This window comes from Oryctolagus cuniculus, chromosome 11, assembly GCF_964237555.1.
Source record: "Oryctolagus cuniculus chromosome 11, mOryCun1.1, whole genome shotgun sequence".
NCBI classification, from domain to species: domain Eukaryota; kingdom Metazoa; phylum Chordata; class Mammalia; order Lagomorpha; family Leporidae; genus Oryctolagus; species Oryctolagus cuniculus.
The window spans coordinates 74,173,696-74,307,938 of NC_091442.1; the positions used below are offsets into that span (position 1 = coordinate 74,173,696).

The 134,243-nt window shown below is 40.2% G+C and overlaps 3 protein-coding genes and 1 long non-coding RNA gene across 8 annotated transcripts; 2 read left to right on the forward strand and 2 right to left on the reverse strand.

Annotated features, from left to right (window-relative positions):
• Positions 1-4,761: 4,761 nt before the first annotated feature.
• ZFC3H1 (zinc finger C3H1-type containing) lies at positions 4,762-60,647 on the reverse strand. 2 transcript variants are annotated; one of them, XM_002711333.5, is made up of 35 exons: positions 59,750-60,647; positions 54,704-55,120; positions 47,730-47,794; positions 43,692-43,890; positions 43,311-43,534; positions 41,573-41,696; positions 38,552-38,649; positions 36,289-36,498; positions 35,931-36,095; positions 34,611-34,748; positions 33,015-33,136; positions 32,495-32,644; positions 31,480-31,654; positions 30,702-30,833; positions 29,266-29,808; positions 29,073-29,182; positions 27,868-27,999; positions 27,640-27,761; positions 26,276-26,377; positions 25,975-26,094; positions 23,848-24,031; positions 22,513-22,699; positions 21,148-21,336; positions 19,941-20,178; positions 16,072-16,177; positions 15,793-15,991; positions 14,685-14,779; positions 10,278-10,388; positions 9,855-9,959; positions 9,553-9,718; positions 8,360-8,460; positions 6,782-6,883; positions 6,127-6,166; positions 5,801-5,863; positions 4,762-5,671 (listed from the first exon to the last, which is right to left on the reverse strand). In XM_002711333.5, the coding sequence occupies exons 1-35, from the start codon at positions 60,342-60,344 to the stop codon at positions 5,534-5,536; spliced, it is 5,967 nt and encodes a 1,988-aa protein (XP_002711379.2). In that variant the 5' UTR covers positions 60,345-60,647; the 3' UTR covers positions 4,762-5,533. The 2 variants fall into 2 exon arrangements, 1 of the variants encoding a protein (XP_002711379.2); XR_011380164.1 differs by lacking the exons at positions 4,762-5,671; positions 5,801-5,863; positions 6,127-6,166; positions 6,782-6,883; positions 8,360-8,460 and having other exon boundaries at positions 9,664-9,718; positions 9,855-10,001.
• Positions 60,648-60,659: 12 nt separating this feature from the next.
• On the forward strand, positions 60,660-78,830 carry THAP2 (THAP domain containing 2). 3 transcript variants are annotated; one of them, XR_007919501.2, is made up of 4 exons: positions 60,660-61,279; positions 68,996-69,191; positions 72,469-72,952; positions 78,726-78,830. XR_007919501.2 is itself a non-coding variant. In XM_008256791.4 (3 exons), exons 1-3 carry the CDS (start codon positions 61,209-61,211, stop codon positions 72,856-72,858), a joined length of 657 nt encoding a protein of 218 aa, XP_008255013.1. In that variant the 5' UTR covers positions 60,660-61,208; the 3' UTR covers positions 72,859-75,038. The 3 variants fall into 3 exon arrangements, 1 of the variants encoding a protein (XP_008255013.1); XR_007919500.2 differs by lacking the exon at positions 78,726-78,830 and adding an exon at positions 76,319-76,447; XM_008256791.4 differs by lacking the exon at positions 78,726-78,830 and having other exon boundaries at positions 72,469-75,038.
• LOC138844396 (uncharacterized) lies at positions 77,902-78,869 on the reverse strand. The gene is made up of 2 exons (XR_011380165.1): positions 78,671-78,869; positions 77,902-78,217 (listed from the first exon to the last, which is right to left on the reverse strand). It is a non-coding gene; the product is annotated as an uncharacterized lncRNA (long non-coding RNA).
• Positions 78,728-98,875, forward strand: TMEM19 (transmembrane protein 19). 2 transcript variants are annotated; one of them, XM_070052637.1, is made up of 7 exons: positions 78,728-78,860; positions 79,416-79,565; positions 81,619-81,732; positions 92,295-92,432; positions 92,806-93,060; positions 94,496-94,705; positions 96,690-98,875. In XM_070052637.1, exons 2-7 carry the CDS (start codon positions 79,436-79,438, stop codon positions 96,851-96,853), a joined length of 1,011 nt encoding a protein of 336 aa, XP_069908738.1. In that variant the 5' UTR covers positions 78,728-78,860; positions 79,416-79,435; the 3' UTR covers positions 96,854-98,875. The 2 variants fall into 2 exon arrangements, with proteins under 2 accessions (XP_069908738.1, XP_002711380.2); XM_002711334.5 differs by lacking the exon at positions 78,728-78,860 and adding an exon at positions 78,876-79,025.
• Positions 98,876-134,243: the final 35,368 nt, after the last annotated feature.

Consider the following 134,243-nt stretch of genomic DNA (forward strand, 5'->3'; position numbering starts at 1 on the left):
CAAATTTCATAATAACTACTTTCAGCTTTATTTAGGTCCAAGTTGACTGCAAACAATTCTGGCACTGAGCTAAAATGTCATTTGAAAAAATCAGTTTAAAGCATTGAAAATACTTTGGGTCATCTCCAGGTAGTTCTACAGAAAAAGAACTATGACTCCTTTTTAAAGGAGGTGGGGGGCAGTAACTGAAAACAACTGTAATGTCACTGGGACTGAAAGAGTACACTGCAAGTTGTAGACACTAGAAAGTGTTGAAAGTAGTATTTTATTGATATATTACCTAAGAAGCTAGAAAAGGAAAAAAAAAAAAAAAAGCTAGTAGCAGCAATTTAGTTCCTATAAGACTTTTTATATCAAGGTTGTTTAAACTGGGTCTGTTGAGATTAGTCAGACAGGACCATGTGGGTTTCAAAGAACAATGTGCCTGTAGTAGGACCTCTTTTAGACAGTTAGGTTGCTATGGGGTCTACACATCTTACCTGTTTTCATATCTAACAAATTGTCAGATGTGAATGAATTTACACAATGTCAAAGAACTTTAGGAAGTTTGAAAAAATGCACAGGTTTCTAATCACGTACAAATTCTACAATATTTAGGCAGAAGTGGAACTTTTTTTTTTTTTTTAATTTATTCGAGAGGTAGAATCACAGACAGTGAGAGAGAGGTCCTCCCTCCACTGGCTCACCCCGCCCCCCAAATGGCCGCAACGGGTGGAGCCGCACCCATCTGAAGCCAGGAGCCAGGTGACTCCTCCTGGTCTCCCATAGGACCCCAAGCACCTGGGCCATCCTCCACTGCCTTCCCAGGCCACAGCAGAGAACTGGACTGGAAGAGCAACCGGGACTAGAACTGGTGCCCATATGGGATGGCAGCACTGCAGGTTTAGGATTAGCCTAGTACGCCACGGCGCCGGCTCTTGGAACATAACTTTTGAAGGCCTTCTTGGAGACCTTCAAAAAAGTGTTGTGGCCGGCGCCGCGGCTCACTAGGTTAATCCTCTGCCTTGCGGCGCCGGCACACCGGGTTCTAGTCCCGGTCGGGGTGCCGGATTCTGTCCTGGTTGCCCCTCTTCCAGGCCAGCTCTCTGCTGTGGCCTGGGAGTGCAGTGGAGGATGGCCCAAGTGCTTGGGCCCTGCACCCCATGGGAGACCAGGATAAGTATCTGGCTCCTGTCATCGGATCAGCGCGGTGTGCCGGCCGCAACACGCCGGCCGCGGCGGCCATTGGAGGGTGAACCAATGGCAAAGGAAGACCTTTCCCTCTCTCACTGTCCACTCTGCCTGTCAAAAAAAAAAAAAAAAAAAAAAAAAAAAGTGTTGTGGGGCCCCTCTAGGTGAAGGTCACTAGATGAAAAGCAGAGATCAATTATATATGACTTTTACTACCTGTGGAAAGTGGATACAGCTTTTCATTATCTACCTTCAAGATTCAGACAGAAAAAAATTGAAAAATTCTTTCCATATTCAAGGCAGATATCTCAGTCAAGCACTGTGTAACTACTACTGAGGAAGGTTATTGTGAGTGGTGGTGGAAGTTGAGAACAAGGGCACAGTGCAGCATGTCCTCAGCTGTTCTGTGCCCCTGTCCCCCACATTGAAATGCGCAACTATGGAACACTTGCACAAAGTGTGTGCATACTTTGGTGGCACATGGAACAGAATCCAAAACCATACAACAAAACACCTCCTGCAGCTCAGCTCTACCACCTACATTTAGAAGGATTCCTGTTAAGAAAGATAAAGGTATAGACTCAGTTGTAAAATTGTGAGAGGCAAAAAGAAAAATATCAGAAATGTCTGTTAGTATTCTGTCTTGTTTTGAATAGCTCTTGTTCCATAATGTTGTGTGTTAATAATTAATGTTAATTTACACAAAGAGGCAATGATATAGCTCATATCCAAAAGTTCACTAAAATTCTATTTCCCCTTTCTTCCATCACACTAATGTTCAGATATGAAAGCCAACTTAAGGAAATAATGACGTATCCATGAACGTGAGACAGCTTTAACTGAGACTATTAACCCTGTTTTGTATTCTAGCCACATGTTCCCACTTTTTCAACAACCTTGAAAAATAAATATTTGAACTACAATCTTCAATAAAGTCCCTCTACATTTGTTGTCAGTCTTAATCACCTTTTGCTTGTCTGCTTAGTGCCTCTGGCTCTTAGATGTTGCACCTGGAAATTCTTGCTTATTTTATGATGTAGGTTTATATGGCCTTTAATTGAAAGCAAACCGCCTTAGATAATCCAGTGACAACAACGTTACAAGGTCCACTTTCCGTTAAAAGGCAAATAGAAATATTAAGCTGTTCTTTAAAATGAAGAAAAACACATAAAAATACACTTTAACCCACCACTCCCTTTCCTCCTACATAGACACAACCCCATAGCCTAAAACGCCTTTTTTTGTGTGTTTTTTCCCCACAGTGGGTGTGGGAGAAGCAAGGGATTGTAGTTCTCAGTGACTAGTCTTTTTTTCTTTGTATGACATTTCTCTGCCCAAAGAAAATACTTAAGTCATACAATATGTTAAACACATTAAATTCATGTCACTACAATAACTATATCAACTTTAACCTAAAGTTTAAATTATGTGTTGAAAGCACCTCATTAAAAAACAAGTAAAACTGAATATAGAAGAATAACAGGTACTTATACCTCCTCATCCTTAAACAGTGTTTACTATTTTTATGTGTAGGTTATAATGATCTGTAAAATGGCAGGAAGAAAAGGTGACATAAGAGGACACCCTGAAGGCAATATTTATAAGATATGGTTTTAAACAGCAATGTGACAACTGATCAGAAAGGAAAGAGGCCCTTTTCCTGCACAACTGTGCACAACATGTGAATGGAGACCCCTGGAACTGGACACACAAGTGGAGCTCTGCATACACCAATGCCAAAGACTCTAAGTGGCGTGACAGTCAATGCCAATGGAATTGTTAACACAACAAAAGTTCAAGCCTTAGCACTATCTCCTAAAAACTGACAACTTCAATTAACATCAAAACTGTTGTGCTATGGGAGAACAGTCTAGAACTATTTCTCCAAGCACTTAGCACTTTTAAAATAATCAGAGCAGGAGAGAGTTAAATAGCTAAATGTATATACTTGAAGAAGGAATACTCCTTTGGGATTACCATCTTCCATCCACATATTTTTGGTTTTAGAGAAAAACCAAGATTCCAGCTTTCTTTTTGTTTAAATGAGAGATGCTATGGGTTCCATGCTTGACTCCACCAAACAGCACTTACTAGCCAAATATGCTGCTAGGCACTAAACAGGGCCTCAAAATATGGTTTTATTTTGAATAGGCAATATAAAAACTTAAAAAGATGTACAAGTTTGCTTTGTACTTCATGGAGCTGCTGCTCTGCCTCCAAAAATTACATGGTATGTGGCTATAAGACCAGATTTGTAGCTGCATTTGTGTCATTAGTAAGTTTTGGCCCAACATGGAAACAACCCAATATGGACTGCAAACAGAAAGCAAAGTGTCTTTTATATTTGGTCATATTGACAATGTAAGACAGTATGTCAAGGAGGGCATTGTGGTGTGGCAGGTAAAAGCTGTCCCCTGTGATGCCAGCATCCCAATTTGTGTCCTGGCTGCTCTACTTCTAATCCAGCTGGGATAATGGCCTGGGGACAGCAGCAGAGGATGGCCCTAGTGCTAGTGCCTCTGCCACCTATGCAGGAGACCTGGATGATTTTGACACTGTGGTGTTTTTTTTTTTTTGTTTTGTTTTTTTTTTTTGTTTTGTTTTGTTTTTTTGACAGGCAGAGTGGACAGTGAGAGAGAAAGACAGAGAGAAAGGTCTTCCTTTGCCGTTGGTTCACCCTCCAATGGCCGCCACGGCCAGCGCACCACACTGATCCGATGGCAGGAGCCAGATACTTATCCTGGTCTCCCATGGGGTGCAGGGCCCAAGCACTTGGGCCATCCTCCACTGCACTCCCAGGCCACAGCAGAGAGCTGGCCTGGAAGAGGGGCAACTGGGACAGAATCCGGCGTCCCGACCGGGACTAGAACCCAGTGTGCGGGCGCCGCAAGGCGGAGGATTAGCCTAGTGAGCTGCAACGCCATACGGACATTGTGGTTTTGACAACAAAGAATTTAATGGCATTGCAAACCTACCACTGTCCTCAGAACAGGACCTAACTTCTCATGGATTAAAAAGTCACTGGATAGGCTGGCGCCGCAGCTCAACAGGCTAATCCTCCCCCTTGTGGCGCAGGCACACCAGGTTCTAGTCCCGGTCGGGGCGCCGGATTCTGTCCCGGTTGCCCCTCTTCCAGGCCAGCTCTCTGCTATGGCCCGGGAGTGCAGTGGAGGATGGCCCAAGTGCTTGGGCCCTGCACCCCATGGGAGACCAGGAGAAGCACCTGGCTCCTGCCTTCGGATTAGCGCGGCATGCCGGCTGCGGCAGCCATTGGAGGGTGAACCAACGGGAAAGGAAGACCTGTCTTTCTGTCTCTCTCTCACTGTCCACTCCGTCAAAAAAAAAAAAAAAAAAAAAAAAAAAAAGTCACTGGAATTTTTTCTTCAATGGAAAAGCAATTTCAGTACTACAAAAGTACTAATATAATTATGATGAATATTCATATCCCTGCTTTAAACCCTTTCCCACAGTGTGAAAAGTGAATAAAGACAGCACCATTTTTTACAAAGTTAACTTATATTAAAAATATTTTTGTATATAAACAATTTTTAATACTACAAAGTAGTATTTCAATACAAAGCAGTTCAAATATTAACTGTTCTTTAAACTGTTAAACTTTATTATAAATTAAAATTTCTTTACAAAAAAAATTGCACATAATATTTGATCACTCTTAGGTTCTGATGCACTGGCATTTGCAATAGTTTCTTTAATCTTCAAGTTAAACAGTCTCGGCAAGGAGTCCAGAGCGTAGAAAGGGCAATAAACAACCCTGTTAGAGCATTCAAGTGCAACTAGCAGACTTGTGGCCTTGGCAGTTACACTTTCCTTAAGATGGACTGCTTAAGTTTTAAATCCTGAAATGAAGAATCTCAAAAGATTTAAAAAGGAGGAACTAAAAGGGACTGCCTGCTTTTTTTTTTTTTTTTTTTTTTTTTTTTACTGTAAACACAGCCCTGGCAATTAAATCCCAAACAAGAATCTCTCAGGCATCAGAGAGTGTCAAGTGAATCAGGAATAGCACAACATAAAGGAAGGGGGAAAAGTAAAAAAACAAAAAACAAAAACAAAGTAAAATTAAAATAAATGTCAGTCACTTTGAGGAACTATACTTACGTACATGATGTTATGAGAATCTGGCAGGGCCTAGAAGCAGGCCAAACAGGAAGTTCATTTATCCAACCGAAGAGGATCATGTTCATTGCTTCTGGTTTCGAGGAGAGGATTTTGAAGGGGGCTTGATATGATCAATAATGCTTGTCTGCTTACACAGACCTTAGCCAGGGATCAGCCTAATCTTGAAGAATCATTCAAATAATTTTGGCAATTATTATAAGGACTTAGAACTGACTGCACCCAGTGTTCAGTGATTCTTGCTTTCTGTTTTGTTACTGTTTAAATTTAAGAGCTCATTTAGGCTGACTCCAATCTCTTGGCACTTGGAAACTAGTTTTCTCAGGTTATCAGTTTTACCTCCTTCTGATGCTTCAAACAAGAGTTGCTGTAAAAGACAGGGAAGCATAGAAGTAAGACTTAGCTAGAGTTTGAGCATTACCACATCAATGGATATGGCACATGCAGAAAATTTATAGGAAAACATCAAGGTAAAATAAAAGATAAAAAGCATTACATCTTTCCATAGTGATGCACAAAGAGGTAACTTCTGTAAGGCTCTCTGATATAAACGGTGGACCTATAAGATAGAGTACACACACAACTTCATCAGAAAACATGATGAAAAACACATTCATAATTCTATCTGTTTAAAGAATGGTACTTCACAGTACAACCTTCAACACAAAATGGTTGTACTGGCTTTAGAATTCCCAAACATTTAACAGTTGGTGGAATGTTAACTTCTTTTCTCTAACATTTTTAAGTTGAGAAGTCAACAAAACGGGTTGAATACCTTTAACAAAACAAAAGTGATTCATCTAATATTCAATCATGGCTCACCTCTCTTTGTCCCTTTAGAACAATCTCAGCAGCAATGGCTCTAAGGGGAAAAAAGGAATATAGAAAAGGGAAAAGAAAAGTTTATATATCTTTGAACAAAATGAAACACCACCACTGGCAGAATACTGACTGTGGGAATCTGAGTACAAAACTTCCTGAAAGTAACAGGCTATACTTCCAAGGAGGGTAACCTATAGTGAAAAGAAAAATTCAACAATTTTTATCAACTTTACAAGAATAAAGCAGACCAGTGTTTTGAACATAAGTAATGTTCATGAGGAAAATACTCATAATAATTAGTGAAAAATACCTGGCTCTAACATCTGTTAAAAAAATCAGACCGTATCAGGGGAAATCTGACCTTTCAAAACAGATGGTCTTATGATGTCTGTTACAGTTTTTGTTAACAGTACTGCTATCTAAATGTTCTCCTTCAAGGTAAATTAAGCCTATCATTTTTGGTTTTGAGGCAATTGTTAACAAGCACCCATTGAACTCTTGGTATTAAGACTCAGCAAGTGCCCAGAACAAATGTAAGTTAGAGTAGAGATCTGTCCAGGAAAAAAATAGATGTCATTTCAGATTTACCTGTCTGCAGCAAACCTTATAAATAAAAGCAATAGCTACAAAAACATGTACATGATTGTTGCATTACATTTTCCAGGTGGCCAGGCATGTTGGAATATTATATGTAAACATCTTGGCTTGAAGTTTCAGAATCTGAACATTGCTTTCTTCCCATTCATGTTGAAGTAGCCTGTAAAGTACATTCAGGAAAATCAACAAAGCATTACAAGTACAGGGAATCCCAAATGTGTTCTTTGAGCAGAATGTCTGAAGAGACACATCAATTTTGGTCCACTAAATTTCCTCAAGATCATTCAGTAAATATTTGTAGAATGCCTATTCCAAAATACTCTGGGACAGCAATGTAGAAACTAGCAAGAGGTCCAATCAAAATTTATGTATATTTTCAACAAACTAAAATAAGGTCCAGGTATTCCCACAGGACACTGAAGCATTCTCTCCAAATAACATTCCCTCCAACTCTAAATTTTAAAGTTATGATTTAATATACTCGTATTAATTCAATTTCCTGATATTTTTCTTTCACAGAGTACAATCTTGAATGTTTCTTGAACTAAAATGTAAATAAATGACTAATTATTAAGTTCTCTATTCTCCTGAAAAGAAAAAAAGACAGGGATGACAACAAGGAAATAAGCACCAACACACAGAAGTGGGGATTTACCACAAAATCAACATTTAATCTATATTCTAAAACGCTTAGCATATTAGAAACTAGCCAAAAAAAAAATCCAATTTTCTATTTCACATACTCAAAAGTGATATTTTATAATACAAATTTCTATAATTAGCTTCTACAGATTAGTATATGTGCCAAAATATTTAATTATAACACACTAAGGTTATTTCTGTGACAATAGGAGGTCTTTGAATTTAAAAAAAAAAAAAAAAAAAAAAAAAAAGAAACCTCTTATATCATTTTCCCTACATGGATGCAAAGTAGAATGTAAATATTTTGAAAGATAAGAGAACATTTGGTAAATATTTCATAAATCTTAGTATCCATAAAACAAACTTTTAATCAATTACAAGATAAAACTGATGCATTAGGAATGACTGCACAATTGGAATCCAGATGCATAGCTGTTTGGGAGGCCTTTTTGAATAAAATAGCACAGTTCTTGAGAATGAAAATGGGTTTATAGAGAATCCAAAGAAATGCTCAGAAATCTCCTTATTCTAATTGGATGTAGAAGTCCTTAGATCACTGCTTCTCAATATGTTTTGAGGGCTCAAGTTCAGGAAACTATATTTTAAGTGAACATCTCAGGAGAATCTAAAATGTGCTAATATTTGAGAGCAACTGACCTGTGGAAAACTCTTAAGTAATATTTCCTTGCCACGTAAAACATAATTACTGCTTAAAATGCATATGCTAGTGACAGATGGTATGTGCTTAGGGAATACAGATGACCTTTACTTGAATGATTTGCCTCTTAATAACCTGCAGTTTTCTGAAGCAACCAGTTCGTTACCCTGACTTTTGTATGAATAGTTAAATATTGCTTAACAACACTGAAATCATAGTATATATTCATGAGCAAATAGTGGAAGAACAGACTATTCTTACTAAGTTTTAAAAAATATTTTTAAATGAAGTCTATACTATTGAGCTGAGAACCAAAAGCAATGTAATTTTTCTTACCTCAGTGCAAGTCCAGAATTAGTTGGCATAATTGAGCAAAACCGTTCCAAGGTTTTGGAATGCTGGGTCTTTGGAACACAGCTCAAATAAAAGAAAATAACCTGTAAAGGGTTGAGGGGGGGGAAAAATGAATGCAACTAAAATGTGAAATCCAATATCCTACATGTTTTAATGAGAAAACCAAAATGGTCTTTAAGACATGAATATGTAAATTATAATAATGCATGATGCTGTGAGTTATAGTTCCTACCATTAATTATATTAGTGACTTTCCAAATATGAATTAGGGAATATGGTCTAGTGATGAGAGCCATGTACAGAACACTGACAAGAAGCCAGAAGTCCGGGTTTTCATTCCTGAGTCTACCTTTACTTGCTGTATAGCTGGGCAAGTCATAGGGCTAATAATACCTGCCACATCTTGCTCATGGAATGCCCGTGTGTAAATGACTTAATGTCCATAAAGTGGTTTGAGATCCTGGGGTAAAGAATGGCATAGAAGTACAAAGCATAGTAATTGGTTATCCTGATTAGCAACAAAACCACCCCACCAAAAAAATGAAATACATATTTTTTTGGACTAGATTGAATTTTAGTAGGAGCTCTTAGCCTATTCCACCATTCAGAGGGAACTCTGAAAATGGAACAAAAAAATCTGCTTTATTATCTAGAATAAGATATTCTTTCAAAAACATCAATCTGATTCTGCTCATAGAATTCTAAAAGGTGCCTAATTTTAGCTTTCTTATACCCTGTTTATAGCTATAGTTGATGAAATTTTAACAAAAAAACAGTTACAACATATAAACTCATTCTTTTTATTTTGAAGCTATGGAATTTTTCACTCAGTAAAATTTTTAATTACAAGTAAAACATTTACAAATATTTTAACAAAGGATTTGAATCCTTTGATCTCTCTACTTTAGTATGTATTAAACACTTCAATTTTGCTTTCATGCTAAATTTTCTTAAGTATAACATAAATAATATTCACACTCCATCACAATAAGCCTTAAAGGGCTCCATTCCTCGACTTTGGAGAAATAAGTAAAAATTATGGTCAAGAGTAACAGTGAATGCTGGGAAAGTGGGCCTAGGAAAAGCTCTCGATATAAAACAGTAGTTTTGCTGTCATTTTTAAAAGTACCCATGTTTTCTACAAATATCTAAGAAAAAGAGTTTTCAGTTCTTACCCTATTATGAAATTCATAGTTGGACCAGTAATCAGCACTGCTAAAAGGAATGGGGTATCGGGCAGGGACGGTAATCAAACATCTATTCACTAAATCAGTAAAAAATTTGAATTCCTGGACTTTGTTTCTGGATCCAGCAGCTCTATTATTGGCAAAGACAAGATAACTGCCAAAAAGAAAAATATAATAATTCAGAATAATTAAGCCAGTTAATTCTCTTACCAAGAAAGCTGATTACCTCTTCCCCCCACCATATCCCCTTATTCCAAAATCCCATTCTTATTAAGAGGAACTAAACTTACTCCATCCAAATCTTCTGTACTATATCACATCTCATGGCCACCCCTAATGCTGCCTCATATGCCTCCACTGTCTCTTTAATACTTGATTGAAGAGGATGGCAAAGACTGTTCAAAAAATGAAGGAAAATATATGTCTATAGTTCAATTCTATTAGGGAAAGGAAAGGAATGACAAAGCACATTTTATATATTATATGTTACATATATTATACATTATAGATATATATCTATATAATATAGATATTGATCTACAAGGGAACTCTTTAGAATTTTCTTCTCTAATATGTTTTAAACCTTAGCACCTTTCTCAATTTTACTTTAATGACTTTAACACTAATTACTTTTGACAGTATAATTCAGTAATGAACACTAAATGCATGTTTAAAATGAAACATTTCTGTCTCCACCTAAGAAAATATCTCACCAGTAAATCAGCCACAAATAAGGGATTTGGTGGTTAAACATGTCATCATCAAAATTCCCTTTAAATAAACAGGCTGGAATGTCAAGTTGTCCTGGGATATTTAAGAGATACCTGAAAAAACAAAACAAAACAAAATTGCAAATTTTATTTGAAATTGTTACTATGCACACACAGATTACAAATAGAAAAAAGAAACCTTGAGTTTCAACTTAAATTTTAATGAAATATTTTTATGAAGTAATGAATTCCTTCTCATATGTATACTGTAACTCTTTAATCATACTTCTAGGATCACATATTTATTTCAAAATTTCATTGGTTTATGTCTATTCAAACAACTCCTCTCCTAAGAGTGAATTTTTATTTTATCTCCAAAATTAGGCAAACCACTATAGCCATGTAATTAAAAATAGAAAAGGGTAAACAAGACTATCAAGTATCTGAAAATTTTCCACAAAATCTGCACTTTCTTATGAAAAATTTTAAGATTTACAAATACTGGTATCTGAGAATCTTTCATATAAATCCATACATGTGTATTTTATTTAGGTTTATTAAGCCAGTTGTCAAAATGAAGTCCATGCCCAAATAAGGTTAGGAAATACCAAAAATTATAGCCCACTTTAGAAAAGTTACAACATTTACTAGCACATTAAAGGTTTTAAAAAGTCTATCCATAAAGAAACTTGAGTTTGGTTAACATAATTTTCCTCCCAATATAACTGAATCTGTATATATTTACCAGCAACTTCAAGAACAGCATTTTTAAAGGAAATACACTGATCTCAAAAAATGACAATCTAGTATAATGATTTACAAACTGAATTTTAAAATGATAGTAAGAGTGGGGCCGGTGCTGTGGCGCAGTAGGTTAAAGCCCTGGCCTGAAATACCAAACACCAGCATCCCCTATGGGCTCTGGTTCTAGCCCCGGCTGCTCCTCTTCTGATCCAGCTCTCTGCTATAGCCTGAGAAACAGCAGAAGATGGCCCAGGTCCTTGGGCCCCTGCACCCTCATGGGAGACCCAGAAGAAATCTCCTAGCTCCTGGCTTCGGATCAGCACAGCTCCAGCCATTGCGGCCATCTGGGGAGTGAACCAGCAGATGGAAGACCTCTCTCTCTGTCTCTACCTCTCTAACTCTTTCAAATAAATAAAGTAAATCTTAAAAAGAAAATGATTGTAAGGGCAAAGTTTTGATGGATTGCAGAAGCTGTATGGGGGGGGCAATCACAAGAAGTAGGAGGACTAAAAGTCAATTTAATAAGTTAATTTGTCATAACTAGCTAACTCAGCACGAATTACTGACTTCTACAAATTTTAGTTTTCTGAATTGATATTGAGGCAGGTCAAAAGAGATGACTTCAAATATAATCTACATAAGACTACAATCCTTAGCTAACTTAGGTAAAGGGAATAGAATCCCCAAGAGTTAACTTCTCTGGCTATGTATTTAATCTTCAAAGTAACTAAAAACACAGGAAAATCACCTCATCTGATTCTTTCTGCCTCTGATGTTTTAAGAAAATACACTTATTTTATGTGAAAGAGAGAGATCTTCCATCTGCTGGTTTACTCCCAAATGCCCCCAACAGCCAGAACTGGGCCAGGCTGAAGTCAAGAGCCCTGAACTCAATCTGGGTCTACCGTGTTGGTGGTAAGAATCCAAATACTTGAGTCATACCTGCTGCCTCCAAAGCTGCACATCAATAGAAAGCAGGATAGAAAATAGAGAAGCCAAGACCTGAACCAGGCATTTCAATACGGAAGGCAGGTGTCACAAACAGTGTCTTAACCACTGCACCAAAGTGCCCACCCTTTGGCTTATGATTTTTTTTTAAAGGTTTTACTTGTTTATTAAAGAGGAAGATTTACAGAGCAAGGGACAGAGAGAAAGGTCTTCCATCTGCCAGTTCACTCTCTAAATGGCCTCAACAGCTGCAGTGGGGCTGATTTGAAGCTAGGAGCTTCTTCCGGGTCTTCCACATGGGTGCAGGGGCCCAAGAACATGAGCCATCTTTCACTCTCTCCCAGGCCATTAAACAGAGCTGGATCAGAAGAGGAGCAGCCGGGATTCCCATAGGGAATGCAGGCGCCAGAAGTGGAAGCTTAGTCCATTACATCACAGCACCAGCCCCCCTACCTTTTTTAAAAGAGCTTATGATTTTTATATTAAATGCCATACACACAGTTGTCAGAATTCAACTCCAGGTAAATATTATGGTGCTAAGCATTTTGTTTTACAATTTCTACTAATGAAATTTTAAAAGTATCTTGAGCCTATTAAGAGCACTGATTTCTCTCACTAATACATTCTGACTATATTTAAAAGAATCTAAGAAGACAAGATGATTTAAAAATAAACAAGAAAATTTGGAGGCAATCCATCTTCAGATTTTTATTGTTATTTATTCTACTTAATTAATCTGACATCAAGAATATCTGAGGATCTTTGATGAGTTACCAAGGCAGAAACTGGCTGCACATTCTTTGAAGCTAAACCAACTACCTCCACACCTAAGGGAACACCAGAACCAGCAAGTCCGTATACAGACTGTTCAGACCTGAAGTAGTCCTCTGCCTGAGTTGAGAAGGGGCTAGTGCTGTGTCATAGTGAGTAAAGCCTTCTCTTGCAGTTCTGGCATCCCATATGGGTGCTGGTTCAAGGCCCGGCTGTTCCTCTTCCCATCTCTGCTATGGCCTGGGAAAGCAATAGCAGATGGCCCAAGTCCTTGGGCCTCTGCACCCAAATGGGAGACCCAGAAGAAGCTCCTGGCTCCTGACTTCGAATTGGTGCAGCTCTAGCCATTAAGGTCCATTCGGGAGTGAACCAGCAGATGGAGCCCTTCTCTCTGCCTTTCAAATAAATAAATAAATAAATCTCTCTTTAAAAAAAAAAAAAAAGAAAGAAAGAAATCTAATCTGAAAAAAAGTTAAAAAGCCTGTAAATTCTTTACAGAACAGTTTCTTTTCTAACTTGCATTTAAAATTATTTTGTTGGTAATTAATTGCAAAATATTCATCTGGATGCAACAGACCAGAATTTCAGGAATGACACCAAAATCACAGTATCAATAAACGAGAAAAACATTAAGATACAAGTCTGGGCAGGAATAGTGACCTTAAATCCCAAGGAAAATTGTCATGTTCACTGGAGCATTGTGACACAGCAGGTTAAGCCACTGCCAGCAACACCAGCATTCATATGAGCACCAGTTCAAATCTCGGCTGCTACAATTCCAACCTAGCTACCTGCTAATGGGTCTGGGAAAGCAGTGGACGATGTCCCAAGTATTGGGCTTCTATTACCCACGTGGGAGAACCAGATGGATTAGCATAATGTCTGGTTTCAAGTCCTTGCTCCATTCCTGATTCTAGCCTTCCATGAATGCATACCCTGGAATGGTCAAATGATTGAGTCCTTGTACTCACATGGGAGAGTTGGATTGAATTTCCTGCTCCAACCCATTTGGTAAGCGGACCAGTCTGTCTCCCAACAAGTTAAAAGCCTCCCCAGATTATCACTCTTTATGTTCTGTAAGAACTCTCAGCAAAGCAAACACACACAGTAGATAACAGAGCTCTATATGGTTATGGCGAAACTGACAATCAGAAAAGAATCCTCTAGATCTTCTTACTCAACAGTAGTTCAGAAACTAGAGCAGTTTTCTTCAGAATTTATTTATTTTTTTTTTTATTTATTTATTTATTTTTTTTTGACAGGCAGAGTGGACAGTGAGAGAGAGAGACAGAGAGAAAGGTCTTCCTTTGCCGTTGGTTCACCCTCCAATGGCTGCCGCGGCCGGCGCGCTGCGGCCGGCGCACCGCGCTGATCCGATGACAGGAGCCAGGAGCCAGGTGCTTTTCCTGGTCTCCCATGGGGTGCAGGGCCCAAGCACCTGGGCCATCCTCCACTGCACTCCCGGGCCACAGCAGAGGGCTGGCCTGGAAGAGGGGCAACCGGGACAGAATCCGGCGCCCCAACCGGGACTAGAACCCGGTGTGCCGGCGCCGCTAGGCGGAGGATTAGCCTAGTGAGCCGCGGCGCCGGCACTTCAGAATTTAAAGAAAGAAAAAGGCATCTGAGCATTACTTACATCTACTTTATTAGTCAAATTAAAACTCCAGTTTTCAAAAACTACTGATATTGCCTCAGTATAAGTTGCTGTCATATCAAGTGCAAAAATTAACAATAACAAAGTAAAAGAAACAGTTCCTATGATAAAACCAGCCTAACTTTTGCATAGTAGAAATTCTTTATTCTTGCCTCCATTTACACTACTCCTTAACAGCTCTGTGTTAGAGTATATAAATCAGTTAAAAATGTAATTAATCCATAAAGAAATTAGTCTTTCCATTGAACTGTACTCTCTTTAATTTTATACAAATCAAGAGTTCTAGCACTTACCTAAACAGATCCAAATTACTGTATTTCTCAAACCCAGGCTTAAAGAAGGAAGCAATAAATTTCCGCAAAAATGGAAGAAGATTATCGCCTTGATTCTATTTAAAAGAGAGGGAGAATAATATTCACCAGGTTAACAAGACTTAATTAAAATGTTTAAAAGGGTGGTGACTGGGTACAGGAGTATAGCTGGAGAGAAAGAGCAACTTGCAGTGTTGTACAGCACAGTAGGATTAACTATAGTTGAAAATAATTGGCTATTTCAAAATAATAAACTGTGAATGTTCTCAATACAAAGAAATGATAAATGTCTGAGATGACAGATAAGCCAATTACATGACACAATCATTATACAACGTACATGTAATGAAATGTCACACTATACTCCATCAATATGCACAGTAAACTGTCATTAAAAATGTATTTTTTTTTTTTTTTTTTTTTTTTTTTTTGACAGGCAGAGTGGACAGTGAGAGAGAGAGACAGAGAGAAAGGTCTTCCTTTGCCGTTGGTTCACCCTCCAATGGCCGCCGCTGCAGCCGGCGCACCGCGCTGATCCGATGGCAGGAGCCAGGATCCAGGTGCTTTTCCTGGTCTCCCATGGGGTGCAGGGCCCAAGCACCTGGGCCATCCTCCACTGCACTCCCTGGCCATAGCAGAGAGCTGGCCTGGAAGAGGGGCAACCGGGACAGAATCCGGCGCCCTGACCGGGACTAGAACCCGGTGTGCCGGCGCCGCAAGGTGGAGGATTAGCCTATTGAGCCACGGCGCCGGCTAAAAATGTATTTTTTTTAAAGAAGGGAAAAAGTTTCAAGTGAGGAAAACACCCTAAAAATTCACTAATTATATTGTGCTTGTTAGGTGGATGTGTTCTGGGACGTGTTCAGATAATTTCCATATTCTAATCTTTGAAGTAAGTTCAACTAATTATTAAATAGCTTAATATACAACATGACCACGCCTTAAACCATTTACCAATTATCTGTTGTCTATTATGTGTTTGGCAATGTGATAGGTGTTGGGAATAAATATGACTAAGACATGGAACTTGTCCTTAAAGAAATATGAAACACAAAAATGTTGTATTTAAGAATTATGAGTCATTTTTTACCTGACAGATGAAGAATTTGCACATATGATAGAAAACCTCTGCATTCTGTGGATTTTTTTCAAATGCAGTAAGCCACACTGCTCTGGCTTTGTCATTCTGATTTGTTTGCAAATATAAATTGGCAAGGGCTTCCAAAAACTGGCAGTTCATGGGACAGGATTCCAATAAATGTTTACAAAGCTCCACTGCAGTCTCATACCTTAACAAGAGAAAAACTGATAAACATCGGACACTATCAATTTTTAACACAAAGTTAGCTGCTTGTGAATTAAGTCTTACCTCTCCAGGAGCTGGTGCAGAGCAATCATGTTTGTGTAAAGTGGAAGGCAGACCTCTATTCTTTCTTCAGCAATAAGGCTCTCATCTGTGCAAGCTTTCACTGCATCTATCCAAAAACATCACAACATGACTCAAATGTGAAATAAATTACTTGAGTATGCTACTCCAGGTCTAAGATGATCTATTTATTTGCTTACCCATCATCTTATCATCTTTACTGGAGTTTTGATTTTACATACAGACGGTACTCCAGTATCTCCAAACCCCTAAAATTTAATCACCTGCCTTCATTTTACTGGTAGCACTAGAATAATCTGAGCACTTGCATCTAGCAATGTTTTCTCTTAAAAAAAAAAAGCGTTTCTGCAATTATCCTAAATATCTTAAAGCTGATCAAAAAAAAATCACAGAAAATGAATTACCATTTCATATTTCCCTGCCTACTAACTTCAAAGGAAGTCCTCTCTACTGCTTGATACCCACTGAAATGTCTCCCCCAAGCTAGAGCCATCCCTTACTCCTTCAAAACAAACTCGTCCACTTTATTTGATTTTGCTGCGTATCCAGTTTTACTTTACCCAACTGTCATCATTTTCTCCTTGCTCAATGGCTGTATGACCTCCCAGATTTGCATCACTCTTAAAACTGCGCTTGAAGTTCACTGATGAAGATTCATATTTAATCAAACCTTTTTTTTGGTATTCTTATTTTTTTTCTTTTTTAGTTTTTTCTTTTTCTTTTTTTGTTTATATTTTTTCTTAGATTTTTTTGTATTTTATTTTGCCTTTTTCTTTTTTATATTCATCTTTTTTATTTTTCTTTCTTGTTTTTTTGTTTGTTTTTTGTAATTTTTATAATTTTTTTATTTTTTTTATGTTAACAACTCTTAAACCCATTTATTTTTATCCACAACTGTCCACTTGTGGTCCACTTTCTTATTTCCTTCTGCCAACAATTATTTCCACTTGGATGACCAACGACATTCTCAAACACCACCACTATTAACAAAATTGGTCTTTCCAACTTAACAGTTTTCTCTCTCTTTTTTAAAAAAATATTTATTTATTTGAAAGCCAATGTTACAGAGAGGCAGAAACAGAAAGAAAAAACAGGTCTTCCATCTGCTGGTTCACTCCCTAAATGGCTCCAACAGCTGGAGCTGCGCTGATCTGAAGTCAGGAGCCAGGAACTTCTTCCAGGGCTCCATGCAGGTACAGGGACCCTAGGACTTTGAGCCATGTTCTACTGCTTTCCCAGGCCATAGCAGAGAGCTGGATCAGAAGCGGAGCAGAGCTGGGACACGAACCAGTGCCCATATGGGATGCTGGCATTGCAGGCTGCGGCTTTACCCTCTATGCTACAGCTCTGGCTCCTCCAATTTAAGAGTTTTTCTACTGCTGACACTTTCTATTTCCAACTCGGAAAATCATCTTGGATTATCCATTTTTTTCTTCCCTGACGTTAAATATGTTTCCTACCTCTCTAAGTGCCTAACAAATTCTGTTTTCCAGTTTACTTTTCTTGTGCCTCAACCATGGCCATCATCTTCTTGCTGGCTTTCTTACCTACTAATTTCTCTTCAACCACATGCTCTAATTCTTTTTTTTTTCTTTTTCTTTTTTTTTTTTTTTGACAGGCAGAGTGGACAGTGAGAGAGAGAGACAGAGAGAAAGGTCTTCCTTTGCCGTTGGTTCACCCTCCAATGGCCGCTGCGGCCAGCGCACCATGCTGATCCGATGGCAGGAGCCAGGTACTTCTCCTGGTCTCCCATGGGGTGCAGGGCCCAAGCACCTGGGCCATCCTCCACTGCACTCCCTGGCCACAGCAGAGAGCTGGCCTGGAAGACGGGCAACCGGGACAGAATCTGGCACCCCGACCTGGACTAGAACCCGGTGTGCTGGCGCTGCAAGGTGGAGGATTAGCCTAGTGAGCCACGGCGCCGGCCCATGCTCTAATTTTTAAAGCATCTCCACTGCCATCAGGTTTACCACTTTTCAAGTTCCTAAAAATGTAATAATCCCATCCCATCCACCAAGCTTATTCCCTGCTATTATCCAGCACAGACTTCTCTCTTTGATAAGGATTCTTCCTTCTTTCAAGTTCAGACCCATTGCATCAGTTCCTATTTGTTGCTTTTTACTTACTTAGTTCCCTTAACAGTAATGTCTTTTTTCTTCCCTTCCTCTCTACATTGGGCTATTCAATAAGCATTTCCTAAGCACTTAATACACTGCCAGACATCATTATAGAACTTTGGGAAATACATAAATAAGAATATCCATCTCTGAGTAGATTCACTATGCCACATCACAGCCATGCTTCAAGATTCAACTCCAAGTTTCGATTCTTCTATGAAGAATTACTTGATAGTGCCAACATACAATAATCACTTCCCTTTGAGTTCACAGCTTATACCAAATAACCTATAAGTCACAGATCTTTGTTTCTTCTGTAGCATACAATTTGAACCATATACTAATATACTGTTATATGGCTTTATATAGTAATAATTATGTCAAACGTATAGATTTTATCTTCTGACTAGGCTATGTACTTCTTTTCAGGAAGAACAGACTCAATAGTTTGTAGTGTTCCACAGCAGATATATCAATTTAGTATATAATAGCAATTAAAGTCATTGATGGAGAAAGTATTGCTGAGTTAAAAACATATGGCCTGGGGCCGGTGCTATGGTGTAGCTGGTAAAACCGCCACCTGCAGTACTGGCATCCCAGATGGGTACCGGTTCAAGTCCCAGCTGCTCCACTTCAGATCCAGCTCTCTGCTATGGCCTGGGAAAGCAAAAGATGGCCCTCAAAGAAGGAGGTACCTTTCTCTGAAGGGAGGAGAGAACTTCCACTTTGACTATGACCTTGTCTAAATAAGATCGGAGTTGGTGAACTCAAGAGGCTTCCATAGCCTTGGCAACTCATGACAAGAGACTAGGGTGATTACTGATGCCATAAACAAGAGTGTCAATTGTTAAATCAACAACAGGAGTCACTGTGCACTTACTCCCCATGTAGGATCTCTGTCCTTAATGTGTTATACTATGTGAATTAATGGAATAACTAGTACTCAAACAGTACTTTACACTTTGTGTTTCTGTGTGGGTGCAAACTGTTGAAATCTTTATTTAGTATATGCTAAATTGATCTTCTGTATATAAAGATAATTGAAAATGAATCTTGATGTGAATGGAATGGGAGAGGGAGTGGGAGATGGGATGGTTGCAGGTGGGAGGGAGGTTATGGGGGGGGAAAGCCAATGTAATCTAAAAACTGTACTTTGGAAATTTATATTTATTAAATAAAAGAAAAAAATTAAAAAAAAAAAGACAAAAAGAAGATGGCCCAACTCCTTGGGCCCCTATACCCGCGTGGGAGACCCAGAAGAAACTCCTGGCTTTGGATCGGCCATCTGGAGAGTGAACCAGCGGGATGGCAGACCTTTCTCTCTCTCTGCTTCTCTGTAACTGCCTTTCAATTAGATAAATCATTTAAATAAAAAGAACATATGTCCTTTTAAACTTAATGAACTAAAAAATAGTATCTGCTTACTGGATTCAATCAACTCACCAAACCTCTATGATACATATTATCTACATATTTAACTGTTATCTTTTACCAGAATCAGAAAAGTAAATGAGATAACAGAGTAGTACGGTTCTTAATTTTCAAAGATATGAATGCCAATTGTATTTTAATTCAATCCTTAATCTTATAAACATTCACACAATAAAATGAAATTACATCTTGTGACACAAATTTATTCCACCTAATTAAGAATAATAGGCAAACTGCTACTCTAAATATTGATGTTAAAATTTATACTATATAATAGGTGATGCTATGAATACTTATACTTACCTTCAAACACTGCTAGCAACATGTCAGGATTAGTCTTTACATCTTGAATTACTTGCCATGGCATCACAAATAATTCTGTGCTAACAATTCTTGAAGGATTTGCATTAGAAGGATCATAAAACTTTGAAGGGAGAATGTTGAACTCAATAAGATGTATGTAGGCCAGCCATGCTAAACATCGATCACTTGTTTTAAGGTATTCAGCTACTATTTCATCATTAGTGGACTTTAATGCATTCTAGGTAAGACAAAAAATTTTTTTTAACTTTTTTTTAAAGATTACTATTCACAGTAAAATTCAAATACTAATGTAAAGAAGACTAAAACATATTTCTTTGGAGTAGTTCTAAATATCTGAGAATTGAGTCACTAATTTTCTTGATTAAAGATCTCTAGAAGTGTCAATACTAGGTTATTCAAACTTTATTATACTAAAGTTTATGACATAATTAATGAAAGACTAAATTTTGAGTGTATTTTAAGTGTCCTAATATTTAAAATCCAGTAAGATAGACAAAACAGTAAAATAACAAAAAACCCTACATCCATGAAGATGACTTTCATTATTAACTGATTTTTTCCCCTTATGATTTGAAACTTAAAACTTATCTTGGAGGTACTTAACATATAATATTTTTATTTAAACCTTATGAGAACTCTAAAGATACTACTATCACCAAGAAAATGAAAAAAGTATAGTTACCCAATGTTATGTAACTTACTGGGAAGTGGAAAATAAGAATTTAAACCCAAAATCTATACTCTCACCATTAAGCAAAAAATACTACCTACAATATTGTAGGCTTTTTGTTTTGTTTTGTTTATTTATTTGAGAGGCAAAGAGCGAGACAGAGAGAGGGGAATCTCCCATCTATTGGTTTACTCCCAAAATGCTCTCAATAATTGAAACAGGGCCAGGCCAAAGCCAGAAGGCAGCAACTCAATCTGTCTTCCATGTGTGTTACATGAACCCAACCACCTGAGCAATCACCTGCAGCCTCCCAGGTTGTACATTATCAGTAAGTTGGAACTGGGAGTGAGATGGGACTTGAACCTAGGCACTCAGGAATGGAATGTAGGCATCTCAAGAGTTGTTTTAAGCACTATACCAAATATTCACACATACTCCCACTTGCAATCCAGCCTCTGTTTTAGGCCTTTTAGAATTTTCTACAAAATACAATTAAGTGCTATAATACATGTTTACCTGTAAAATCGCAAGTGCACTTTGACATCTTCCAGTAAATATGTGTAGCTGAACTCGAAACAAAAGAGCCTCTAAAAGCTGAAAGGATAGAATATCTGATGCTTCCCGCTTGGCTGCTCCCATCAGAAACTCCACCATTCTCTCACAAACATAATCCTTTTCTTCAAAGGTACTTTCTAGGTGTAGAAACTACCCAAAGGGGTTTCATATAGTTAATCCTGCTTTAGAAAAATGAGCCAAAACTACAGATTTTCACATTTCATTAAGAAACTGTCTCAAATAGCAAGTCTTCATTTTCTACAGAAAGGGTAATTATAAAAATGTGTAAATCCATCTTCCAGTACTATAACCTAGATTTCTCCTTCTATCACATGTTGTAAAGTAGAATCAGATTAAAAAGAAAATACAGATGTACTCTGAGAGGCATCACTAAAGCAATTTCATTTTTCCTTTCTGCGAGTCAGTAGGTAATCACAACAAGACCATGATGGATACTCAAAAGTTCCCATGTTTATGCTCACAAAGAATTTGTGTCGCTTAGGTGTCTGACTGTATTATTAAAAATTTAAGACAGCATTTATATTAGGAAAAGAAAGTAAAACACATTAGAGACCAAACAACTTATAGGAAAATTACATCTTTTAAATATTTCACAACCTATAAAATCTTGTAATGAACAACAGCATTAACTTTGGCTCCAGGTCAAAAATCAAGCATCCCACTTACACTGTCCAAATCTATTCACTATTTGACTTCATAGAGTAGGAGTTAAAGCACTAAGCTCATTCACCATAAGGTTAACCAGGTATCTCTGATTCACAATTTTAGCTAGCAAATAAATGATAGAACTGATAGCAACCAATATATGTGTAAATTTAAGAATTTAACAGTTCTTGAGTTCAGCTGAAAAAGTTTGGCTGTTAATGAAAACTTTTTTTATTTCATAAACACCATTATAGTATTATGTTTGGTAAGAACAGTTGGGCAAGAGTTGACAGTATGAATTTCAGATTAGGATTATTTTCATTAAAGTAATAAGAAAAGTCAAAATGTTACCTGAAATTTGTAATTTTTATAAAATATAAAAAGTTAAAAGATATTTTCTTGGTTACTTTGCAAAAGTACACTTAATTTTACCCAAATCAAAACTGTGTAAGAACAGGTAAGGGCAAAATATTTAATGATACTGTATTTGTTTCCTTACCAATAAAGTTACTAACAAACATCACCTCATCACTAAATATTTTTTTCTTGCTTAGTCTAAATTAATCCCAACTTATTTACTATCAATATTTAAGAACACCTAAAGAACTATCGGGACACACACACACACACACACATAACTATGTTATCTTTTCTACTCACAGTCCAAAAGCTTTGATAATCGGGAGCATATTCAACAGCTGTTTCACACATTTCCTGCACCTCTTCCTTGGTTCCTCTTTTAGAGAATAATCTGAGGTAATGGCACCAAATTTCTGGATTGTCTTTGTTGTTTTCCAATGCTCGTGCCAGGACATTTAAAGCAGAATCTAAGGATTCTGAACATGGCCTACATGTTTAAAAGAAATAGCAAGCATTCTTTAAAAAGTGCTTGAAAAGTTAAATAGTCTAATGACTCAATTTTTAAAATTCTATTTTCTGTTTGAATCTGTTAAGAAGTCAGAATGACTTAAAAAACAGGGTAATAAATTAGGATTTAAAATCACATCTGTCCTAAAAGATCCAGATTTCCTTTTTAAGTGGATATTCAGTAAGCATTTACCATAGATAAAAACGTGTTATAAAACCACTAACATTATCAACTTCAAATGTGCTTTATGTCCATATTCAGCAAGATCTTTTATGATTTACACTGTTCTAGAACAGGAAAAGCTAAACAACTCTCTCTTCAAGGCCAGCTACTGCCAGCACAAAATATCAAAGCTTTCAATATAATAGTTCTTTTCAACGGTCAAGGGCTTGCTATCTCTTGGAGAAGATAATTTTCTCTCATGATCCTATTCATAAAATAATGTACAGTTCTTTTGGCCTTCACTCAGTAATGAGTCAGAAAGAAAACACTATAACTTACCCCATTAACATGGAAATGACACATAGCAAAGTTAAATAGCACCATAGTCAGACATGTGTTTTATTAGCACTATGCAGTACTGCCTTATTTAAAAGATCTTATACTAAGTTTTACAATAGTCAGATATATCAAGTACCTTGTGAAATAAATCTAAGTGGAACTTTAAGATAATGATCATAAAAAGATTATTCCTGGCTTATCTCTACTACCAAAAAGTAGTAGTCAGAGTGTGTGATACGCAACTAGAGCCATCAATTATGAGACAAATTATTTACCTTACTTAAATACTCAATGTATCAGAATTTGGAGGTTCTTAGATAAGCTTTAAATCTCCATTGGAAATTAACATAAAATTTAATCTAGTCACTGTTAATTTTATTGTTTTTAACTATTTTTGTTTCGAAATAGAGCCTACTGAAGTTAAACTTAGTATAATTTATTACCCAAACACAGAGGCATGAATACAAAATCAAAATCTAATCTTAAACTTTTCTAATAACTTTCAATAAATAGTGAAAAGCAAAAACTCCACTGACATCAAGAAGTGATTATCACAAGTGAAGTAAACCTTAAACATAAAAATACAAACATGCAAAAGTTTACACAAATATTTGAAATTGGCCTACCCCTCATTTTGATTCAAGTACTTGTATGCAAGCTTGAGCCAAAGTTGGACGTGAGAAGGATTTTCAAGCACACTGGCTTCTAAATTAGCAATGTCATCAGTCTCATTTGTAAAGTATCTGACATCATCTGGAGTAACAACTGTGTCCAATGCTGGAACATTTATTCGGTTTTCTGGCCTAAAGGCTATAAGGAAGTTTCATTAGCTTCATATTTCTTTAATGCACGAAACCAAGAAAAAACAACTAGTCTCATCTTTAAAATTATCTAATAAGCTAAGGATTCTGATGATATGCAATTGCTCATACTTTTAAGATAGAGTTATTACTTAATTTATCATCCAAGCTAGATACTTCTCAGAGTGAAAAGAGGTATTATTAAAAATTACACAGGATGGGGCCAGTGCTGTGTTGTAGTGGGTAAAGTTGCTGCCTGTGGTGCCGGCATCCCATGTGGGCACCGGTTCTAGTCCTGGCTGCTCTACTCTGAATCCAGCTCTCTGCTATGGCCTGGGAAAGCAGTAGAAGATGGCCCAAGTCCTTGGGCCCCTACATCTGCGTGGGAGATCTGGAAGAAGCTCCTGGCTTCTGATTGGCACAGCTCCAGCTGTTGCAGCCATCTGGGGAGTGAGCCATTGGATAGAAGACCTCTCTTTCTCACTCTCTAACTCTGCCTCTCTGTAACTCTTTCAAGTAAATAAGTAAATCTTTAAAAAAATAAAATAAAAATTACACAGGAAATTAAGATTCCATTGGCATACTAGCAGTATAGTTTCCTATCTGATAAATCACATTTGTTGGGCATTGCCTGAAATCTCCATTACAATATGGCGCCTGGCAGATGTTCGAGGGGTGTGTTTGCAGCTGCTGTGGTTAAGCTACGTAAGATCAGACCACCGGCAGGGATAAGTCCGCGTTAGTTCCGGACATGTGGGCAGTGCGTGATCCCTATACTTTGCTTAAGATGCCCTGTGCATGGTCCACCCGTGCCTGCATGACCTTTTCGCTGATTGGCTCCCCTACTGCGCATGTCTTTCGTAAGCCTTATAAGCCTGCACACTTCCTCAATAAAGTAGTTCCTGCTTCGACAGAACTCAGGGTGCTTGCTGCAGTGTGCTTGACCTGTCAACCTTACCTCTCCCGTTCGCCTTGGGGAGTGCTTGTACTGTCCCCTGCTGGTCAGGTGCCAGCCTCAGGCTTAAGACCCCAACACACATTCATTTAATTTAACATTAAGTCAACCTTATAATCAATGAGGATGATTTATCCTACTAGATCTAAACTAGAGAAAAGGTATATCACTTGGATACTTGTTAATCCACAAATAGTAAACAAATTATGTAAACTTTAAATCAGAATGTAAGATGTGCTTGATAAGAAGACACCTACATTTTGTTCATTCACACAAATCATTCATTTTGAATCTGCTTCATGAAAGAAAGCAACATCTCCTCTCGAGGAGGATACAGGCCAAGCAGGGTTCTCAAATGAGAGCAGAACTGTTCTTGCCATTCCAGTGTATGTTTGGAAATACCTGAAGCAGTCACATTTACCTAAGTACTGCTTTTGCATTTACTGGATAGAGACCATGAATGCAAAACACCCTGCAATGTGAGAAGCAATCCTGCACAAAGAGTAACTATGCTGCACAAAACAACAGTGGCATCAGATTTAAGAAAATAAAACAAGGGTAGTAGATACACCAGAAAATTAGCAAAGTGTTTAGACAAAGATGAAGCAACACAATTTTATTAATTTTTTTTTTGACAGGCAGAGTGGACAGTGAGAGAGAGAGACAGAGAGAAAGGTCTTCCTTTTCCTTTGGTTCACTCCCCAATGGCCACTGCAGCCAGTGCGCTGCGGCCAGCACACCAGGCTGATCCAAAGCCAAGAGCCAGGTGCTTCTCCTGGTCTCCCATGGGGTGCAGGGCCCAAGCACTTGGGCCATCCTCCACTGCACTCCCTGGCCACAGCAGAGAGCTGGACTGGAAGAGGAGCAACCAGGACTGAATCCGGCACCCCGACCAGGACTAGAAACTGGTGTGCTGGCACCGCAGGCAGAGGATTAGCCTATTGAGCCACGGCACTGGCCAATTTTATTAATTTTGGACCTTAAGTTACATTTCTTACCATACTTAATTGGTCCTGTAGACTGTTCCTCATCACTACTGAAGCTATTCTCAGAAACTGGTTTTCTCCAAAACTTTGGCTTCCACTTTCTTTTATCTTTGTACGTTGTAAATGGAGGTGCTAAAGTAGACAGAAGAAGATTACTAATGATACAGAATGTATTTTATTTCGGAGGCCATCCAAACTATATTTAAAAAGTAGAAATGACACCCAGTTTATATTAAGACCATAATGCCAAAACATTTGCTGTACACAAAAACTAAAAGGTTCTTTGTTAAATACACACAACATAAGTACTTACTATGACCTTTACTTTCATTGACATTGCTAACTAGGAGAACAGCCATCTGGTCCATCGACATTCGATCTTTGTTGACTCCAAAAAGCTTCTCAACATATTTTTCTAGAACAAGAACATCATCATCTTCATAAAAAATATCAATATGGATCAATGAATTAAAGGATATGAAGCAAAGGATTGCCTAAGAATTAATTATGAGTCAGCAATACTTATGGCCTTTGAGAAGGCCTACCCTAACTATGATGGCAAATCCCAATAAAACATGGGCCCAATTTAGGCTGGGCAAAAAAAATATTTCTTGAAACAAAGTAAACGATAAAAGTAAATGTTAAAGTCCCAGACCAGGAACGATGAAATAGATTCAGTGACTTTACAATCACTCTGGGTTGTAATAACACTAAATTTAGTAAATATCAATTCCCTCAATTCCAAAAGGTTTGTAGTTTTAAACATTTTTCTGACACCTAAATCTGGGGAAAAGCTTAATAACATTTTTCACAATGTCTGATAGTAATCTATGCTTTCTACAGTGGTTAGGAAGTTCTGTTTCATTATAAACTTTGAAGCTACAGATATATTAATGTCTAGCCCTCCTCTATTTTTGATAACACTAAACAGAGACCTATGTTAGTATCATTCTTTTTTTTTTTTTTTTTTTTTTTTGACAGGCAGAGTGGATAGTGAGAGAGAGACAGAGAGAAAGGTCTTCCTTTTGCTGTTGGTTCACCCTCCAATGGCAGCCATGGCTGGCGCGCTGCACCCGGTGCACCGTGCTGATCCAAAGGCAGGAGCCAGGTGCTTCTCCTGGTCTCCCATGAGGTGCAGGGCCCAAGGACTTGGGCCATCCTCCACTGCCTTCCCGGGCCACAGCAGAGAGCTGGCCTGGAAGAGGGGCAACCGGGACAGAATCCGGCGCCCCAACCGGGACTAGAACCCGGTGTGCCGGCGCCGCTAGGTAGAGGATTAGCCTACTGAGCCGCGGCGCCAGCCAGTATCATTCTTACAATCTCTATACAAATAGGCTAATATTTTCATCTAAATAAATTATTTAGATGAGCTCTGTCCAAAGGACTTCCAGCAATGATGGAAATCTCTTAAATCCATGCTGTACTATTTGTAATCACTTTCCACTTACAGCTAATGAACACATGAAATGTGGCTAGTTTGAGAAAGTAAATTTTACTTCTATATAACATTGGTTCATTTAAATTTAGACAGCAACAGGGCATTAGTAGCTACTGTATTGCACACAGAGCTAAAGCACCATGGGTGAATGTACTGAATTATTGTAGCTATTTAAAAATGTTAACAATTTAATATAAAATATTTAAATTTTCACTTTAGGAAGAACAAAGTCTAAAAACCTGCTGCTGCAGCAATTTCCTCATCAGTGCTTGTCTCTGAACAGCCAATCAAAGACAGATTATATGACAGAATGTCCTGGAATAGCTGTTTTCGGCTAAGCGTATAGTCTTGTGTATGTTGCCTAAAATAAAATGAAAATAAGGAGAAGATAATCATGTACATATTAAAGTTAACCAATGAACACTATCTTTTAAACTATAAAATGTTCACAAATAAAAACTACTCACCACTGGCAGTCATCATCATTACATGTTCCTGTTAAATCAAAACGGCAAAAACACTGATCTGGTTCAATCATATTACTGTACGACACAGAGCTTAACGGAAGTTTTTCCTTGGTTCGATAGTATGGGCTAAATCTAGGAAGATAGTAGACATACACTCAATAAACATTTCTCAGAAAACTAGGAAAGTCTTATTTTTTTTAATCTCAAAGTTACTATACTTTGAGCTTATTATTTATCCAGGTAATACAAAAATTAACTCTTGAAAAGTCAGAATATCAAGTGATAGAAACACTCTCATACTGTTTGTACTGAGACACAAAAGATTTAAAATAGAAAACAAAATACCCTGTATTCTCAAAGTAGTTTTTTTTTTAAACTACATGGTGCAATGCTATTTAATACTGGTATTTCTTGTACAGATTAACAGCCAACAACAACAAAAAAAAAAACTAGGAAAAAAAACTACTTGTAATAGCTTTACAATTTTACAGTGAAATCATATCCATTTAAAATATAGTCTCACAGCTTCTACAAATCTAAAAGCTTTGTGGGACACAGTTAATCAATTGAGAATGTTTAATTTATGAAGCTGGATAATGTACTAATGTAATAATCCTCTCAAGACTATTTTTTCTAACACTTCTGACAGAAATCTGGAATTCTCCACATTACCACAGGCAACCAGAAATTAGAATCTTATTAATAAACCTAAGAGTGAGATAAGCCTCATTTCCTTATATGATACAAGCCCCATAAGACACTCAATTTTTGCCTTCCCTAAAGGCACAAGTGCATTTTTCTGTGATGTTCATCTGCATTAAATATTCAATATAAAATACTAAGAACCAAGGAGTGGGGCTGGCATCATGGCATAGTAAGTAAAACTATGCTTGCAACGTTGGCATCCTATACAGGTGCTAGTTGGAGCCCTGGCTGCTCTACTACTGATCCAGCTCCCTGAAAATGTGCTTGGAAAGCAGCAGAGGATAGCACAAGTGCTTGGGCCCCTGCACCCACATGGGAAACCTGGAAAAAGCTCCTGACTTTGGACCAAGGCAGCTCTGGTTGTTGTGACTGTTTGGGGAGTGAAACAGTGGATCTAATTCTGCCTTTCAAACGAATAAAGGAATCTTTCTAAAGAGAAAAAACAAAACAAAACCAAAGAGTAATCCTGAAATTCAAACTTCATGAATTTTTCTTTTTACCTGTAAGACTTAAAAACTAGAAGAGGACTATGGTAAGGTCTAAAAGGACATGGCTTCACTTCTGTTGTTTTACTCTGGGCTGTTACAAAGTCCACATCCACAGAAATCTCCTGCAAAAGACAATATAACTCTTTAAAAAAGTAAAGCTGGGGTGAATTCTTGATTTTATAAAGATTATAAAATGTCTAGTTACCTGACCACACAAGACATTTTCTGTATTGCCTGTAGTGGTTTTTAATATCAGTTGTTTTAAGCTGTCAGCTTTTGAATACAGTTTTTGCAATTCACCAATTTTTAACCCTAGAAAAAGTTCTGGTTTTTCTACAGTACTTTTAGTAAGTTTGTTTATACATTCTTTGTTGGGTGTATCAGTGTGCTTAAGATTAGGTTTAGTAAAAGAGTTAGATTCTAAGAAGGATCTTCTTCGTTCTCTGTTTGAACCAGACAAAATTTCATCATCAACATCATTTTCTTCAGTATCCAGTGTTAATTTATCTTGAGTCAGATCATGAAGTGAAGGTTGAGGTAAAGAATACTCAGGTTCCTCTTCCACAACTGGAGCGATGTTTTGTTGTTCCTTGGCTTTAAGGGCTCGGGCTTCTTTCAATTTTTGAATTTTCAGGGCATATTCATATTCTAGCCTTTGTAATCGTCTTTTTTCCATAGCAATTAGTTCTGCTGAATGCTTTCTTGGACTTGATATTGGAGAATTGTCCAGTCTCATTATTTTGTTTGGCTAGGGGAAGAAAATAATGCAAATATTATATATCACTGTGATTCTGTAAACAGTTTTTGGTAAGATAATTGTGCTACTCTAGCAATATAATGGCAACATTACAAAACTGAATCAATAAAAAGAATAAAACAGAGTTTAACACAAGTCTCCAACAGCTCTGCTAGCCACCTAAAAAAACCAAGGTCAAATCAAAATAAAAAATACTAATCATCCACAGGTATGCATTTTGAGGGCACATTTAGCCTAGTGTTTTAAACACCAGTTAATGTGCCCATGTTCCACAACTAAGTACCTAGCTTCAATTTCTGACCTGGGCTCCTGAGTCCAGATTTCTGCTAATGCAGACCATGGGAGAAGGCAGCAGTGATGGGTCAAGTACTTGGGTTCCCTGAATCCTGCCTTTGGTTTCCTGAGCCAAGTTGGGGAGCAGATAAGCAAACGGAAACTCTGTGTGTGTATCTGTCTCTGTATAGGCCTCTCAATTTTTTTAAAAAGATTTATTTACTTGAGAAGTCTTCCATAGGCTGGTTCACTCCCCAAATGGCCACAACAGCTGGAGCTAGGCCAATCTGAAACCAGGAGCTTCTTCAGGGTCTTTCACACTGATACAGGGCCCAAGCACTTAGGCCACCTTCTACTGCTTTCTCATGCCATTAGGAATGAGCTGGGACTCAAAATGGCACCCATGTGAGAGGCCGGCACTACAGGCAGATTCTTAACCTACTATGCCACAGTGCCAGCCCTGCTTCTCTTATTTTTCAAAAAAATAAAGATTTAATCTTAGCTTCTCTGAATTTAAAGGAAAAGTCTTAGCTATTTCATACATCTCTTACTCTCAAAAGTTCATAAAAAACTTTTGCTTTCCAAAAGTACATTTTCTACAAACAACTTACTCCAAGACGATCTTGTTCCAGTTTACGTTTTCCTATTTCTTTACTAGCCACTGCCTTTGCCCGAGCAAGCTCTTCTCCATATTTTAGAGTCAAAGCTTTCTTAATTGTAACACGTTGTTGAACCCTGTGAATCTGAAAAATATGGGAAAATTTTCTGAAAATGTAAATGAAAATCTCTTGAGAAGGAATATTTTCCTTTAAAACTCAAAAGCATTAAGGTATTCATTTGAAGATGAAAATATTCCAATATATGTCTAGTGAAAAACTACAGGTTATATATATTTTGATGGCTTTAGCTTAAACATTTTTCTTCTTAAAGAAAATCTAGCTTATAAAAATGTGTGGTTAACACAAGACTATAATATTTTATTTTTATTTTTATTTTTTATTTATTTTTTTTTTTTATTTTTGACAGGCAGAGTGGACAGTGAGAGAGAGAGACAGAGAGAAAGGTCTTCCTTTTGCCGTTGGTTCACCCTCCAATGGCCGCCGCGGCCGGCGCGCTGCGGCCGGCGCACCGCGCTGATCCGATGGCAGGAGCCAGGAGCCAGGTGCTTTTCCTGGTCTCCCATGGGGTGCAGGGCCCAAGCACCTGGGCCATCCTCCACTGCACTCCCTAGCCACAGCAGAGGGCTGGCCTGGAAGAGGGGCAACCGGGACAGAATCCGGCGCCCCGACCGGGACTAGAACCCGGTGTGCCGGCGCCGCTAGGCGGAGGATTAGCCTAGTGAGCCGCGGCGCCGGCCAAGACTATAATATTTTAATAAAATAAATTTACTTGTTCCTGAAGTTTCCTCAAAAACACCCTGTTGACATTAAGAATTTTCTCAGTTGCTTGAAGTTGTTCTGTAAGTTTTGTAATCTTTGTTTCAGCATTTCGAACAGATTCTTTCTTCTTTGCTTCTTGCTGCACTAGATTCCTTAAAACAGACTCATCTTTCATCAGGAGAATCCTAAGTGGGAAATAACAAGATTTCTTATTGTTTTCCAAACTAGTGGACCGATACCACTAGAACACATGTTTTTTTCAACAGCACACTTAAAAAAATGATCTATTGCATGAAGGTGAGACTTTAAAAAATGAGTATTTTCCTATTTGTCAACCACATAAGTATTCAAACAGACACTATTTCTTATGAAAACAAGTATGGGTCTAATCTTTTCTTTAAAAAAATTAATGAGTCAATATTACAGTTGAAAAGCTTATATAAAATGCTCAGTGTTGACTGAATCTCATCCTCTTTGAATCCTCAGTAAGTTTTTACCTTTAGCTTTATAATGCTTCCAATGTAAACAGAAGCAATTAAGAACACTTAAGGTTACACATTTATCTGAAAGGCGGAGTTACAGAGGCAGAGACAGAGAGAGGTCTTCCATCCGCTGGTTCACTCCCCAAATGGCTGCCACGGCCGGAGCTGGGCCCATCTGAAGCCAGGTGCCAGGAGCTTCTCTGGGTCTCCCAGGCAGGTACAGGGGCCCAAGCACCTGGGCCATCCCCATTGACCTCCCAGACTATAGCAGAGAGCTGGATTGGAAGTGAAGCAGCCGGCACTCAAACTGGCCCCCTATGCGATGCTGACACAGCAGGTGGCAGCTTTACCCACTATGCCATAGCACCGGCTCCTGATTTATATAAAATCTTAAAAAAATGTTCAGTATAAGAAAATGATAAGTTTCTATGATTCTATCAAGGAATGAATTCAAAATTCTTGTCAGTTATTAATGACACACACCACAAAATACATCCCTTTGGGATAGCAACAATTAGATATATGAAGTATAACGAGGCTCACCTGTGTTTTTTAAGTTTTGCTTCTGCATCTGTAACCTGTTTAGTAACCATTGCTATTCTGCCAATCCCATCAATTTCCACATCAGAGTTTGCTGGGGATGATGAACTTGTCCTCAGCTGATCAGATTTAATCAAACGCTGTTTCTCGCGACTAAAATAATGAAGATAGATGCATTACACTAAGGAATGAATGAAAACTACATTCGTTGTCATAAAATAAAAATATTAACCAACACAACAGTTATAATGATGACCAATACGTTGTGAACCAAGTTGGCACTAACATAGTTCTTCTGAGTGTTTTTTATCTTTTTCAAAGCTGATTATATCTCTCAACACATCATTGTATTCAAGTCTCTGGATGATCAGCTGGCTTCCTCCTCTCTGTTATAAAAATGCTAACTTTGCATCTAGAATAAAGCCATCATCATTCATTTCCAGTATCAATAAACTTTAGAGACGACGCGAAGTTTTGTAAACAGTATATACCTTTAAAGTGAATTACTTAACATGTCACTTACTTGGCAATCTCTTCCTTTAACAATCTATATTCAATCTTTTTTTCTTCAGGCAAAGCTTCAGGTGTTCGCAAAGGATCATTTTCTTTTTCAGATTTTGGAGGTACTTTTGGTTTCGAAGCTTGCTAAAAACAAACATGAAGTTAATCACATCAATAGCTTTCAAAAGTTCCAAATTTTTATTTTACACTGCAACCAAGTGTATACTGATAGATTTACAAACAACAAAATAGCTTCAGTATTTTCTATTCACTTAAAAAAAAAAAAATATTGGGAGCTGGCTTTGTGGTGTAATGGGTTAGGCCGCAGCTTGCAATGCCAGCATCCCTTATGGCTGCCGGTTTGAGTCCTGGTGGCTCCACTCCCGATCCAGCTCCCTGCTAGTGCACCTGGTAAGAGCAGCAGAGGATTGCCCAAGTCCTTGGGCCCCTGAAACCATGTGGGAGACAGGAAAGAAGCTCCTGGCTCCAGCCTAGACCAACCCTGGCCATTTGGGGACTGAACCAGCAGGTGGAATAGCCTTCTCAAATAAATAAAATACATCTTAAAAAAAAAAACAAAAACTGATTGTTACATCAGGTAGTCAATAATCACAGGTTGGGGTTGGCACTGTGGCACAGTGGTTAAAGCTACCACCTGTGATGCTGGCGTCCCTTATGGGCACCAGTTCATGTCCCGGCTGCTCCATTTTCCATCCAACTCCCTGCTAATGGCCTGGTAAGAGCAGCGGAAGATGGCCCAAGTGTTTGAGTCCTTGACACCCATGTGGAAGAACTGGATGAAGTTCCTAGTTCCTGGTTCTGGCCTCGCCTAACCCTGGCCATTGCAGCTATCTGGGGAATGAACCAGCTGATGGAAGATTTCTTTGTCTCTCCCTCTCTCTCTGTAACCCTGACATTCAAATAAATAAATAAATAAAACCTATGGGAGACATATCATTGAACTAAACTGTATCTAAATAACTGGTACAACAGGAATAAAAGTTAGATTATACACTTTAATAAAAACTTTTCTGGTAAGATAACAGTCACAACATAATAATAAAATTCTTCAGGGGACCAGCGCTGTAGCGGTGCAGTGGGCTAATGCCCTGGCATCCCACATGGATGTCAGTTCGAGACCCAGCTGCTCCACTTCCGATCCAGCTCTCTGCTATGGCTTGGGAAAGCAGTAGAAGATGGCCCAAGGCCTTGGGTCCCTGCACCCACGTGGGAGACCTGGAAAAAGCTCCTGGCTCCTGGCTTCAGATCGGCACGGCTCCAGCCATGTGGCCAATTGGGGAGTGAACCATCGGATGGAAGATCTCTCTCTCTCTCACTCTCTCTCTGCCTCTCCTCTCTCTCTCTGTAACTCTGACTTTCAAATAAACCTTAACAAAAATTCTTCAGTATACAGAACAATTATCCACTCAATTTTATTGATCTAAAGAAGGGATTAATCAACTGAACAATAATAAAATCTATCTGAATTTAATGTGCTTTTTATAACACATATAAATAGCACACAAATATTTTCCAAAATCAATATATTAGAAATTCTAATTCTAAGATCTAATCTTCAAGAAAAAATAAACTTTTAATATTTCATTACTACACTTACCTCAGCAGTTCGTCTTGCTTCTTTAATCATGGACTCTAATCCACCAAAAACACTATTTGTTGACTTGGAAGCCTCTCCATCAGATTCACTATCATCTGAATCATTTAGTGTTACAACCACTGATTTATGCTTTGGAAGCTACAAAGACAACATGTTTGTTACTCTAAATAACAAAAGAATGTCTATTCCTTTTTTGACTATACGTTTTAACCACTTTTGAGTTTCATAAAGAAAATGGAGGCAGAAGCCTGAGGTAAGTAATCTATGGCTCCCTTCTGATCCATATTACATAATTGTGTTCCATTCCACCAATAATGGTCACAGCCAAAAACATAAAATATTCTATTTTCTTAAAGTCTTTCCAGACATTATCACAATTATCTTCCTCAATAATCTGTTTTATCTAGCTTTTCATAAAGAACCAAATCGCCATCTAAATTAACTCTTTTAAAAACAAAAGAAAAAATGATTTTAATAATTCTACATAATATTAACAAAACTTTGCAATTTTATGTGCTTACATACAGAACATAAGTAGCTGAAGTTGGCTTACTTAACAAAGGCAAGATTTCAACTTGGCTTTGCTCTACTTCTTTTACTTTGAAGTCAGTCAAAAAAAGGTAGAGGGGCTGCTACAGTGGGTGAGGCCACCATCTTATATGTGTGCCAGTTTTAGTCCTGACTGCTCTTCTAAGCCAGCTCCTTTGCTAATGCACCTGGGAAAGCAGCAGAAGATGGCCCAAATAGTTGGGCCCCTGCCATACACGTGGGAGACCCAGATGGAGTTCCAGACTCCTGGCCTCAGCTCAAGCCATTGTAGCCATCTGGGGAGTGAACAAGTAGATGGAAGATCTCTCTTTCTCTCTGTAACTGCCTCTCAAATAAATAAAAGAAAATGTCATTTCAACTTCCTTAATATAAAGTAATATGCATAATAAAATTCTTCCACTACAATAGTCATTGCTTGAAAAATATGAGCAAAGCATAAAAAAAAAAGAAAGAAATAAAAACATTTGAAATTTGTTATAACTGATTTCAGGAAAGACGTAAAATCTGAATGAATCAATTTCTATTAAAAGAAAGGGAGGGGGGCTGAAGAAATGGCTGTATGCCACTCTGAGAATAATACTTCCCCAACCACATTATCATCAAATTCTAACCAGTTTTCTACTAAAGATGTTGCTTTCATTATGAATAAAAAATTTCAATTGCATTTTTGTGAATATATGCATATACATAAATAATGGGTAGGGAAAAAAGCAGAATTTCAAACAAAAGCTTCATAAGCTATTTGAATAAAAGTAATATTTTTGTTTTTACCGAGATCACAGTTCGTGGAAGACGAGGTCCTCTGTGAAACTTTGGATTCTGTATCCTAGGCTGAGATACTGTATTAATACTGACAATTGATAAATTGCTTCTTGGCACAGGTTGTGAACTGTTCAGAACTGGAGGTGAAGGTGGGTCACTATTACTGGATGTTTCCTAAATAAGGAAGAGACAGATATAAAACATAAGAAGAAATTTCTGTCACCTTTGAAAAAAACTCAAACAAAATATTAGAATAAACTCCTACTTTCCTGGAAAACCCAATGAATTTCAAAATGACTGGAAAAAATAGGACCAACCTAAAACTTAGCTCAAGAGCACCACCTAGAGGTTAAAGTATCTAAATTACCTCAGGCTTAAAAGCTCTTTTATTCGCTAATGATTTTAGTAGCTCTTCTCGAAGCAACATTTCTTCCTCCTCTTCCTCATCTGCAAAAGGTGGTTTTGGAGGTTGTTCTGGATCTTCAGGTGGGAGAGGTGGTAAAGGTGGTAGAGGAGGTAGAGGTTCAAGAGAAACACACAAGCCTTCCACATAAGGCTGGCTCAAAGGAGGCATAGACTATTTTTTAGAAAGAAAAAAAAACAATTTCAAGGCAAATTTTATCAACTCCACATGTTTATTTCTGAAGGTATATTAAATTAGAAAAAGGTAAGCAGGTTATTATTCTAGCTGCTAGTATGCTGTAAATCTTAAAACTAATTGATTTTCATATTCAACCAATCAGTATTTAAAACATTTATGTATTTCAAGGTAGTTATACAAACTTTTCTGTTCCCATTATTTTCTCTCCATTAACCATTCTAGAAGATCTAGGAATCAAATTACACCTGAAGCAAGTAGATACACTAAAACCAAAACCATATAAATTTAAATAAAAAATACAAATCAAGAACCAAAGGGATTCTGGGAATAATATTTCAGAGCACCTTAAGTATCAAGAAGAATCACCACTACTCTCTTTAATTCCTGGTAAAATAGCTTCTAAGAGATTATCAATAAAGGAAACTAATTTTAACACAATTCCTGAGTTTGGATACATTTTTGCTTCAAAGTCCTTCTAGTATTCCGCTTGGCAGTTAGCTCATTCATTTTTCATTTCCCGAAAAAAAACATTTCAAGGAAGAAAGAAAAAAATGTCATCTTCTTTCTCACTCTCTACTCTACCATTCCTTTACCATAAGCTTCCTGGAAAGTATCAGATATCTACCTAGGAAATGTGAAATGGAAGGGTTCTCTCTTACTATGAAAGCCAAACCCTCCCTCCTCAGGGTCCCCAGTGGAAGCCTCCTTGCTCTAGCCCTCTAGCCACCCTAATCTTTTCTGCATTTCCAACATGCCTCACTGATTCCTTTTCATCGTTTTTTTTTTTTTTTTTTTTTTTTTTTTTGACAGGCAGAGTGGACAGTGAGAAGAGAGACAGAGAGAAAGGTCTTCCTTTTGCCGTTGGTTCACCCTCCAATGGCCGCTGCGGCCAGTGCACAGCGTGCTGATCCAAAGCCAGGAGCCAGGAGCTTCTCCTGGTCTACCATGCGGGTGTAGGGCCCAAGGACCTGGGCCATCCTCTACTGCACTCCCAGGCCATAGCAGAGAGCTGGCATGGAAGAGGGGCAACCGGGACAGAATCCGGCGCCCTGACCAGGACTAGAACCCGGTGTGCCGGCGCCACAAGGCAGAGGATTAGCCTATTGAGCCACGGCGCCGGCTGATTTTCATCGTTATTAGACCATTCTCTCTAAAGGATACTGTCATGTCACAAACACGTTTTTTACTTTCTTTAAGAACTCATAAAATATGAGATTTCAAATGTCATTCCTCTGCTTCGTCATCATAATATTATAATTCATTCTTTATTTACTGCCTCTAGCACTCAAAGAAATAGTTTATAAAATATTAATCTTGTTTGATTTTTATTGGAAATTAAAAAGATATTTACTTTGATTACTAGGTCCTCTCAATCTAGAAATAACTTCAGAACATTTTACTTTGTGATTTCACCCACTTCCTTCCCCTCCCTCTCTTTTGTAAAATGGGAGAATGGTAGTTCTTTCAAGACAGAGAAAAAGAAATTAACTTCCAAAGGCAATGCTTTTTTTTTTTTGCTAATTTTGCAAGTTAAAAATAACAGTATTCACCAAAAGAGGAGATAATTTTTGGAAGCATCTTTTTTATTAAAATGAGATTTTAAACAGCAAGATTTATTCAGAGTCATGGAAGCATCTTAATGCAAATAAATCTCACTTCCAAAAAAAGAGAGCTAATCTAAAACACTAGATAACTGTTATTCTGTTTTGGGATATACTTTCTGAGTAGCTACTAGCTGAGAAGAAAAAAAATAAAAGAGGGAAACATGCTAGTTACTGAAAGAAAGTTGATCAAAATTAAAAATTAGTCACTAGAAATTTCTACCAAATGGATAGTTTGCCAGTAAATGATCAACTTTTATTCTGTATATTTCACAACTATTAATTCTAATAAGCAATTCTGATCTTTTAAGCCCCCTTCACATCTAATCATTCCTTAATTATATGCCATTGTTTTTTTCCAAACAAACTTTAAAAAGACACAAGGCAACATAATAATTTTCTTAAAAATCTTATCAATTCTGACTTACAGAAACCTGAGGAGGCAGAGGCAGAGAAACAGATGGTGCTGGAGAAAAATACCCCAATGAACATTCAGAGAAGAATGGTTGTTGCAATGGTGAAGGAGCTGTTAAAAAATTGTGGTAAGAGTTTAATAGCAGAAACACTTCCTGGAATATATTAAATGTATAACATTGACGGGGCTTCAAAAGGTTTATGGAAAACTGGGATTAAAAGATAATGTGCCATACATAGATTTTTAGAACATTTTACTTCTTAAAAGCATAAATATCAGTGCTGGCATTGTGGTGGAGTAGGCTAAGCCTCCATGTGCGATATCAGCATTCTTTTTGGGCACTGGTTTGATACCTGGCTGCGCCAGTTCCAATCCAGCTCCCTGCTAATGTGTCTGGGAAAGCAGCGGAGGATGGCCTAAGTCCCCAGACCCCTGCACCCATATGGGAGACCCAGAAGCAGCTTCTGGCTTCTAGCTCCAGCCTGGCCCAGCCCCAGCTTTTGCAGCCATTGAACCAGAAGATGGAAGACCTCTATGTCTCTCCTCTCTTTGAAGCTCTGCCTTTCAAACAAATAATAATAACAATAAACTTAAAAATAGATACATGCTCTGAAAAAAATCAGAATAAAAAATAAAAACAGTTAACAGAACCTTGGAAAAATAAGACGAACTCTTAAAAAATGTAAATCTATAGCTAGTATAGCAAAAAGTTAAAAATTTGACAAAGCTGAGTAGAAAGCATGTTTTCTGTATAATTTTTTTTAAAGATTTATTTTTATTTAATTGACAGAGTTACAGAGAGAGGCAGGTCTTTCACATGCAGGTTCACTCCCCAAATGGTCGCAATAGCCAGAACTGAGCCAGGAACTTCTTGTGGGTCTCCCACGTGGATGCAGGGGCCCAAGGACTTAGGCCATCTTCCACTGCTTTCCCAGGTGCATTAGCAGGGAGCTGGATTGGAAGTGGAGCAACCAGGACTCAAACGAGCACCCATAGGGGATGCCGGGTGCTATACACTGGGGCTTTAACCTGCTTCACCATAGTGCTGGCCCGTGTATAATTTTTTATAATACTATTTAAAAAGCACAAAGTTATTTGATAAAAATTTGGAGTACTCAGAATGTGAACTTATTCAGAAATATAGTCATTGTATACGTGATTAGCGAAGACGAGGTCATACTGGAGTAGGGGAGTCCCCTAATCCATCAGGACAAGTATCTTTGCAAGAAGAGGGCAAACAGATGCAGGGAGAACATTTGGTAATAGAGGGAGAAACTGGTTATTCATCTACAAGTCAAACAATGTCAAGGATTAACTGCTACCGTAAGATAGGAAGGGAGAAAGAAAGGTTCTGCCAGAACCTCAAGGTGAGCATGGATCCTGCTGATATCTTGATCTCTGATTTCTAATTTCTAGAATTGTGAGAATAAATATTTGTTAAGTTAAAAAAAAAATAAAAATTCAGAGTATTAACAATATTGTCAATACTTGAGAACTACAATGAATCACCCCCAAGAACCTGAAAACAAGAAACTCAACAGTACATGCAGGTTAAGGGGCTTCCATAGCCTTGGAAACTCATAACTGGTGCATAGGGAGATTACTGATGCCATAAACAGGAGTGTCAATTTGTAAAGTCAACAACAGGAGTCACTGGGCACTTACTCCTCATGTAGGATCTCTGTCCTTAACGTGCTGTACACTGAGGCTTAATGCTATAACGAGTACTCAAACAGTATATTTCACTTTGTGTTTCTATGGGGGTGCAAACGACTGAAATCTTTACTTAATGTACACTAAACTGATCTTCTGTAAAAAAAAAAAAAAAGAAAGAAAGAAAGAAATTATCAATTCCCAACGTGACTCTCACTGGGATTAAACATGACAATAGGTCTGATCTGATTTCATCATCATTTAAAAAAAATCATCTATTATTTTTCACTTTATGTTTCTGTGTGGGAGCAAACTGTTGAAATACTTACTTAAGGTATACTAAGCTGATCTTCTGTATATTAAGATAATCGAAAATGAATCTTGATGTGAATGGAAGGGGAGAGGGAGTGGGAAAGGGGAGGGTTGTGGGTGGGAGGGACGGTATGGGGGGGGAAGCCATTGTAACACATGAGTCATACTTTGGAAATTTATATTCATTAAATAAAAGATAAAAAAAAAAAAAAAAGTACATGCAGGTTAAACTATGAAATAAAAACATAAGATAATCAAACACCAACCTAAAACAATAACCTGAAAATAAACAGTTTTGGTTAACAGTATCCAAATCATAGGAATTTTGCTTTGTTTCTATCCTAGATACACCAAAGTAGGATTCTAGCTTACACATGTTCTCATAATATGAACATAGGAAGAATGTGGTCTTTCAAGTACTCTAGTTTCTGAAATGCCAATTACATTCTGTTATTGGCTTCTGTCTTGTGTTTTAAATTAGTGACAGAAAAGGTCTATCATCCCTGAACAACAACAAAAGCAAATCTATGGCCTCTAAAGATAAGCAAGATTCTAGGTTATGCAACTTTAGAACCCTGACCAGCTCTAACCAGCCTTTCCCTGAGATACTACTGGTATCACTTTCCATCTCCAAATTCCTACAAAGTGTCACCACTGAAAGGAGACAGAGATAGAGTCAAAAAGAACCCTCTCTGCCCCCAACACCACAAAGAAGTCTTTCTCTTTTTGAGTAAGGCAGATAGAATCTTGGATGTAAGGATCACAGATTCATCCTTTTTAAAACAGCAGTGTTCTCATCTTTCCTACAATCTTCACTTTTTAGATCAAATGAATAGTTAATAAAGTTGTAAAAAAAACTTTATTTAAAGCCTATCTAGAAACATTTGGAAATAATGGTGAATAACAGATATTTAAGATTTAATCTCTAAATATTTACAATACCAAATACTATCTATGGATAATCCATCAACAAATCGCTTTATATAGTTTTTCAAGGTTTGAGTAGTTCAATGATAATTCTCTACCTAGTTTCTGTGAATATGCAAATATTTCAAGTTTTGACTCATACCTGGAGAATTGGTTTCACTATCTGTATCCATAGCAACTTCTTCATAGTTATCATATTGATAAATGCCTCCTCCACTATCAGTGGGTTGCTTATCTAAGGATCGCCTCAGGTCAGGATCTGAAGACTGAGTACACAACACATTATTTAGTTTCAAAGCATTTTGCCTACATATCACAAAAGAACTGACAATCATTTTCTACGGCACACTATAAAAAATTATGATACTAAGATCTGCCTGTCACATCGGGTTTCGAAAACTCAATTTACGATAAGTACGCTATGGATGACATTTTACAACTGCAGCACTAGACAGAAAAGTGTCTAGAAAGTACCATCTATACACATGAAATTCCCTACAATTAGTAAGCTAAGCCAGTAAGCAATCAGCTATTCCACTAGAAAATTATACCGTTTTTCAATATTTATGATTTCTGTATGAAATTAGAATAAATGCAAGTTTAATGTCATTAAGACTAAGAATATTTACCCAAGAAATCCAATGAAATTTAAATATTAGTAAATTAATGATACCTGAAAAATATAATTCTGGGTTGAAGTGCTTATATGATTTTTTTTGCCTTTTTTTTTTTTTTTACTAATGTTTCATTCACAATGTTTTTAACGTACTAAAACCTAGAAAGTCATCCAAATGAAAATAACATTTAAATATAATACTTATCACTAAAAAAATTCTACAAGATATGTTGTAAAAGTTCAAAGTTCTTATTTTGGTAAACCTAACTCCTGACTCTCTTCAATTAAATAATTAAATCTTTAATATTCTCAACTCTTCGGTAGCACATTCACAAGTGTATCCTTAAAGTTCAAAAATATAAAAAATAACTGTCATTGATAATAGCATTAGATCAGTATTAACTCTCTAGCTGACTTCCTCATACTAACTGTGAATGTCACTGACTTGCGGAACAGTTGATGACTAAATACAAAATATGCACTAAATTTATTACTGCATGATGATATAGCAATCTTTAAAATAATCCATGTTGGGGCCAGCGCTGTGGTGCAGCGGGTTAACACCCTGGCCTGAAGTGCCAGCACCGCATAAGGGCACTGGTTCAAGACCCGGCTGCTCCACTTCTGATCCAGCTCTCTGCTATGGCCTGGGAAAGCAGAAGATGGCCCAAGTCCTTGGGCCCCTGCACCCAAGCGGGAGACCCAGAAGAAGCTCCTGGCTCCTGGCTTCAGATCAGCACAGTTCTGGCCTTTACGGCCTATTGGGGAGTGAACTATCAGATGGAAGACCACCCCCCCACCCCCCCACCCCCCCACCCCCATCTCTCCTCTGAGTAACTCTGACTTTGAAATAAATAAATAAATCGTTAAAAAAAATCCATGTCGTTTGTGACATCCTTTTAGGTTAAATTTAAAAATGAAAAACTAATGAAATTCTGCCCTTGTACCTAAGAAACCAGCCATTTTCAGAATATGTCCTTACCACAATTTTGTAATCCTATTTTCTTCTAAATAGAAAATGGTACCAAAAAAAAAAAAAAGCTAAAAAGCAATCTCTGCGAATCATAATTTTGGTCTCCTTTTTCACTCGGAATTATATCTTCCTTTTCCCCCAAGAATTATTTATACAATAAGCTCTACCAAACACAAGATATCTAGTTTTTCTTAGTTTACTTAACTAGTTTTGCTTAGTTTACTGAATCTATGAAATGGGAATACAAAGACACTTAGATTCGAATAATGTTTTATATTTTGCATTTCTTACTTTACTTCTTGATCTCCTCTTTCCACCAACCAATTTCATGAATCGATTATACTGCTCCTCCTGATTTGAAAGATCTCGAATTTTTCTGATTTCCTCTTCTCTTTTCCTTCTCTCTTCTTCTTCAGCTTGCTTCCTCTGATCCTCTTCTTTCTGCCTTTCCTGTTCTTTTTGTTGTTGTAGTTTCTTCCATGCCTTTGTTTGCTGCTTCCTCAATGCTTGTTTAGCTTTCGATGAAAAACACAGAAACATACCTCTGTTAAAGAGTTTTACAGCACATAAAATAAAAATTAGCTTTAAAATAGCTTTAAGAATGACTTTCTCAGCCGGCGCTGTGGCTCAACAGGCTTCATCCAGTTACAAGAATTTAACAGAAATCATTACCTGTAGTGCTAACTTTTTTGGCTGAGTGTGTTTTTGTACTGGTTTTAACTTTTTGCTGTACAGTTTTTGTTTTAGTCAACTTTTCTTTGCTTTCTTTCATCACCTGCTGTTCTTTCTGTTGCCATTTTTTACTAGCTGACTGAAGAGCCAAAAGACGAAGTTGTAATTCAGAAAGCTCTTCTTCATCTTCACCAAGTTTCTTTAAAAAAAAAAAAAAAGAGACAGAATTTTTAAATTCTATTTAACCTTAAATATTTCCACAAGTCAAATCTTTCATAAGACTAGAATTTACAGTTAATTTTAAGGCAAATATTCGAAAGGAAAATACAGATAAAATAAGGAAACTGTTTTTACTCACCCTAGTCTAAGCCCCTAATTTAACACCTATAATTCAAACAGAAGACCAATCTGTATTGGATACGTGTACATTTATGAACGTATAGGGCTGGAAGGGGAGGATAAATTGATAGGATGATTTAAATAAAGGAAACTTTAAGACTTAGAGACCAGCATTTATCTGGGTTCCCAAAATTGAAAGAATAGTAATCTAATGGCAGGGAATACAAGGAGAAATTAGAATCAAGGAAAGATGGGGCTGGCACTGTGGAATAGCAGGTAAAGCTGCCACCTGCAGTGCCGGCATCCCATATGGGTGTCAGTTCAAGACCCGGATGCTCCACTTCCAATCCAGCTCTCTGCTAGGGCCTGGGCAAACAGTAGAAGATGGCCCAAGTGCTTGGTCCCCTGTGCCTGTGTGGGAGACCAGGAAGAAGTTCCTGGCTTCAGATCAGCACAGCTCCGGTTGTTGTGGCCAATTGAGGAGTGAATCAGCAGATGAAAGACCCCTCCCTCCCTCCCTCCCTCCCTCCCTCTCTCTCTCTCCTTCTCTGTGTAACTCTTTCAAATAAGATTAAAAAAAAAAAAAAAAAAAGGAAAGATGAGAAATTTAGAATGAAGTGGTTCCATAATCATGTGATTCACTAGTCTAATGAGTATTACAGAAAAGAGATAAAGTAAATATCAAGATTCAAATTTAAAAACTTTGTATTTTTTAATTCTTTAAATTATTGAAGAACAAAATGTAGAAATTTGCCTATATTTGAAAATTATGTGTTCTAAACCCATAGATAATATCTGAAAATTTAAAATATTTTAAACACTTAAAACTTTTCTTCAGGGAAGCTGAAAAGTAGATGTGCAGGGCCAGTGCTGTGGCGCAGTAGGTTAATCCCCTGCCTGCAGTGCCAGCATCCCATATGAGCGCTGGTTCATGTCCCAGTTGCTCCTCTTCTATTCCAGCTCTCTGCTATTTGGCCTGGGAAAGCAGTAGAAGATGGCCCAAGTCCTCAGGCCCCTGTACTCCTGTGGGAGATCCAGAAGAAGCTTTCTGGCTCCTGGCTTTGGATCGGCCCAGCTCCAGTCATTGCGGCCATTTGGGGAGTGAACCAGCGGATGGAAGACCTCTCTCTTTCTCTCTCTGCCCCCTTTTCTTTTTTTTCTTTTTTTTTTTTTTTTTTATTTTTTGACAGGCAGAGTGGACAGTGAGAGAGACAGAGAGAAAGGTCTTCCTTTGCCGTTGGTTCACCCTCCAATGGCCGCCGCAGCCGGCAACCGCGCTGATCCGATGGCAGGAGCCAGGTGCTTCTCCTGGTCTCCCATGGGGTGCAGGGCCCAAGCACTTTGGCCATCCTCCACTGCACTCCCTGGCCACAGCAGAGAGCTGGCCTGGAAGAGGGGCAACCGGGACAGAATCCAGCGCCCCAACCGGGACTAGAACCCGGTGTGTCGGCGCCACTAGGCGGAGGATTAGCCTACTGAGCCGCGGCGCCGGCCTCTCTCCCCCTTTTCACTGTCTGTAACTCTACCTCTCAAATAAGTAATAAATAAAATCTGTGAAAAAAAAAGTAGTTTGCTTTTTTCCAGTTGAAATAGCCTTGTAATTATTCTTTCTTTTTTGAGATAATTTTTAAAAAATCTATTCCCTTTTGTTTATTAAAATGCAATTGAAAACATCAGGTTACCTAACCAAAGGTTCTTAATTAGAGTCCACTGGCTTGGGATGGTGAGACTGGTAGGTGGGGCCCTCTGCCCTCCCCACCCTGAATTTAATACCAAATTGTGTATTTTGCCTTTATGTATGTATATAAAGGCCTAAGGAGGCAACAAAAAAAGAGTCTAATAAAAAAAGGTAAAAATCTTCTTTATAATTTTTTCTTATAGATGAATTGGAAATATATTCTTCTGAAATTCAGTTCAATTATTTCTGTTCTTATGTATGAAGAAAATAGTGGGTCCTATTTAATAGTTTCAATTCAAAATAACCTTACATAAATCCCTAACTGAACTACCATCATATGCACTTCAGTACTTCAGTTTAACCAAATGGGAAATAGTTACCTTTTCCACTGTTGGGAAATATATGTAAATACATTTTGAAATGATCATGATTTCTCTTAACTTAGTCCTTCAAACACAACAAATTCTATAGTTTGATATTGAAATCCTAGAGCTGTGCTGTCTAGTATAGTAGCAATGAGCCACATCTGACTATTTAAATTTTCCACCAAAATGGAATTTAAAAATTTGCACCCAAACCATATTAATCAAGTTCCTAGTAGTCACATGTGTTTAACAGCTACCATACTAGAGATTGCAACTGAAGAATATTTCAATTATCTGTATAAAATTCTATTGGACAATATGATCTATACAATTTAACTAAAATAAAGCTACCATTCTATTCCACTGACACTTAAAAAAATCTCATTAATTTTTTGCAACAACTCCTTCAAGAATTAAAGAAAACTACTGATTCTATCACACAACTACATGCACCTGAAGCACCTACTTGAACACCAACAGCACTGCACTAGGAATCAGAGAATCTCATTCAACTTCTTGCTAGGACACTTAATTCCCAAATAATTTTAGGCAAGTTACTTAATCTACCCATCTGACTCTTACCTTATCTATAAAACATACATAATATAAACCTATTTATAGGGCTAAAGTGAGCATATTAAAACAGGCATTTGTGTCTGTAACAGTATCATTCCTATAATTCAGGACCATTTTTTTCCCTAAAGCCTTTAGGGTCTTTGAATCATTTCACTTTACTTATAAAAACAAATTGAAAACTAAGCAGACCAAACTGCAGATATTTCTTATCTGTAATTCAACAAAGAGAAGACTTGGGCTACTGAATGCCCATTACATGTCAAACACAGTGCTTGATGCTTCCGTTTATTCTATTAAGCCTTTCCACAACCTCAAGAAGAGGCCAGGGCTGTGCCATAGAGGGTAAGGCTGCAGCCTGTAGTGCCAACATCCCATACGGTGCCAGTTCAAGTCCTAGCTGCTCTACCTCCGATCCACCTCTTTGTTATGGCCTGGGAAAGCAGTAGAGGATGGCCCAAGTCCCTGGGCCCCTGCACCCACACAGGAGAACCAGAAGCAGCTTGTGGCTCCTGGCTTCAGATCGGCACAGCTCCAGCCACTGTGGCCATTTGGGGAGTAAACCAGCAGATGGAAGACTTCTCTCTCTCCCTCTTTTTCTCTAACTCTGCCTTTTAAATACATTTTTAAAAAATTTAAAAAAATAAAAAATACCCTCAGAAGAAAACAAAGGCAAGCAAAAGCTCAACAGCTTTACAAGGTTACATAGCTACTAAGAGAAGCTACATTTGAGACCAGGTCAAGGTCTATCTAATGCCAAAGCTTTCTCACAGAGGATAATCCATAAAAATAGAAAATCTGTGGATCAAAATTAAAAGCTTCAAAAAAAAAATAAGCATAAAGATCATTTATGGATATGTATAGTATTTCTACTATATATGTGTATAGTATTTCAATTAAATAAAATCTGAAGATCTAGTAGAAAGAGGCTCCCAAGACATCTCTGTAGAATTGTTAAGCCTCTTTCACAAACAAGGCTATAGCAATGACAAAAGGAAATAAATGAAAAGCAAGAAAGAATTTCCCCTTTCAAAAGGACAAGCTAAAGCAATGGATATTCAATCCAACAAAGCAGTATCTTACCTTTTCAGACAGAATATCTGAGGCACTAACTCTTCTTGTTAAATTTTGTTCTTTATCTTCTAATCCTTTAAAATAAAGTAACATCTTTTGAATACTCTAAAAGTTAGCCACAACCAATCTAAAACAAAATGTTAAATAATATTTAGTAGTAATTACTTTTAAGAGTGTCATTAAAGGACTTCATTTTCTCACTTTCAAACAAAAGGGAAGAGTATGATGAAAGAAAATGAAAACCTAACCTAACGTCTTCTATTAGTCATTTCTGAAAGTTTTGAGGCAAAATAACTCAAAAAGTACTAAATAAATTAAAACTATGTTTTGATAAAATGAACTAGAAATAATTTCAAATAAGAACAGAATTTGCAGAGTAGATAAACAACAAGCAAATCTTCATTACTAAATAGAATCCACACTGATAGATTACATGATTAAACTAATTCAATCCTAGATGGGTTCAACAATGAGATACTGTACTGCATATTCGCCACTAAAGAATTGGTCCTCTATATATTAGCAATTGGCAATAGTGGGGACACTTAACAAAAATAAGTGCATCAACCCAATTTCCCAGAATTCTAGCCCTGGGCCCCAATTTATAATAAACCTATATTTAAACATTATCTAATCCACAAGAGCTTTACAAATCATTTAAGAAAGCTATAGTCTATTAAAAAAAAGTATTGCAATACATTCATTTATAGTTAACAGAGATGAAGTTAAAAACTTGGAAACCTTTCAACAAAATGACACAACTGAAGTTGCTAAGCTAGCACTTTAACTATTTAAACCCCACCAAGCCTAGTGCTTTTCCCCTAACACCAGACCTGTCGAGTTTCCCAGCACCCTAATCTGATCGCTAAAGCAGGCCTATTGGTGAAAGGATAAGCAACTTATTCAATAAATAAATGATCACCCTACACAAAGTAGGTAATCAAATTCTAAGGTATGAGGTTATGCCACAAGGCTTATTCTAGAAATGTGAATTTGTTGCAATGATTGCTATATTAGAAAATAATTAGAACATAACAATTTTCCTATCTATTTGTGATTTGTTTCAAATAAACACTGAGAGGATACAGAATACCAGGACCGGAGCCTCGGCTCACTTGGTTAATCCTCTGCCTGCGGCGCCAGCATCCCATATGGGCACCAGGTCCTAGTCCTGGTTGCTCCTCTTCCAGTCCAGCTCTCTGCTGTGGCCCGGGAAGGCAGGAGAGGATGGCCCAAGTGCTTGGGCCCCTGCACCCGCATGGGAGACCAGGAGGAAGCACCTGGCTCCTGGCTCCGGATCGGCGCAGCATGCCAGCCATAGCAGCCATCTGGGTGGTGAACCAACAGAAGGAAGCCCTTTCTCGTCTCTCTCACTGTCTAACTCTGCCTATCAAATAAAAAAAAAAAAAAAAAAAAAAAAAGAGGATACAGAAAACTGCACCCAAGTGATCTGAACCATGTAGGAACACATAAACCATAGATGCTTCCAATATCTATCAGCTACCTCAGTTCCTCTTGTGTTGTTACTGCCATACACATTCACATCTGGTGTTACAACTTACTGATTTCAGATAATATTACCTCACGGAAACTTCAAATCTTCCATTTCCACAAGCACGCTTTAGACCTATTTCAAGGTATAGTGACTTATTTGTTATAATATCTTAAGCATTTTTAATCCATTCAATGTATAAAGATGTGCCATAATTTTTCCTCAATTCTTATCATTTTTACGTGCCACTGACAAAATTTTTGTGAATTGTTCCTCTAACACTATATTCATCATACACTCTTGTGGTTTTATTGTAATTTTGCAGCATGGTAAGTTTTAGAAATATGTATATCCCATTGTAAGAAGATTTTACTTCAAGGAAAACCAAAATACAAATAATTATTAAAAATAAAAACAGCTTTCCAATAATAAATATAGAAGGCACTCAATTTTTCTCTTACATGTGTTATTAGGTACTATCATACTAATGCCATGGATGTGTACAATAAAATTTTTATTTCTTCAAATTTTTTTAAAAGATTTATTTTAATTATTTGAAAGACAGCGTTAGAAAGAGAGAGAGAGGTCTTCCATCCACTGGTTCACTCCCCAGATGGCCACAATGGCCAGAGCTGCACTGATCTGAAGCCAGGAGCTTCTTCCGGGTCTCCCATGCAGGTGCAAGGACCCAAGGACTTGGGCCATCTTCTACTGCTATCCCAGGCCATAGCAGAGAGCTGGATTGGAAGAGGAGCAGCCACGACTAGAACCGGCACTCAAATGGGATGCTGGCGCTTCAGGCCAGCGCGTTAACCTGCTGTACCACAGTGCCAGCCCTGTATTTCTTCAATTTGTACTCAAAACTTCCAAAATGAAAATGAGTCTAGGGCACTCATAAGTATTTAGAAAATTAACTAGAATTCTCAAGTGAGCTGCAAGACAGAAACATCAGCAAATAGATCATGGGTGGAGAACATCTGGCCTGCGGGCCGTTAAGGCTCATATCATTTCGTCTGGCCCTGCCAAGGCAGGACTCGAAATTCAGTAAATCCACAGCAGGCTAATTTTTAAGTTAATAATTTTGTATGGATTTCAAATGATGTTATAAATATCCCAATGGCCCTTGGCAGAAAAAATGTTCCCCATCTGATAAACCACAATAATGAGATTATCCTAAGAAAATAGGACAATAAAGACATGAAAAAGAAGTTACACAGATAAAAGTTTATTTTTTAAAAATACAAAAAAGGAAAATTAGAAAGTTACAAGAAAATCCAAGATATAGTATTATAGAAACCCTAAAATTTTAAAGTAAGGAAGCAATTAGTGAATATAGTAGAGATGAGTAGAGATGTCCACCCCTTAAAGAGTATTCAACTCTGCAGTTGGGAGTGATTCTTTGAAAAACACTAGATTGTCAGTCCTCAGCTTAAGACCTTATAAAAGCTTCCCATTTCCCTCAGAATAAACCAGAATTCTCACAAGGTGCTACATGATCTGCCTACCTGCCATCTCCAATTTCTGCTCTCTGTTATTCATCCCCCTTACTCTCTTATTTAGTAGCACCAGCCTGATTGTTATTCCTCAAATACGCCAGGCATCATTCTACATGACAGTCCTTACTATAGTTCAGTGATTCTCAAAATTTCACAAGTATCAGAATCAAGAAGAGGGCTGTTTAATGCTGGGTCCATCCCAGAGCTCACAATTCAGTCGTTCTGCGGAGGGCCCGAAAATCTGCATTTCTGTCAAATTTCCAGATAATATGGTCCCCAGAGACCAGACTCTGCAAATCACCACTGTAGCTATTTTCTTCGTCTAGGAGTCTCTTTTCCCAGATTCATTTGTTATTCTCTCACCTTCAAATTTGGATCTAGGGACTGGCATCACAGTGTAGCGGGCTAAGCCACAGCCTCTGACATGTTTATATACCTCTGGGTGTTGGTTCAAGAATCAGCTGCTCTATTTCTAATCTAGCTCCCTACTAATGCACCTAGGAAAGCAGCTGAAGATGATCCAAGTACTTGGGTGATTGTTACCCATGTGTGAGACCTAGATAAAGTTCCTGGCTCTTCACTTCTGCATGGCCCAGACCCAGCTGCTGTGGTCATTTGGGGAGTGAACCAGCTGATGGAAGATCTCTCTCTCCCTCACTCTCTTGTCATTTTGCCTTTCAAATAAATTTGAAAGCCTGCTCAACATTAAAGAAAAAAACTTCAAGATATTCAAGGCCCTTCCCAATCCAACTACTAGCCATCCTTTTATAAATTATTCCCAACTACTCTCTAAAATACACCATATATATTCCATATTGATCCATATTTAATTAATCTTAAAAAGTCCTCTGTCTCCTTTTCTACTCACTTGGTTCCTTCTAACTTCCCAAGTAGAAAAGGACTGATTTTTCAAGATGCATATCAACATTTCTGAAAACTCTTCAAATCCTGGTGGGGATATTTATCATTCCTCTAAGTTACCACAAGCTTTCACAAATAATTCTTATTATACCGTAAGATGGTTATTTCTATGTCTTTTCTATCCCTTTGGAAACTGCCTGTCTGAAATTGTGGTCCTAAACTGAAGAGACAAAGAGTATCTCTCCGACAACGTATAACCAGAAATAGTCTGCATTCTGGTTTAAAACCAAACATATACCATATGAGTAGTTTGGAACACTTCAGTTATAGTGTGACCCCAGAGCAGAAGTCTACTCATGTGCCCGGCAAGTACAAACGTAATTTCTCTCTGAGGATTCCATGTTCTTCCTAGGCCTTAAACAATTTCTGCCAAATAATAAATGAAAATCATTAAGAAAACAAAGTGCCAAAAATGAAAACCAGCAGAAGCAAAACCCATCAGAAACCAGGCACAACAAAACCCAAGATAGTGGAACTATTCCAGGGACAGAAGACAAAATACATCTATGGTTAAACTTGTTTAAAGAAATAAATTTGAAAATATAAACAGGGAGAAGAAAACATAAAAGAATCAAAGTGATCTGAAAAAAAACACAGCTAAAATACTAAAAAAAAGTGAAATTTAAGACAATAGGTGGTCTTAAGGCAGATCAGACACAGCCAAAAAGACAATCAGTAAAATTAAGATACATGAGGAAATTTTCCAAAATTCAGCAACAGCTACAACGAAATAGGAACTCAGAGATGTTAATGTGAATGATAAAGCAAGTGGACTTAAAATACATTAATCTAAACAGAATTGCAGAGAAGAGAGAAAATGGAGCAAGATTTTGAGAGACAGTGATATATTTTTCAGATCCAGTAAAAGATCCAATCCAGAGTCAGGAAACCTAACAACTGTAAGTAAAAAGAAATCTAAAATCAATATTTAATAAACAATGAAGTTCAAAAATATTATCTTGGGGCCAGGTCTGTAGTGCAGTGGGCTAAACCACTGCTTGTGATGCCATCATTCCATATTGGAGTAGTTTGAATCCTTGGTGCTCCACTTCCAATCCAGCTTCCTGCTAATGCACCTGGGAAGGCAGTGAAGATGGCCCAACTGCTTGGGCCTCTGCCACCCATGTTACTGACCAGGATGGAGTGTTTGGCTCCTAGCCTCACCTGGTTTGTACCTGGCTGTTGCAGCTATATAGGGAGAGAACCAGTGGATGGAAGGTCTCGCTCCGTCTGTCACTCTTTCAAATAAATAATGTTTTTGTGGAAATAAATAAATTTTTAAAAATGGCAAGGAAGGGGAGAAATCACATCATATGAACATGGATGAAAAATCCTAAAAATTAACAAATCTTCATTGAGAATAACCCACAATTGGAAAAACCCAACTATCCCTTAACTGGTAAATGAATACAGTATAGCTGTACAATGAAAAACTACTCAGCAACAAAAAAACATATTACTTATACAACTACAAGTATGAGTTTCAAATACACCACACTAGGTAGAAAAAAGCTAGAATCAAAAGGGACAGATCAGTAATTATCAGGTGGATAAAGTGTAGCAGGAGATGTTAACTAGAAAGGAGCAGAAGGGAGCTGTTAGAGGGTTTTTTTTTTTTTTTTTTGTGCTTTGGTGGCATTTTATTTTTTTAAAGTTAATTTATTTGAAAGGCAGACACACACACAGCCATCCACTAGTTCACTCCCTACATGGCAGCAGGAGCCTGCACTCCATCCAGGTCTCTACGTGGGTGCAGGGGCCCAAGTGGGAGACTCCTCTACTGGTAGAGGTTGATGGCAACTATTCTTGTATATTTATTGTGTTGACTGGTGATGGTTATCCAACTACCTGCATTAGTCCAAACCTGAGGAGTATACACATAAAAGAGTGAATTTTACTGTACAAAAGTTGTAAAATTAACAACCCAAAACCAGGATTTAAAATTGAAACATCATGAACTATTTGACCTGACATACAAGGGTGTTTTAACACTACAGGGGCCGGCGCTGTGGCACATAGCCTGAGGCTCCAACACCACATATGGGCATTGGTTCTAGTCCTGGCTGCTCCTCTTCCGATCCAGATCTCTGCTATGGCCTGGGAAAGCAGAAGATGGCCCAATTCCTTAGGCCCCTGCCACCCGTGGGGGAGACCCGGAAGGAGCTCCTGGCTTCAGATCAGTGCAGCTGCAGCCGTTGCAGCCATCTGGGGAGTAAACCAGCAGATGGAAGACCTCTCCAGTTCTACCACTTTGTAACTTTTAAATAAATAAAATCTTCAAAAAAAATTTTAAAAACACTATAAATTCATATATTTCATTAGACTAATAAGGGAGACAAATTAGATGATGTTCTTGATGATCTTAAAAAAGATTTGAGGGGCCGGCGCTGTGGTGTAGTGGGTAAAGCCGCCACCTGCAGCGCTAGCATCCCATATGGGCACCAGTTCGAGTCCCAGCTGTTCCACTTGCAATCCAGCTCTCTGCTATGGCCTGGGAAAGCAGTGGAAGATGGCCCAAGACCTTGGTCCCCTGCACCTGTGTGGGAGACCCAGAAGAAGCTCCTGGCTCCTGGCTTCAGATAGGTGCAGCTCCAGCCAATGCAGCCATTTGGGGAGTGAACCAGCAGATGGAAGACCTCTCTCTCTCTCTGCCTCTGTCTCTCTCTGTGATTCTTTCAAGTAAAACAAATATAATCTTTTAAAAAATAAAAGACTTTATAAATTTCAACATCCATTCATGCTTGAAAATCTCAAACCAAAAAGAGGAAAAAAGCTTCCTTTACCTCATCAAAGATTGCTACAAAGAACCTAACACAAGTTACTGGTAAATGTCCTATAAATAAGGAAACAAAGGTGCTATTATTACTTATATTCACCATTGTGTTAGTAAGTGCTGGCAAGCATTTCAGGCCAAAAAATAAATAAACTAAGGATCAGAATGGAAACAAAACTTGTCATTATTGAATGATGATGAAGAAACACAAAAATATTTACAAATAATTATAACCCTATCAATGAAGTTAACTCCCTTACAGAATGATGTACTATTACTAATTAAAGTATTTTTCCATTACCTTGATTAGCTTCAGTAGTGTCAGATTTCAGGGAAAGCTGCTTTGCTCCATCTTTAACTTTTTTCAACCGGTTCTTATCTCCTGGTAAAGTCAATTTTTGCCTGAGTGGTTTTAATTCAAATGCCTGAAAAGTTTTGACCTGTGTTTTCTCCTCAGGAGCTTCTTCTTTATTTGAGTCCTTTGTAATACTGACATCATCAGTGCTTGTTTGGTCCTCAAGAGTCAATGTTTTAGGATCTTCCTGCACATTTTCTTCTTTGCTACTCAAAGCTAGTTTTTCATCCTTATTGATGCATTCTAGTTCCAACTGTATCTGTTTATACTTTAAAAGTAAATCTTCAAAAGTTTCTTCCCCACAGCTTTCACTTTTTGATGAATAATTCTGTTTTCTTGATGGAGATCTCCCAAAACTTTTGGCTGAACAGCATATTAAGGAAATCAGTGGCCAAAAATTGTCCAGTTAAATTTAACCAAAAAGAATCTAAGTTACAGATGAATTTTCTCTTAATCTTTCAAGAAAAATTTGGTAAATTTACTAAGTTCCATTAATAGATAACACCCACTTTCACTCTGTACCCATATTTCAACTTAGTAAGGATTCACATAAATAGTCCACTTACAGAAATCATTAGTGTCAGCAATTACCAGTAGTATCCACACGTAGTCTACCTAGTTTTGTGGCATCCCTCCTTCTGTAGGTATCAGTAAAGCCCAAAACGTGCTAAATGTTAAAAATCCTTTTCTGAAGAAGAAACAATGGTTTGTCACAGGTGTGGATAATTTACATTTCAGCTAATCAGGAGGAAATGTTTCTTCTCTTTAGTTTCATTTCTCAAATTGTGAACAAATTAGAGATAAAAGATGAACATTGATAATGGCTAGGTAGGTATAAGACAAATTTATGGCCAGCGCCGTGGCTCACTTGGTTAATCCTCCGCCTGCGGCGCCGGCATCCCATATGGGTGCCCGTTTCTAGTCCCAGTTGTGCCTCTTCTAGTCCATCTCTCTGCTGTGGCCCAGGAAGGCAGTAAAGGATGGCCCAAGTGCTTGGGTACCTGCACCTGCGTGGAAGACCAGGAAAAGCACCTGGCTCTTGGCTTCGGCTCGGCACAGCGCACCGGCCATTTGGGGGGTGTCTCTCTTTCTGTCTTAAAAAAAAAAAAAAAAAAAAAAAAGACTAATTTATGAGACTTCTTAAAGAAATCTGATACATACAGGCATAGAGCTCTATATACTAATATCCAACAGATGTACTACTAAAATAATTATGGCAGTTACATAACCTTAAAAAAAAAAAAACACCTTTGAATAGTTCTTAAGATGTATCTTTTAAACTACTTTGCCTTAAAGACAAGGCTATCTAAGGCAATTACTTTTATTTTCTTGTCTAACATGATACTTAGAACTTAATTTCTTCATTAAAAATGGCTACAAAGTTCCAAACTGTAATTTTTATTTAAAACAGGAAGGCATATGAGAATTGCTACACTTAACTTTTCCAGCCTGGAAATTAACAAGTGAAAAAGATAAGTACCTCTAGTGGATTTATACAATATATCATTTACGGATCATTTTGAACTTACTGGCTAGTATCTAACATTATGGGTCCTAAATATGGTCCTTTCATTTAACCGAATGCAAGCAGCCAGCAAAGATTTTAAAATTCCCTTGATGGCCAAGTCAAGAATGAAAATTCACAACCAAGTATTTGAGAAACTAAGCACTACAATTGAAATCCTCTCTCTTTTGCAGCAAAACTTTCTTATAGATCTTTAGATCTCTGACCTCTACAGAGCCTCTTTATGGAAGACCGCTTGCTTCTCAACTGAAAGCAATCTAGCTTCTAATCCTATTCATTAACAGAATCTGTCTGGGAGTTCACCCATCAGTGTTTTCAAACCTTATTTTACTTGTAGCACTTGATACTGTAAACCACTGTTTTGATATCCTTAACTGCCAATGCCTTGTCTCCCTACCTTCTCTTCCTGACTTCTTTCTTTCCAACTCCTGAAATAACAGTACTCTTCAGTAAGCTCTACTTAGCCTCTTTTTTCATTCTGAGAGTTCTTAAGCACTCCAATAGTTTCACGTAACACAGGAGGAAAGTCTGGCCTGGTTTCAAGATATTTTGGGTTCTCTGTTTCCCACAAGCCACCCTCCAAACTGCTGCCAGGGTAATCTTTCCAGAATACAAATCCGACCAGATCATTCCTTGTGTAAATCTCATCTACAGTCCAAAATCTCAGAATGATTTTAAGTTCTTTATGATCTGACATGTGCTTACCTTTCTAATCTTTCCTTTCCCCTGCTCATCACAATTTACACATAGCTTTGAGTGTAGGTTTCTTTTCTTCAGTTTGACACAAATTTAAGTCACCTCTCCAGGGCAGCCAAAGTTACTTGCTCTCCCCTCTCGTTATGCACTCTTTGTACATAAATTCAGTAACTATCTACACTTACATCCGAGTTTTCAACAGAAACATCTGAAGGTATAACTGAAGTCAGTAAAACTAAAGACTAATAAAGACCTTAGGAACATGCACAAAGGAAAAAGATTCAATACATTAACAAAAATTAAAACAATGCAAGAACATAAAAGAAAAGCAATTATGACCTATGACTAATTTTCAAGGCTAAATGAAATCTCCTACCACTATTTTTAAGGATAGCTGGAATCACACACTAGATTTAGTTTTAAGCTTGTCAAGATTCAAGTTCTAACTGAAATCTGATTCAAAACAAAACAAGAGCTCTAAGTGAAAATGAAATGACTTTTTACTGATGAGAAACACTGGCCTAATTATGCTAACTCTCATCAGATTTGAAAGTTTAAAACAGTATTCTAGGGAGACTTAAGATAGACCAATGAAGTGTCTATCATTAAGAAAAAAGTTAAAATGAACAATGAAAATAATAAATACAACAGAATTTGGTTTATTCTATTTTTAAAGTAACAATTAGCATATCTTAATTATTACAGAAAAATAAATTATTGCAAAAAAAAAGAAAAAAAAATAAGCTAAAACCAAATCCTCTACTTGAGCTACTTCATTTCTAGATTATGCAAATGAGCCACAGAATGACCCTCACTCTTTATACATTTAAAATAAAAGTCATCTTCAAATCACATAGTAGAAATATGAATTAAACTCAGTATAATTTTGACAAAGAAATCCAAATTAATAAAACTTTTGTTACAAATTTTGTTTGCTCATGTTACACAAGAGACTGGGAACAACGTTTTCCTTCTCAAATTCTTAGAAAGAACACTTCTAGAATAGATTAGTGATACTTCAGGAGGAAAACAATGAGCAGAGGGTCAAAACAAGAATCCTTTTCTTAAGTGCAGCATCTGTGAAAAGAAAAAGAGCAAGATGGCTCATTTCTGACAAGTTACTACAGAAGCCAAAATCACACAGGCAAACTGGTTATTGTCCTATAATTTTTTTGCAATATCATATGCCTGTTCATTAATAAAAAAAAAAGCATAAGCATAAAAATTAATGAAAGCACACAGCAGAGGCTCAAACTGGCAATGAAGAGGCAGAGAAAGGCCAGCACATTTGCCTCCTCTTTCTGTAACATAAAACAAATTCAGAAAAAGCTTGCTGAATGTGCATAGTTATCTTTTACTTATCTTGATTTGAGCATTTTATACTAAACTGTAATACATATGTTTTAATAGGTTTTCTGTTTAATTCAGAATGAAGAACAACAAAAAAAAAATCCACGGAGAAGAAAAATACCTTGGGCAGTGGTTTCCTAACCTCAAGAGAATGCTTACTGTCTTCACAAAGTGAAATATACACATAATTTTGTCTGAAAGAATCCTTAAATGCTCCTAACTCAATTTTTATCACATAAGTCAAGCTTTTTAGCGCCCTAGCACCAAAAGCTACTTCCTACCTAAATGTACATTCTTTGTACCCCATATAGCGTGACATCTGGGAAAGACCATTCTTGCCTTAAGTATTCTATAAAAATAATTTTGAGAGTCTTCCAAACAAACGTCATTATATATACACTTCATATGTAATGAATATAATAAAAAATTACCACACAATGGAAATTACAACTAGTAATGAAAGTCCTCAGTAAACTACTTCATGCAATTATTGCAGAGTCAGGCATGGTCTATAAACCCATGATGAAACAGGAAACAAACTGATGACTGGTTCCTCAGCATAAATCTTAAGAAAACTCAGTAATGCTAAAAGATAACTGAAAAGTGAGAGCAAAAATATTTTGTTTTCCTTCTCAACTTGTCCATAATCTCCACCATACTTACACATTCTCCCCTCTAATTATTAAAACGCTGTTAAATTTATCTTTCTCTGGCTAGCCCACATCTAGTCAACATTAATAGTTACAAAATATCCAAAAGTGAACGGAGGAAATAGAGGAGTTAAAACTTTTAAAAACAATGTACGAATTTAAAATCTCTGAATTAACATGGCTGGTAAAAACACTGGGTCTCTCTTCCTGCTGCCCTCACCCTCCCTCTCCCACCCCACTTTAAAAGGCAGCATGAGAAAAAATATATCAAGAAAGGGTAAAAACAGAATCACAAGAACAGAATTATGAGGAACGAAACTTTACAATCCAAAGTGCAACATGACATAATCAATAAACAGTATTTCTCAAAATATTTACTATTTTTTCTCTCTTAAAATCGAAGTCAACTTCACATGAAGTTCCTGAACCAGCAAAAAAAAAAAAAAAAAAAAAAAAAAAAGCCAACGAAAGTTGGACGTCTGGTTGGTGTACCATGACAAATCCGATTTGACAGTCTTAGAGCCTACCAGCTAACCCCGACCCGCAATACGTTAAAGAGCGACATACCCAATCAAGCAATTCTAAAGACACATCGCCGTCGTTTGACACATGACAATTAGCACAGAGCTTCCTTTATAAGAGCACACTGACACGGGGCCAAATAAGCGGTTCTGCAGGTTCAGAAAAGTTCCACTCATCTCACAGACCTAGCACTGACGCTAAAAGGAACTTCAGGGACACACCCAGGGCAGACCGCCACGTTAAGGATACAGCTCTTCCGCGGGGGAGAGGGCTCTCGCCAGCTCTGGCCGCTGCCGAATCCGGATCCCGCGCCTCCTCCCAGAGGTCTGCCCCCGGGCTTGCCTCCTCGCTCGCCCCCTCCGCGCCCCCGACTCCAGCGACTCCCACCCCTGTAAGGCCTGCCTCGAAAGCGGAAACGGTCCAAGGCGAGGTGGCTCCGCTCCCAGAAAGACGGCCGGGGGCTGCTTTCGGACAGCGAGCTCGAAGGCATCCGCACCGAGGGCGGGTGAGACCGGAACGGTTCTTTGGGCCGGTAGCTGCTGGGTCCCCTGAGGTGGCCGCGCTCCGACGCGTGCCGCGAGCGTGAGAAATTCCTCAGCTGCTGCCGAGAAGAGGACGATGACGAGGAGGAGCCAGCGCCTCCGCCGGATCCGCCGCCCCGGGCCGGGTGAGGAGGCCTTCGCCGCGGGTACGGCAACAGCCCGCCGCCGCTGCTGCTGCTGCTGCTCCGGCTCCGGATCTGGCTGTTGTTGTCGTCGTCGCTGATCTCCCCATCTTCAAGCTCCCCTTCTTCCTTCGGCGAGAGGCCGCTGGAGGCCGGGGCCGGAGTGTCCTCGGTCGCCATCCGGGCAGCTGCGGCTCCCGCACCACTTAGCCCTCCGTCCGGGGATCCGCCCGACAATTGCCTTCCTCCTCGGCCCTCTTCTTTCCTAACGGACCCGGTCGGTGCGGCCTTCCCGCAGTCGGACACCTAGCGGGCTCTGCTCCCCAACTTCCCCGCACCCCAGCTCCTCCTCGCCGGACCGTCGCTACCCCGTTCCCTCGCCTAGCGCCCCCTTGCTCTTCCGCGGCTGAGGTTCTTCCGCCTCGCGAGAAAGGGGCTCTAGCAGCGGCCGTGCCCGAGACGTCACTTCCTGCGCCTCGCAGGAAACGGGCCTCCCAACTCACGCGATAACAAAGCAGGTGACGCGATTTCAGAGGTTGGTGCGCGAGTCTCAGCGGCTTCGTCTTCCGGCCTGTGGCTCACACCTACCGCCCGCTCGGGACTGGGTCAGCTGGGTGCGTGCCGGGATGGGCGGGCTCCTGTTAGCCACAGCTTTGAGAGGTTCTTAGGGCTTGGAGGGGGAAGCGCCTTTTCCTTTGATTGCTCCGAGGACTGCTGCCAAAGAAACGGAGTAGATCTACTCCCTTTTGAGGGAGGGAGCAAAGAGCGGGATTTGTCAGCCATGTTGGTGAAGGCAGACGAAGGCGACTGCGGCTCCTGGATGGTTGGCTCCGTGGGTTCTAACCCGCCATATTAATAAAGAGAACGGGGAGGTTGACCCCCTCTTCGCCCCCACACACAAGCCCTTCTTCCCACCCCCACTTTCGAGGCTAAGCGCAGTAGGTCCTTGGTCTGCCTCGATTGTCTAACCTGGGCCGGAAGCAAGCTTAGCAGCCGGCGCCTCAGAACAGGCTTAGAACAGCGCCGAATGAGGGGGCAAGGGAAATGCCGACCAATTGCGCCGCCGCGGGCTGTGCTACCACCTACAACAAGCACATTAACATCAGCTTCCACAGGTAACCTGGGCGGAGAGGAGTGGGACCGGAAATGGGAGTTCGAGGCTGGCAGTTGCTTTCGTGGAAGAAAAGGAGTAGCTTTCCCAGCGAGTTGCTAGGAATCATCATTTGGACCATTGTGTGTGAATCCTGAAATCTGTCCAGGTTTTTTTCTCCTTTCAGGGAAGGTTCACTTCTCTGAAAGGAATGCAAGTGCTGGATGGTGAGGGCCTCTTAGAGAAAAAGGCACAGGAGGAGAGCTTGAGTTGCTACTTCTACTCCTATAGATTAGATCAGGTTTTGACATAAAGGCGCCCTCAGGGTGAAAGATCGTCCCCATCACAGCGAGCAATCAATCACCTGTGAAGCCTGCTGTGTTCCCATTAAAATTAGGAACTTCTCACTACCTGAATTCACATGGGAAGTATTTAGATGTTTAATAGCCACACACAGTAACTCTGAGGAATTGAGTCCTCATTGATAGCCTTGGATTAAACGATGTTAATCAAAGTGCAAAAGATAAACCTCTTATTACAATAATAAAAACCCTGATTTTATTTTTCCTTCGTTTGTTTGAAGAGTGTTCTTACTAGTCAGAGTAGTAGAAAGAACGTAGGTTTTATTTTGCCTTCATTTGTTGGAAGAGCGTTCAAAATTCTTTAATTCTGTCAAATCAGAATTTCTGAAAGCACTTTGAACACTATCTTGAACAGTTACTCACTAAATGTTTCCCTTCTTTGTAAGTTGCTGGCAGGTGCCTAACAAAAGAAATATTGAAGTCATGTGAAAACAGTTCTGATTTTTGTATACCTCACAAGTTAGATGGTGTTAGAATGTAGGAATTTATATTCTTGATGTTTACCCTACCTATTACTCAATGTGGTCCCTATCCAAAGTGTCCATTTAGAAAAAAAAAAAATCTTGCAATGCTTCTATTTTTAAACTACTTCATTAAAAAGATAGTTCTATTGTTCATTCACCCATCAAACATACAGGTGAGATCCTAAATGCCTGACATTCTACCAAGACTTCACAAACATCTTAACCTTTCTGGAGTTTAGCATTTAACGGGAAGAGAAAGATATGTAATAACAGTTAATTGCCACAGAAAAGACAGAGAGACCTAATGGCCTTGGAAAGTCAAAGAACGCTTCTCAAAAGATGCTATGTTTCAGATGAGACCAAAGAATGACAGACCCGGTCCTCTATCTACTTAAGTATTCTCTGTTTCATTGGAAAGATCCTTAAGCCATGGAGGGTTTAAAAAGAATGGCCTGATTAGATTAGCATCTTAAAAAGCCCTGTGGCTGTAGTGTGGAGAATTACGTTGTTACTGAAAGTACTGGGCAAGTGTCATCAGAGATGAATTTGTTGAGAAAAATTTTTACAGAATGTTAATTTACCCACAGTTTCCTTCACAGAAGAATCCCATCAAAATGTCAGCTGAACTAAACACTGTCCTGCTTAGTTGATGTCAGCACTGGATTAAGGGAGAGGAGAGTTAATAAGGAAAAGTTGTTAGGAAGCTGTAGTAAGATCTGGACAGGTCACCTAGGGACCTATGCTGCAGAGGTATTGATGGAGAAAAGTGGACAGATTTTAAAAATACTTGAAACTTCTAGATTTGGTAATTTGATTTGGAAGATGAGAAAGATAAGTCCAGGCACCAATAACAATGTTGGAGAGATGCATGGTGGTACAATGACATGCATACAATTTGCTAGCTATGAATTTAACACATTCATGTATAAACTCAAAGTTGGATCTTAAAACAGCATTAATTATAAAAATACATCTATCTTAAAAAATATTTCATTAACTGACTCCTCTTTATGACACTAGTTGACTTTTTCATCCCTGTGTTACCTAAACTATCTCCATTTTTCTTACCTCTTATTCAGCCCATTCCATCTTTGGGTCTACCCAGTAATCTGAAACTGCCCTTGGCTAACATTTCCATATCTCTAGATTGATTTGTCATGGCATGTGACCATTTCCTCCTTGAGATAGTCTCTGCTTTTGAATTATTTAACATTGATTTTGTGATTTTCCTCTTTCTTGGCCCGTCTTCAATCTCCTCAGCAGCCCTTCTCTCCTATGCCCTAACCAAGGTCTTCACACTGTTGTCAGGATAATTTCAGCTATGCCTGTGGTCTCGTGAATATCCACTGCTCATTCTCATATCAGTGTCTCCTGTCCATATCTGTCTACTTAGTTACTGGTTTCTATCTGGTTCCTCAGATTCATCATCGGTACTGATGAACTGCCATTCCCCCAAATGGACTCCACTTCCTTTCTTCCTTCTCTCAGTAAATGGAAACACCATCCATCCAGAAACTTCAAAGTCATTCTTCCTTGACTTCTTACCACTCCTTCAGCAGGTTATTACAACAGCCTCTTAACTGGTTGACTGCATCCATTCGGGCTCTTCTAACCAGTCTACTGTTATCAGTGGTGTGTTGCTAAATGTTTAACAACCATCTCTCCGGGGAAGGGAAAAAGCCCTGATTTAACATCGAGTTTGCCTAATTTCTATGATTATAAATACTCTACCAAGGCTTATTTCAAGTTACTAATACATCACTGATCATGGAATTAGGAAAAGATGTGCAGTACTACACTGTTCTGCAGTACTTCCACCATACAGGCACAACAGACATAAATAACCTTAAGAGTGTAGATAGTAGGGGCTAATGTTGTGGCATGGTAGGTAGAGCCACCTCCTGCAACACCAGCCTCCCATCTGGGTTCTAGTTCGTGTCCCGTCTGCTCTGCTTTGGATCCAGCTCCCTGCTAATGTCCTGGGGAAAGCAGCAGATGATAGTCCAAGTACTTGGGCCCTGGACCTCTGCCACTCACATTGGAGACTGGAAGAAGCTTCTGGCTCCTGGCTTCAGCCTTGCCCAGCCTTTGTCACCATCTGGGGAGTGAACCAGTATATGGAAGAACTCTGACTCTGTGTACTCTGACTTTGAAGTGAATAAATTTTTTTAAGTGAAGATAGTTGTAAAAATCATCAGGAAAGTAAGGGTTTTTGAGTATTTTGGTTTTATTTAAATGTAAATTTATATTTTTAATAAAGGCTATGTTTAATAAGCAGTTCAAAAATATTCTGTTAACAGTCAGCTCTTGAAATTCAGCCCTTTAATTACTTATCAGTGCCATTTTTGATGAAGTTGAAGGCCCTCCAGCATTATTTCTAGTCTTACCACTCTTCCTTGTCCCCAGGATACTCTTAACACTCTTCAGTACTCTCACTCTAGCTTTTCTAATTCCTGCTCTTAAGCTCCTGACTCGATTGGTCCTTCCTGTTTTATGGCTCAATGCAACCCTGTACTTACCTGTTTATAAAGACTCATGAGACTTATAATTATTTTATAATAAGAAGTAACCATTAATAATTTACCACATACTGTAAATGAGGCCAAGCATTTACTAACATTTTCTCATTTAATCCTTAGAACCATTCCTACTTCCACTTTATGGACGATAAAAAAGGAGACCTGGGGCAGGTATTTGGCACAGTTAAGACGGGGTTGTAACTACTGCATCCCATATTGGAGTGCTTGGGTTTCCCAGCTCCTCTCTCTCAGTTCTAGCTTCCTGACAATGCACCATTTGAGAGGCAGCAGGTGATGGTTGAAATAGTTGGATCCCTGCCACCTATTGAGTTCTAGGTTCTCTTCACTTTTTTTTTTTTTTGACAGGCAGAGTGGACAGTGAGAGAGAGAGACAGAGAGAAAGGTCTTCATTTTGCCGTTGGTTCACCCGGCCGCTGCGGCCGGCTGATACAGAGCCAGGAGCCAGGTGCTTCTCCTGGTCTCCCATGGGGTGCAGGGCCCAAGCACTTGGGCCATCCTCCACTGCACTCCCTGGCCACAGCAGAAAGCTGGCCTGGAAGAGGGACAACCGGGACAGAATCCAGCGCCCCGACTGGAACTAGAACCCGGTGTGCCGGTGCCGCAGGCGGAGGATTAGCCTAGTGAGCCGCGGCGCCGGCTCTAGGTTCTCTTGATTTCAGCCTGACCCTGCCCTGGTTGTTGTAGGCATTCGGGGAGTGAACCAGTGAATGGAAAATCTAGTCCTGGTCGGGCACCGGATTCTGTCCCGGTTGCCCCTCTTCCAGGCCAGCTCTCTGCTGTGGTTCGAGAGTGCAGTGGAGGATGGCCCAAGTGCTTGGGCCCTGCACCCCATGGGAGACCAGGAGAAGCACCTGGCTCCTGCCTTTGGATCAGCGCGGTGCGCCGGCCATTGGAGGGTGAACCAACGGCAAAGGAAGACCTTTCTCTCTGTCTCTCTCTCTCACTGTCCACTCTGCCTGTCAAAAAAAAAAAAAAAAAAAAGTAAGGCATTGAATTGTTAAAGACACAAGCAAAATAGCATTATTTAAGAGACTAAGTAATTTTTGATGTTTCGAGAGCTTGGTATATCCATCTGGTACTAGCATATTTTTTAAATATGTATAGGATGTGTTTTTTAAATATACCCTTTTGACCAAAGTTTTCCTTTTCTTTTAAAAAAAGTTTTTTACTGGGGCCAATGTTGTGGCACAGCTGCTAAGTTGCTGCCTGTGATGTAGATATCTCATATTCAGAGCACTGCTTTGAGTCCCAAACCGCTTCCAATCCTGCTAATCTATCTGGAAAGACAGTAGAAGATGGTCCAAGTACTTGGCCCCTGGCACCCATGTAGGTGACCAGGATGGAGTTCCTGGCTCCTGACTTCAGCCCAGTTCAACCTGGGCTGTTGTGGCCTTTTGGAAGTGAACCAGCAGATGGAAGAGCTCTCTTCTGCCTCTCTGTCACATTGTCTTTCAAATAAATAAGTAATGTTTAAAAAAATTTTTTACTTATTTGAGAGAAAGAGAGAACTTTGATTTGCTGCTTCACTCCACCAAATATGTGCAATAGCTGGAATGTTTCCAGGCCAAATCCAGGAGCTGGAGTTCAATCCAGGTTTTCCACATGGGTGGCAGTGACCTGCTGCCTCCCAGAATGCAGATTAGCAGGGAAGTAGAGTCAGGAGAAGAGCCAGGACTCAAGCCCAGACACTCCAACATGGAATGCGGGCCTCAAGTGGTATCTTACCTGCTTGGTCATATACCTACCCCAGTGATCTTTTATTACTTAAATTCAGCTTATGGGCTACATCTCTCACCCTTTGAAGGTACTGAGAAAAATCTAAGCAGTACATTCAAAACATGATTAAGGTTAATGCCATATAAAAACAAAAAACAAATATAAAACTGTTTCTGCATAGGTAATCTAAAGATGACTTAGCAATGCCAAATTAACCCCATTAGTTCAAGTATTCATTGGGTCATATAGGACTATTATTTAAATAACATGTACTACCCTAGATACTATGCTAGACCTAGGGATAGAGTAATGAAAAAAAGCTCCTATCTTGGAATTTAGTGGGGGAGACAGAAAAGTAAGCAATTAAAACAAAGTGATGTTCAGGAGGGTATTTGGGACACCCACATGCTCCATGAGAGTTCCTGGGTTCCAGTACTGGTTTCATTTCCAATTCCAGGTTTCTGCTGCTGTGTACCCTAGCAGACACAATAATGGTTAAGCCCAAGAAGTTGTATTTCTGGGCCAGCGCCATGGCTCACTTGGATAATCCTCCGCCTGCGACGCCAGCAACCCATATGGGTACCCGGTTCTAGTCCCAGTTGTGCCTCTTCCAGTCCAGCTCTCTGCTGTGGCCCAAGAATGCAGTGGAGGATGGCCCAGGTGCTTGGGCCCCTGCACCCGCATGGGAGACCAGGAGGAAGCACCTGGCTCCTGACTTTGGATCAGCGCAGTGCCAGCTGTGGTGGCCATTTGGGGAGTGAACCAATGGAAGGAAAACCTTTCTGTCTGTCTGTCTGTCTGTCTCTCTCTCACTGTCTGTAACTCTACCTGTAAAATACGTAATAATAATAATAATAATAAAGAAGTTGTATCTCTGCCATCCGTGTAAAAGACCTGGCTTGAGTCCTGATCTCTTGGCTTCAGCTTAGCTCAGCTTTAGTTGTTGTGAGCATTTGAGGAGTGAACCAGAGGATGGAAGACTTCTCTCTGTCTGTCTGTCTCTCTATCTTTTAAGTAAAAAATGAATAAGAACAAAACAATTTTTAAAAGAACTGTGATATTAATGATATGTGATATAGCAACATCTAATGTAGTCTTCTGATCATGAAACACTTTCTTAGAGGGGATTCCTAAAGTCTGAAAAGAAGGAAGTAGAATTTGATCAAGTTAAGGTTCAGTTTGAGGCATTGGTTTCATAATTAAGGATCTTCAACTCAGGGTATGTTTGGAGTTCAGGGGACAGGAGATGGAAACTGTTTACTGTGAATTTGGACTTTGATCTTTTGTGCCTCTCATTGCTGGGAATGTGAGCAAACCTAGTACAGTCAACCCTCTGTAACCAGGGTTCCATAAATTTAACCAACCGAGGGTCAAAAATATTTGAAAATGAAATTGCATCTATACTGAACACGTACGGACTTTTTTGGGGTCATATTCTCTGAGTACTACAAATAACAAATATTTACATATCATTTATATTTTATTAGGTATTAAAAGTAATTTAGGGATGATTTAAAGTATATAACAGGATATATGTATAGGTTATGCAAATGAGCCAATTTTTATAAGGGACTTGAACATCGACAGATTTTGGTATCCATGGGGTTCCTGGAACCAAACTCCCATGGAAACCAAGGGACAGCTATATATGAGATAGAGTCAAAGATTTTTGCCTTGTAAGACTTGCATTGGGGGCTTCATAATCTTCTAACATGGATTTATGATTCTTTCTAAACAATTAATAGTTATAGGATAAGGTAGTCTAAAGCATTGAACTTTAGAATGTTGATTCTTACGTTTCCAAGCCAGTCAACATAGTTACCAGTAGAGTTTTTAGAGACAACCCCTTGTATTCACCTCATCTTTAACAGGTAACACTGAAGGCGTATTCATATATTTTGTGTTTGGAATAAATATTAAAGGAAAACGTTGCTACAAAGCTTTTTACTATTTTTATAACTAAGCTTTTTTGCTCTACTACATAACAGGTTTTTTAATATATATAGTTTTTTAATATGTAATATATGGAAGAAATTCAGTGAATTACTAGTTCAAATATTTGATATTTGTATTAATTCAGCAAATGTATCTTGAGTCTCTACTGCTTGCATGCAATGTGTTAAGTGTTAAATAGATGAAAAGATATAATACCTGTCTTGAGGAAACTTTTGTATTTCACTGGAACCTTATTAAAATGTAACAATGTTAGGTGTCATAAAAACAGAACACAGAGATAGGAGAATTATGATCTGCCTCAGCTTTTCTTGATAAAATTCCATCTTTAGATACATGATTTCTCTTGACCATTTATATTAGTAAATCAAAGCATTTGAAATTACTCCTGCTTATAATAGTTTAAATAAACTTCATCTAGGCCAATTCAGTCATTTTTCTTTTACTGCCCATGTTAAGGAATAGAGTAAGAAGGCATGTCTGTTGGGAAAGTCCTGAAAAATAAAAGCACTCAAATAAATTTTTGCTAATTTTTTCAAACTTACAAAAATTAGCATGAATTTTGTTCCAGTGTCTGGATGTTGTTTTAAATTTTTTATATAAATGGGAAATACTTTAAACCATTACTTTTTTAATTTGTTTTACCATTCAGGTACAGTCACACAAGTAGGATAGAATTTGAATTGCCTTTTTTTTTTTTTTAAAGGTTTCCTTTGGATCCTAAAAGAAGAAAGGAATGGATTCGCCTGGTTAGGCGCAAAAATTTTGTGCCAGGAAAACATACCTTTCTTTGTTCAAAGCACTTTGAAGCCTCCTGTTTTGACCTAACAGGACAAACTCGACGGCTTAAAATGGATGCTGTTCCAACCATTTTTGATTTTTGTACCCATATAAAGTCTGTGGTAGGTAATGTTGCTCTCCTTTGTACCATTTTTAGAACCTGTTTCTTTTTGTTTATACAACAACTTAGAGTACACTAAAATTCATATATATATCGATATGCCACGAGAAAATTGCAGTCTGTGCTCTTATGCCATAAAGGTTCAGGCTAGAATTAGAACTCAGTCTGTTGACTCCAATTGTCTTTCCTGAATCCGAACTGTTTTACTGTATTGGAGTTTTACATTGCTACCAGTTTTTATTGATCAATGTACCATTGGTGTGATTTGAGAAATAGGAATAATGAAACCTTTGGTATCACTCTGCTCTGATTTCAAGATGATAGGCAAATAACAAGTACTTTAAGAGCAGCACACCCAGAGTTACCTCAAAGGATATAAGTTCAGAGTGAGGCATAACAGAAAAGTTCATAGAACTCCAGCAGTTAGGACAAACTTGTGAGAGGGTTCTTGACCTTGCACAAAACAATTGCAGTTTCATGAGTAGAATAAATGCCTATGGGTTGAAGTATGAGTTGAAAATAATCAAATGTTAGCAACTGAAAGGAAATAGGAAAGGTACAGAATGAATTCAGACTGTTTTACCTGGTTAGAGAAGACCTGGTCAGTGAGGAAGAGCTAAGCTAAGAAAGAGAGGGATGCCAAAAGGTAAGAAGGAATAGAATGAACACAAATAGAGTTTAACTTTGAAAAGGAGGACAGTTTCCTCTGAAAGAAGAAAAACCACTGCTTTTCTTAAGTGTGAGTTAAATTTGCAAATGTACCTGTATTAATGTCTAAATGTGAAAGGAGGCTGAAATAAAAAGGTTTCCACAGGTATTAGAAAAGCTCCAGGAGAGAACTTTTTCATTTTTTTGAGAAAGATTATTTATTGCTTTAAAATGCAGTTACAGAGCGAGAAGGAGAGAGACAGAGAGTGAGATCTTCTGTCTACTGTTTCATCCCCAGATGGTTGAAACAGCCAGGGCTAGGCCAGGCCAAAGCCAGGAGCTGAGAACTCCATCTGGGTCTCCCATTTGGGTGGCAGGGGCCCAAGAACTTGGACCATCCACTGCTTTTTTTCCTAGGCACATTAGCAGGGAGCTGGATCAGAATTGGAGCGGATGGGATATGACCCAGGACCCATATGGGATGGCAGCATTGCAGGCGGTAGCTTAACCTGTTAAACCACAATGCCTGCTCCTGTTCCTCACTTCTGACTCCTCAACATTTCTTAAGAGTGCCTAGCACATAGTATGCCCTCCGATATTTATTGAATTTGAAATGTGCCTCATTTTTGACATTTTGATCATTTAATCATCCATCAAATACCAAACTTAACATTATGCTAGGATTTAAGTCAGATGCTGGGGATATAAAGATCAAGAGTCCTTGGAGTGGGCATTTAGTATAGTAGTTAATTTGCTATGTTGAATTTCTTCTTCCAAATTGGAGTGCCAGGGTTTGAGTCCTGGCTCTGATTCTGATTCCAGCTGCCTCCTAATGTGCACTCTGAGAGGCAGCAGATGATGGCCTAAGTATTTGGGTCTGTAGCACACATGAGGGAGACCCCAAATTGAGTTCCAGGTTCCTGACTTCAGCCTGGCCTAGCTCTGGCTGTTGTGGGCATTTGAGGGGTAGACCAGCAGATCGAAGATCTCTGTGTATCTGCTTTTCAAAAAAATATAGAGTCCCTGCCAATTCCTTATGCAGAGGAACCAAGAGTTCACTCACAAAAACAGATACCATATTTGTCTTATTTGTTTACCATCATGTCTGCAGGAATGCATATTATGTTTCAATAAATGTTTATTTAATGAATGAAAAACACAAATTTAAGAGAATATGATATAATCTGGTAATTATAAGTGGTTTAGTATTGCTAGAGTGCAATCAAGACAGTGAATGACAAAATAGGGCAAGATCCTCAATAGTATAATATGCTATGCATAGGTAATAGGTAGGCAAGGAAGATTTGAACCAGCAAAGGAAGGTCAAATCTGCAGAAAAACTTATTCTGGTGGCAGAATAGAGGTTAGTGAGAATCAAAATAAGGGGGAGAAATCAGTCAGGAGCTAGATAGGATATAGGCCTGATGCATGAAGAATAATGGAAAGGATTCATGATAGAAATATTTAGAAATAATAGGACTTCATGACTGTTTGCATGAAAGATAACAAAAGAAAAAAGAGTCCTTAGATTTCTGATTTGGACAAAAAGTTCCTAGCCAGATTTTAATGCTTCTTCTGGGTCTTGCATATGGTTGGAGGAGCCTAAGGACTTGTGTCATCTTCAGCTGCTTTCCCAGGCACATTATTAGCAGGGAGCTGGATTGGCAGTGGAGCAGCCGGGACTTGAACCAGTGCCCATATGGATGTCAGCTTTGCAGGGGCAGCTTAACTTGTTACCCACAACACCAGCCCTGAGATTTTAAATTCTTGAGGATGTTACTGTGAGCAATTAATAGATAAATCAAGCTTGATATTTGAAAATATGTTTCTATAGATTCTTAAATTTTTATTAAGTAGGGCCCTAGATCTGAAATATTCATCAAATTGAGAGAATAGTATTTAAGTAAAAAGAGTATTAAACCTGTATCACAAAGAAAGGTTAACACACATTCTAAACTGGCCTTGGTAAGAGAATTGCGATTGTTTAATCTCCAGAGAGACTTACACTCAGTACTTTGGAGAGACCTTAGAAGGCCACTGTTTCTCCCTCCCTCCCTCCCTCCTTTCCTCCCTTCCTTCCTTCCTTCCTTTTTTAAAGATTTATTTATTTATTTGAAAAGCAGAGTTACAGAGCGGCAGAGAGAGGTCCTCCATCTGCTGGTTCATTCCTCATATGGCCATAATGGCCAAAGCTGGGCCCATCTGGATCCAGGAGCTTCCTCCAGGTTTCCCATGTGGGTGCAGGGGTCCAAGCACTTGGGCCATTCTCTACTGCTTTCCCAGGCCATAGCAGAGAGCTGGATCAGAAGTGGAGCAGCCAGGACTTGAACCAGCGCCTATATGGGATGCTGGCACTGCAGGCGGTGGCTTTACCCGCTACACCACAGTGCTGGACCCGTAAGTCCCCTGTTTGTTTCTAAATCCATTTTTCAACCTCTCCAGAGATGACAAAAAGAAATAGGTGACTAGAGTGTATTCAGCTATATGAGAAACTTAATGAATGCTTATATGAGATGGACTGCTGTTGCTTCCCATCAGACTTTTAAAAGCAATTTTATCTAAAACGACAGTATGTAGTTATTTGTATCATCCATAATTTATGTTTAATCCTTTAATTTTATTTGGATCAGAAACTCAAGTCAAAGAATCTTTTGAAGAAAAACAACAGTTGTGCTCCATCTGGACCGTCTAATTTAAAATCAAACCTAAATACTCAACAAGTACTACTTGAACACAGTTATGCCTTTAGGAATCCAATGGAGGCAAAGAGGAGGATAATTAAGCTGGAAAAAGAAATCGCAAGCTTGAAAAGAAAAATGAAGACCTGCCTACAGAAAGAACGTAGAGCAACTCGTAGATGGATCCAAGCCACGTGCTTGGTGAAGAATTTAGAAGCAAATAACATATTACCTAAGGGCACATCAGAACACATTTTACCAACTGCCTTAAGTAGTCTTCCTTTGGAGGATTTTAAGATTCTTGAAGGAAAGCAACAAGATAAAACACTGGCAGTTACCTAAATCTAACACAGATGAAGGGCACCTTCACTGAAGTTTAGCTTGCACAGAACTTGATGTCCAATCTTCATTCTTTTTGGAGGCAAAGATATTTATGGTAATTATGCTGAAGTTGATTATTAATAAAGCTTTACTTGAAGTACCATTACTGTATAACTTATAAAGACTTGATTACAAAAAAAATTTTATGAGGCTTTTATTTGAAAATTATTCGAAGTGCCTTACGTTAGAATTACATTCTTAAAATTTTTGCTAGGAAATTACTATGTTTGCGAGATGTTTTGTATTTATTTAAGCTACTGTTAAAGAACAGCATGTAACACATAATATGTGTAATTTATATTAGAAAAAGAATCCTTGTCCAGTTCCAAAGTTGGAAAATTAAATTCTAAATAAGATGCTAAGTAGTAGCTAACCAACATTAAATAGTGATCTTAAAACTGTTGGGGTTTGGGCCGGAGCCGTGGCTCACTTGGTTAATCCTCTGCCTGCAGAGCCGGCATCCCATATGGGCACTGGGTTCTTGTCCATTTGCTCCTGTTCCGGTCCAGCTCTCTGCTGTGGCCCGGGAAGGCAGTGGGGGATGGCCCAAGTGCTTGGGCGCCTGCACCCGTGTGGGAGATCTGGAAGAAGTACCTGGCTCCTGGCTTTGGATCGGCGTAGCTCCGGCTGTGGTGGCCATTTGGGGGGTGAACCAATAGAAGGAAGACCTTTCTCTCTTATCTCTCTCCCTCGCTGTCTAACTCTACCTGTCAAATAAAAAAAAAAAACTGTAAAATATTTTGGAATGTGTAGTATCCTTGAATCATCCAAATTTGATAAGGCCTCAAGTACCTCAGACTGATAAAAATCCGTAGCTGACTATATTGACTTTACAAACATGTAATATACATGTTTCAGGATCTAGCTTTACCTTAATTAAACAATAGAGAAACACATATGACTCTTCTTATAATAAAAATACTATATTTACATCTTCAAAATTGATGTATTAGTAAGCACATGTGTTAGCAAATTCTGTATTAGGTACTTCTGCTCCTATAAGTGTTGATACTAAAACTCAAGCTTTTTTTTTTTTTCTTCTTTTTAACTTTCTAAATACATTCTGTATCTCAGAAATAGCATATCTGCATAGTAGACTTTTTCCCCTCCCTTTTCATAAACCAGCAGCACTTAGAGTATTACATCTAAATAATTCATAACCAAAAATAGGATCTATCTTACACATAAGCTTGCTTTTTATTTCCTTTTTCAGTAAGTCAAATAGAGCAACCGTAGTGCAATTGGGAAATGAAATGTAGTTCTTATATGTTTTTGATAAAGCTGTGCAAATGCTGATTATTTTATAAAACAACTCTTTTGTGGTTGCCACATGACTATTAAAGTATTTGCCTTATTTCACCAAATATTTAATAAAAATTATTTCCTTCAAACAGCTTTGTTCCAATCATGTAAAAACATATTAGTATATCATCAAGTTATTTAATCCTAATTCAAACTTGTGATGCTACCATATGAAAGCATATAGCTGATCATAAATTGGTATAAATCTTTCCTGTAAAGTAATGGCTACTTTGATAAAAAGAAACTTTGGTCAGCAATTTGGGTTCCCCTACCCCTTTTTTAAAATGATATTTGCTTGGATCCTGGTAACAATCTTTTGACAATGTTAGCACTGTTTTAATAAGGAATGTCTCAAGCAAATGCAAAGGTAGGAAGAAATTTTCTTAGTTCTCATGAGGTATTTACAGCAAATATTTTCTGAAAATCCTTCCGTGGGTGGTATTTCTTAAGTTGTTTTATCTTTGTCATAAGTACTGGATGTAGTTCCTTGAAATTGTCATTATATGTATTTTAGTATGGTTTCAAATACCTTTTCAGTGGTATAAATTCATCAGCAAATACTAACTGCATCTGCTTTATAATATAGGCAAAATTTAAGTTGGGGCAATAATCATTTTAGCATAAACTGTGTTTTCCAGGACACTCATGTGGCTTACCTCCTACTCCAAATACAAAACAAACACTATTTTATTAATGTAGCCCAATTCCCATTTATAATAATTATGTTGTATAATATTTTTAAACCATTAAGGCATAAAATACGGAAGCTTTTGGCAAAATTACTGTTTTCATTATTATTTGACACCATTGAATAAACTGCCACTCAGTTTTAGAGCCAATCTTCTGTGTGCTTTCTCTTTGTCATTTTCATTGTTAGTATCCTGACAGCATACTCCAAATCCTCCCCACTAACATCAGATCACTCTATTCACATTTATTTGTCTGCCATAAAGATTAATTTCATTTTCAGAGAAAAACCTAACAGGGGTCTCTTAAAATCTTCAGTTTCACAATAGATTCCTTATCATTCTAACCAAATACCATAAAGCTAATCAAAAGTACAGTTTTTCCTCTGCTGGACACAACACAGATGCTTTCATCCTATGTCATGACTTCTTACAAACAAGTCAAAGGCTAAGAACAAAAATGAATGGAGACATGATTTTCTGCTCAAAGTGTCCTGAGAGAAACAATGCAATATGATAAATACTATAAAAGAAATAAGTGCAAGCTATGCTTTGGTAAATCCTGTTGAATTAGAACTCAGAACACAGAAACTTCAGAAATTTTTAAAATCAAATGATTTTTTAAAAATAGATGTCTTACAATGATTTACCAAAGGAAATAGGGCATTGGTGTTTGATGTGAACTAGTATTATCTTTAATAAGTCACAGTATATTTTTATCCTTAAAAAAAAAACGAAGAACTTTATTACTGGTATCTGTTAAAAGGAAAACATGCCTATTAATAAAATAATACATCAAGGCCAAATACTAGAGTTTATTTAAAATTTGATATTTTATACATAACAAACCCTATTAATGCAGATTTTTAAAAATAATTTAACGCAGTCTTAGAAAACATTTTGGCACCCACTCATTCTTCTCTTTCTTACAAACATTCTGTGTGGTATTATTTCTGACTTACACAGGAAGAAATTTTTGTAATAAATTTATTTGTAATTTATTAATTATATACCTACTTGCACAAGGGTAGAAATAGCTTGTGATCTAGAAAGTTCTGAACTGAACACGGGTCTGTCTCCAAATCTCTGCCCTCTATAGTTAACCCTCCATTTAACATATGGATCATGTTTTAAAAATAGGACAAATCATGTGTCCCAAAAAACAAGATAGAATACATAAAGGTAACATCTGAGGTCACTGTTGATATTTTCTAGGTGGACTTCATAATGTTGGTATTTTTATCTCTTCTCAATGTTAGAATACGGGTTAATATTAATTTTGGTAAAATAGAAGAAAATGGTTCATGTGGGATTCTTTTGGTATTTAGTTGGAAATTTCTAAAATTAAGGATTTTGTAGTGTATATTAAAGTTACATATTGTATTCTTAAAAATGTATTCCAAGAATGTTGATATTAAAAACTTTTCTCCTAGGAAATTACTGTCATGTCTGTTATTTCAAAAAACTGCACAAAAATTTCTGTGGGAGTCCTTCCTGCTAAATAACTCCCAAAAAGACTTCTACAAGGACTCCTCCCTAAAATGAAGCAAATTGTAAACCAAGTAAATATAATGAAAGCCTTGAAGGGGAAGTATTTTTACTTTTATTGCTCAAGTTATATCTAAATGAGAATTACTGTTTATTTTCACTGTCTTAAATACAGGTTATGCAGTCTAGACTGGATACGAGGGGCTATAAAGACTCTCTGTAATAGTCTTTCCTGAGAGTAATTTGAGGCTCACACAAAAATTTAGATGTGATTATCAAAGCATTATTTTAATAGCAAACAGGAAGTGAGAATGTGATTTTTTCTGGTTATTAAAATAGTGTTTTTAATAATTCAAGAAATACTATCTTAACATTTACTAAGAAACATTGGGCAAACCAAAATGAACACAACAAACATGGTCCTTATCCTTAAGGGTATGGGAAAAACTACTGCCCTCACTGTTTTCCGCTTGCTCCCTAATGCCCTTCAGTATGAATTGAGAGAACAACTCAGTCTTCAAATTGCTACTTAGCTGTTCAAAATTTATGCTCCAAAATTATAAATAAATAAAATCTTTGGGTTTAATGTCAAGAACACAGGGAGGTATGTACCTACTTCTGGTGGTCAGTTTTAGAAACTTTAGCAATTATTCTAAACTTTGTCATCTTTAACTTAAAATTTCTGTTGTACTGCTCTTCTACAACCAAATCTTTACAAATGTGCTTCCCTTAGGTTGGTCACTTAGCAATCTCCTTGTGTGACCCCTAAACATACTACCATGACAGAAGTGCGTTTCTCCTGCGTCCTTTTTGATGTGTAACATGGCTAAAGTCGTCTTATTAGAATGTAACTGTCCATGCTCTTTATTTCTCCAAGAGAAAGACTGTGTGTTGTGATTTTTTTTTTTTTTTTTTAGCCTCGGGGGTGAACTATGTATGAAATTCATTAGCAGATTTCAGGAGATGTAAACTTTGGGTTAGATTCAGAAGCACTGTACATAGAATCCACTGATAAATTTTTTTAAAGATTTATTTATTTATTTGAAAGAGTTACACACAGAGAGGAGAGGCAGAGAGAGAGAGAGAGAGAGAGAGAGAGAGAGAGAGAGGTCTTCCATCCAATGGTTCACTCCCCAGATGGCCACAACAGCCAGAGCTGTGCCGATCCAAATCCAGGAACCAGGAGCTTCTTCCAGGTCTCCCACGTGGGTGCAGGGGCCCAAGGACTTTGGGCCATCTTGTACTGCCCAGGCCATAGCAGAGAGCTGGATTGGAAGTAGAGCAGCCAGGTCTCCAACCCGCGCCCATATGGGATGCCAGTGCTTCAGGCCAGGGCATTAACCTGCTGCGCCACAGCGCCTGCCCCAACTGATAATTTTTTCTAGTAAACAGTAAATGCTTTTTGCAATTGTTAAGGACAAATAGTCCTGGGCCATCCAACACTGTACTCTCGGGCCACAGCAGAGAGCTGGACTGGAAGAGGAGCAACCAGGACAGAACCGGCGCCCCAACCAAGACTAGAACCCGGTTGGTTGGTTGGTTGGTTTATTTATTTGGAAAGGCAGAGTTACAGAGACGCAGAGGCAGAGAGAGAGGTCTTCGATCCACTGGATCACTTCCCAGATGGCCGCCACAGCTGGAATCCAGCCCTTCCAAAGTCAGGAGCCAGGAGCTTCTTCACGGTCTCCCATGCTGTGGCAGGGGCCCAAGGACTTGGGCATCTTCCCCTGCTTTCCCAGACCATAGCAGAGAGCTGGATCGGAAGTGAAGCAGCCGGGACTGGAACCCGCGTCCATATAGGATGCCGGCACTGCAGGCTGCGGCTTTACCCACAGCGTGGGCCCCTGAAACACTTAACGCTGTCAGCAATTGACTGAAAATTTCCAGAAATACAAGATAATATCGTTTATTTACTGTTAATCAAGCGCACAAAATTCAAATAAAGCATGCAGTCACAATGCTTGGACTGTTAACGGTAACAAGACGTTTGGCTTTCTAACTCAATTAATTGAATGCATAGACTTTAAACATGAGGGATGTGGCGACAGATATCTGCGATGTAAGAGATGGACAAGTGACAATTATGTGAGGGCTCCGTAGCAGTAACTATATTTAGCTTTATCTTTTTTGTTTTCCAGCAGCCAGCAAAATCTGGCCCATTATAGGTACTAAGATGTTTTAAATTACAATTTATCCCCTACATTCCTCCCCAAATCCGTAACATTTGGTATGAACCCCTCATAGATTAAAAAGTATTCAAATATGCATGTAACGGACTTAACTGGGTCTAAACTCACTTCATTTCGTTATCCTGTTACTACCCTGGTGGTGGTTTCATTTCTTGGCACTTAGGACGTCCCACAACCGCAAGGACCTAGGTTTCCAGAAGCCTGGACTACGGAGAGCATTACTGCCAGCGCCGCACACCCGCGTGCCCGCAGTCCCGCGGTGGACCCAGCATCGCCAGCTTGCCCTTTAAATGCTCACGTAAGCTGCGCCGGGAGCGCGGGCGGCCGCGGCGCATGCGCGCGAGCGGTGGCGGTGCTGCGGGACGCGCACTGGGCTCCAGGGGGTCTCAGCCCCGGGCCCGGGGGTGGCTCTCCGGGCGGGACCACGCTCGGCCAGGCGGGCAGTCTCCCGAGACTTGCCCAGGTTCGAAGGCCCACGCGGCCCGTCAGCGCGTGGAGCTCTGGGGAGGCCCGACCGGTAGCTGGGGTGGGGCGGGCAGACCGGGGCCGCTGGGGGCGGAGCCCGCGGGCCTCGGGCGCACCGATTGGCTGCCGCGGCTTCTCCTGTCTGCTTCCTGGTCTCGAGGTTCAGGTGTGGAGAGCTCGGCAGCCGGGAGCCGGCCTCGGGCTTCGCGCGGGATGCGCTCTGCTTTTCCGGCGATGCCTTAACCACCGCCAGCCGAGTTTAACCTGATACTGTTCTCTTCGTGTTTGGTCGGTGGAAGACGGCGTCTGTGTTTGCTTCTAAACGAGTGTTTCGCCAGCAACTCCAATGACTCTTTTTTTCAGAAACGCCGTCTGTTTCATCCCTCAGGTGCTCGTGTCTTGTTTTCCATGACAGATCTTGACGACAATATATGCGAAAGATACGTCAAGATGATAACAAATATAGTTATATTGAGCCTGATCATTTGCATTTCTTTGGCTTTCTGGATTATGTCAATGACGGCAAGCACCTACTATGGTAAGTGTGAATGTTCTGTGTTTTTCTGTAATCTGGTGGAATTTGAAATGGTATGACTGTAAAATCCAAAACTCATTTTGTCCTGAATGGTTGTGTTAACTTCCACAACCTGAATGAGGCTTCCCTAGCTTGGTAACATAGAAACGGTGCCTTGAACATTTTGAAGCTTTGAATAAATTTTTTTTTGTTAGAATACTTACACCTATACAAGATGTCTTAATGTTTTATGTCTTTAACAAGTGAGGTGCAATGCAGTTTTGTAAAGTAATTACAGTGAGATTTTAATTATGAATAAAAATATATCAGTTTCACGTATCCTATAAAAACTACAAAAAGACAATATAATGTTTACATTTGGCACTTTGAATGACTTGTGTTTTGGTCACTTCAGAAGAATAGACTTCTTTTAAAACCTGAAGCACTTTGCATAAATTTAGGGTGTTCTCAGAGCATAAGCCTGTGCACACTGCTGTGGTACCTCTCTGAAAACAATACCCTTCAGTTCACAACAAAGGAAAAGGTAAAAAGGAAACTTTCAGAAGTGATTTTTTACAGACCTGTGTCCTTTTGCAGAGAGACATATGAGTGAGTAATCCAGTTGGTGTTTTCCAGGTTCCAGAAGCCCTCGGGGCTGTTCATTCAGAGTGCTTTGCAGTAAGGGGTGGGATCATGGGGATGAGAAGATTCTTGCTGGTGTCAGTATTAACTTGAACTAAATAGAATACGCCAGTAAACTGAAATGTGCCCCTGGGGCCATGCCCCTGATACAAAAGAATGCAGGGGATACAGGTTTTTGCATATGAAACTCAGCAATGGTTTTCACTCTCAGAAATGGGATTTTTCCCACTTGTATTGGGCATTTGGCCCTTTTTGTGTGCTGTTTTCATGTTTTTGATAGAAACATGGACACATGCAGCAGTTCACGTTTGTCTTTGCTGTGAGTGGCAGGGACTTCAAACAGGAAAGCTGTGGAGTCTGAAGAAGGTGGCCTCTCTTCACTTTTAGTTAGTTCTACCAGAGCTTTCAGTTTTTAAAACAAACCAAGGGCCTAGATCTTTATATGAAATAGCCTAATCTTTAAATTGTTTGGAAATGCTGTGCCAGCCAAACCAAACATCTGTGAGTTAGATAGAACCATTGAAAAAAACCTGCTTCTAACCATTGAATGAGGTGTGTATCGAGACATCTTACTTGATTTAGAAAAGCCTATCTGACAGAAATACAGTAATTAGATTCTCTTAAGAAACGAGTTTGTTCGCTGTAGTCCTTGAAACTTAATATGTGCCTCCTTTCCGGGAAAGGAAGAAGCACGGGTTCATTTAAAATCTCCAAATACCCAAGTTTGAAATACCCATCATTATAATTAGCTGTAAATTGTTCTTTTTTTTTTTAAAGGTTTATTTATTTATTTGAAAGTCAGAATTACACCGAGAGAGGAAGAGGCAGAGAGAGAGGTCTTCCATTCACTGGTTCACTCCCCAATTGGCTGCAACGGCTGGAGCTGCGCCGATCCGAACCCAGGAGCCAGGGGCTTCTTCCAGGTCTCCCACGCGGGTGCAGGGTGCCAAGCACTTGGGCCATTTTCCACTGCTTTCCCAGGACATAGCAGAGAGCTGGATCAGAAGTGGAGCAGCCAGGACTCAAACCCACGTGCATGTGGAATGCCGGCACTGCAGGCGGTGGCTTTACCTTCAGCGCCATAGCACACTGTATCCCCTGCATTCTTTTGTATCAGGGGCCTGGCCCCAGGGGCACATTTCAGCTTACTGGCTTATTCTGTGTAGTTCAAGTTAATACTGACACCAGCAAGAATCTTCTCTCATCCCCAGTTCTTAAAACTTAAAACAGTAACATATATTATGTTACTGTTTCTCAGTAAGATTGCCCCTTCTGAAAATATACATCTCAGCCTCAGTATTTGACTGTGGTGACTAATCTTGGTTTCCATATTTATGGTACTATTTTAATCCAAAAAGCAGTTATCAAAGCCTACTGCTAGGACTAATCTATCCAGACTTCACACAATTTGTGCTCCACCTTTCTAATCCTTCAGGTAATTTGCGACCTATTTCTCCTTGGCGTTGGCTGTTTTCTGTTGTTGTTCCTGTTCTGATCGTCTCTAATGGCATTAAAAAGAAAAGTCTGGATCACAGTGGGGCTCTCGGAGGTATGTTTTCATTTGAATGTTTAAAATAGCTGTATAATAAATGTTTGCTTATACAATTTAAGCTCACACTTTTTTTTTTTTTTTTTAAGATTGATTTATTTGAGAAGCAGACTTAGAGATGGGGGTGGGAAGGCGGGGGAGAGAGATCTTCAATCCACTGGTTCACTTTCCAATTGGCTGCAATGGCCAGAGCGGGGCCGATCTCAAGCCAGGAGCCAGGAGCTTCATCCAGGTATCCCACATGGGTTCAGGGACCCAGGGACTTGGGCCATCCTCTGCTGCTTTTTCCAGGCCTGTTAGTTGGAAGTTGGATTGGAAATGGAGCAACCAGGACCCTAGTTGGCACCAATATGAGATGCCAGCGCTGCAGGCGGAGGCTTAGCCTACTATGCCACAGCGCCACAGCACCACAGCCGGATTCTAAAATAATCATTTTTGTTATGCAGGTTTTCTTGCAGGCAGTGGCTTTACCTGCAAAGCCACAGTGCAGGTTTCACTCATGCTTTCTAAATTCTGAATGCAGTAAAAACCCCCAGCCCCCAATCCGCAGATATGCTTTCCCACTCTTTGTTAACTGTATTTACAGTTTCAAAATATTAAGTGGAAAATTCCAGAGAGGAGGAAAGACCACATTCATGCAACTTTTATTACAGTATATTGACATAATTGTTTTGTTTTTTTTTAAAATGTATTAAAGAGGGAGACAGAGAGAGTGAGGGAGAGAGAGAGCTTCCATTCACTAGTTCACTCCCCAAATACCTGCAGCTATTCAGTCTTGGCTGGAGCCAGAGCTGGGAGGCAGGAATTCAATGCAGGTCTCTCATGTGGGTGGCAGGAACCCAATTATTTGAGACATCCCCTCTACCTTCCAATGTCTGCATTAGAAGGAAACTGGAATCAGAAGCTGGAACCAGGAATTGAACCCGGATCCTCCATTGTGGAATTTGAGCATCTTAACTCCTAGGCTAAACTTCCACTCCCACTGCACTTAATTTATAAATTAAACTTTATCCTAAGTATAGGGGAAAAAAGTAGGATTTGTTATGATCAGTCTTTTCAGGAATCCATTGGGAGTGTTGGAACATATTCTCCTTGGATGAGGGGGACTATGATATATGAGACTACAAATCATGTTATATGTACTAGATAATCATAAAGTTGTACATTGCCTCGCATTTGTGTTCTCTCAAAATTTCAAAAACTAAGAAACATTTCTAATGTAGCATACAAATTTGTTTATCATTGGGCCAGCGCCATGGCTCAATAGGCTAATCCTCTACCTAGCGGCGCCAGCACACCAGGTTCTAGTCCCGGTCGGGGCGCCGGATTCTGTCCCAGTTGCCCCTCTTCCAGGCCAGCTCTCTGCTGTGGCCAGGGAGAGCAGTGGAGGATGGCCCAAGTGCTTGGGCCCTGCACCCCATGGGGAGACCAGGAAAAGCACCTGGCTCCTGCCTTCGGATCAGCGCGGTGCACTGGCCGCGGCAACCATTGGAGGGTGAACCAACGGCAAAGGAAGACCTTTCTCTCTCTCTCACTGTCCACTCTGCCTGTCAAAAAAAAAAAAAAAAAAAAGGTTGAATGAAGCATTTCCACTCAGAAAGATTATGTGGTTTAGGACTTAATGAGACACACTGAATATGATTCGACCTGATAAACTTATTACTTTGCAATCAGTCCTAAAAAGGTGGACATAATCAAATGGCAGTGTATAGATGTATGTTGTTAACTTCCTGTTTTCTGTAGTAACTGATAGTTCTAGAGTCAGGTAGCAAAAACACATGTATCTCGGGGCCCGTGCTGTGGATAGCAGGTAAAGCCACTGCCTGCAGTGCCGTTATCCCATGTGGGTGCTGGTTGGAGTCCCAGCTGCTTCACTCTGATCCAGCTCTCTGCTATGGCCTGGGAAAGCAGTGGAAGATGGCCCAAGTTCTTGGGCCCCTGCATCCATGCGGGAGACCTGGAGGAAGCTCCTGGCTGCTGGCTGCAGTCTAGACCAGCCCTTGCCATTGTGGCCATTTAGGGAGTGAACCAGTGGATGGAGGACTTCTCTCTCTCTCAGTCTCTGCCTCTCTGTAACTCTGCCTTTTAAATCAATCAATCTTTAAAAAACTATACATGTATCTCAAAAGTAGCCAGATACTGTAATATGCCTCTTGACTTGCTTGAGACTAAAGGACCCCCATTATATTATAAAACCCCTTGAGGGCCAAAGTATATCCTATACTTTTGCCTCCCTTTTTTTTTTTTTAAATATTTGTTTATTTACTTAAGAGGCAGTGTTACAGACAGAGAGGGAGAGACAGAGAGGTCCTCCATCTGCTGATTCACTTCCTAAATGGCCTCAGCAGCTGAAGCTGAGCTGATATGAAGCCAGCAGCCAGGAGCCAGGAGATTCTTCTGGGTCTCCCATGTGGGTACAGAAGTCCAAACACTCAGGCCATCTTCTACTGCTTTACCAGGCCATCAGCAGGGAGCTGGATCAGAAATGGAGCAGCCGGGACTAGAACTGGTGCCCATATGGCACCTACTTATCATTTCATTCTATGAAATCTTAGTATCTTGCTGTTTAGAACTTTCTTCCCTTTAAGATAAAACATTATAGTGGGCCAGCGCCGTGGCTTACTAGGCTAATCCTCCGCCTTGTGGCACCGGCACAACGGGTTCTAGTCCCGGTCGGGGCGCCGGATTCTGTCCTGGTTGCCCCTCTTCCAGGCCAGCCCTCTGCTGTGGCCAGGGAGTGCAGTGGAGGATGGCCCAAGTGCTTGGGCCCTGCACCCCATGGGGAGACCAGATAAGTACCTGGCTCCTGCCATCAGATCAGCGCAGTGCGACGGCCGCAGCGGCCATTGGAGGGTGAACCAATGGCAAAAGGAAGACCTTTCTCTCTGTCTCTCTCTCTCACTGTCCACTCTGCCTGTCAAAAAAAAAAAAATTATAGGGCACATGTAGTGATATCAGAGTATATCACTGTACTTGGAAATACTGTCCTAGAGTATGACTGCAAATCGTTTCAACTCTCCATGTTGTACTTTTCCCATCAGTAAAATGGAAAGGCATAATAGTGTAAATCTAGAATGGAGAGACCCTAAGGCGTCATCCATGCCTGGCACATATTAACAAGTATTTTATAAATGTAGTTACTATAAATGTTTTTCTTTCACTACGGCTCACAGTCAAAAGTAGTTTTCCTACTGTTTCCCACATCTTGGTTTTGGATTGTGAAGAGAGGTAAGAGTTACAGAACTCCTTCTGGTTTTGAGTGTTTAGAGCCCTCCATGTTGCAGAAACACTTCCTTCTGTGTTGAAAGAAAGGGGAGGGGATGAAGCATTGCTTAATGTATACCCCAAAAGGGAGGATTCTGGTCTCCTGCAGACAGAATAATCCTAAAATAAGGAGAAGTTACACAAGGGAGTATGTGGGCAAAGTGCTTATAAACTGAAGTACTGTGTAGGTAATGTATTCCAAGGCATGTTGTCTCCTCATTATTTAATACATTGTCCTATCTAGTCACTGGAAGTTTTCCTGAGAACCTGTTAAATGTGCACAATTCATTATCAATCTTTTGACTTGACAAATTTTTTTAAAAACTTTTATTTAGTAAATATAATTTCCAAAGCACAGTTAATGGATTACAATGGCTTTTTCCCCCCATAACTTCCCTCCCACCCGCACCCCTCCCATCTCCCACTCCCTCTCCCATTCCATTCACATCAAGATTCATTTTCAATTATCTTTATATACAAAAGATTGATTTAGTATATATTAAGTAAAGATTTCATCAGTTTGCACCCACACAGAACATAAAGTGTGAAATACTGTTTCAGTACTAGTTATAGCATTACTTCACATTGGACAACAAATTAAGGACAGAGATCCCACATGAGGAGTAAATACACAGTGACTCCAGTTGTTGACTTAACAATTTGACACTCTTGTTTATGGCGTCAGTAATCACCTGAGGCTGTTGTCATGAGTTATGGAAGCCTTTTGAGTTTGCCAACTCCAATCTTATTTAGACAAGGTCATAGTCAAAGTGGAAGTTCTCTCCTCCCTTCAGAGAAAGGCACCTCCTTCTCTGATGGCCCGTTCTTTCCACTGGGATCTCACTTACAGAGATCTTTCATTTAGGGTTTTTTTTTTTGTTGTTTTGTTTTTGTTTGTTTGTTTGTTTGTTTTTGCCAGAGTGTCTTGGCTTTCCATGCCTAAAATACTCTCATGGGCTCTTCAGCCAAATCCGAATGCCTTAAGGGCTGATTCTGAGGCCAGAGTGCTCTTTAGGACATCTGCCATTCTATGAGTCTGCTGTGTATCCCACTTCCCATGTTGGATCATTCTCTCCCTTTTTTATTCTATCAGTTAGTATTTGCAGAGACTAGTCTTGTTTGTGTGATACCTTTGACTCTTAGACCTATCAGTGTGATCAGTTGTGAACTGAAATTGATGGTGAGATGGCATTGGTACATGCAATCTTGATGGGATTGTATTGGAATCCCCTGGCACATTTCTAACCTCACCATTGGGGCTAGTCCAGTTGAGCATGTCCCAAATTGTACATCTCTTCTCTCTCTTACTCCTACTCTTATATTAACAGGGATCACTTTTCAGTTAAATTTCAACACCTAAGAATAAATGTGTGTTAATTATAGAGTTAAACCAATATTATTAACTAGAACAAAAAAATACTAAAAGGGATAAAGTATTAAATTGTATATCAACAGTCAGGACAAGGGCTGATCAAGTCACTGTTTCTCTTAGTGTCCCTTTCATTTCAGCAGGTTTCCTTTTTTGTGGTTAGTTGTCACCAGCAAATTTAAATTTAATTTTATTTACTAAGACCCAAAGGTTTACTGTTTCACCATTTTTTTCATTTATCTTTTAAATAAGATTTATTTACTTGCAAGTCAGAGTTATAGAGAGGGAGGGAGGGAGGGAGGGAAAATGAATGAATGAACATCTTCTATCCTCTGGTTCACTCACCAACTGCCTGGCCAGAGCTGAGCCAGGAGCCAGGAGCTTCATTCAGGTCTTCCATAAGGGTGCAAGAGCCCAAGTACTTGGATCATCTCCACTGCTTTCCCAGGCCATCACAAGGGAGCTGGATTAGAAGTGGAGCAGGGGGCCTGTGCTGTGGTGCAGTAGGTTAAAGCCCTGGCCTGCAGTGCTGGCATCCCATATGGGTGCATTGGAGTCCCAGCACCCTCCACTTCTTTCCCAGCTCTTTGCTATGGCCTGGGAAAGCAATAGAAGATGGCCCAAGTCCTTAGGCCCCTGCCCTCTTGTGGGAGACCTGGCTCCTGGCTTCAGCTCTGGATGTTACAGCCATTTAGGGAGTGAACCAGTGGATGGAAGACCTTTCTCTCTGTCTCTCCCCCTCTCTATCTCTATCTCTGCCTTTCAAATAAGTAAATAAAATCTTAAAAAAAAAATGAAGTGGAGCAGCCACAAACCAGGCAGTGTCCATATAGGATGCCAGCATTACAGGTAGTGGCTTTACTAATTATGTCAGAACACCAGCCCCACATTCATTTTTAATACATATTTACTGAGGGTCTCCTGTGTGCTGGCACTGTCCTGTGCACATAGGATTTTAATAGTAAATGCAGTGGAAATCTTGCTGTGATAGAACTTATATTTCTTTTTTTTTAAAGAATTATTTTATTTGAAAGAGTTACATAGAGAAGGAGAGGCAGAGAGAGAGAGAGAGAGAGTTAGTTCTTCCATCTGCTGGTTCACTCCCCAATTGGCTGTAATGGCTGGAGCTGCGCTGATCCGAAGCCAGGAGCTTCTGGGTCTCCCACGCTGGTGCAGGTGCCCAAGGACTTGGGCCATCTTTCACTGCTTTCCCAGGCCATAGCAGAAAGCTGGTTGGGAAGTGGAGGAGCCGGGGCTCGAACAGGTGTCCGTATGGGATGCCGGCACTGGCAGGTGGTGGCTTTACCCACTATGCCAAAGCTCTGGCCCCAGAGCTTATATTTCTAATCAGGGGAGACATAATAAGTAAGTGTGAATTCATGTGATCCCCCCAGAAGGGCTGTAAGACTATGCTGTAAGGATAAGAGAGGAGCCTAGGAAAAGAAGGTGTTGCCAGGAAAGGCCAATGGTTGGTGGGCTCTTCAGGGTCTCACAGATTGCCTGACCTCTTTTTAGCCGCCACAGTTCACATCTGGTGTTAGTCTCCTGAAGTAGAAACCTCACCTGCTCAGATACCCAGAGCTGATAAGAGCCAAGAAAACCGGCTTAGTGTTGCTCATTGTCATAAGAGGTTAATGTATGAGCCAGGATGGCACTTTATTAGTCTGATTTAATGTGGAACTACCAGGAAGACTGGAATAGAAACTCACTTTTCGGGCATGCCCTGTTCCTGTAGTCGGGCCACTTGAGAAATGTTGCTTTGTTGAGTACAAAGTCTGAGAAACAGTAACGCAAGTGCACAGGTCAAAGGGTCTCCTCCCTTGGACAGGGTTCAACATGTCTTTCAGCCTCTGGTTCTCTTGGCCTTCACTGTCTACATTTTGGGCTAACCAGCCTTCTTTTTATTCCCATAGTTTTTTTGTAGTTTTGTTATGTGTGAAACATAGATTTGTTTATTAATATGAAATTCTATCCCTACCTTCCTCTTTGTTGACTCCCAGAGATTACTAAGGAGACCTTAGTTGGAATTTAGGGTATAACTCATCTTTTACTATCAGACATTTATGAATTGTATTTTTCTCACCAGATCACATCTGTGTGGGATGGAATTTACCTGTTCTAGGCTTTTGGGAGCACCTATTTCTTATATTTGAACCTCTTATCAATGATCATTAGAGGTTCACAGGGCAGAGTGGAGAGATAGAATAGATATGAACAGGAAATAGCAGTTACTAATCTAAAACTTTAGACATAGCTGAGATAGCCAGAAAATCCAAGATTTTTTTAAACTGTCTGAAATAAACCATTATTTAATATTGATTATATTATAATATCAATTTTTATTTAAAAGATTCTTATTTAATGAAATTATTTAGCAGAACAGAATATATATATATGTTGAGAATTAACAGAGAAAAATTGTCAACCACATAGTAGTAAGTCAGGTGAAATAGCTTGTAGTAGTAAGTAAAAGAGAAAAACTGGGGCCAGCACTGTGGCATAGTGGGTAAAGCCAACGCCTGCAGTGCTGTCATCCCATGTGGGCACTGGTTCCCATTCCAGCGGCTCCACTTCCGATCCAGTTCTCTGTTGTGGCCTGGTAAAGCAGTGGAGGATGGCCCAAGTCCTTGGGCCTCTGCACCCACATGGGAGACCTGGAAGTAGCTCCTGGCTCCTAGCTTCAGATTGGCACAGTTCCGGCCATTGCAGCCAATTGGGGAGTGAACCAACACATGGAAGGCCTCTGTCTTTCTGCCTCTCCTTCTCTCTCTCTGTAACTCTGACTTTTGAGTAAAATAAATAAGTCTTTAAAAAAAAAAAAAAAAAAAACTAAGGATAACAGCAGGCAATGTGGACAGTGACACAGAAAGGAAATGCTCCCCCACACACCCAGAAAGTGGTAGGGTTGTGTCACAAGGGCAGAAAAGCTAGGTTTTTTTATGTATACATATAAAGATTTATTTATTTGAAAGAGTTATGGAGAGGCAGATGCAGAGAGAGAGGTCTTCCATCTGCTGGTTCACTCCCCAAATAGCTACAATAGCTGGAGCTGGGATGATCTGAAGCCGGGAGCTGCTTCTGGGTTTCCCACTCCTTTGTCGAGATCTGGGACAATTTAAGTGCTAACAACTAAGTACAATAACATAGGCTATTACGAAAAAAAAAGAAAAAAAAAAAAGGGAGCCAGCACTGTGGCATAGAGGGTAAAGCCTCTGCTTGCAGTGCCGGCATCCCATATGGGTGCTGGTTCGAGTCCCAGCTGCTCCACTTCTGATCCAACTCTCTGCTGTGGCCTGGGAAAGCAGTAGAAGATGGCCCAGGTCCTTGGGCCACTGCACCCTTGTAGGAGACCCAGTAGAAGCTTCTGGCTCCTGGCTTTGGATCAGCACAGCTTTGGCCATTGCGGCCATCTGGGGAGTGAACCAGTGGATGGAAGACCTCTCTCTCTGTCTCTGCCTCTCCTTTTCTCTGTAACTCTGCCTTCCAAATAAATAAATACTTAAAAATATATGAATTCCTGAGTCCATACACATAATGAATAATTTTTGTTTACTTGATTGTTACAGTAAGGAAAGACTGATCTTGCTTATTTTAGAATGTCAAAAGCTGACTGGAAAATGTGGAGTTGAAAATCAGAGTGCAACCATCACTGTAAAGATTATATTAGGCAAAAATAAATAAGTGGCTAAATTGGGTGCAACTTTGATGAGGGCAGAAAATTTGCGTGGTTTTAAGATTTCTACACATATCGTACTCTAAATGAAATGAAGTTAATCAAATCCTGGGGGATTGTACAGTAGCGTGTAGCGTGACTGAGCAGAATTAATTTCAGCAGTGCAAACAGGCTTGCCTCCAGATGTGACATCCTGAGAAGGATGGAACATCACCCATGTGGTGTCAGGGTCCAGCATGTCTGTCCTGATTCTAATTATGAAACATCAAGGTGAAAAGCATCCTGTTTTTTTTTTTTTTTTAAAGATTTATTTATTTATTTGAAAAGCAGAGTTACAGAGAGGCAGAGGCAGACAGAGAGAAAGATCTTCCATTCACTGGTTCACTCTCCAAATGGCCGCCAACAACAGCTGGGCTGATCTGAAGCCAGGAGCCAGGAGCTTCTTCTGGGTCTCCCACTTGGGTTCAGGGACCCAAGCACTTGGGCCATCTTCTACTGCTTTCCCAGGCCATAGCAGAGAGCTGGATCAGAAGTGGAGCAGCCAGGACTCGAACCGATGGCCATATGGGATGCCATCAGTGCAGGTGGTGGCTTTACCTGCTGTGCCACATTGTTGGCCTCAACCATCCTGTTTTTAAAAATGGGTGACTATATTTCCAAAAAGGACTATGTCATAAAGGAAAACAAAATTCTTCTAAAAATAGTCTACACTAAAAGATCTGAATTCTTGGATTGAATTTTTTGTATTTTTGTAGTCAAACACTTATCTTCTGTTTTCTGTCATTTTTATAGATGGCTGGTTTCACTAGCTAGACTTTGATTCTTTTTAAAAGGTTTATTTATTTATTTGAAAGACAGAGTTTACAGAGAAGGAGATAGAGGTCTTCCATCTGCTGGTTCACTCCACAAATGGCTACCACAGCTGGAGCTGGGCTGCTCTGATGCCAGGAGCTGCTTCTGGTTCTTCCATGTGGGTACAGGACCCAAGGAGTTGGGCCATCTTCAGCTGCTTAACAGCGCATTAACAGGGAGCTGTATTCGAAGTGGAGCAGCCAGGAATTGAACTGGCGCCCATATGGGATGTTAGCTTCACAGGTGACGACTTTACCACTGTGCCATAACACCAACCCCTAGACTTCAATTCTTAATTCATTTTCATGGGATTAAGTTATCATTGTTGTAATAAAGATGGATGTACTTCTTTGCTCCCTTTACCACCAAGTTTTCTTCACAAGAACCTTTTCAAATTTTGTTAACAAAAGACCTTTTTAGGATTATCTGAGAATTTCAAAAAGCTTATTTCAGCATGTATTTGTTCTTTGCCTATGAAATTACCTAGAGAGAGGCATTATAATTCCCTGCTTGCACAGTCCATGCAGAAAGTTCTTTCTCAAGCATGTTCAACTAATTTAGCAGTTGATTTCAACAGCCCTTTTCTACCTTGCTGTGATACCAGCAGCACATCTTTCCTTTGCTTTTTATTCTCTTCTGTTCATGAAATGTGAGCTTCCTTTGTTTTCCTGATTGAAATGTAGGTTTTTTGGTCATTAATCAAAAAACAAATACCTGCTTCTTTCTTTTTTGTTAATATGAACAAAATCTAATGAGGTAAAACTCTGAATGTACAGAATTAACACAACGTACCCCATTTTTAGTGTCACATTAGTTTTAAAATTATTTTAATGAATGTACAGAAAAACTTAGCTATGACAAACTATCTACTCCCTCACCATGGTGTGTGAGACTCAATAATAAAGCATGTGAAAGTTTTTTGACATGCATGAATACATGATCTTCTTTTGAATTTCTTTATAAAGTAGGAAAAAAAAATAAGCTGTGAGGAGAAGGTAAAAGATATAAACATGATAAACTCTATAATCTTGTCGGAGCCACAGTTAGTTTGGAAATCAAATGTTTTACTAAAACTGTATAATTATATATAGAATACATGTTGTTCAGTAATAATGAAATCACTACTATTCTGTTCTGTAACTTGATGATAAAAAGTGTGTCTAAAGTAATTTCCTACATTCATATAGCATTGTTTGAAAGATCAAAATATGACTTAAAAGTATCCATTTGGTTAAAATGTCATTCACTTTCCTGCTTGGTAATGATTTAATAAAAATGCAAATATATTCGAAATTTACATTTCCGGTTATAGTGATAAAATAAATGGAAAAATTAATTTTTTAACAGTGTTAATATATGGGTTAAGTATGAGTATAATTCTGTGTTTATGTGTGTTTCTTCCAGGGCTAGTGGTTGGATTTATCTTAACCATTGCAAATTACAGTTTCTTTACCTCTTTGCTGATGTTTTTCCTTTCTTCTTCGAAACTCACCAAATGGAAAGGAGAAACAAAGAAGCGTCTAGATTCAGAATATAAGGAAGGTAAATGAATTATCTATGACATTACTCAAAATGGAAATTTTGTTTCATCCTATCAAAAGCTTTTAATGAAAATCTGTTGTTTTGACTGTCAAAACATTCATGTTATGTGAGAACTAACTTGAGTAGCCCAATTTAGTTTATCATTTATTTCATCACAAGAGGAAGTAACAGCAGAATTATAGAAGTACTAGAATCTATCCTTAATTATTCTAGATTTATTAATAACAATTTAGAATGTGGGCAAAAGTGCCATACCACTTTTATTTTTCTTAATACTTTTTGTCATGTTTTTTCTTTTTTTAAACTTTCAAATGTAAGTATATGATTTTTCTTCTGAAGAGAATGCATGTCCTTTTCATCTCTTTGTTTCTAGGAGGGCAAAGGAATTGGGTTCAGGTGTTCTGTAATGGAGCCGTGCCTACAGAGCTGGCCCTACTGTTCATGATAGAAAATGGCCCCGGGGAAATCCCAATTGATTTCTCCAAGCAGTACACTGCTTCCTGGATGTGTTTGTCTCTCTTGGCTGCACTGGCCTGCTCTGCTGGAGACACCTGGGCTTCCGAGGTTGGCCCGGTTCTGAGTAAAAGCCCGCCAAGGCTGATAACAACCTGGAAGAAAGTTCCTGTTGGTGAGTCTGAGTTTCTTCAGAAAGCAAAAACAAAACCTCTTAATATTAAGCTTTTCTTATGTAAGAATCTTTTTAAGAATTCTGCCTCCTTAATTGGCAAATTGCATTTGACTATGAAATTGGTAATCATAAATAATATTTGCAAGAAATGTGAGCCAGACCTAGATAAACAATACAGGAATATAGAGAATGACTCACAAACATATCAGTGGGAAAGTAAATGAAAGGGAACAATAAAATACTTAATAGCCTATAATGCTCCTGGGCTCAATAGGCTAATCCTTCACCTGCAGCGCTGGCACACCGGGTTCTAGTCCCGGTCGGGGCGCCGGATTCTGCCCTGGTTGCTCCTCTTCCAGTCCAGCTCTCTGATGTGGCCTGGGAGTGCAGTGGAGGATGGCCCAAGTGCTTGGGCCCTGCACCTGCATGGGAGACCAGGAGAGGCACCTGACTCCTGGCTTCAGATCAGTGCGGTGCACCGGCCGCAGCGGCTACAGCGGCCATTGGAGGGTGAACCAACGGAAAAAGGAAGACCTTTCTCTCTGTCTCTCTCTCTCTCACTGTCCACTCTGCCTGTCAAAAAAAAATAGCCTATAATGCTCCAAATGGAAATTTTGTTTCATCCTACCAAAAGCTTTTAATGAAAATCTGTTGTTTCAACTGTCAAAACGTTCATTTTATTTGAGAACTAACTTGAGTAGCGGTTTAGTTTATCATTTATTTCATCACAAGAGATAACAAGAGTTGAATGGGAAACATCTGGCTCGCAAAATCATTTGGTCTGGCCTGGCCAAGGCAACTGCAGGTGAGAAGTAAAATTTAGTAAATCTATAGCAGAGTAACTTTTTTTGACAGACAGAGTTAGACAATGAGAGAGAGAAGAGAGAAAGGTCTTCCTTCCGTTGGTTCACCCCCCAAATGACCACTACGGCCACCACGCTGCAGACGCTGCGCTACGCCAATCCAAAGGCAGGAGCCAGGTGCTTCTCCTGGTCTCCCATGTGGGTGCAGGGCCCAAGCACTTGGGCCATCCTCCACTGCACTCCCGGGCCACAGCAGAGAGCTGGCCTGGAAGAGGGGCAACTGGGACAGAATCCGGCGCCCCAACGGGGACTAGAACCCGGGTAGCCAGTGCCGCAGGCAGAGGATTAGCCAAGTTAGCCGCAACGCCAGCCGAGGCTAACTTTTAAGTTAATAATTGTGTCTGCCCCACGAATGATTTTATGAATACCCAAATGGTCCTTGGCAGAAGAAAAGGTTCCCCAGACTTAGACATAGGAATTACTGAGCAGAAAAGACCATTTTCTCAATAGTCTGTTGTCTGCAGATTGCATTAAAGGGAATCCTTTCCCTAGCTCCAAATTTTGTTGCTTTTCTTGACTTTGTGTGTTTACTGATTGTTAGCCGGTTGATTTTATGCTTGTTTCTTCCATAGGGACAAATGGAGGAGTCACCATGGTGGGCCTTGCTTCCAGTCTCCTTGGTGGTACCTTTGTGGGCCTTGCATACTTTCTCACACAGTTGATTTTTGTGAATGATTTAGACTTATCTGCTCCCCAGTGGCCAATTATTGCATTTGGGGGTATAGCTGGGTTACTAGGATCAATTGTGGACTCGTATTTAGGAGCGACAATGCAGTTTTCTGGTAAGAGCACTTTCTGGTTTTTTAAAGAAATGGGGAAATACAGGAAAGGGGGAAAAAGTTCTGATAATGAAACAAACCCAAAGACACATGTTGAGAAAGCAGAAATGATAGGCCAAAGTTTCTTCGACAGTTTTGTTTGCTTATTCTTTTTTTTTTTTTTTTTTTTTTTTTTGACAGGCAGAGTGGACAGTGAGAGAGAGAGACAGAGAGAGAAAGGTCTTCCTTTGCCGTTGGTTCACCCTCCAATGGCCGCCGCTGCAGCCGGCGCACCGCGCTGATCCGATGGCAGGAGCCAGGAGCCAGGTGCTTTTCCTGGTCTCCCATGGGGTGCAGGGCCCAAGCACCTGGGCCATCCTCCACTGCACTCCCTGGCCATAGCAGAGAGCTGGCCTGGAAGAGGGGCAACCGGGACAGAATCCGGCGCCCCGACCGGGACTAGAACCCGGTGTGCCGGCGCCGCAAGGTGGAGGATTAGCCTATTGAGCCACGGCGCTGGCTGCTTATTCTTTTGTATTACAGTAAGTGAAAGAGAATTAACCCTGTGGAGCAATAATTAGAAGCTGTGTGGGAAGGCTATGATAGCACAGGGAACAGATGCTTTGCCAGCAAGTCATCCCAGGAAAACAGGGCATTTGGGATTGGGTCATTTTAATATATCTCCTTCCATCCATTTGTTTTTTTAAGGCATTTGGGGAGATAGTTATTATACTAATCTGACCATATACACACATCTTTTTCTCCTTCTGTGATAATCTCACTTGCTGTTCTTGCCCCTTGAGTATTTAACCCCACTCAAGCCAACTCACATTTTTTCAGAATTATCTCTGCTTTATTTCTGAGGCTCTCCTGACATATTATGTTAGGTGTCTTTGCCCCACACTCTCACCAACTTTGTTTTCTCCTTTGATTGACATAATGAAGAGGCTAGGGAAAGGTCTCTTAAGGACAGTCCTCCCAGTGCTCTTCATGCTCCAAGCTAATCCACTTGCCCTTTCGCTACCCTGCCCACCAATCAGAATGTTTGTCACCTAAGTTTCATTAATGTCATCTAGCTGCTAAGGAGGAAGTAATCTGATTTTAATTCACATTAACGGATTAATGACTACACATACACATACAGTGTTTTGTGTTTTTTAAGGAGTTTTATTCTAAGTTGGAGTCCAGCTAGGGAACTTTGTATTCACACTCAGTGCATTGAAAAAAAAAAGTGGGCAGTGGAAGAAATTAATTCATTCAGTGAATTCATTTAGTGAATCTTTGTGTGCCACTATCTTAGGCCATTTATGCTGCTGTAAAGAGTAGAAATTTATTTCTCTCAGTTCTGGAGGCTGAGAAGCCCAAGATCCAGGCACCAGCAGGATGAGTTCTCCTGAAGGCACATTGTCTGCTTCCAAGATAGCACCTTGTCTCTGCATCCTCACAGGGCAGGAAGGCAGAGGCCAAGGCAGCTCTCTAAATCCTTTTATTTAAAGGCATTATCATTCATGAGGGCTCTGCTCTCTTGATTTAATCACTTCCCCAGAGGGCTCTGTTGGGCCTTACATTCCTGCATGAATTCTGGAGAGACACAAACTTTCAAACCATGGGAGCTTCCTTTATGCCAACACTATGCTGGACCCTTTGAATCCAGTGCTGAAGGCTCAGACATAATGCCTACTCTAAGAGGCCTTGTAGTTGATCCTGGAGGGAAACCAGTAGGAGGGCCTAGCCTGCCTGTTTCAAGCCATCCCTGCTTTCCATGTGTTCCATTCTACTTCTGAAGCAAATTCAGAGACATTGAGAGAATAGCGCGAGAATGTGTTCAAACTTATTTGTTCAGAGGGACCTCTTATAATCAACAGTCCCCTATCATATAAATTATCCACTAAAGTCATTTTATAAGTCACTGAGAATTTTTCAAAGATTGTCTCTTTGAGAGGAAAACTAATTTTTTAAAATCAAGTCATTTGGGTTTTCTACTTCTCTTGCTTCTTTTCCACTCCAGGTTTGGATGAAACCACTGGCATGGTGGTCAACAGCCCAACGAATGAGGCAAAGCACATATCAGGAAAACCTATTCTTGATAACAATGCAGTGAACCTGTTTTCTTCTGTACTTATTGCCCTCTTGCTCCCAACAGTTGCTTGGGGTTTTTGGCCCAGGGAATGAACTTCATTTCATTTCCACTAGTGAGTTCAGCTAACCTTGTAATTCCAAATTTCATCCAAAGAGTAATTGTAATGGAAGAGATTGGAAATGCTAGCTCCTTCCATATTCCATTGTGATGGAATTCCGCATTTTCCTTTCATCAAGTATCTTGTCACAGCTAACGAGAAGAATGCAGAGAATTTTCACATTTTTTTTTCTGCTGAATGGAACTTCTTCAACAATAGAGTATATTTACCCTATATATTGCTGTAAATTGAACTCAAAGATCCTACAAAGTCAATGTAAGTTTTATTTTGCTTGTGTAAATGAGTATAAGAACTAAAAATGATGATATTTTAAAACTATTTTCAGTTGTAGCGGAGAAATGCCACTAGTCCAGTGCAATACCTGTTTTAAATGATTCAAGGTAATGTATATGGAAACCTCAGTAAGTGTAGTATACCAGACTTCTATTACCTTGCCATTCACAATTGTGAAAAGTGTGGAGATTATGAATTATGTGGCCTACTGCACATTTTTTTTCCTTTCTCAGGGTAAGTGATTTTTTTTAAAAAAAGTAAATATCTTTTTCATATGACCATTAGGAAGCATAAAAATTATTTTTGACTAGAAATTTAAAAATTTATCTCTAAAAATGTGCACCTTATTATAAATTGCAGTTTTCTGAATAGAAACTATCTTGAGTTCATTATTTTTTGCTTTCTTTTAAGAATGTGTAGGAATCTGGTATAGCATTGGCATCCTAAACAGTTGAAAGTCACTGGAAAATTACTTTAATTTTTTTTATTTACTGTTCTGTAAGTTGTGGGAAAATACTATGATTTTGTTATACCTCGTCTACAGTATGCTCTCCTTTATGTTATAACCTCAACTAAGGTGAATTCTGCTTTTCTGTTTTGTTCTTCACTGATTTCCTGTGTGCTAAACGAGTTTTGACATGGTACAGATTTTTCTGCTAAACATACTTTAAAATGTTTCTTTCTCCATACCTTCCTTCCCCCTGCCCCCAATACTTTCTGTGTTCTTAAGAGATTTGGAAAGGATTCCATGAATAAGGCACCACCAAGCAGTTCATAATCTAGAGCTGAATTGGTTCAAGAAGAAAAAACAGTTCACACCCTTAATCTTTAAGCCAGTCTGTGTTGGATCACAACCATTGCTTTTGAATTTTGGATATATGTTGGAAGCACCTGGACAGGTTTTTAAAAAAATTTGTATCTGGGCTTTACACTCCAAAATTTTGATTTATTTGATCTTGGGTAGAGCCTAGGTATTGATTCCTAGTTGCTATGTATGTAGGATGCTGGCCACAGCAATGCCAACTTCACCTCAATTTCATAAAGACCTAGTATAGAGAAAAATCATGTGGAATGAGAAGTTTTAGTCTTTAGTACATGCCTGCAGTATGAACAGCTCCTGCCTTTTTGGCCCAGCACTTAGGTGAGGGCCCATTCAACTTCCTGAAGTTTCAGCTGATGTTCCCAGTGCCATCACAATGAGAATGAACTATACTAGCCACCAAACCCAGGTGAATTGTGTGTGCGTTAAAAATGCAAGGCAAGTAATGCAACTGAATTATTTAATCTTCTATGGAGTATTTGTAGCTGTAATTCCATGCTGTCATGAGTTTGCTTTTTAAATGTGTTCAATACATGTTTGTTGAATTAAGTTGTTCAACTCTAATCAGGATTTCCCTTACAAGTCTCCAAAAGTTAATAATCTGGAGCATATTCCTGAAGGGAAACAAAGAAACAAAAAAACAATTTGGCTACCTACCTTTCTGAGGACTGTGATGATTACAACTTTTCTCAGTCATGTGAAACAATATTAATGGTTTTGGAATAAATTGAGTCAGGAAATTATGGTAGAAGGAATAGTCCCTGAAATTATTTTCCCTTCAAGACTAAGCATCAGTTCTCTTCTGTTTATCATTAACTGCACTTAAAAATGTGTTTTGCAATGTGGCAATTTTTTTATGTTTGGGTTTTTCCATTTTATTAAAATGTTTAATTACTTAAGTAATTCATGGAGTCGATTCTTTTTAATAATTAGAACATTGAAGGGAGTTACTGTTTCTCCTAGTGGTTAAGACACCTACGTCACATATTCATGTACTTAGGTTCAATTCCTGGATCTGCCTCCTGAGTCCAGCTTCTTCCAGTGCAGACTCTGGGAGGCAGCAATAATAGCTCAGATAATTGGGTTCCTGCTACCTCTGGGGGAGATCAGGGTTGAGTTCCTGACTCCTGGTTTTGCCATGATTCACCCTTGGTGTTTGTGGGTATTTGGGGAGTGAAACAGCAGATGGGAATGCTCACTTTCTCTCTCTATTCCTCTCTCTTTCTCTGCCTCTCAAATTTGTAAAGCTTTTAAGTAATAATTTTAATTTATAATATTACAGATGAAAGCTAAATTATTCTTTTCCCCTCATTGCCACTCAATAACCCTGACCCCTTCTTATATTCTAAAAGATAGGTACTGAAAGAAATTTGGGATACTTTTTACATAGTATTTGTTTTGAGTGTGTGTGTGTGTGTGTGTGTATAAAAAGATATATTCATTTATTTGAAAGGTAGTGAGACAGCTCTTTCATCACAACAGCCAGGTCTGGGCCAGACCAAAACCAGTCTCCTCCATGGCTGCCAGGAACCTAACTGCTTGACTTGGGTCGTCATCTGCTGCCTCCCAGACACATTAGCAGAAAGCTGTATCTGTATCAGAAGCATGGAGTAGCTGGAACTCGACCAGATATTCCAGTATGAGATAAGGGCATGACAAACTGCAGGTTAACACACTGTACCCTAGTACCCTCCTGTGTTTTGAGTATGTTTTAATGCACATTTTTCTAAATCAATGAAATTTTTATTATTAATATTATATTCTTGTTGCTTCAAGTTAGTTGCTTATATCTAAGAAAAAGAGGGATACACACCAGAATGTTAATGTTTTCAATTTTTAATGAAATAATTTAAGTATTTTAAGTAGTATGAATTATTTCTCAATAAACATTAAAATATATAGTTAATTTTAAATATTCTAAAATGTCTACAAATATTTCTTCTGTGAATAAGAAATGCTCAAAGTAATTAAAATAATTTCTGAGAATTACTCTTCTTTTCCTATCCACCTCTCTCCAACATTACATTTTTCAAAGATTTATTTATTTATTTGAAACAGAGTTACACAGAGGCAGACGCAAGGGTGAGGGTGGAGAGAGAGAGAGAGAGAGAGAGAAAGAGGTCTTCCACCCATTGGTTCACTCCCCAGATGACTGCAACAGCTGGATCTGGGCCAATCCGAAACCAGGATCCTGTAGCTTCTTTCGGGTCTTTCACATGGGTGCAGGGGCCCAAGGACTTGGACCATCTTCTACTGCTTTCCCAGGCCAAAGCAGAGAGTTGGATTGCAAGTGGAGCAGCCGAGTCTCTAACGGGCACCCATATGGGATGCTGGCACTGCAGGCGGCAGCTTTACCCACTGCGCCACAGTGCTGGCCCCTCTCCATCATTATTTTAAATGATAGTCCTTCTTGTTATAAAGTACCTTAATAGTGATAAAGTGGAGTGTTAGTATAACATAATGAAAAGGACAATGGATACTCGAGAATCTTTTGATACCTTGAGTTTCAGATCATTGTAGAAATTCACACAAGTATCACATATCTTCATGTCTGAGTAGTGAATCTTGTTTGATACTGAGTTTTTGCTTACATTTCTAATTCTTCTGACCTTGCTTAGTAATTTGCATTTGGAATTGTACAGGGCAAACACCTGATTGCATGTCAAAATTCTCAATGCATTGTCAGAGAATTCTAGAACAAAGAACTTTAAGTAATCTCCTCACTCCATTGCCCAGACTTGAAACTAAGAAGTACATATACCATCTTATGAGTGAGTGTAGTCTTTTCTCTTTCATGCTTCCTTATCTTTGCACGCACTGTTCATTATGCCTGGAACTCTTTTAACAAGGTTAATTACTTCATTTTTTATCTAAAAATGATGCACCAAATTATAGTCAAATACTGACCATTTACAAGTGTGTTTTTTCAATTACTGGCAAAAATTGCTTCTTGAATTTCACACCCCATGCATGCCTTGTCATACATAGAAATAGATTTTAAGATAATCTTTTCAGATTTTTTAAAAAACTCTTTATCTGTTTGAAAGCATGTCAGAGAGAGGGAGAGACACAGAGAGATCTTTCTTCTTTTTTTAAGATTTTTATTTATTTATTTGAGAGAGAGAGTTACAGACAGTGAGAGGGAGAGACAGAAAGGTCTTCTTTCTGCTGGTTCACTCCCCAGGTGGCTGCAACAGCTGGAGCTGTGCCCATCGGAAGCCAGGAGCCAGGTGCTTCTTCCTGGTCTCCCACGTGGATGCAGGGGCCCAAGGACTTGGGCCATCCTCCACTGCCCTCCCAGGCCACAGCAGAGGGCTGGATTGGAAAAGGAGCAGCCGGGACCAGAACTGGTGCCCATATGGGATGCCGGCGCCACAGGCAGGGAATTAAACTACAGCATGGTGCCGACCCTGAGAGAGAGAGAGCTTTTATCTGCTGTTTACTCCCTAAATGCCTGCAACAGTCAGGACTAAGCCAAGCCAAAGCTAAAAGCCAGGAACTCCATTAAAGTCTCCAAGTGGGTGACCTTGGGCCATCATCTGCTGTCTCCCAGGCACATTTAGGAAGCTAAATCCAAAGTGTGAAGTAGTGAGAACCCAGGCACTCTGATATGGGATAGAGGCATTCCAACTAATGGCTTAACCCACTGTACCACAATACCTGCCATTTTCAGATTTTTAAAGTAATACTTTGATTATATATAGGAAATAGGAAGAATGTAGAATGGGAAAAAAGATTCATAGTGCTACTCAGAGACCAGAGAGAAATCAAGGTTTATGCTTTAGTATATATATTCTTTCTCTCTTAGGTCTGAAGGTTAGCTGCAGTGGCCATTGGAGGGTGAACCAACGGTAAAGGAAGACCTTTCTCTTTGTCTCTCTCTCTCTCTGTCCACTCTGCCTGTAAAAAAATAATAATAATGAATACACTATGTAATTAGTATGCACAGTTTTACATCTGCTTTCATTACTTAACCCTGTGGTATAACCTTTTTTCCTGCCATTCAAAACAATTTGAATACATTTCTAATGACTAGGCAGTCCAGCTTGGAGAGCACCAATTTCTTACTTGAGGCTTTTACATTTTTTCCCTCAATAGTAAGAAAGTCTGAGTGGTTTGTGAAATTACTGAGTCATGGCCAGTGCTGCAGCTCACTAGGCTAATCCTCCGCCTGCGGCGCCGGCACCCCAGGTTCTAGTCCCGGTCGGGGCCGGATTCTGTCCCGGTTGCCCCTCTTCCAGGCCAGCTCTCTGCTGTGGCCCGGGAGGGCAGTAGAGGATGACCCAAGTGCTTGGGCCCTGCACCCCATGGGAGACCAGGAGAAGTACCTGGCTCCTGGCTTTGGATCAGCGAAGACTTTTCTCTCTGTCTCTCTCACTGTCCACTCTGCCTGTCAAAAAAAAAAAAAAGAAAAAAAGAAAAAGAAAAAGAAATTACTGAGTCAAAGGCTTTTGTTCTTTGGAAAGATTTTAACAGTTTCTAGAACTACCACTGGTGGATGAGAGTACTCATCTCACAGCAACCCCAGAAACACTAAATATCATTGATTCCTTAATATTTGCCACTTATATTTCTAAAAGTATTTTTTCAAACTAATAAAGGTTTTATTTTTAAGGTAAAACATGTAATACTGATACACGTCCAAAGAACAGAGTTCAGTGGGTTTTATGAAAAAGAAAACTGCATGCGGATCAAACTATAAATTGGAGCCACTGAAGGAATGACCATTGATTGTGGTGACATGTATGCAGTGTGTGCTTGTCTAAGAGGTTGTTGTATGTTTTCATCTATGTGAAAACATGATAGGAGTGGAGAAATGCAAAGAAGGTAGCAGATAGTCAAAACTTTAAGACTCTACACTACAATGTATTCTCCTGCTTTGGATAATTAATCAGTGGGTCATTTTATAAAGATTTTAATACCAAGGAACATGTCCAAAAGTCTAAAATAGATTCAGGTTACCCCTAAAGTTCTATAAGTGAGCAGTGAAGCAAAAAATAGTTTGTTTTCAAAAGCCGATTTCACAGTAGTGGCTAAATCTAAACATACATGCTGCAATAGAATAACTAAATTCTGTAGAATAGAAGAACTAAATCTAACATATATACTTGCAGTAGAAAAGAAGATGGTGATCTTAATAAAGGCTGATCACGTTCAAGTTGTTCGAACTCTTGACCATGAATTCTCTGCCTTCATCAAGTTCCTCATTCGTTTTCTGCAGCTCCTCATCATTCAAGTTCTCACCCACCTCGTTGTCCGAGTGATTCAGACTTCTGATCCATATCTTTTCTTTTGTGTTTTTTTTTTTTTAAGATTTATTTATTTATTTGGGCCGGCGCCACTGCTCAATAGGCTAATCCTCCGCCTGCGGCGCTGGCACACCAGGTTCTAGTCCCAGTCGGGGCACCGGATTCTGTCCCAGTTGCTCCTCTTGCAGTCCAGCTCTCTACTGTGGCCCGGGAATGCAGTGGAGGATGGCCCAAGTGCTTGGGCCCTGCACCCATATGGGAGACCAGGAGAAGCACCTGTCTCCTGGCTTTGGATCAGCACACTGCTGGCCATTGTGGCCATTCGGGGGGTGAACCAACGGTAAAGGAAGACCTTTCTCCCTGTCTCTCTCTCACTGTCCACTCTGCCTGTCAAAAAAAATTAAAAATAAAATAAAAAAGATTTATTTATTTATTTGAAAGTCAAGAGTTATACAGAGAAGGAGAGGTAGAGAGAGAGAGAGAGTCTTCCATCTGCTGGTTCACTCCCCAGTAGGCCGCAATGGCCGGAACTGGGCCCATCTGAAACCAGGAGCTTCTTCTGGGTCTTCCGTGCGGGTGCAGGGGCCCAAGGACTTGGGCCATCTTCTGCTGCTTTCCCAGGCCATAGCAAAGAATTAGATGGGAAGTGGTCTGCTTGCTGGATATGAGTTGCAGTTAGAAAGATATTGAAGTCTGCAACTATAATGTTGTGTTTATCTGTTTCTCCTTGCAAATCTATCCATTTTTGCCTCACATATCTGCAAGGTCAGTGATGTTTGCTCAGCCATATCCAGTCTACTAATGAGCCCATAAGAGGCATTCTTTGTATTAGTGGTTTTTATTGCTGGAATTTCCTGTTAATCCTTTAGAGTTCCCATCTCTTGGCCTATTCTGCCAATCCTTCCATTTTGTCCATGTTTTCCATTGGATCTCAGCATATTGGTCCTTGTTCTTTTTTTTTTTTTTTTTAAGATTTATTTATTTATTTGAAAGTCAGAGTTACACAGAAAGAGGAAAGGCAGAGAGAGAGAGGTCTTCCATCTGCTGGTTTACTCCCCAATTGGCCACAATGGCCAGAGCTGTGCTGATCCAAAGCCAGGAGTTTCTTCGGGGTCTCCTGCGTGGGTGCAGGGGACCAAGGACTTGGGTCATCTTCTACTGCTTTCCCAGGCCATAGCAGAGAGCTGGATCAGAAGAGGAGCAGCCGGGACTAGAACTGGCGCCCATATGGGATGCCAGTGCTTCAGGCCAGGGCGTTAACCCACTGCGCCACTTGCACTGGCCCCGGTCCTTGTTATTTTCAATTCTTGGTTTTATAGTTCTAAAATATCTGCCATATTTAAGTCTGGTTCTGATAATTATTTGTATGTCTCAAAATTTTTTTGTTAAAAGCCAGGCTTGATGCATTGAAAAACAGAAATTGAGGCTTTTGGTGTGAAGTGTTAACTGGCTAAGAGTTAAGCTGTGTTTCCTGTTTGCTGTGATGTGATATGAAAGGATAAAATTTCCTCTGGTATTGTTTCTGTCTCCTCTGTTGTCTTGGGTTTCCTAAAGCTCACAATTCTTTTAGCTGTAATTCTGTGATATTAAGCATGAACTTACTTTATTTTTAAAAAATATTTATTTATTTATTTGAAAGGTAGAGTAACAGAGAGGCAGAGGCAGAGTGAGAGAGAGAGAGGCCCTCCATCCACTGGTTCACTCCCCAGATGGCCGCAATGGCCAGAACTGTGCCGATCTGAAACCAGGAAACTGGAGCTTCTTCCAGGACTCCCACATGGATGCAGGGGCCCAAGAACATGGGCCATCTTCTACTGCTTTCCCAGGCCATAGCAAAGAGCTGGATCAGAAGTGGAGCAGCTGGGTATTGAACCAGTGCCCATATAGGATGCCAGCACTGCAGGTGGCAGCTCTACCCGCTATGCCACAGCACCGGCCCCATAGGCATGGACTTACTGATTTGGTGGTAAGGTAAGGAGGAGTATTCTATCATCCTGTAATTAGGTCTGAGTCTTAGTGAGCCTGAATTGGATATTTCTCTTTCCACATTTCAAAGGATAGATGCAGTTGGAGGTAAGTCTGTTCCTTTTCCTGGGTCAGTTCGACTTCAGAAAAACTCCATCTGTTACACTCTGGTAAAATAATTTATTTTGAGAGAAAGACTTATCAAGGAGAGCAGAGAGCTGTGGGCCTATTTCAAAGTGTTTACTCTTAGGGCCAGCATTGTGCCTGCCACCTGTGATACCAGCATCCCATATTGGTACTGGTTCTAGTCCTGGCTGCTCCACTTTTGACCTAGCTTCCTGCTAATGTGCCTGGAAAGGCAGCAGAAGATGGCCCAAGTGCCGGGGCCCCTGCCACCCACATGCGAGACCCAGATGAAGTTCCTGGCTCCTAGCTTTGGCCTGGCCCAAATCTTGGCCATTGCAGCTATTTGGAGAGTGAAGCAACAGATGGAAAATCTCTGTGTGTCTTTCTCTCTCCCTTTCAAAGACATAAATGATCAGAAAGAAAGAAAGAAAGAAAGAAAGAAAGAGAGAGAGAGAGAGAGAGAGAGAGAGAGAGAGAGAGAAAGGAAGGAAGGAAGGAAGGAAGGAAGGAAGGAAGGAAGGAAGGAAGGAAGGAAGGAAGGAAGGAAGGGAAGGAAGGGAAGGAAGGGAAGGGAAGGAAGGGAAGGAAGGGAAGGAAGGGAAGGAAGGGAAGGAAGGGAAGGAAGGGAAGGAAGGGAAGGAAGGGAAGGAAGGGAAGGAAGGGAAGGAAGGGAAGGAAAGAAGGGAAAGAAAGGAAAGAAAAGAAAGAAAGAAAAGTGTTTGCTTTTCCCCTACCCTTGGAGGAATTGTTTTTCTGATCTTCTCAATGAAAATTTGAAATGACCTCTGAAAGTAAAATTCTGTAACCTTTGGAACTCCTTTAATTCTGGGCCCTCAAGGGGTTTTTAATCTTGAAGCTAGTCTACACTGAACTGGCAGTGATTTGTTAATTGTAGGTTACAGTGTTCCTGTTGATATTGGCTCGATCTGCTGGCTTCTATTCATGTGCTTCACCTCCATGTAAACAGCAGTTCTCTCTGTCTACCTGTTTCTCTCTTCAGTTTTGTAGGCAGCAGTTTGCCTTGTGACCTTAGTTCCTTTGAGGGGTCTAATAAGACTTATTGATTTTCATTTTGTCCAGCTTTTTAAAAAGTATAATGATGACTTCAAGCTCTTTACATATCAGATAAACTGGAAGTCACCAATGTGGTTTTGAATCCTGAAGTTAAGGGTGATGAATTGTGTGACAAAGTCTTATTTTCTCATCTGTCAGTAGTTAATAGCAACTTGCAAATTTGCAAAGATTTAGGCTTTGTGTATATAATCACTCAACATGATATAGGAATTCAATGAGTGGTAGCTCTATTATTGCTTCATGGCATAGTTTTCTGAGGAACTGGGACTGAGGATTAGCAACCTTTCACAATAGTTAAACCAAACATTTAGCTTTTCAATTGAAAACTGAATTTCAGGTCAGTTTCTGATTCCTTCTGACATCCATTTTATATCACTGTGCAGTAAAAACTACTTTTCTGAATGATGACTGTATTAAACCTTCATTCATTTTATGTATTCTTTATATGTCTGAGTTAATTTCTTGATCCTCTTCTGTTATATCTGCAGTAGCAAATCTATAGAAATAAACTAGCAGTCTAATTCTATCACTAATTAATAGCTGAATGATTTGGGACAAATTACTTAAATACTCAAGGGTCAGTTTCTACATCAATATCAAACAATCTGAATCCAGTCATCCAAAAATAATTATTTTAAAGACTATATTTTAATTGTTTTTTTTTTTTTTTTTTTTTTTTGACAGGCAGAGTGGACAGTGAGAGAGAGAGACAGAGAGAAAGGTCTTCCTTTGCCGTTGGTTCACCCTCCAATGGCCGCCGCGGCCGGCGCGCTGCGGCCGGCGCACCGCGCTGATCCGATGGCAGGAGCCAGGAGCCAGGTGCTTTTCCTGGTCTCCCATGGGGTGCAGGGCCCAAGCACCTGGGCCATCCTCCACTGCACTCCCTGGCCACAGCAGAGGGCTGGCCTGGAAGAGGGGCAACCGGGACAGAATCCGGCGCCCCGACCGGGACTAGAACCCGGTGTGCCGGCGCCGCTAGGCGGAGGATTAGCCTAGTGAGCCGCAGCGCCGGCCTATATTTTAATTGTTTAATCACTGACCAAGATTAACAACTAATAACTCTCCATTCATTAAGTATTTTTTTTTAAGATTTATTTATTTATTTGAGAGTCAGAGTTACACAGAGAGAGGAGAGGCAGAGAGAGAGAGAGAGAGAGAGAGAGAGAGGTCTTCCATCGCTGGTTCACTCCCCAGATGGCTGTAATGACCGGAACTGCGCCGATCCGAAGCCAGGAGCCAGGAGCTTCTTCTGGGTCTCCCACGTGGGTGCAGGGGCCCAAGGATTTGGGCCATCTTCTACTGCTTTCCCAGGCCATGGCAGAGAGCTGGATTGGAAGTGGAGCAGCCGGGTCTTGAACCGGCGCTCATATGGGATGCCAGTGCTTCAGGCCAGGGCGTTAACCCACTGCGCCAAAGCGCCGGCCCCTCCATTCATAAGTATTTATTCATGAGCTGTTTGGCATACTCATAGAATTAGGCATAAGGTACTAAGATAAAGAAGTTGAATAAAGTAAACATAAAGTTACAGTCTAGCTAGGAGTTAGGCTTTAGGCCAATCAAGTGAATAAATAATTTTACATTGTGATAGGTGTTGTGAAGGAAGTTTTGGTGTTGGTTAATGAGTACAATAGAGAGACTTAGGGGTACCTGATTTTATTGGAAAGTTAAAGAATTTTTTTCTGAGGAAATGACAGTATGCAGTAGTCAGAAAAAGGATGGTGGAGGAGGGCATAAAGTAGAACATTCCTGGAACTAGACAGCCAGTACAAAAGCCCTGAGGACAGAAGAGAAAAGGTGGCTGCCCAGGCTGAAGCCTGCAGGGCAAGGAGAATGGCGATTCAAGGTGGTGGGAGCCCAAGAAAACCTTTCCTTATTGAAATCAAGGATTCTGTCTCAGGGCAGCGGGAAGTCACTGAAGGATGTTCCAGATTGCCTTGAATCTGAAGTCCTCTCTGTAAGATACATATTCTACAAAGCAAAAGGGCCTGAGGAAACTCATTTGGAGTGATTAGTACAAGAGTAGATCCACAGGCAAACATTGAATTTTCTTTGGAAGAGAGATTAAAGCAGTGATTTGCAACATTGGCTTCACAGTGGAATTTCCTGATAAGTTTTGTAAACTCATACCACATTGGCCCCTTGATTGAGAGACTCATCTCACTTGCCTGAGATAATGTAGAAGAATTTCTAAAGGCTTCTCAATGATTCAAGTGTGTAGCCAAAGTTGAGGGTCCTTAGGAAGGGAAGCTGGAAAGCTCTAAGTTTTAACAGCTTTTATTCCAACATGTATGCATCCATAGAAAGAAGAATTTTTAAAAACAGTCAGTGTGTTTGCCAGGAACTATTCTCAGTACTTCACGAAGTTTGAATTATAATTCTCACAATAACCCCATAAGAATTTTCTTAATTTCTTAATTGGATAGATGAGAAAATTAAGATAGTTACAAAATTTGCCAAGGCCACACCCCAAGTAAACAGAAGAGCTGGTATTTGAAATCCAAAGTCCTAATTCTCATGTATTTTATTACAAAACTTATGTTTATGGAGTTAAAAGGAAGGTGACAACCTGCCTGCTCCATTGCCAGCAGAGGGTCTTTTTGTACTTCAGGTCCTCCAAAAACCAGACCTTAGCCCTAATTTAAAAAAAAGGGGGGGAGCATTGATACACTGAGATGGTATGTAGGAAATCATAAATGAAATTATTCTTTCAAAAAGAGGGGGGAAAATCACACTTTAAAAAAAACCCACTTAATACAGTCAAGGTTCTATAAAGAAAAATTACCAGAAAGTAAAAACATTATAATCCCCAAATAATTTGGTAGAAAAATTTAAAAAGAGATTATTTACCATAGTGGCCTAGAAGATAAAGCAAGAACTTCTCAAGCACACAAGGAGATACAGCGGTTCTGTGGCGCAGCAGGTTAAGTCTCCACTTGCAGTGCTGGCGTCCCATACGGGCCAGTTTGAATCTCAGCTGATCCAGCTCCCTGCTAATATGCTTGAGAAAGCAGCAGAGGATGACCCAAGTACTTGGGCACCTACCAGCCACATGGGAGACCCATAAGAAGCTCCTGGCCTCTGCCTGGCCCACCTCCAGCCATTGCAGACATTTTGGAAGTGAACGAGCGGGTGAAAGACATTCTCTCTTGTCTCTCCATCTCTCTAACTCTGCCTTTCAAATAAATACATTTTTTAAAAAAGAATAAAAGGAGATGGACATCAGGATAGGAGGGAAATAATAGGGAGGAAAAAGGCAAGAGATCTCATTATGAACAACAAGCATTCTAGGTAGGAAAAATACATTTCAGGAGAGATATAAGACCTAGTTTTGTAAACTAATGGAGCTCCCAGAATTCCATGATAGAGTAAATTCATGTGAAAAAGTATATACACAATCAGGTAAACTACCAGAATTTTAAGAATGAAGAGCAACTATTGTTTGATACCATTTAGAACAAGTTGCAAGAAAAACATCAGATTTGCATTGGGCTTCATGTCTTTAAATGCTGGAAGCATCTAAAAGACTGGCAACTGTAGAGACAGAAGGAAGGATTTGTTACTTATATAATTAATTTGTCTTGGGAAAGAAAGACCTTTGAGAGTGTGCAATAATTCAGAGGGTATGTCACTCACATGGTTCACCTGAGAAAAATATTAAAACAAATTCTGTCCAAGCACCTTGAAATAATGAACAATGAAGATAGAAGAAACAGAATGAGCAAAACATTTTCCAATGCATATGTAGTTATATGTTAAGGAATAAGTATCAATTGGGCACATGGAATATATATAAGGAAACTCAAAAGAACAAACAGTCCTCACAGTGTAGAACTGAAGGTATGGAACTCTCAAAATCTAAGAGAATGGTGAAGAGGGGAATCAAAAGTTCCTAAGGGGACCAGCACTGTGGTGCAGTAGGTTAAAGCCCTGGCCTGCAGAGCCGGCATCCCATATGGGCGCTGGTTCAATTCCTGGCTGCTCCATTTTCAATCCAGCTCTATGCAATGGCCTGGGAATTCAGTAGAAGATGGCTCAAGTCCTTGGGCCCCTGCACCCACGTGGGAGAACTGGAAGAAGCTCCTGGCTCTTGGCTTCGGATCAGCCCAGCTCTGGCTGTTGTGACCATGTGGGAAGTGAACCAGTGGATGGAAGATTTCTCTCTCTCTCTCTCTCTCTCTCTCTCTCTCTCTCTCTCTCTCTCTCTCTCTGCCTCTTCCTCTGTAACTCTGCCTTTCAAATAAATAAATAAATATTTTAAGAAAGAAAAAGTTCCTAAGGCCCAGTGAGTGGATGGAAGAGGAGAATGGACTTATTCCAATGATTTTAACATTGGTGGAGAGAAGCAGAAGAGAAACAGGCTGATGTTGTGATGCAGAGAATTAATTTGATGCTTGCAAAACCAGCATCCCATAGTGCAGCATTGAGTTGAATACTGGATAGATATCCTGGCTTCTGGCTTCAGCCTGGCCCAGTCCTGGCTGTTGTGGCCATTTGGGAAATGAACCAGTAGATGAAAGATATCTCACTGTTTCTATCCCCCTCTCTCTGCCTTTCAAATAAATATTTTTTAAAAGACAAACAACAACAACAAGAGGTAGAGGACACAATAGCTAAGACATGGAATCAACCTAAATGCCCATCAACATAAGACTGGATAAGGAAGTTATGGGATATGTACTCTATAGAATACTACACAGCGGTTAAAAAAAAAAATGAAATCTTGTCATTTGCAACAAAATGGAGGAATCTGCAAAACATCATGTTGAGTGAAAAAAGCCAGTCCCAAAGGGACAAATATATGTTCTCCCTGATCTGTGACAACTAACTGAGCACCTAAAAGGAAACCTGTAGAAGTGAAACTGACACTATGAGAAACAATGTCTTGATCAGCCCTTGTCCTGACTGTCGAGGAATAGCTTACTATTTTATTCTTTTTAGTATTTTTTTCTACTTAATACCACTGATTGAACTCTTTAATTAACACACAAAATTTAACTGTGTTTAAATTTAACTAAAAATTGATCCCTGTTAAAAATAAGAGTGGGAATAAGAGAGTGAGGATATGTACAGTTTGGCACACGCTCACTCAGACTTACCCCTAATGGTAGAGCTAGAAATATGCCATGGGACTTCAAATCCCATTAAGTTGGCATGTACCAATGCCATCTTACTAGTTAAACTGATCAGTTTAAGTTCATAATTGGCCATAAAGATAGGATTAAGTGTTAAAGGGATCACATAAATAAGACCAGTGTCTGCTAATAATAATTGATAGAATTAAAAAGGAGAGGCTGGCGCCGCGGCTCACTAGGTTAATCCTCTGCCTAGCGGCGCCGGCACACCGGGTTCTAGTCCCGGTTGGGGCGCCGCATTCTGTCCCGGTTGCCCCTCTTCCAGGCCAGCTCTCTGCTGTGGCCAGGGAGTGCAGTGGAGGATGGCCCAGGTGCTTGGGCCCTGCACCCCATGGGAGACCAGGAAAAGCACCTGGCTCCTGGCTCCTGCCATCGGATCAGCGCGGTGTGCTGGCTGCGGCGGCCACTGGAGGGTGAACCAACGGCAAAGGAAGACCTTTCTCTCTGTCTCTCTCTCTCACTGTCCACTCTGCCTGTCAAAAAATAAAAAAAATAAAAGAATTAAAAAGGAGAGAATGATCTAGCATGGGAAGCAGGATACACAGCAGACTCATTGAATGGCAAATTCCCTAAACAGCACTCTGGCCTTGGAATCAGTCCTTAAGGCATTCGGATATGGCTAAAAAGCCCATGAGAGTTTCTCAGGCATGGAAAGCCAAGACACTGTGCCAAAAAAAAAAAAAAAAAAAAAAAACCTAAATGAAAGATCTCTGTGAGTGAGATCCCAGTGGAAAGAATGGGCCATAAAAGAAGGAGGTACCTTTCTCTGAAGGGAGGAGAGAACTTCCACTTTGATTATGACATTGTCTAAATAAGGTCAGAGTTTGTGAACTCGAGGCTTCCATAGCCTTGGCAGCTCATGACAAGAGCCTCGGGTGATTACTGATGTCATAAATAAGAGGGTCAGTTGTTAAATCAACAGGAGGAGTCACTGTGCACTTACTCCCTTTGCGGATCTCTGTCCTTAATGTGTTGTACTATGTGAATTAATGGCATAACTAGTACTCAAACAGTACTTTACACTTTGTGTGTCTGTGTGGGTGCAATCTGTTGAAATCTTTACTTAGTATATACTAAGTTGATCCTATGTGTATAAAGATAATTGAAAATCATGATGAAGAATGAGAGGAGAGAGGGTATGGGGGATGGGATGGTTTGTGGGTGGGAGGGTGGTTATGGGATGAAAAACTGCTATAATCCAAAAGTTGTACTTTGGAAATTCATATTTATTAAATAAAAGTTTTCTAAAAAAAAAAAAAAAAAAAAAAAAAAAGCACACATGTTTAAATTCCAAAAAAAAAAAAAAGAGGTAAAGGAGAAACAGAAAATCTCAGTGGGGGGAAATAGTATCTAGATGGGAGCAATATTTGGTATTTTGTTTTCTTATTTTTTACAGATTTATTTATTTTTTTGAAAGGCAGAGTTAGAGCTTCCATCTGCTGGTATACCCCACAAGTGGCCACAGTGGGTAGCCAAGAGCTTCATCCAGGTCTCCTTGTAGATGGCAGGAGCCCAAACACGTGGGCCATCTTCTGCTGCCTTCCCAGGTGCATAAGCAGGGAGCTGGATTGAAAATGGAACAGTGCGGACTTGAACTGGTGCTCATGTGGGGTGCCATTGCTGCAGGCAGTGTCTTAACCTGCTGTGCTACAATGCTGGCCCCTAGAATTTTGTTTTCAAAACAATTGTAGAATAACATATGCCTGATTTTGAAACGTCATGTAAAGTTTTAGTAGAACTGTAGAAGAGGGGAAAGTGAAATAGTAACATGACCAAACTAGCTAAATATGAAAATAAAATATAAACATTATATATTAAATATGAAGGAAGAAGATCTAGTACTGATACAGTAGTCATTCCACTAAATTTAAAGATGAAAGCCATGTAAAAGAAATATGATCAGGATGGGAAATTAACAAGGGAATAGGCAAATGATACCAGGAAAACACAAATGAAAAGAAAATAGAAATGACACTATTAAAGTAAAAATAGGTAGAATTTAAAGCGCTGAACAGGATAAGAATGACATTTGTAATTTTAAAAAAGCATAATTTATGAAAAAGTATAATTTAAAGATTATATATACTAAATACTCTGATGAGTGAATCTCTAAAGCAAAAACACTAGGGCCGGCGCTGTGGCTCACTAGGCTAATCCTTCACCTGTGGCGCCGGCACCCCGGGTTCTAGTCCTGGTTGAGGTGCTGGATTCTGTCCCGGTTGCTCCTCTTCCAGTCCAGCTCTCTGCTGTGGCCCGGGAGTGCAGTAGAGGATGTCCCAGGTTCTTGGGCCCTGCACCCCATGGGAGACCAGGAGGAAGCACCTGGCTCCTGCCTTCAGATCAGCGTGGTGTGCCGGCCGCAGCAGCCATTGCGGGGTGAACCAACGGAAAAGGAAGACCTTTTCTCTCTATCTCTATCACTGTCCAACTCTGCCTGTCAAAAAAAAAAAAAAAATTAGAAGTGCATGCCTGAAATATCCATGTTTAAATTGAATTCTAATGGGACTAAACCATAAATTAGCTTGGTTAAAAAGTTTTATATAAGGGCCGGCATTATAGCATGGTGAGTGAAGCCTCTGCTTATGATGGTGACATCCCATATGAGAGCCAGTTTGAGTCCTGGCTGCTCCATTTCTGATCCAGCTGCCTGCTAATGCACCTAGGAAAACAAAAGGTGGTCCCAGAGCTTGGGCTCCTGCCAGCTACATGTGGAAATTATCTCCGAAAGAGTTCCAGGCTCCTGGCTCCTGGCCCAGCCCTTTTGGGGAGTGAACAAGCAGCTGGAAGAGTCTCTTTGTTTCTTTTCTTTTCCTTTTTTCACAGGCAGAGTTAGACAGTGAGAGAGAGAGACAGAGAGAAAGGTCTTCCTTCCATTGGTTCACCCCCTAAGTGGTTGCCACGGCCGGCACACTGCGCTGATCCGAAGCCAAGAGCCAGGTACTTCCTCTTGGTCTCCCATGCGGGTGCAGGGCCCAAGCACTTGGGCCATCCTCCACTGCACTCCCGGGCCACAGCAGAGAGCTGGACTGGAACAGGAGCAACTGGGACAGAATCCGTCACCCCAACCAGGACTAGAACCCAGGGTGTCGGTGCCGCAGATGGAGGATTAGCCAAGTGAGCAGCAGCGCCGACCGAGTCTCTTTGTTTCTATCTCTCCCTCTCTCTCTGTACCTCTGCATTTCAAATAAATAAATATTTTTAAAAGTTAGATATAAATTCTTATATAACCGTATTTTCCTCTAATAGGCGTTATTCGGCTATCCTGGATAGTTGGTGAGGCAGGGAAGAATATTTTTCTGCCCCCAAAGAGATGGAGCCAAGGTCTCCAGGTCCCCACCAGAAGGCAGTGTCCCTGTCTGTCTGTCAAGATAAAAGGGAAAAAACTTAAACATTATATTTGGAGCTATGGGGAGAATGTGATGACCCGAATTTGAGCTTGACAGCAGTACATACGCAGTACCGCCTGCTGCTTAAACCACTTGAGATCCAATGGACTATTGAACAAAATAGTCCTAAGCAGACGACAGCACATTACTGAGTCAATTCAGAACTTAACACAACAAAACTGGTTCAACTCAGTTTGGTAGAAAAGACCTCTAGGGCACGAAGTTAGCAATGGATTGTCACAGGCTGAATGCCAAGGCCACTTGAATAGGAAGACAAAAAAAAAAGTATCCCAGTTACAGTCTAGCAAAAGCTTTAACCCTGGCAGTGCCCACTAATAAAAAGGAGACCTGAGTGAGCTGAGTGCTTGTGTCCCTCCTGCCACTCATGTCAGAGACTCCGATGAAGTTCCAAGCTCCTGGCTTCATCCTGGACCAGCCCTGGCCTTTGGGGAAACCAGAGGATGGAAGACACACACATTCTCTTGATCTCTTTATCCCTCTGCCTTTCAAATACATAAAATAATAAATCTTTTCTGTTTGTTGTTGTTGTTGTAGTTTTGACAGGCAGAGTTAAACAGAGGGAGACACAGAGAGAAAGGTCTTCCTTCTGTTGGTTCACCCCCCCAATGGCTGCTGCAGCCAGCATGCCGAGCCATGCCATTCCGAAGCCAGGAGCCAGGCACTTCCTCCTGGTCTCCCATGTGGGTACAGGGCCCAAGCACTTGGGCCATCCTCCACTGCCTTCCTGGGCCACAGCAGAGAGCTGGACTGGAAGAGGAGCAACCAGGACAGAACTGGCGCCCTGACCGGGACTAGAACCCGGAGTGCTGGTGCCGCAGGCAGAGGATTAGCCTAGTGAGCCATGGCGCCGGCCTTTCAAATACATCAATAAATAAAATAATAAATCTTTTATTTTGTTTTGTTTAAAAAAAAAAAAAAGAAGACCTGGAGCAGAGATTGTGGTGCAACAGGTTAAGCCACCACTTGGGATGCCCACATTCCATGTAGCAGTGCCTTGGGATCAAGTCTCACCTATTCTTCAGATCCAGTTTTCTGTTAATGCATACTCTGGGAGGCTGCATCTGATGGCCCAAGTTTTTGGATCTCTGCCACCCATGTGGGAGACCTGGATAGAGTTCCTGCCTTCTGGCTTTTTTTTTTTTTTTAATTTGACAGGCAGAGTTAGACAATGAGAGAGAGAGACAGAAAGGTCTTCCTTCCATTGGTTCACCCCCAAAATGGCCGCAACGGCCAGCAATACACCAATCTGAAGCCAGGAGCTTCCTCTGAGTCTCCCATGCGGGTGCAGGGCCCAAGCACTTGGGCCGTCCTCCAGTGCCTTCCCAGGCCACAGCAGAGAGCTGGACTGGAAGAGGAGCAACTGGGACTAGAATCTGGCGCCCATATGGGATGCCGGCACCGCAGGCAGAGGATTAACCAAGTGAGCCATGGCGCCAGTTCAGAGCCAGCTCTAGCTATTGCAGACATTTGCAGAGTAAACCAGAGGATCAGAAATCTGTCTCTCTCTTGCTCTCGCTTTTGCTCTGACACTCTGCCTTTCAACTAAATAAGTAAATATTGAAAAAAAGGAGACCCCAACAACTTGAGCTTCTTTGAGTACTAGAAATAGCACTTAGCCCAGCAAGGTGTTCTTTTACATTTCTTAAATCAGCAAAGCCGCCAGATGAGCAACAAAGCTGCCAACTTTGAATGGGACCCTTTGCAGCAGCAGGTTTTGAAACTTCTCAACAAGCTTTGGCCTTTTAAATCCTTTACAACCTGCTAACATGATGAAATTACAGGTGTTTGCAACCTCATGAATATTTACTGCAGTCTTTTGGAATAGAAAACTGCCAATGGGATATGCCAGGCCCTCAGATTGCAGACACATAAGGCAGATGCCAAATAGTTCTCTGTTGAATGTAACTCTGCTTATTATTTGGCCCTGAAAAAGATAGCATCTATGCCCAGGGTGCCACATGTGACACTGTAACCTTAAAGTACCCATTCTCACTTGGGCACTCACAAACCCCACCAATAAAATTGTACAGGCTTAGATCTCAATTATCAAATGGAAATGGTACATTCAAGATGTACCCGCTAGAAACCCAGTGGACTACTTGGCTTCATGTACAAATGGTTAGCTTACCAGAAGGGACCAACTCATAAGGGATGCTTTATCTCCTTGTATAGCCAGCCAGAACCATTCAGAGATAGGCCCACTGAAAGCATAACATGGTTTCATCATTTGTTAATAACTGCAAAACAACAAGCAGATGGCATCCACTGGGCCATGGCTGCCATCTGGTCAATATATGGCCATCTTTTGACAGACTGAACACAGACATTCTATTTAATAGGCCAAATTACATGCAGTGGTGATGGCTATGCAGGCCTTCCCAACCACCATATCTTGCCACATTTTTACTGGGTCATGGACTACTCACAACACCATAGGCATCTGGTCAGGAGAATGGCAACTAAGTGGACTACTAAATGATCTGCTGTGTTGGGACAAGGACTATGGCAGCAGCTTGATACCTGGAAGGGACAAGTACACGTTGCTCTTGTGGACAACAGGACACATAACCGCTTTTGAGAGTAACTGATGCCATGTTTTTGGATACTGTGGGGAGCAACCCGGACTAGACTAAGTTACTGGAATTAAGACTTATTCTATGCATCTGCTCTCCCACAATATGGCGCTGAGAAGGGAGAAACAGCTTCTACACAGCTGCCTCCAGTTCAACCAATAAACTGTAGGACCTGCTCCTGATTGGAGGAGAGCAGCGTACTCGGTGTGTGGGTAGCAGAGTTGGGATTGGTGGAAGAGGACTATAAAGGAGGAGAGAGAGACCATGCACCAGGGAACATCTAAGGGGAACACCTGTGCAGCCCCCGAGAGAGCCGGCCGGCGGTGTGCCGCTCCCCTGCGGAAGTGGGGAAAGTGGCCAGGGGGAACCGCCCTTCCACGGAGGTGGAAGGGTCGGTAGCCAACCCGGGAAAAACCAGCAGCAAACCCGGGGAGGTCCGAGCAGACGAAAGAACAACGCAGGGTCCTGTGTCGTTCCTCCACGAAGATGGGGAGCGACAGGATACCCACTAGGACTTTATTCTGACCAAAGAGCATCCTTCCCTGCTCCAATAATATGACAGTGAGCACCCCCCAGGAAATATGCTGGACTTTCCATGCATCCTGTCATCCGTAGAGCAATAGAGCTATTGAGTCAAGCAACAATGCCAGTGGGCACCTGCACAGGTAATAATCTTTGGCCAAAGACAAAGCTGGTCATTACACAAATTTGGCCCAACTCCTGTCTGAAAGGTAGATAGCATCCAAGACCCCAAAAGAGGGTAAAGGAAACAATAATCTGTCCATCTGTTCTTTCTCCAAGCTCATGGCAACAAAGACCTGGAAACCTAACACCTTTGTTATTTTTTTTCCTAACTGTGGCCACTATGGGAAATGTGACAGTGTTGGGTTTACTATACCAGACCCTGTTTTGTCACCAACAAGAATGACCCAGTCTTGTCCTGCCAGTGGACAATTGTGCAAGCATTTATAAAAGAACAAATCCAGCTGGCGCCGTGGCTTACTAGGCTAATCCTCCACCTTGCGGCGCTGGCACACCGGGTTCTAGTCTCGGTCGGGTGCCAGATTCTGTCCCAGTCGCCCCTCTTCCAGGCCAGTTCTCTGCTATGGCCCGGGAGTGCAGTGGGGGATGGCGCAAGTGCTTGGGCCCTGCACCCACATGGGAGACCAGGAGAAGCGCCTGGCTCCTGCCTTCAGATCAGCGCGGTGCGCCGGCCGCAGCACGCCAGCCGCAGCGGTCATTGGAAGGTGAACCAACGGCAAAAGGAAGACCTTTCTTTCTGTCTCTCTCTCTCTCACTGTCTGCTCTATCAATCAAAAAATAAAAATAAAAATAAATTTAAAAAAGAACAAATCTTAGGCTTCTTTGTCCCTTGCTGCCTGTCTACAAGTCACAAACCCATTTCATATGCCTGATTGCATGTGAATGTATTCTGTCCCACCAGATTCAGGCAATTGGTAAAACTGCAGCCCAACCTAGAGGGGAAGAAGTGTTCAGACCTCTGTGCCTAGTGGTTGGCACGGTGATGACCTCTTCTATCCTATACACAGTGGGAGTTCTCCTTTGTGATTTCTTACTCGTGAACCTCCTTTACCATAAAAATATGGATATTAAAGATGATTCTGGTGAAGGCTCTGTAAGAAAAGAGGAGAGAGGAAGAGAAAATTTCATCTTCTTAGAGAACAGAATGTTGATAGAAATGTGGACATTAAAGACCATTCTGGAGAGGTCTCAGATGGAAATGAAGTGCATATATTGGAAACTGGAGGATGGTCAATCCTTGTTTCAAAGTGGCAGAGGACTTGGTTGATCTGTTTTAGTATTTGGTGGAAGGTAAAACTTGCCAGCAATGAGATTAGAATGTTTAGTTGACGAACTTTCCAAGCAACAGGTTGAAAGAGTGGTTTGGTTCCTCCTAAATGCTCAAAGTACATGCAGGAGGAGAAAGATGAATTGATGAAGGAATTTTTAAGCATAAAGGAATGAAAACAAAGATCTGAAAAATTCTAAGCCTGTCAGTATTGCAAAAAAAAAAAAAAAAAAAACAACTAGTGTGTTATAAAAAGAGCACCAAAGGTGTGGCTGGATTATCACTTTATAAATCATTTTTGGTATTCCACAAGCAGTAATACTGCCATTTTTAAAAAATTAGACAGAATAAGGATGGAATAAAATGAAAGAAGGCTGCCAAAAATTTTTTTTGACAGACAGACATGCTAAAGCATGTCTTTAGACATGATTTAGTGAGAGAGAGAGACAGAGAGAAAGGTCTTCCTTCCATTGGTTCACCCCCCAAATGGCCGCTACGGCTGGCGCTGCACTGATCTGAAGCCAGGAGCCAGGTACCTCTTCCTGGTCTCCCATGCAGGTGCAGGGCCCAAGCACTTGAGCCATCCTCCACTGCACTCCCGGGCCACAGTAGAGAGCTGGACTGGAAGAGGAGCAACCGGGACAGAATCTGGCGCCCCGACCGGGACTAGAACCTGGGGTGCTGGAGCTGCAGGCGGAGAATTAGCCTAGTGAGCCATGGCACCAGCCCAAACTTCTTGAATTCTATAGGACAAGCGCACGGACCTGTTCTACTGTGAGCACGTGCTATTCTTCAAGGAAGGGGCAGAAGAACCCAAAAGTGTTCCAGCAGTATTCAGGGTATCCTGCCACATCAGGAGGCAAGAGTGTTTCTTCTTGCATTTCAGAGTGTGGGGACCTCACAGAAAGACATGTGAGAGAAACCCTGGTAGAAACTGTGAGGACAGGGCCTTGGAAGAGGTGAGGATTTAGTTATCCCTACAGAGGATGAGATGACACTACCACCCTACTGAGTCAGAAAGATGAGACTGCTGCTCCAATGAATCTGGAAGGTAGGACATCAAACAAAAGATTTTTCTCAAGACAAAGTCCAGTAGGATTTTCTAAGTTATGGACGTCTCTGAGACCAGTCATCCTTGTTTTCTAGTTTCTGTCTTCTGGAATGGGCATCTGTACTATGCCTGTCCCACTATTGCATTTTTGCAAGTGCATAACTTGTCTGGTTTCTCAGGTTGGTTCATAGCTGGAGAGGAATTTGGTCTCAGGATGAATCATACCTTAAGTCTCACTCATATCTGATTGAGATGGTATTTGGATAAGTTTTTGCACTTTAGAATTCATGCTGGAGTGAGTTAAGACCTTTGGGGTTAGGGGAATGAATGTGTTCTGCATTGAAAAAAGAAATGATTGAGGGTTAGGAGGATAATGCTATGGACTGAATTGTATCTCCCCAAAATTCTTCTTTTAAAAGATTTATTTATTTATTTATTTGAAAGGCAGAATTATAGAGAGGCAGAGGAAGAGAGGGGGGGGGGTGGGGGGAGGTCTTCCATCTGCTGGTTTGCTCCCCCAGTGGCCACAACAGGTGGAGCTGGGCTGATCCAAAGCCAGGAACCAGGAGCTTCTTCTGGGTCTCCCACGTGGGTGCAGGGGTCCAAGGACTGGGGGCATCTTCCACTGCTTTCCCAGGCCTTAAGAGAGAGCTGGATCAGAAGAGGAGCATCCGGGATTCGAACCAGGGCCCGCATGGGATTCCAGCACTGCAGGCACCAGCAGCTTTACCCACAATGCCACAGCACTGGCCCCTCCCTGAAATTCTTACATGGAAAACCTAACTCCCAATATGACTGTATTTGGAGATAGGGCCTATAAGGGCAGTAATTAAGGTTAAATGAAGTTGTAAAGGCTGCACTCTAGTCTCAGTGCTGTGGGCTGCATAGCTCCTTGCTAGGGTTACTGCATGAAAGAATAAAGACCCAAAGGAAAGTAGGGTTTACTCAGAGCAAAACAAAAGTGCCAACTCAAGCCCCAGATAGTACATGAAAAAACAGCAAAGAATGCAGAAAGGCTCCAAACACAGAAAACGAACTGTCTCCATGGGAAAAAAGCCCCTTCAAAAAAGGTAGGCCTTCCTTTTACGTACTCCAGAGGCATGGGGTAGAGCCCAACTGAATATTGAAAATGGGGAGGAGTTTGGGGTGGGGCTCAAACTCCACCTATTTCCATGAACTTTTTAGAAAGTCAGAAGGCTTCAGGTGCAATGATGGGAGTGGGCATGCCCCGTCCTCCAGTAATTTTATTAAAATGGCCTTGTAATAACCTTAATGTTGGATATTTCTAGCTAGTCCTTATTGCAAGTTCTCAATATTGTGGAACTTGAGTTTTCTGCTACTTGGAAAGAGGTGCATCTTGCTGGTGCATGGGAATGGGCCTGCACAAGGTACAGAAAGGGAGGTTTGGGTTGTTCACAGACAGGGAGTTTGGATGGTACACAGATGGACTTGTCACGCTGGCAGGGCTAGGCTATCCTGTGGACTGGCTGCATCTGTCCGATGTCATGGCTGTCAAAATGTGAATCACTTGGAGCTGTCAATCATTGACCCATGCAGGTCTGCAAGGAACTGTCACAGGAGTTTGGCTAGAGCTGTCAGTCACCAACAGGTGCAATCTCACAGGTATGCATAGGGTTGTCCCGGTGTTATCTGTCTAGAGGTATGTCAGTCATCAACCCATGCTGTCATGAAAGTCAGCAAGGAGCTATCAGACCTCAGCTTTTCCTCTTGCTACCCACCTTCTCACAATAGGGCAGATATATAAGAGAAGAGCCACCGGAGCTCACTGTCTGCCCTATATGAGGATACAGTGAGGAAGCCACCATCTGCAAGCCAGGAAAAAGTTCCTCACCAACAACCAAAATGCCCAGGGTTTTGATCCTAGACTTCTTAGCCTCCTGAACTGTGAGAAATTGTTGTCACTCAGTCTGAAATACTTTGTTGTGGCAACCTTCGTAGACAATTAGTAAGCTGAGCTTAAAAACAAACTCCTGGCTCCTGGCTTCAGATCAGCACAGCTCTTGCCGTTGCAGCCATCTGGGGAGTGAACCAGCGGATGGAAGATTTCTCTCTCTGTCTCTCTTTCTCTGTAACTCTGTCTTTCAAATAAATAAAATAAATCTTTAAAAAAAAAAAACCTACCATTTGGAGAAAGCTCTGGTACCAGATGAATTCACAACTTTTAGGGAACAGGTAATTTTTTTTAGAGCAATTTATCAAATCAGTATTCTAAATTCCAAAGGTTTTAGAGTTTTCTGGGAACAAGAACCTAGAAATAAAAAAATTAAAAATCCATTCATAATAATGGAAAAATCATTACATTTTTACAAAAAATTTGTCAAAACTATGAAAATAAACTTTTAAAGTGTTATTGGAAATCATAATATAAGGAAATTAGATTTTTTTAAAGATTTATTTATTTGAAAGAGTTAGAGAGAGGGAGGTCTTCATCTGCTGGTTCACTCCCCAGATGACTGCAACAGCCAAAGCTGCGCCAATCCGGAGCCAGGAGCTTCTTCCAGGTCTCCCATGCGGGTGCAGGGGCCCAAGGACCTGGATCATCTTCTACTGCTTTCCCAGGCCGTATCAGAGAGCTGGGTCAGAAGTGGAGCGGCCAGGACTTGAACCAGTGCCCATATGGGATGCTGGCACTGTAGGCAGTGGCTTTACTTGCTGCGCCACAGTGCCAGCCCCAGGGTATTAGATCTAAGAAATATGAAGGCACACATTGGTTGGGAAAACTTAATGGCAAAAATGGGAACTTCCCCAAAAGTAATATTTTAATTAGCTGTCATCCTAATTATGTTTATTTTGGAATTGGATGAAAATCACCATAAAATTTGTGTAGAACCTTAAATTCAACAGAAGAGTCATAAAAATTTTGAGAAATAAGAATTGTGATGTGAGTATCAGCCTGGTCCATTTGAAGCTTACTATTACACTTGCTATGGAAAGTCTAGAGAAGACTTTGCTCTAGGTTATTTGTCCTCACTACCAAAGCCTGACTCCTCTAAGGATTGTACTCAGTGCCTTGTGTATTATGAGTTATGTGCATTTTGAATGGTGGGATCACAAACTATTCCCTTTATGAATGCTGGTAATTTTTCTGTTTACTCCTTTATATCCTCTAGTTCCAAGATCAGTCTTACTCATGTGCAAATCAGTACTCAAAAATTTTTTAAAGATTTATTTTTTTGAAAGATGGAGATGCAGAGAGAGCAGGAGAGACAGAGAGAGAGGAGGTCCATCCACTGGTTTACTCCCTAAATGGATGCAACGGCCAGGGCTGGGGCAGACTGAAGCCAGAGCCAGGAGCTTCTTCCAGGCAGCCTCGAACCTTTCTCTTCTTCTTCGAACAAGAAACCATCTAATTTTCTTAATTCTGTGAGATCATTGAAAGCTGCTTATGCTTGTCTTGGTGTTCCTAACCAAGCCTCAATTCCTCCCAAAATGCTGTTTCCCTCTATTTACCCACTTTTGGGTGACCCACCAGCTATATTAGTTCCATTGTGATACAATTATTTGACTTCGATTTGGATACAAGGTGTTCACCCAAAAACGTTGGGTGCTGCAGGTTAAATTTAAGTGTGTTTTGGTAACCTCCAAATATAAAATAGTTGCTTTAATCAGAGGGTTTCCCAAAGTGAATGCTCACAAATTTGGGGGGAATTATTCTCTATAGAAGACCAGTATTTCACTCCAACTGAATTTTTAGATAGACGTGGTCTATTAGAGGTAGATGGCTGCCTGTGACAAGAAACCTATGGTTTAAGTAGAGGATTCTTCTTCTTCTTCTTTTTTTTTTTTTTTTTTTTTTTTTTTTTTTTTTTTTTTTTTTTGACAGGCAGATTGGACAGTGAGAGAGACAGAGACAGAGAGAAAGGTCTTCCTTTGCCGTTGGTTCACCCCCGTACTGGCTGCTGCGGCTGGCGCACCGCGCTGATCTGAAGCCAGGGGCCAGGTGCTTCTCTTGGTCTGTCCATGCGGGTGCAGGGCCCAAGGACTTGGGCCATAGAGGATTATTCTTATCCCTAGGGTTTTTCATTAGAGGACCATCACTGATTTCAGTGGACACACAACATCACTGGTACTGATCAGTCTGTTATGGACAGCTTTTCTCCCCGTAGTATTCCCTTGTAACACTACAAAGGAACAGTTTCCTACTCTGAAGGCTACTTGTGTTTTGAACCCTTTGTAAATGAGAAAGCTGACTCCCAGAGTCAATTCCTTTGAGTTTAGCTGCACACAGTGGTTATAAGCACCTGGTATGATCCTTTCCATTTAGGCCATAGGAAGGCTTTTTGTTGTTGTTGTTTTTAACGATTAATTAATTTAGTTTTTTGAAAGGCAGTATAACAGGGAGAGAGGAAGAGAGACAAAGAGACATCTTTCATCTGCTGGTTCCTCCCCAAATGGCTGCAATGGCCAGGGCTAGCCAAGCTGAAGAAAGGAGCCATGGGCTTTTTCTGGGTCTCCCATGTGGGTGCAGTGGCCCATGCACTTGAACTGTCCTCTGATGCTTTCCCAGGCACATTAACAAAGAACTGGATTAGAAGTGAGTAGCCAAGAATCGAAATGGTACCCATATGGGATGCCAGCGTTGCAATTGGTGGCTTAACCTGCTATGCCACAGCGCCAGCCCCAGGAGTATTAAATTTAATGCTTTTCTAACAAACATAGTCCGAGTTGGAGGTAATAAATCTGTACATCTTAATCTACTGATAGATTGGTCTGATAGGTTTCTAACTAATACTTTGTTCTTTCAGTATTTTGGCCAATTGTCTGTAATAATGTAGTATGTCTCCTTTGAGCAAAAAGCTTCATATATTCTCTCATACATGTTTATAGGTCCTTCAGTAATGCTCTCAAAAGGAGGTAGTTGATGTTTACCACCAAGTGGGGTAGATTTTAGCTTTCATAATACCAGTGAAAGGGCATTTGGCCACAGTAGAGAAAAAGCATCTGAAAAGTTTGCCAATTTGGTCTTTTTTTTTTCTTTTGAAAGATAGAGTTAGACAGTGAGTGAGAGAGAGACAGAGAGAAAGGTCTTCCTTCCATTGGTTCACCCCCCAAATGGCTGCTACAACTGGAGCTACTTCGATCCAAAGCCAGGAGCCAGGTACCTCTTCCTGGTCTCCCTGCACTCATGCGGGTGCAGGGGCCCAAGCACTTGGGCCATCCTCCACTGCCCTTCCAGGCCACAGCAGAGAGCTGGACTGGGAGAGGAGCAACCAGGACTAGAACCTGGGGCCCATATGGGATGCCGGCACCACAGGTGGAGGATTAGCCTAGTGAGCCGCGGCGCCGGCCAATCCTCCTCCTTTTTAAATCTACATTTTATTTCTTTTTGCTTATTTCTGAAACAAAAATTTCTGTTAAGTGAACAGGATAAAGAAGGTGAGTGGTTAGTGGTATTTAGCTTGGTTGCAGGGCTGCTTTTGTAGTAGCCTGATCAACCAACTGATTTCTTTTGGCTTCTGTGATATCAGTTCTAGAGTGCCCTTGAACTTTAGTTATCATCAATTGTTTTGGAAGTGATATTGCCTCCACTAAGGTGATCATTGTTTTTCCATTCTCAGTGAGTTGCCAGGTGGAGTTCAGGACATCTCAGTATTTCCAGAGCATCCTCAAATCATGGGCTACTTGAAAAGCACACTGAATATTAGTATACATGTTGGCCATCTTTACTTTTTGACTCAGAGCAATATGCTCAGCCTGTTGAACTGACTTTAGTTTTGGTTGAAGGAGTGCTTTCTAGAACTTCTACCAGAGAAAACACAGCACAGTATTTCCCTTCTAGTTCCTGTAGGTAGGATCCATATGTAAGCAAGATCAGCATTATCAAGTGCAATCTATTGATCATTACGAAAAATCAGATGTGACCGGTAAAGTGTTATGAGATTATAATCCACTTCCTCAATTTCCTCTGGAAACAAGGTAGCAGAGTTCAACCTATTGTATCTGAGTGAGGTAATGATGGGCGCCAACATGGTGACTTTCTATGAAGTCAGCTGGTTAGTTAAATAATGCTGTGTATGCTATGAATTAAGCAGGGCTTCCTTCTACTGAGTGTGAAGTATACACAGTTTTTTTTTTCATTACAAAATCCTTGTGGCTTTGCAAAAGAGAGCAGTAGCTGTTACCACTTTGAGAGAAAGAGAGAAAGGTCTTCCTTCCATTGGTTCACTCCCCAAATGGCTGCTATGGCTGGCACTGCGCCGATCCGAAGCCAGGAGCCAGGTGCTTCTTCCTGGTCTCCCATGCGGATGCAGGGACCCAAGCACTTGGGCCATCCTCCACTGCCTCCCCAGGCCACAGCAGTGAGCTGGACTGGGAGAGGTGCAACCGGGACTAGAACTTGGCGCCCACATGGGATGCCAGTGCCGCAGGCAGAGGGTTAACCAAGTGAGCCATGGCTCCGGCCCGCTGTTACCACTTTTAAACAGGAGGGCAATGTACTGCATTTAGTTGTTTGCTATTGTAGCCAATAGGCCTATGATCATCCCTGTGCTACTGAATCTGTTCCTTTGTTTGCATGTATGAACAAGGGAAAAGTCAAGTTATAATTTGGATGGCCTAAAGGAAGAGCTCTAGTTAAAACTTCTTAAAATTATCCATATTCTCAGTATGTTCAGATTTCTAGTTTAAGTGTTCTGGATGATTTTATTGTAATAGCTCATATAATGACTGGGCTAAAGAGGAAAATTGTAGAATCCGGTTTTGGAAGTATCCTGCCAGGCCTGAATATCCTCTTGTTCTTTAGTGTTGGGAACAGCAAACACTAGGATTCCTTTTATCCTGTCTGGATCAATTAAGAGTCTGAGTAATTATAACATGCCATGGGTTTACCTTTTCCTGACAGAATTGAAATTTTTCCTTAGATACTTTGTGCCCATTATTAGCTAGCTATTGTAATAGATACAAGGTATCCTGTTGGGAGTTCTCCAGAAATGTGGAAGAAAGAAGCCAATCACCTACATACTAAACTATATTAAGGGAATTTCAGAAAGATTGTCAAGAGCGATCTTCAGGATTTATGAGAAGTGTATGGGACTTATGTATAATATTAAAACAGTCTATATCTGTTTTTTGTCCTTTCCACATAAATGTAAACAGGTATTAATATTCTGGGAGACCAAAATGCTGAAGAATGTACTACACAGGTTCATTATAGAATCATAAGAGCTTGTCAGTAAGTATAAAGGACAGTGGCATGTGTGGATTAAGTACCATATATGTGTGTGTGTGTGTGTGTGTGTCTCTGTGTGTGTGTGTGTAAAACTGATAAATCTAGCCAGACTGACCAAGAAAAAAAGTAATATAATATCCAATAACAGAAATAAAAGTAGAGAACTACAGACTCACAGACACTAAAAAATCATAAACACTGTGGGGCCAGCACTGTGGCATAGCAGGTAAAGCCGCCACCTGCAGCTCCGTCATCCTATATGGGTGCCAGTTCGAGTCCCTGCTCCTCCACTTCTGATCTAGCTCTCTGCTGTGGCCTGGGAAAACAGTAGAAGATGGCCCAACTCCTTGGGCCTCTACACCCACGTGGAAGACCAGGAAGAAGCTCTTGGCTCCTGGCTTTGGATCAGCACAGCTCTGGCCATTGTGGCCATCTGGGGCATGAACCAGCAGATGGAAGACTTCTCTGTATCTGCGTCTGCCTCTCTGTAACTCTTCCTTTCAAATAAATAAATAAATCTTTTTTTAAAAAAAATCAAGGCTGCATGTAGGAGAGTTTAGGTGTTCAATATAGAGTCTAAACCTGATGGTGGAAGAGTGTTTGAGAGAACTAAAAGCAGGAGGGTGGAGACTGACTGAAAGTGGGCAGTCTGATGGACTCAGAGGGGCCACACCTGGACAGTCAAGGAATTGGGAATTTGTGCAAAGACAAAAAAAATTACTGAAAAAGAAGGCAAAAGAGGGCTTGTATTTGGAAATTTTGGTTATTTGTTTTGCATCTACCATTCCTTGTCATTATTCTGCACATGTGCAATAATGGTGAGCAAGACAGATCTCTTTGTCAAGCTTACAGCTTTAATACTGATAAATAAATGGGTAATTATATATATGCTATAGAAGGTCCTTAAAATGGTGTAAAAGAATGGATAAGAGTTTAGTTGAGCCATTTACCAAGTACAAATGAGTACTCAATAAGAGAAAACACTTAAATAAATTATATTAAAAATGCTTTAATCTTCAGCATACCTGTACTCATAAATTTCCCATTAGACCACAACTTTTCCAAAGCTCTCTGATTACAACATCACAGATCTCTTAATAAGAGCTCTCAACCAAATTATTTCACCAGGGCAAAGTAATTTCTCTGTTAAGAGGTTTTCCATTCTCTACAACCTATTTAATTCTCAAGATGCTAAAACAATATAGTCGTTCAGTTTAAGTGGATAAAGCACTTTAGAATTTCTAGTTCCATATAACTACTTATATCTAGGGTTTTTTTGTTTGTTTAAAGATTTATTTATTTGAAAGGCAGAGAAACAGAGAGGCAGAAGCAGAGGCAGAAATAGACAGGTCTTCTATCACTTGTTTACTCCCCAAATGGCCCCAACAGCCAGAGCTGGGCGATCCGAAGCCAGGAGCTTCTTCCAGGTCTCTTACATGGATGCAGGGACCCAAGGACTTGAGCCATCTTCCACTGCTTTCCCAGGCCATAGCAGAGAGCTGGATTGGAAGAGAAGGAGCCAGGACTCAAACTGGCACCCATATGGGATGCTGGCACTGCAGGCAGTGGCTTTACCCACTACACTGTAGCACCAGCCCCACATTTAGTTTTTGAAAGTGAACATACTGCATTCTACGTACTGACCTGAGTCAGTCTGTAGCTATTGTCATTCTGAAATGAACCTTTTAAAACAATTCATAAATTCCTAGTATACAATTCTATTGCCAATTCTGTGGAGTATATATTTCTATCTGATACAACTAGATAGGCTTCATGTTCTGGTTATTTCAAACTACAGTTTATAAATGCAAATATAAAACACATATATATAAATAAATAAAATGTTTTTTGGCTTCTTACTATCCCTTTTTAATTCTTGAGAGTATATATTTAGTAGAAACTGCTAAGATCTGAGAATCTGAATACAAGTCTAAAATTCCATCTTTGAGAAGAGTATCTAAAGTTCTTTGGAAGATTTCTAGTTAACATCTGTCACCTTAAGGCCCTTGCAAACTGTCCCTTCCTCCCTCTTTCATCCCCTGTGTCTCTTGGAATATTTTTGTTTCCTACAACTTCAAAGAATAACTCCTGGTGGTTCTACTCTTAAGAGACATCTGATTGAGCTGCTGCTTCCCCCTTATGGTCAGTCCTTACAATTGCAGCCCAGTTTTTGTCAGTTTGAGTTAAAAATATTGCTTCAGGTGGGAAAACAGTGGCTTCTTCAAAGAACCAGAGGGAGATGAGATTGGAGTGGACAAATAGCTGTGGGCACCAGTGCTGCTCTGGAGAGGGTATACAACTGATAGGATACTGGATTCTAGGCCGGCGCCATGGCTCCTCACTTGGCTAATCCTCTGCCTGTGGTGCCAGCATCCCTGGTTCTAGTCCTGGTTGGGGACTAGAAATGTCTTCCTTTTCTGTTGGTTCACCCCCCAATGGCTGCTGCAGCCGGCGCACTGCACCAATCCAAAGCCAGGAGCCAGGTGCCTCCTCCTGGTCTCCCATGTGGGCGCAGGGCCCAAGCACTTGGGCCATCCTCCACTGCCCTCCCCGGGCCACAGCAGAGAGCTGGACTAGAAGAGGAGCAACTGGGACAGAAGCCGGCGCCCCGACTGGGACTAGAACCCGGGGTGCCGGCGCCGCAGGTGGGGGATTAGCCTATTGAGCCACGGCGCCGGCCTCCATAAACTTTTTTAAAAGATTTATTTATTTATTTGAAAGCTAGAATTAGAGAGAAAAGGAGAGGCAGAGAGAGAGAGAGAGAGAGAGAGAGAGAAAGGTCTTCTACTCGCTGGTTCACGCCCCAATTGGCTGCAATAGCTGGAGCTGCGCTGATCCAAAGCCAAGAGCCAGGGGCTTCTTCCGGATCTCCCACACAGGTGCAGGGGCCCAAGAACTTGGGCCATCTTCTACTGCTTTCCCAGGCAATAGCAGAGAGCTGGATTGAAGTGGGGCAGCCGGGACTCAAACCGGCGCCCATATGGGATGCCAGCACTGCAGGCGGCAGCTTAACCCACTACACCACAGCGCCGGCCACATTTTCCTAAATTTTTGAAGACAAATCTTTATATGTTTTGTTTTTCTTCAGCTTCATCTCTTTTATTGTATTCCTGTTTTCTCTATTTTATATCCCCTAATACTCAATTTATTTTTCAAATGATTGAATATTATAGTGTATTGACCTGAACGTCTCATGTATGTAGAAAAGCTATACAGAAACAGTGAATTTATAAGAACTACAATTTCTGTAAGTAGTTATAAAAGTGTTTTTGAATTCTGCTTTTGTCTGTAAGGAAAAATCTAACAGGAGTTAAGAGTGTATTTCCTGTCACAGTTCCTAGAAGGAATCAATGTTCAATGAAGGATTAAAAATGCCTCAGCGATACATGGTGATTGTACATGGAGAAATGGAGCTGAGAAAAATATATGAAGGACTATGTAAAAGACAACATAGATAAGAATGGTAAAATAGCTTCTTGAGCTCTTGAGCTTCTCATTCTCTATGTCTTGTTCAGCCCTTCTGTCTGCCTCTAAAATATACCACGGGATTGTATTATAATGATGATCTTCAAAAACATATACATTTCATTAGGCTAACCCAGGGTTTCTCAACCTTGGCATCATTGACAGTGGGGCTAAATAATTCTTTTTTTTTTTTTTTTGACAGGCAGAGTTAGAGAGAGACAGAGAGAAAGGTCTTCCTTTTCCGTTGGTTCACCCCCAAATGGCCGCTATGGCTGGCACGCTGCACTGATCCAAAGCCAGGAGCCAGGTGCCTCCTCCTGGTCTCCCATGCGGGTGCAGGGCCCAAGCACTTGGGCCATCCTCCGCTGCCTTCCTGGGCCACAGCAGAGAGCTGGACTGGAAGAGGAGCAACCGGGACAGAATCTGACACCCCAACCCGGACTAGAACCCGGGGTGCTGATGCTGCAGGCGGAGGATTAGCCAAGTGAGCCACAGCAATTCTTTGTCATAAGGGGACAGGGATGGGGAACTTTCCTGTCCATTGTAGAATGTTTAGCTGCACTCCCAGCCTTTTCCCATAAAATGCCTGTTGCCAAAATATCCCCAGACATTGCCAAATACTCCTTGAGAGCATAATCACCCCAATGAAGAACCGCTGGCCTACACCCACTATCTTTATTTAGTTCTTAAGCATTACAAGGTTATTTCATTTCCTACTACCCAATTGAAACTGTTCTAACTAATATCTCCAGTTACTGTTTTGTAGCTAAACAGGAGACATTTAACAGTTCTTCTTTAACTTGATCTCTCCAAATTATTTTTTAAAAGATTTATTTTTTGTTTTTAAAGAATTATTATCTTTTATTTGAAAGACATAGTGACAGAGAGGGAAGTGGGAGAGACATAAAGAAAGAGATCTTCTGTCTGCTGGTTCAGTCCCCCAATGGCCACGACAGTCAGTCAGCCAAAGCCAGAAGTCAGAAACAAAGAATTCCATCCAGGTCCCCAACATGGGTGGCAGGGGTGCATGCATTAGCAAGGAGCTGGATCAGAGTTACACAGAGAGAGAAGAGGCAGAGAGAGAGAGAGAGAGAGAGAGAAAGTCTTCCATCTGATGATACTCCCCAGATGGCCGCAATGGCCAGAGCTGGGCCAATCCAAAGCCAGGAGCCTGGAGCTTCTTCTGGGTCTCCCATAGGGGTACAAGGGCCCAAGGACTTGAGCCATCTTCTACAGCTTTCCCAGGCAATAGCAGAAAGCTGGGTTAGAAGTGGAGCAGCCGGGACTTGAACTGGTGCCTATGTGGGATGCCGGCTCTGCAGGCAGCGGCTTTACCCACTGCTTTACCACTGAACTAGCATTTAAGAAAACACTTAGAAACCACAAAAGACCCCAAATAGCCAAAGTGACCCTAAGTTAAAAAAAAACAAAAACAAAAACAAAAAACTGAAGACCAGCCAGCATCCCATATCTGAACTCTGGTTAGAATTTCAGCTGCTTTACTTCTGATCCAGCTCCTTGCTAATGCATGCACCCCTGCCACCCATGTTGGGGACCTGGATGGAATTCTTTGTTTCTGACTTCTGGCTTTGGCTGACTGACTGTCGTGGCCATTGGGGGACTGAACCAGCAGACAGAAGATCTCTTTCTTTATGTCTCTCCCACTTCCCTCTCTGTCACTATGTCTTTCAAATAAAAGATAATAATTCTTTAAAAACAAAAAAGCTGGAGGCATCACAATACCTGACTTAAAAATACATTACAAGGTTCGGCGCTATGTTGTAGTAGGTTAATCCTCCACCTGTGGTGCTGGAATCCTATATGGATACTGGTTCCAGTCTTGGCTGTTCCACTTCTGACCCAGCTCTCTACTACGGCCTGGGAAAGCAGTAGAAGAATGGCCGAAGTGCTTAGGCTCCCGCAGCTGCATGGGAGACCCGAAAGAAACTCCTGGCTCATGGCTCTGCAGCCAGCAGGTGGAAAACCTTTCTCTCTGTAACTCCACCTCTCAAATAAATAAATGAATCCTTAAATATATATATATTAATATACATATTAAAAGCTACAGTATCCAAAAAGTACGATATTGGTATAAAAACCAACACACAGACCAACATAACAGAATAGAGAATACAGAAATTCATTCGTGGACAGACATTCAACTGATTTTTGACAAAGGTGATGAGACTACATTATAGAAAGGATAATCTCTTAAGTAAATGGTACTGGCAAAACTGGATTGTGAAGTTTGATCATTACCTCTCACTATACACAAAAATAAACTCAAAATGTATCCAAGACCTAAATGTACAACCTAAAGCTATGAATAGAAGAAAACAAAGGAAATACAGTACATTATTGTAGGCAAAGCTTTTTGGATAACACAACAAAAGTAAAAACAGACAAATGGGAATAAGAAGATTCTTGGAAGCAGAAGAAACAGCCAACAGAGTGAGGAGGCAGTAAGTAGAATGGGAGAGAATACACATCATTCACCCAACAAGGGATTAATATTCAGAATATATAAGGACCTAAAAAATCAATAGCCAAAAAAAAAACACAATCTAAATTTAAGAATGAGCAAATGATCTGTACAGGCATTTCTCAGAAGAAGCCATACAAATAGAATCAGGTGATGGCTCAAGTACCTGGATCTCTGCCACCCTTGTGGGAAACCTGGATGGAGTTCCTGACTCCTGGCCCAGCCCTGGCTGTTGTGGGCATCTTGGGAGTGAATGAGCAGATAAAATGTATCTCTATGTGTATGTCTCTTTCAAATGAGATGAAACTAAAATAAAATAAAAAAAAGACAAAAAGTAACAAATGCTAGTGAGGATGCAGAGAAAAGGAAACCTATACTCTGTTGGTAGGATTGTATAGAAAACAGTACAGATTCATTAAAAAAAAAAGATCTGACATATGATCCAGCATCCCACTACTGTATATATATCCAAAGGATATGAAATTATTATACCTGAGATACCTGTACTCCCATATTTATTGAAGCACTATTCTAGTAGTCAAGAAATGAAATCAACCAAGATGTCCATCAACAGATGAATGGATAAAGAAATGTATATATACACACTAAAACATTTTTTTTTGACGGGCAGAGTGGACAGTGAGAGAGAGAGAGACAGAGAGAAAGGTCTTCCTTTTTGCCGTTGGTTCACCCTCCAATGGTCGCTGCAGCCGACGCACTGCGGCCGGCGCACCGCGCTGATCCGAAG

Coding starts and splice junctions, on each gene's coding strand:
- ZFC3H1 (XM_002711333.5), bottom strand. CDS start 60,344: ATGGCGACCGAGGACACTCCGGCCCCGGCCTCCAGCGGCCTCTCGCCG. Junction 29,183..29,265: donor AAAATGTCTTGTGTGGTCAG/GTAACTAGACAT, acceptor TGTCTTTTGCAG/GAGATTTCTGTGGATGTGGA. Junction 16,178..19,940: donor GTTGCTAGCAGTGTTTGAAG/GTAAGTATAAGT, acceptor GTTTTTGGATAG/ATGCAGTGAAAGCTTGCACA.
- THAP2 (XM_008256791.4), top strand. CDS start 61,209: ATGCCGACCAATTGCGCCGCCGCGGGCTGTGCTACCACCTACAACAAG. Junction 61,280..68,995: donor ATTAACATCAGCTTCCACAG/GTAACCTGGGCG, acceptor TTTTTTTTAAAG/GTTTCCTTTGGATCCTAAAA. Junction 69,192..72,468: donor GTACCCATATAAAGTCTGTG/GTAGGTAATGTT, acceptor TATTTGGATCAG/AAACTCAAGTCAAAGAATCT.
- TMEM19 (XM_002711334.5), top strand. CDS start 78,896: ATGCGCGCGAGCGGTGGCGGTGCTGCGGGACGCGCACTGGGCTCCAGG. Junction 79,566..81,618: donor GACGGCAAGCACCTACTATG/GTAAGTGTGAAT, acceptor CTAATCCTTCAG/GTAATTTGCGACCTATTTCT. Junction 92,433..92,805: donor AGATTCAGAATATAAGGAAG/GTAAATGAATTA, acceptor CTTTGTTTCTAG/GAGGGCAAAGGAATTGGGTT.